The sequence below is a fragment of the Miniopterus natalensis genome, chromosome 15 (assembly GCF_054644295.1).
Source record: "Miniopterus natalensis isolate mMinNat1 chromosome 15, mMinNat1.hap1, whole genome shotgun sequence".
Classification (NCBI taxonomy): Eukaryota; Metazoa; Chordata; class Mammalia; order Chiroptera; family Miniopteridae; genus Miniopterus; species Miniopterus natalensis.
The window spans coordinates 14483013-14627191 of record NC_142095.1 but is presented as its reverse complement, the minus strand read 5'-3'; the positions used below and the strand labels follow the sequence as shown (position 1 = coordinate 14627191).

General features: G+C 42.6%; 1 protein-coding gene across 3 annotated transcripts; it reads left to right on the top strand.

Annotated features, from left to right (window-relative positions):
- Positions 1-59595: 59595 nt before the first annotated feature.
- On the top strand, positions 59596-125203 carry LRRC3B (leucine rich repeat containing 3B). 3 transcript variants are annotated; one of them, XM_087824911.1, is made up of 2 exons: positions 59596-59663; positions 123933-125203. In XM_087824911.1, the coding sequence occupies exon 2, from the start codon at positions 124102-124104 to the stop codon at positions 124879-124881; it is 780 nt and encodes a 259-aa protein (XP_087681037.1). In that variant the 5' UTR covers positions 59596-59663; positions 123933-124101; the 3' UTR covers positions 124882-125203. The 3 variants fall into 3 exon arrangements, with proteins under 3 accessions (XP_087681037.1, XP_016054286.1, XP_016054285.1); XM_016198800.2 differs by lacking the exon at positions 59596-59663 and adding an exon at positions 70607-70678; XM_016198799.2 differs by lacking the exon at positions 59596-59663 and adding an exon at positions 76986-77210.
- Positions 125204-144179: the final 18976 nt, after the last annotated feature.

Here is a 144179-nt window from a genome sequence, read left to right as displayed (position 1 = left end):
AATTATGTCTATGAGATTTATCTATGTTGGTGCATTTGGTACTAGTTTGTTCCTTTTCATTGCTGTGTAGTATTCCATTTCATCACTATATCACAATTTTCTTTTCATGGGCATTTGGGTCATTTCTAGTTCTTAACTCTTATTAATGAAACTGCCATGAGCATTCCTGTGCAGGTCTTTTATTGAACATAAACATTGGTTTCTCTTGGATGTAAACCCAGGAGTGAAATTACTCAATCTAAGGATATATGTTTATACCCATACATTGTGTGCTTTCAAGACAGGCCTTCCTCAGTCCTGGCTACCTAAGGATGGTTTGTTTGTGGTCACTTAGGTAGGGCACAAATGCTCTAGACAAGGAAGTTTTTCACTTGTTTTATTTATTTTCAAATTCAACTAGGTATATGCCCATCAAGGAAAGACGGCTCGTGCAGGAAACAATTTTAACTGCTCCAGAACCAGCAAAATTATTATTAGATATCCATGTCCTTGGGTATAGATTTTTCTTTATACTGAGCAATAGACAGGACCAGCTCACCTCTTAGAGCTCTCCTAACCCCCAAATAATACATTTCTTCTTAAACCTTCATTTTTTTAAATATTGAAAAGTATCTTCAATAGAACTTTTTCCAAGCCTATTTCAGAAAAATAAAAAAAAGAGGTCAAGAAAAGTGTACATTGGCTTAACTTCAACAAAAGTGAAACAATGTTTTTGGGGAAGGGGAGTAATAAGTTGGGGTAAGGGCTCAGGCATGATACCAATGCCAACCTTACTTCTTATAAGATGGATTCACAAAAACATCATGGCAAAAACCTACCTCAGCTCCCACTATCCCATCCTGTAAAGAAAAGGAGAGGTGTGTAATACCTAAGACTCTTCTAGTTCATATAGTTGGTGATCCATAATTTGTTTTTGTGGGCTCTCATAACTGTTGTTTTTACTTGGAGCAATTGTTGAGAAAAAGAAAGGCAAACTATAACTTGAATGACAAGGACATTTGAGGAAAGGAGCAATCGCTGATGGTGCAGTAGATATGTATCATCATTTGGTGAGGTTTGGGGCTCTTAGCTTTGGTTCAGAATTGATGGTGAGAAATACTTATTCATGGCCATAAACTGAAGAGGCATAAATCAGAAGGAATGGGTGGACTCTGAGCTCCAGATCCTTATTATATGGAGAAGATTGAAAGGTACTTTGCACTGAGTTCTTCCACTCACCTTCCATGAATGACAATGCTCATTGATAGGTTTCAGCGATTTTACTGACTACCAAGGCAAGCAGAAATCTCATGTGAAACATTATTTGCAGAAACATCCTCAATTTCCTCCAAATAAGCCATATTATAAGGCACTTTAGCATTAAAGTGAGTTTTCCTTTCGATTGCTTGCTAAATTGAAGCTATTGAGAAATGGCATGCCTGCCACACAATGGTGTATACAAACACTGTAATATTTGACAGAAAGCAATTTTAAAGCTTTTACTTTTGCATTTACATGATATCAAAGTTCACCACGCACTTTAGATTTAGAAATAATTTTATCAGAAATTAATCTTGTACACTTTAAAAAATAGAATAGATTGTAAGCATCACACTGATCCCTTTTTAAAAAAATTTTTATCTTTATTGTTGAAAGTACTACAAATGTCCCCTTTTTCCCCTCGGTGATCTCCTCCCCCATACCCCTCCCCCCAGGTTTTCACCCCACTATTGTCTGTGTCCACGGGTTATGCATTTATGCATATAAGTTCTTTGATTAATCTCTCCCCGCTCACCCCCGCCTTCCCTCTGAGATCTGTCGGTCTGCTCCGTGCTCCTATGTCTCTGGATCTATTTTGTTCATTGGTTTATTTTGTTCATTAGATTCCACATATGAGTGAGATCATGTGACACTTGTCTTTCTCTGCCGGGCTGATTTCGCTCAGCACAATCCTCTCCAGGCCCCACCATGCTGTCTCAAAGGGTAAGGGATGCTTTGTTTTTCCAGCTGCATAGTATTCCATGGTGTCCATGCTCGAGAAGATGCTTGATATGAATTCAGTCTTCTTGAATTATAGAGTCTTGTTTTGTGTCCTAACATGTGGTCTGTCTTTGAGAATGTCCCATGTGCACTTGAAGAGAATGAATATTCTGCAGCTTTGGGGTGGAATGTTCTGAAAAAGTCAATTAGATTCACCTGATCTAGTGCGTCATTTAGAGTCACTGTTTCCATGTTGATTTTTTGTCTGGAAAATGTATCCAGTGAAGTAAGTGGGGTGTTAAAGTCCCCTGCTATGACTGTCTTGCTGGTGATCTCTCCTCTAAAGTCTTCCAGAAGTTTGTTGTTTTTTTCCAACCTGTGTGAGTCTTCTGTTCTGAGGTGGGTCTCTTGTAGACAGAATATATTTGGGACTTGTTATCTTATCTATTCAGCAACCATATGTCTTTTGATTGGGGCATTTAACCCATTTATACTTAAGGTTATTATTGATAGGTACTTATCTATTGCCATTTTATTTCTTTATGCCACACTGATACCTTTTATAAACTAATGGTGGTGTGCGTGGTGAGACAGTCTATAGTTTGACGCTGCTTTAAAATGTAGCTCTGAAAACCATCAACTCAGAAAAAATGCTGAAAGAGCACATGAGTTTCCACCTTACACTACTAGCACATTATTTTCCTACATTTTGGGTATTTCACTTGTCCAATTTAACCTTCCCTAAAGCCTTAGTAAGAGAAAAATTCTTAGTTACTCTTGAGAAAAATCATATTAGGTAAAGGATTGGTGATGGAAGCCCATAAATGGCAGCTAATTGTCAGTATTGGTTGCAAATCAGTAAATTTATGCTCATGTAATTTTGCTCACAGATTTAGTATGACTTTGTCATGTTCTGTTATTTTTTCCCAATTTAAAAAAAATAAATTAAAAAAAGAACTTGGTTAAGTTAACAGAAAATACACACACACAGAATAATTTATGAACTTGTGGGAGTTTTGTGTCAAACTAAAGAAACTTTTTCTGATGTCCCAGACACAGAATAAGGTAATTTTTGCTATGTGAATTCACAGAAGGCTATTGAATTGGTAGGAAATAGGAAAGCCACTGACTGTGATGGAGAGTGTTAGGAAAATCTATACTCCTCTCACTAATTTCTCATACGATGCAGAAGGGATCTCCTGTGGGGAAGTGGAAAATGCAGGGGCCCTGAGGCGAAACACATCTGTGCTCATTTCTAACTGCAGTGTAGGGGCTGTGTCATCTTGACTAAGCTACTTTGGTCCTCCTGAGCTTCAGTTCCCTCCTGTATAAAATCAGCATGGACATACCTACTAGGTGGATCTGTTAAGATTAAAATTGATTAACATGTATATGCTGTGCCAGACTTAGTGAGTATCCAATAAATATTATTCCTTTCCCATATTTTCCTATTACTAATTCTAGCTATTTTACCAGCCAGCCGAACATTTTAAGCATTGCTAGGGATCTGGAGTCTTCCAATATCAAAAGCCTCTGGAAGAGACAAGGTTTCGACCATTAGTAAAATGAGTCTTCTCTTTTTTTGCTTCATGAGAGTTCATTACTGAAGTGGGTGGTTTCATGGCAGGAGTGAAACAGAGACAGCTCCAGCTGCATCAATCGGAGCATTATTGATAATGCTTCACTACTAAAAAGATATATGCCAATTTTAGGAAAAGATACCAAAGTATAAAGCATTCTGTTATCTATTTATTTATTTTAAATTTCTCTTTATTGTGGAAAGTATTACAGACGTCCCCTTTCCCCCACTGAGCCCCTCCACCCCGCATGCGCCCCGCCCCAGGCCTTCGCCTGCTATTGCCTGTGTCCATGGGTGACGCATTTATGCACGTAAGCTCTTCGATTAATCTCTCCCCACCCAGCCCCCACCCCGCCTTCTCTCTGAGACCCCTCAGCCTGTTCCATGCTCCTATGTCTCTGGATCTGTTTTGTTCATCAGTTTATTTTGTTCATTATGTTCCACGTATGCTGGCGAGGGTGTGGAGAAAGGGGGCCCTAGTACTCTGCGGGCGGGATGCAGGCTGGTGCAGCCACTGTGGAAAGCAGCATGGAGGCTCCTCTAAAAATTAAAAATGGACCTGCCTTTTGACCCAGTGATCTCACTTCTAGGAATATATCCTAAGGAACCCCAAACACCAATCAGAAAGAACTTATGCACCCCTATGTTCATAGCAGCACAGTTTACAATAGCTAAGATCAGGAAACAGCCCAAGTGCCCATCGGCAGATGAGTGGATAAAAAAGCTGTGGGACAGTCACACCATGGAATACTATGCAGCTGTAAAGAGGAAGGATCTCGTACCCTTTGGGACAGCATGGAGGGACCTGGAGAGGATTATGCTAAAGCATTCTGTTTTTACATGAACCTCAGTTCCAGGGCCAGAGGCCCATTTGAGCACTCCTCCCCTAACATCCCATTGCTCTGTTTCCTCTTCATCTACATGCTCACTTCTTGGAAGTGAGCTTTAAATCAAAATCAGATTATTTCTGTCTTAGCATACAAGGCTGGCTAGACTATAAATTCTGTATGAATAATAGACTGTTAAATCATTGCTCTCCTGAGTTTGTGTCATCCAAATACTTTGGTTTTTATGCCTATAAAAGATGCAAACGTTTTGAAAAGTTAGACTTCATCATTCACTTAAATGCTGGTCCTACCAATCATCCATCGCATATTATCAATAATCAGACTCCAGAGGTGAAGAAAGCCAGCACCGCTACCATTGAAGGACCTGTGAGTCTTCACAAAGGGGCCTCCAAGTGCAATGTTTAGAGAGCTTAGAAGGTGATTATAGTGATCGATCAAATCTCAAGCTAAATTTTCAGAGGAAGGTTTAGAATGATTAATACCATCAAGGACTAATTTTTAATATAAATCATAATGGGTTTTTAGCCTAACTAACATTAAACATACCATAATTAAAGGAGTCTGAACAGTGATTTGGATAAAACTATGGATTCCAAGTAGAACTCACTTCCTGGAACTAAAATAAAAGATGAAACATTTATCATATCTTTACTGGTATTTAATTGCATTTAAAAAATAGTTACATCAGGGTGATTTTGAAAAATATTCCATTCTTATGATGGACAGACCATTTCTTACTTTTTTTCACATTTTTATTAATAGTATTTGTGTTTTACATGAAAATATGATTTTTATAGCTTGTTTATTTTCTCTGAGAAGTTCATTGTAGATTATATAGAAAATACAGAAATTTATAAGTAGAAAAATAATAATCTCTTCACCAGATGTAATAATTATCCTTATGTTAACATGTTTCCTTCCTACCTTTTCTGGTTTTGATTGTTTTTATTTTTACGTAGTCATGTTCATTTTAATATACAACTATATAGTAAGATATTGTGACTTTGCTGTTTAACACATCTAACACGCCTTTGTCATTTATCAACTTACCATACATGTGACAGACTTGAGTTTGAGATAATCGCTCTGGCTCCAACGTAGAAAAAGGGGTGCGCGTGCAAGAATGAAAGCCGGGAGACCAGAGAGGAGGCGTCTATAAGGGTTTAGATAGAGTTCTATCTAAACTGGTGGTGGCTTCACTTAGGAAGGTAGCAATAGAGATGCCAAGGCATGAGTTAATTTGATATGCTTTTAAAGTTGCTATAAAAGTATTAAATGCAGCCCAGCCAGGGAGGCTCAGCGGTTGAGCATCGACCTAGGATCCAGGAGACCGAGGTTCGATTCCCGGTCAGGGCACGTGCCCGGGTTGCGGGCTCGATCCCCAGAAGGGGGCGGGCAGGAGGCAGCTGATCCATGACTCTCTCATCACTGATGTTTCTCTCTCTCTCCCTCTCCCTCCCTCTCTCTCTAAAATCAATAAAAACATATTTTTTTTAAAAAAAGTATTAGAGGCAAAGTGAGACAGAGGGAGGGGTAAGAAAGGGGAGGGCAATGAAAAGTACTGTTGTGTTTCTGGCTGAAATGTCGAGGTGATGGCAATGCCATTCGTTGAGATGAAAGACAATTTGGTTTTCAAGAACTTAAGTTGATTTTTGAAGAACTTACACCTTCCAGATTAGAAGGTTTTTACACCTCCAGCAGTGACTTAGAGTATTATGACCCTTTGATAGTGCCCTAAATAAACTCAAGAGAGGGCTCACATGGCAAAATCAAATACTATAAAAATTACCATTTGTTTTCAAGGATGGAAAAAAAAACAGGAAAAAGACAGAAATTATTATTTGCAAGTAGAAGCCATTTTATGGACTAGGTAAGGACACAGTTAGCCTAATCCTTAGCAAAACCCAATTTTCCTATGAAATGCAAACATTAACTTCAGCACTTCCCAGGCTCACAAACATTAACTTCAGCACTTCCCAGTCTCACAAACATTAACTTCAGCACTTCCCAGGTCCTTTATTTGTGGCTTCAGAAAGCATAGCTCAGAATCTCTTGGAGGACTGTCATTACAAATTGAAGCGTGCCCATTCCTTCCCATTTCAGCTGAACTGTGGCGAGCTACCCTCTCAAAGTACCTGCTCCACGCATGGAGGTCTACAGAGGCTTTTCCACTTATGCTTAAACCAGGCCCTATTGCATCATTCATTTCCCACCGGTGAAAGGTGCACCTAGACATGGTGGGCTGAGAGTAAAATAATATTAATAATTGATGCATCTGCGGTTCATTTAATCTTTGAATCCCACAGCTAAGTTGTCATATCGTATTATCTAAATTTCAAGCAGAACACCTTCACACTGATTTGCACATCAAGGTAAAGAGGGAGCTTGGGGAAACCTGAGGGGCTTTGGGGTGCTCTCCAGCACTTTCGCAGGCAGGCTGGGACTGGGTGTCAGGCGCGAGAAGGATTCTGTGCATCAGCCTTGGGGCAGCCAGGCGTGGCTCTCGGCTTGGTCATCTCGGTTCCGAGCAGCCGCTGAGCAGCGTCTGATGGCAGATCCCGCAGTTCCGCAGGCGGTGGGCGTGATGGGTGCCTTGCGGGTCCCGCTGCTCTGCTTAGATCAGGATAGGCCTGAATGCCATCAAGGAGATGATCTGCCAGCAGCAAAGCGTGCCACTGTCCATGGACAAGGGACCCATGGTGTGGCCGAATGCGCTCCTTTGTCAGGTGGCCAAGGGCAGCAGTGGGCATTCCAAAGCCAGGGGTGGGGAGGGCGTGGAGGTGATGAGCGGAACAGCCTGGGTGGGGGCTTCTGATGGACCCGCTCCAGGCGGCAGCCCTGAATCTCTGATTCTTCTGTCAGTTTGGTTTGATGGATGCTTTAGCGGAATCCAAGCTAGCTACCAAGCGACCACTTTAACAATGTATGTCATTCAAGGCTTATTCTTTGGAGAAACTTGATATAAAAAGTTTTCATCAGTGTCCAGAAGCATTTCCATTATTATCAATCAAACCCATGCTATTTTAATATATTGTCAACCGTTGTCAACGTTGAGTGGTTAAAAATGTATTTGTTTTCCCATCACTTATTTGTGCAAATAAATTTCTCTTCAACATAAAGTATAAAATTCAATAGAAAAAAATTTAATACAAAGCTCAATATAAAACTCAAAACTTGCTCAATAGAAAATCTTGATCAGGAATTGCATGTTAACCATTTTTACCATGAAATTTGATGTGAGAAATTATGTTTATATATATTCTTGCGGGTTGAATTGTGTCTCTCAAGAAGACATGTTGAAGAGTGGACCAAGGTCCTGAGGCAATCACTGTGACCCTAGCACAGTTCATAAGGACTTTCCTCACTCTCGCAGAGTGAAGCTGCTGCTGCCAGAGTGCTACCCAGCTGCATCTCCAGCCTGGGAGCACTTAATGAGTCATCTGTGTCATTCCTTGTCGTGATTAAAATGTGAGCAAAGATAAAATTTGGCTGTCTGCTCCAGGGATCTTCCGAGAATTGACAAGTATCCATTTGTCTAGTTTTCAATCATGATAAATGTCAGCTTAAAAATCCCCCAAGGCACCACAGCCAGGCATAGAGTTCTGAATCTATGTAACAGGCGGGGTGGTTCAACATGGGGAAAGAACTCCGCTTCTGAGCCTGCTTTTGATTGGACATGCTGGGTAAATGGTCAGCGTAGAGGGAACCAGAGGTATATAGGAAAATTTTTTTTTTACTTTGTCCCTGTACTTTTCCTTCATCTATGAAATTCAAGGAGTTATTCACCCATTAATTGAGTAATTAACTATCAAATAATTATTTTATGTTATTATTTATTTCCAGGGTTACCTTCTATTCTATGATCTCAAAGATCTGTCTCCTTTTTGGTTACTTAGACTTATATCTGGTGAGCCAGAGCAATACTATCAGATTTTCTTGTTACTCTTCCCAACCCAGAGAAGGGCCATAGAACAAACCCAAACAGCAGCTACTGACAACTGCAGAGCAACATCATCCAAATGGCCCTGGCCACTGCAATTTTACATGAATGACAAGAAACTCACTTTTGGGCAGCCTGGGGTGGAGTGGGGTGATCACACCTAGTACCTACCCGTTCTCACTCAGTGTAGTTTTGGGGAAAAACCTCGTATCTGTCTCTTGATATTGCTTTGACGTGGCCAATTGCTAAGGCAAACATAGAATGCTAATTTCTTAAGTTATGTTGCCTAAATATTTCTTATGCACTGCTCTAGGGGAGGGCAGATTTGATGCTCTTATCTCCTGAGCAGAAATTGATTAAAAATATTTATGGAACTTCAACATTTTGTCGTATCAATTAAGAAAAAGAAAGGGGGAGATAAAGATGAGACAAGAACAAGGTGAACATTAATAGTCTGTTAGAGAAGTTACCTAAATTCTAGAGTTAGGTTACCATACAGAGGTTTTTTTTCAATAATTAATTAACATCAGTTGACATTGTCTGACTGATGTATTAGCTCCAACCAAGGCTCCAGGAGAATTCCAGTAATTCATTACTTTGTCATGGGTGCAGATGATAATGTGGAAACACAAGTGCCGAGAAGGGTTCCCACAGTGGTTCTCAAAGTGTGATCTCTGGAGCAGCAATGGCGGCTGCAGCACCTGGGAACTTGTTAGAAATGCAGGTTCTCAGGCCCCACCCAGACCGACTGATCCAGAAACTGTGGGGGAGGGGCCCACCAATCTGTCTTAATCACCCCCAGCTCTCTCTGATGCATGCTGAAGACCAAGCACCCAACTACCTACATTTACAGAATCATCCCAAACAGCAATTTCTTTGCAAAGATTTCTCCTTATATTTGCCATCTTAAAAACCTTATTTTATTGCCCTTCAGTTTTCCCATGTCCTATTTTCTTAATCCTTAAATTCAAACAGAAGGCAGTTTTAGAATGAGGTATATTGTGCCGGAATTTCACAGGGGTGCCTTTGGGGAAGGTGCAGTATTTGAAGCTGATAGACATTTTACATATTCAAAACAAAGGGTAATGTTGCCAAAATCGTTATTGAAAACCACAGAAAATACCTGGAGTGAGGGAATCTTAAAAACAATTGAAGTTCTCGAGGTCAGGAGAACTGAATTAGTAGGAAAGGGTTGCGAAGCATACCCCAGAAAGGGGTTCTGGCCCTCATTATAGCCCTTGGTAATCTATCATGCAGAAAAATCTGCCCACCAACTTTCATGCATTGAGCAATAACTACTTTGCATGCTCTAGATGAGGCAGAAATTGGGACAGAGCACAGCAGGAATAGCTTATCCCTCTTCCACGTGATGTATGTTGAGGCTGGAATATCCAATATTGTTCCCTCCTTCATATAACTGGGCCTCCAGCCTGAACAGCCTGAAAAGCTGGGGCCTCAGCAAGCATCCGCTTCTCCAGCAGTGTGAAAGGGGCCACCAAGCAGAGGAGACAACACTGCCACTTAAAGCACAGGCCCCGAACTGGTACAATATCACTCCCCCATATTCTATGTCAACGTAAGGGGTTGAAGAAATAAAGTCCATATTCTGATAGGGGAAGTGAGAAACAATTTATTGCCATCTTTAATCCCGTATGTCAAAGGTTAACTTCTGTCTCGTTGGAGGGTCTTACTAGGTATTTTGAAAAAAGGAACAAAAAATATATGTTACAGGAATTGCTTAATTGCCGCACTTAATGAGATCTACACAATGAACTTTTCAAGGACAGTAACCGGGTCTTTCTCATCTTCATAGTCCCATTGCTAGTGCTGTGTCTGGCACACAGGAAGCATTCAGTGAATGGGTGTTGAGAGAATGAATACATTTTGTAAATAAGGGAGTATCAGTGTATCCTAGATTGTGCTGTTGTAACAAATAATCCCCAAATTTTACAGTCTGTCTCAGGTGAAGGGGAGTGAAAGCTCTGTTCTAAGTGGTCATCTTTCTGGATCCCCGACTGAAGGGACAGGCACTCCTGAGACATTGCTGGCTGGCGCAGGAGGGAAAAGAGAACATGGCAGAAACCCAAGTGGCTCTCAAAGCTTCAACTGGAAATGGCTCGCGTCACTTCCGCTCACATTTCATTGGCCAAAGCAGTTTAGCCACCAAGCCTGATACCAACAGGCAAGGATGTGCAATCCTCCCACAGGGACAAGGAATGAGTATTTTGAGTAATAACATAATTCTGTCATGAAAAAGATGCCTACATTGCTAATAGTCCATTATTACTGGCTTTACTTTTTCTAAACAACTATAAGAATGCAAAAATGATCTTTCATAAGGATTGTTAGGGTTGGTTTTCACCTGATATCATTCCAGATGCTCTTCGAAAAGAATTAGGGAGATCCAGCTCTGTCCTTGAAAGAAGATGTTATTAACATGTTATCACGGCAAAAGAAGCCTATTAAACTGGGGCTCCGGTAGATTGTATCAATTGCTAAATGCTCTTAAAGGTAACCTTTTCGTTGAAGTTAATAGAAAATAAAGAACATATGTTAAGCCCAACACTACAGTTTGTGTCCTAAAAATGAGTTGTCTTGAAGGGACAGGTTTGCAACCAGGGTGGGCCAGATAGCGTGAATCAGTTGCTTTGATTTTTTAAAAAAATATTTCTATTAACTTTTAGGGAGAGAGGAAAGAAGAGGGAGAGAGAGAAACATCGATGTGAGAGCAAAATGTGATTGGCTGCCTCCTGCACTCACCCCCACTGGGGATTGAACCTGAAGCTTAGGCATGTGCCTGGACCAGGAATTGAACCAGCAACCTTTCGGTGCACAGGAAGACGCCCAATCCACTGAGCACACCAGCCAGGGCTCGTTTTGATCTTTCAGTTGCCTTTGTGCAGTTATGACTTCTGTGAATTCAGCCAAGTTATGAACAAAGCACACCGAAGCTCTGAGGAAATATTCCACGTGTTGGGTGACTTCAGAACGGGGGGGACTTCTGAAGTATGTCGCATGCAATGGATCTGAACTTTGCTGAAGCATGTCATGCTCTGTTCCTAAATACATGTAGTGGGTCATTATTTTGGAATTTGTCTACATAAGATATTTCTCTCCCATAGGTTTTGAAAAAGAATCTGATTGGCTTTAGAAAATATTTTCAAAAAATTAGACGAAAACGCTGCATGTACTCTGGAAACATGGGAAATCATGAGGAAATATCATTCCTTGCAAGAGCAACTTACATTCTTTTTTTCACTTTCTGCCTTTGGCACAAATGGCCACAATGCCTGGAAAGGAAACAGTTTCTTACTAGCAGGTGCCTGCGCCTGTCCCATCACCTCCCTGCCTGCGTGGCTTTCAAAAATGGGAAAAGCAGTTCTGCCAGCCAGAGAACCGACTGCTGCTCTGAAGTTGGTTGGCAGGTTAGTTTACAGATTAACATTTTGTCGATGCATATTTATGGCCTAGAATCCCAAGCACTCACTTTATAATAGAACATGTGAGAGGGAGATGATGAAGTGGTACACTCAGCACATCATCCCCATGGCAACCGTATCACAATGAAAAGTGACTGCCGGGGTAAAGGCAAGATAATTTCCTCCTTGATGCAAAATATTGCCTGAGAAGTCTGCAAACTGGGAAGGGGCTCAGAAGAGCTATTTTCCTCCTCTCTCTTTTTTTTTTCTTTCTCAGCAGCTTTCTTTTGTGGCTTCTCACCTCACTAACCTCTCCTCTCTTTTATGTGGCCATAAATAGCCCAGGAAAATAGCATCTTTTTCTAACTTTTTCTTTATCCCTGTGCTTAATAGCCATGAACACAGTTTTTAATAATTTAATTATTAGAGAGGAGGCCACCTCAGAACCGTAGATACCCTATATGTTTGGAGGTTTTATTTCCTAATGAAAAACAGAAGTGTTTGCCTGATGATTGCTCTGCACGTCTGTCATTTGTCCGGGTGAATTGTTCTGAGACTGAAAAGGGAGAGCTCCCATTCATATTGATGGAAACATATAATGTGGTCGGTCACATAGATCTAGAGTGTAGGGGAAGGAACCTGATATTATGAATCAAGTGTTATTTCCCCAACCCTGTACAAAAGACAGATTTGTTGACCCTTGGACAGTGTTACAAATGATTTCTTGGTGGAGATATTGCTAGTTTCCCTGAATCAAAGGTTAGCATTTTCCCTAAACTTGAACTAACTCTTCCATTAAGTACTGGATGGTTGTTTCTCTTCTATGTGTTTGGTTGTTTTCCTCCTTTTAATATGTTGTGCGTTCAAAGTACCCCCTAATTTCAGATGATGTTTTAAATCTGTTGCCTCTGTCTATATTGGAGAAGGGGGGAGGGACAAGTCCTTTACTGTTACAACTATATAAATGCAATTATATATGTGAATGCACATATATATTAGACACTTATGCCAGTGTTTACTGATAATAACCACCAAAGACCTGCTCTTTTCTCTTTGCTAAATGCATACTGACAATTAGACAATAACATATCAATTAGCAGCATCGCCAAGCACTAAATGTTAGGCCAGAAATGACAAATCAGTGATATGTTTCCACATCTCCAGATTCATCATGGACATTTCGAACCAGTTTCTGGCCCTCTCTCACCAAGCACAGACACAGCCTCAGAATTCTCCTTAACTCAGCTCCCCAAGCAGCCACTGACAGCTCATTAGAACTGACCTGTATCATAAAACCTATTTACTATTCCTAAATAAGGCAGTGCTTCAATTTTAAAAGGCTGTACAGCACTAGATCAAATCCCTGTAAAAATGAAACACAGTTAACACAAGTTCAGCTGCATAAAGGAAGCCTAAGTCTTTGTTACTAGGTACAAATTCAGCGGAATCATGGAATACAGCAATGAATAGAAGTGGTCCCCATTCATAGTAGATGGTAAGCTCCTCAAGGGCAGGGTTCATGAGTCATTTATCTTCACATTCCTAGTCTCCCACCCCAGTAACCTGAAATCGTTGCACTTAGTTAGTACTTTTTCAATTGCATTAAAATTCCAGAGTGGTAATACAATGAGAACACAGTATGTGGAACATGTAGTCATTTAGGAAAGCAGGTGAGCACTAAGATAGGTACAAATCAGGTGACTACTCTGCTTAAAGCCATCTCCCCAGTTGCAGCATCTGTGCTATCCTTCATTTCCTTCTACCAGTTCCAACTCCTTCTTTGCCATAAGAGTGAACAAATGACCCATTCAGGCTAACCTTAGAGTTTTACCTCATGGGATGGAGAAACATCCAAGGAAGAGAAATATAACCTAAGCAAGACCAATCAGAACCCTTCACTGAGATTTTTCAAATTGGGGTATATGTAGAAGCCCTCTTTCCCATCTGATGGCTTAGCCATAAGGATAGTAAGTCCAAATCTCTCAGTGGACACACCCCCTACTAAAGAGAGAAAATTAACATAAGATGAAGCTAATAGAAGGCCAAAGAGGGCCTTGAGGGAACTTGAGAGTCTGGTTCTCATTTTTTTGAGCCCAGAATGCCCCTGCTCTTTGTATGATTTGACTCTGCTGGCTGACCCCTCCTTTTTTCATTAGCTAGTTTGGGTTGGATCTCTATTTCTTGCATTGAGAAGAGTAGCCGACATTGTCATGGTTTATCAAGGGGTGCCTTGCAAGTGTGTGAAGCCCTTAACTAAGCATGTCTACAAGTTAGCAGTTATCTGGGAGCTTTTCAGCCAGGCTGGTCGCCAGACCAGACAGGTGGGGCAGCAGAAAGCAGGACCCAAAGCTCCGGGAATGAGACTCAAAGAAAGGACATGAGTGTTTGAAAGTAGAGAGCAAGGCAGCACCTTGAAAGGAGTGGCCTATCAGGCAGATCATCAAGAGAGGCATTTGTCCGGGAGCTGAGTTACAGGCTTAGGCACGTCTCAGAACAAAGAGAATCCTGTCCTAAGAGCTGGGCAGTGATGTCAGAGCAGGACTAGGAGCAGAATTTGTTGATCCTTTGCTGCCCAGCTATTGTCTTCACTGTTTTATTCACCCTAGGGCCCAGTAACAGGACTGCACTCAAAGCCTAGGGATGAGTCAAGTCGGGCCGAGGACCACATGGATTTGACTTTCAGAAATTTCAGCCCTGTTGCCACAGGGTCTCTTCTGTTAAAGTGAGGGCATGGACATGTTTGTTTTAGCATTACTCACTATAGCCAAGATGTGAAAACAACCTAAATGTCTATCGTTGGATGACTGCATAAATAGGATGTGGTACATCTATGAATGAAATATTACTTGACCATAAACAAGGAAGTCCTGCCATTTGCAACAACATGAATAAATCTTGAGGGAACTATGCTAAGTGAAATAAGTCAGACAGAGAGAGACAGATGCTGTGTGATTTCATTTATGTGTAGAATCTAAAAAAAGTTGAAATCATCAAAATAGAGACTAGATTGTCAGTTGCCAGGGGCTGGGGGTGGGGGGAAATGAGGAGTTGTTGGTAAAAGGGTAGACACTTCTAGTTTTAAGAAGAATAAGTTCTGGGGATTTAAGATACAGCATGGTGACTATATTAACAAGAAACTTGTTAATAGAGTAGGTCTCGACTGTTTTCACTATAACAACAAAAAAGGTAATTCTGTGAGGTGAAAGATGGGTTAGCTAACCTTATTTTGGTAATCATTTCTCAACATATGTGTGCATCAACTTCACCACATTGTATACCTTAAACTCACAACTAACAGGTCAGTTATATCTCAGTAAAGCTAATCCTTAGTGAAGTTGGAGATAAAGTAGGATTAGCTTAATCTCTCCCTTTTCTTTCTGTTTTCTCTTTCCTGTCACTTGTGCCTTCCAAGTCTGTCTGCAGGATAATCCTTCCATATATCACTTTGGCTTCTCAATCTAAGAGACATCTCAAACCATATAACAGAGTAATTGAAAGGGAAAAATAGTTCTCATTTTAACAACTATGAAAACTCAGACAAGAAACCACACAGGCAAACACTGAGACCTAATGCATTCATTTTACAAAGATCCAGCCATGAATTCAAATGGAGCTTGAAGTTTTACAAAATATTTCGGTTTAATCCTTGTGGACTTGTCTTTTGCTCTTTGTTTTATGGACTTTCAACAGCACCCAGCATCATGCAGAAGCGCTTAGAATACTCCTGAAAGCAATGACCTGAAAGAGCTTATTTTGCTGTGGTTTCTTGAACACTCATTAGCAGCTGGCTTTCCAAGGGGGTAGCTGTCAGTTCTCTCTTTTATCTATGAAATGTGCTCTCTAACATCAGTTCTACAAACCTGAGCATATCCGCAGTTGCTTCTTCCCAGAATTCCTTCCAAAACACCACTTGGAACCAGGATCCTGTATCTATCTGTGGCTGCATGGATTCCAAAGATAAGAATAAAGGAATTTTAAGTGAGACCCTCACAGAGAAGATGGGCATCAGTTACCCGCTTCTAAAATATTCTCTGCCAGCAGGAATTTGAATATTGGCAGATGTTTAAAGAGGATGAGCTATTTCAGACCAAGGAGGACAGGGGATAAATTTACCTTAGGAGATGCTGCCAATAGAGAAAGGAATTCAGAATGGATTTTCTAAAATGTGCAATGAATGAAAATGTCTGTATTATTTTTGTGTCTGAATGTTTCCCCTTCACTTAAATGCAACACAAAGAAGTTTAAAAAGAAATCTCAACACTTCCCTGTGGGGTATTTTTAAAACAGATCACTGCTTTCACTAAGGAGGAAGGAAGAAAACCGAGTGTAGGGCTAAAGGTGTGACTTTCCCAAGGTAATGAAATTCCGATCTAAGGAAACGAAATCATGAAAATTATATCTTCTTTCACATTTCGTGAAGTGAGAGCACCTTGATTAGAAATATTGATGGAGATTTTTATCAATTATTTTCAGATTGTGTTTCTGAAGATATTCATGCTGCTAATATTTAAATACATCAGATGTTAGGCTTGTCACAAAGGCAAAACAGAACAAAGGAGATATGTAATCAGCTTATTCACACAGAAACTATACTATGCTGGGAAAAGAGACCTGGGATCTCCAAAACCCTCTCAACGGTTGTTGATTATATTCACCAGATAATAGGCAATTTCTTCACTTTAATTTGTCTTTCCGTTTCAAATTATCAGAGGCTATCCAAACAGGCTCTGTTCAGGCAAACACAGCATGCCGATCACCCGCTGGCCAACAGATGGGACCTGTTGCGTCCCCTTGTGGAGATGAGTGTCCACGCATCTGCATGCACCAGAGTTGGTTCCTTATGGTTTCACTATCCCATGTGTTTCCCAAATTACTACGGACTTTCAAAAATAAAATTAAAAAGTAAATGTAGAATCTCTTCTAAACTTAAAAGCAATTTACATGGTAGAGAATTGGCGGTAAGATAACTAATACTTTATACTATATGACCTTGAGATGTTTAGAACATTTTTATGTAAAATACCGGCGCCCACCACAGTACTGAGGGCAGGGAAAGAGAGTTAAAGCAGAGGTGAGAGGCATGTTTTAATAATCATCATAATAGCCATTAATTTTGTGCTGTGTGCTAAGTGTCAGGCACTGTGCTGGCCAATCCCAATGCCCAGAGACATACGATAGAATGACCCCATTGTACATTGAGACAACTGACTCTAGAGTGACTGAGTATCATCTAGCTTCACGCAACCAATAAATGACTTATCCGAAGTCAAGGCTCTTCCTAAGGTTGAATGTGAACTCTGTATTTCTGTAGCTCTTTCACAGGTTGTTAAAAATCCGATTCCGATTCAGCAGAGCTAGGGCATTTCTGACAAGCTCTCAAGCGGCTGGGTTGTGTGGGCCACGCTTGGAGGCTTTGAGTAGCAAGGATCTAGGGCTCTGCTGCCAAGAGTCAAAGTTACAGTGTTGAATGTGTTCTGAGCGTTGCTGAGGGCATCCCCACCTTAGGTTGTCGGGTGGATCCCTGGGTGTGGCACCCCCAAACCTTATCAGAATATACAAATTGGGGCCAAGAGGACAGCGCTCTCCAGGGGTGTCTGTTCAGATATGAGGAAGGGGGAGATGTTCATTCCTCCCGCTCCCCAGTGGCGGCTACAGGATTGAACCACTGGGTGTTATAAGCTCACAGCAGAATGTTCACATCAATACCTGGCCCCAGGGTTATGTTCTATAGGGCTGGTGATTAAGTTCTGTTGTAAGATTAAGAGTTCACAGCTGCATGCCTGGTAATGGTAAATAAAAGATCCCTGACTATTTTGTTTAGCTTTTCCTGGAGGCCAAATAGAGACCAGGTGCTTTCACATTACTGTGAGTGGCAGCGCATTTCTCACAGAATTCCAGGCGAGGAGTGAGTGCAGGCTCCCCTCCCTTACACAACCGATGGGATTTGTAAGTTATCTTTACATGGAGTTTGTGTAATGTAATTTTCTCAGTGATTTACCCTGATTTCAGTTTGACCTGATTTTATATTACTGTACAATAGCAATGAGCCTTAGCTTATTTTTTTTTCTTTTTATATACTTGTATAATCTTGAGCAAACTGTCACCTTCCTTGAGGACGTGTATAGTCGAGAAGGTGAGAAACACTGTTGCGCACACACAACACACAGAGCTCTAGGAGAGTTTCCTTCCTCGTCTGCCAAAGGGCCAGGTCTGTTCCCCCTTTATGAATGTGTAATATTAGAATTCCAAAACAATGCTTCTTAAACTTTAATGTGCATGATTCACTTCGGGGGCGGGGGGGGGTTATCTGGTTATAGTGCAGGTGCTGAGTTAGTAGGTCTGGGTGAGGAACCTAGATTCTGCATTTCTAACAAGCTTCCAGGGGATGACAATGATGATGGTACATTGACCAACGCCTGACTAAATAATTTTGATGCCTTTCTCCTGTCAAGAAATTAACAGTTTCTTTATATTAACTGGGAAATATTCACTTAGGAGAGTTCTTATTTAAAGAAACTCAGATGAACCTTTGGATATCATTAAAACAACAACAACATAAAAAAATCAACAATTACCATGGTACATCAAAGGAACCAATGGAAAGAGCTCCCAATGGCCAAACAAACCTGCAACAGTTTGAGCAAAAAACCAAATCAGGTCATATTTGATTATAATTTTGGGTATAAAATAAATTCTCATAGTTCCACTGAACTTGCAAAAATCAAGCACGATAATTTTGAGGCTGACTTGGATGGACAATTTGCCTTCATAGCAATCTCTTTACTTACTCTGTCAAGTGAATATTTGTCTCCCCTGTTCTGATGCCCTTTGAACATAGATTCTGCTAATCCATTAGCCAGTCACTCTAGAAGTGGCTGAGCCATTGGTACTAAAACGGCTTCCTCAATCCCCTGGGACAGAGTTGCTCGGGCAGAAAGGAGACGAAGAAAATAGTTGGTTGCAGGGATAATTTTGTGACAGTATCCAGTTCAGTGGCTCCTGGCTGGTAAATGTTCAGTCATTAGTCTCAGGCAGGTGTTCTCACAGAAGCACAGGCTTACAGGGTATTACGGCTCATCCTTTGTAAGAAAGAATAAAGGATTATGTAAGACTAATATACGTGATTATCCCCCAGGTCCCCATAACCCATCTCTGCTTCTGTCTGGACATGCTAATGCTTCCATGAGACATTTTCGCCAGACAGATGAAACTCTTTGAGGGAGCCATCTTTCTTCTTTATTGTGATGTTCCAGATCTCTAGCTTAAGGAAACAGAAGTAGCAAATCATATACTTTTACCACCCTGAGAGATGATTTTTTTTTTTTTTTACTCCACATGAATCTCAAGCTAATTTACTGGCTTTGATTGGTTCCAATTTGCAATGAGGCCCAGGTAGCTCAGGTGAACAGTCTCACTGGTCCAATTTTCATCCCTTGCACACAGGCTACATCCTTCCTGTTTGGAAAGTGTGCTGATGATGTTTTGTCGCTAATAACTCCGGCCTGCTGGGAGTCTCTGAGGACAATAATGGTCTTAAAGGGGATTTTAATTGTTAGACTCTGCTAATGCTCCTTGAGATCTTTGTTGTGCACAGCGGTTACCTAACACCACCAATGTGCCTAGAGAATTTAACGAAAGCCTTCCTGTGCCATCTGGTGTATAAGTAATGTTTTCAAAAGGAAAAGTGAACAAAACCTCTAGTATGAAGTTGTGATGCAGTTACAGTTTAACCTAAGAAAAGAAAAACAGGAGTGACAATTTAATGAAGGGCAAATATTTAGTAAATATCTTTGCATCTAAAATTCCGCTAGTGAAAACAATATGCACAGCCGTAGAAAAGTATAGTCTCTGACCTTGGTGAACTCACAGTTTTATGGGGAAAACAGATGCATAAAAGCAGACTGTAACACAGTGAGAAAAGTTGCTAGTGATAAAGCTAACGAGGACTGATTCTTTATGGGTAAGAGATGGGGCCAGTTGAGCAGGGAAATTGTCTAGAATGCCTTTATCAATAACTATAGCCTAACTCATGTTTGACTAGACTTTGACAGCAGCTAACAGTGGAGGAAGCTGCTATATCCTCACAGAAAAGAATGCACCCACCACAATCCCAGAATTGCCACGTAAGCAGAGAAAATCAAAGATGAGGCCCCAGAGCCCAGTCAGGCAGGCCACCCCTGGGCTAGACACCCCCAGCTCCAACACAGGCCTTGTTCCTGATGGACTGCGCACTTATCACTTACCAGTGTCTGGTTTATTCCTCATGCACCTGACTTAGGCTTGAGGATGGATTCTACTAAACTGGGCTGACCTTGGGATAACCCTCTCAGCATCCAAGGGCACGGGATCAAAGGTAGAGCAGGAACCTTTCTCATTCTGTTATTTCTCAATTGACATAAAAAGCAATTCTGGCAATACCAGCCCCCGACTGCCAACACCCATTAGCCCATTCCCTGTCCTCCTATCCCCAAGCCCAGCCGCTGTTGGTCCCCACCCGATCTCCAGTCTCAATCCAGAATCCAAGGTAGATGCTATCAAACAAGAAAAGAAAACCCGTGAGGCCTATGACCTGTCGTTTCTGTAAGAAGGCACTTCTCTTGCAGAGGTGATGCTTCTCAGGAGCTTCCCCAGCATCTCTTTTTCTTTACAGAAGGCTTTGAATGTGCCGAGCCCTGTGGTTTGGAAGGGAATGTCTTCATTCTCTTCTCCAGGTATCGACCCTATTAGTTAGGGTCCAGAGATTAACACATGTTCCAGGTTGGACCAATCAGGGAAAATGCCTTCTCTTCCCAGGAGCATCACATTAAAGAAGCCTAGAGCCCCCTGATGCTTGCAGTCATTGCATGGCCACGGGAGGAAAGCATCACTGATGAAGAACTCTTTAAGGGAAAGAGAGAAACTGTGTCCGTTTCACATTGCTTGGATGCTACATTTGGCCAGGCTTCCAACCCATTTTACCATTGTCAGTTATAGGAGATACATTAAAGTAAGACAAACAAGATCACCATCTTCTACCAGCTTAGATACTATGTTTTGTTAGTTGCAACCCAAAATGTCCTAATACACCCTGAGATCTTCCTTTGCCTCAGCTGCTGGTTCAGATCACCTGGAGTACACTGTTGACTACCCACCCCCCTCCCTTCCAGCATGAGTACACACAGTGGCGACAAGACTGTCTATAGGCAGCTTGGAAATATAAAGTTGTGAGGAGGTTATACCAGCAACATTATCCTACACAGTTGGGGACAGTGACAATCCTGAGTCATCATGTTTATGGTTAAAGAACTGACAATTTTCTCTTTACATTGAGTAAAACCCAAATCTTTTCTTAACTATATATAAAATTTTTACATTTTTAATTTAAAAATATGTAGCCAATAAACAATTAGTTTAACCACAAGGCTTTGCTGATTTGTCTACACAATCACACAAGTTCAAGTTTGATGGGCAAACATAACTGCTGGCTGAGTTCTTTACCCAAACCTTATATTCATATAAACTTCACTTTGAAGAAGTGAGGTTATTACTAAAGATTGCTCTCTGCTTTCCTACCCCTTAAACACAAATAAGTAGATAAAGAAACCATTTTAAACCTATTTGGAGGAAATAATTTACAAAAAGGCACAGAAATCCTTTTAATGGGAAAATTCATCCAGCAATACAATATTGATTATAGGCTAATTTGCCAACATTTCTCATCATTTAATTATATTCTAAACCTAAGAGATCATCTTCCTGAAGAGTGTTTATTTTGAACCAACTTCAAAATGACCAGAATATCCATTTTAACCCTACCCTGATGCAGGCATACTAAAGCACACACCGAGAAACTCTCACCAGGACTGAGCCCACCAAATAAATGACACATTGAGGGAACGTGCTTCAGAGATGGGGGCTGAGAGGGTTACTAGATTTAACATTATTTAAGTAGAACCTCTTGGGGGAATAAAAATATATCCACATCAACCAGGAAAATTTTGTACTGGGAAGTCTTCCAGAAGCAGCATAGTCTAGTGGCTAAAACATTGGATTTAACCCGTTTTTGAGATGTAGACACTTTTGATCATCTGATGAAGCCAGTGGGCGTCTTCTTGGAATAATGTTTTCAAATCCATAAAATAAAACACAGAGGATTACCAAGGAAACTAGTAATTATATTTAAATACAGTCATCAAAATATTTTAAAATTATAATGGAATAATGTTTTCTTCCTTATTAATAATTAAATAGCAAGATCTAGCAAGGTCTGGTAATTATTATAATTTCAAAGTTGTGATGAGCATTAACAATATCCCATGCTGTGTAAAAACTCTGTGATTTGAAAATGTGAAAATGTGTGTTTTCAATCTGTGACAAAGTTACAGGTACTGCTAATAGGACCGTGGGTTGTTATCTATATTCATAATGAAGATGAAAGGAAATACAAAATATCACTTACAAGTAAGTGAAAATAAAGATGTGGTAACTTTTTTCCTATCCAAGTTCAAGGATGCCCTGAATTCCAGGTCAAAGGCCTTGTACTAAAAGCACAGGCTCCAGGATTAATGCATCAGTGATTCTAGCTTTGTGGACTTTAAACTTTAATCCCTCATATAATTGAATTAAAGCTATGAAAACTTTAAACGTTAAAATGCACATGATCGAGCATTTGGAAATTCATAAGCAAAAAAATGAGCTTTGATCCATAACTTATAAAACATAAAAAATTAACTCAAAATTCATCATATTCCTAAATATAAGACCTAGTAATATAAAACTCTAGTTTAAAATGTAGAAGAAAATATTTGGGGTCTGCAGTTAGACAGAGTACGATCAATAAAAGAAAAAAAATATATTGAACATCAGATTTTTGAACTGCTTTTTTACTATAAAGAAAATGAAAAACCACGGCTGGGAAGAAATATTTGCTAATCAGATACATATAAAGTCTTAAAGAACTCTCAAAAACTCAATAATGGGAAAACAAGCAATAAAACAACAGGCGAAAGATTTGAATGAACACTTTACAAAAAAATAAAAAAGATACATAGATGGTAAATAAGCACTCAACATCATTCGTCCTTAGGGAAATGCAAATTAAAACCACAAAGAGATACCACACAGACCCACTCACAGTAAAATCACTGACCACCCCAAGCCCTGGCAATGATGTGGAGCGTCTGGAGCTCTCACACACGGTTACTGAGAATGTAAAAGGACACAGCCACTTTGGAAAACAATTTGGCAGTTTCTTAAGAAGTTAAATATACACACGCCATATGATCCGGCCATTTCTCTCTTACCCAAAAGAAATGAAATCTTATGTCCATACAAAGACTTCTACGTGAATGCTCAGAGCAACTTATTTGCAATTGCCAGACACTGAGATGTCCATCAATTGGTGAATAGATAAACAAATTGTAGTCCATCAATACAATGGAAAATACTCAGCCCTAAAAAGAAGATAAACTATTTATACATGAAATAACATGGATTAATCTCAAAATAGTTATACTGAGTTTTAAAAGCCAGGCAAAACAAGAGTACATACTATGGGAGTCTATTTATATATAATTGTATAAAATGCAAACCAATCTACAGTATAGAAAGTGATAGATCAGTGATTGCCTGGGGAGAGGGGGCTGTGGGGAAGGAATTCCGAAAGGTCATAAGGAAATGTGGGGGGGGACAGATCTATTCACTCTCTTAATCTTAATGATGGTTTATGGGGGCATTCACATGTCAAAATTGATTAAATTGTACAGTATAAACATATGCAGTTTATTGTGTGTCAATTAAAGCCATTAAAATATCATTATAATAAAATTTCTCCTGATATAAGGATGGGAGAATTGCCAGTACAGCGTCTTCCTCCCAGGTAAGGCAGGTCTCAAAGCGTAGATTGTAGATGGCCACCTATTTTATCTGCTCACAAGGTCACATTTAATATACTCCCTCCAGGTCTCTTATAAAAGGAATGTCATTAAAGGCTCTTTAGCCAAGAATCTGCACACGTTTATATCTGCGCCTTTGCCACTGCATTGGGATTAATGCTTCACAGATCTCATCTTTAGGTCATTAACCCCAGGTCCAGATGGCACTGTGTCTGGAGAGAGACTGAATTTCATCCTTCCGTCTTTAGAAAACTGGACAAATGGCACTGTGTCTGGAGAGAGACTGAATTTCATCCTTCCGTCTTTAGAAAACTGGACAAATGGCCCTCCTCGGAGATGCCCTGGGCCTCGTTGCAAAGAAACATGCTCATCGGGAAAAAGTTCACCCGTAAAAAAGAATCCTACTTTTTGAAAGTAAAGCAACCCCCTCATTTGTGGCACGTGTTTTAAATGCTCCGTGTCACACCCCGCACTGACCTCAGGGTAACCGTGGTAGACAGTTCCACGCCCTGGCACTGATGCCATCCCCTCCCAAACCCTCTGGCTTCCCGTTTCTGGGATGTCTGCTGGGAAGTCCCCACGGCCCAGTGACCAGGCACAGGGCAGAAGTGAAGGGCATTTAACGCTCCTGCGGGCAACTGTCAATGAACAGAGCATGAGAGTTGATGGAAAACGCCCCCGACATTCAGAGGGAAGATCCCAAGGCGCATTCTGTGCGCTGCCTCCGGCTCCCAGGACGCACTGTGAGCAGGTAAGGTGTGCACTGGGCCGCCTTCCGCACCTTCCCTCTTCCCCCGTGCCGTCCCCGTTCCTCCTTCTGGGGCTTTCTCCCCAGTACAGTTACCTACGTCTTAGTCCTTGTGTCAAGCTCCGGTTCTCATCGTTGCCCCATCAGAGTCTGCGCTTTCAAACACTGAACAGGTTCGGCATCTAGCTTACGGGTTAGTCTATAAAACAAGCTGAGCAGCCCTGGCCGGTTTGGCTCCGTGGTTAGAGCTTCGGCCCTCGGACTGAAGGGTCCGGGGTTCGATTCCCGGTCAAGGGCAGGTACCTCGGTGGCAGGGTCGGTCCCCATGCGGGAGGCACCCAATCGCTGTCTCTCTCTCACATCGATGTTTCTCTTTCTCTCCCTCCCTCCCACTCTCTTTAAAAAGCAATGGAAAAAAAATATCCTCGGGTGAGAATTAACAAATGTAATAATAAGTTGAACAAAGAGCTTTGGTGGTGGAGTGTTCTTTCAAAGCCCTGATGCCTGAACATTTTTTTGATATTCTTTTTCCTGAACTTCTTAAATAACTTAAAATGTTATTTAAAAGTTAAAGAAAACAATATCAAAAAATAAAATGTCATTAAATAAAATTTTGACATTCTAGTCACGGGTTAAAAAATTACTTGAGCAAGGAAAATAAGGAACTCATATTTGTGTTTAAAATTGGGACCAGTTTTACAAGAGAAACTTCAATCAAACAGGGCCCCTTAGGCCCATTATCACTTGACAGTCAGTGGCACAGGTACACATAAAAACATGCTGCTTAGAAATCCCATTGCAGTGCCCACATTCACATGCTGATGTTAGAACCCTTATTACACACCACCATGTCTGTTTCTGCCTCATATATTGACTCTGTTTTTTCCCAAAGACTCCTGCTTTCTTTAGATACAACTGAAAACTGAAATTGAGATGCCAAGTGTTAGTCTAATCTAGTATTTAGAATAAAAAGCATAGCTGTCATAATGCATTTATGATGATCATTGATTATCCTTGACAGAAATGGGCCCATAGAAGAATATTAAACAGTCTAATTACTTCTCTGCATGTCTAAATGAATCTTATGTTTGACTGATGAATACATTGCCATCCCCCTAAATAAGGAGTTATTTTTGTCAGCTACGCATGTAGAACTGGTAATTTAGATATAAAACAACCTTTACTTGGGGTATGCTGGTCATTATGGTATTTGACGTTTCATTTATATAAAAATCCAACGTTTTTCTTATTTAAAAATGATCATAAGGAAAGTTATAGAAGCACGGATGAAATAAGAGGTTGGGTGAGAGAGAGGAACAAAATGAAAGGTGTTTGACATTTGAGTGGTTGGGTGTGTGCTGGTGTTTCTCTGTTTTCTGACATGGGGAAATTTGTGACTTGCTAAGAAGTGAAACTCTGCATCCAGACAAGCTTCAAGTCTAGGAATTCCAGAAATGTCTGCCCGCAGTTCCGAGAGCCTAATCCTGAGACATTAGCCCTGCCTTTCATGCGTGTCCTACAAGAATGCAAAGCAGAGCCGTTAAGAGCCAGGGCTTCGGTGTCACACATAGATTCAAACCCAGGCTCTTTGCGACAGAACCTTGGGTAAATTACTTAACTCCCTGGGCTTTAGTGTCCTTATATCTAAAATAGAATTTATACCTATCTGATAGAAATATTGGGATAATTAAATGAGTTAAGTCTGCAGCATGCTTATAAAATGAATGGCAAATAGCAAGTATTCAAAAATTCTTCTGCTGACCTGAAAAAGTAGCCATAATTTGGCTGCCTTATGGGTGAATTGCATTGCCCTCCCCACATCCCAATTCACATACTACAGTCCTAACCTTCAATACCTCAGAATATGACTACATTTGGTGATAGGGTCTTTAAAGTAATTAAGTTAAAATGAGATTGTTAGAGTAAGCTGTGGTCCAATATGACTGCTGTTCATATAAGAAGAGGAGATGGAGATTAGGACACAGGCACAGAGAAGGAAGACCACGGAAAGATAAGAGAGAAGAAAGTCATCTACAAACCAAGGAGAGAGGCTTCAGAAGAAACCAACCCTGCCAAACCTTGACCTCGGACTTCTAGCTTCCAGAATTGCGAAAAACAAATTCTTGTTATTTAGAACACCCAGTCTGTGTTATTGTGTTATGGCAAAACCAGCAAACTAAAACACTGCCCATTGACTATAAGCAAGTAGAAAACTATAAAACTAAATAAAATGATCGCATTGGACAACAGGAAGCAAAAGAAAGTAATCCTTGTGAGAAGGGAAATAAAAGAGCTGAGCCCATTTGTCACCCTGGCTTTCTGCATGAGGCATTTTGGAGAATGCTATGCAGGAAGAGGGAACATAAAGCAAAGCACAGTCATTTTTTGAGTTCAGGAGGCAGAGATCAAAGTTCAGGGAGTCTGGAATGAATAGAATTTGCCTAAGTGGAATACCAGAGAAAGGGCGTCAATATAGAGAAAGGGCCCCAGAAATCTGAAGTTGGGTCCCTCAAGTCTTTATGGAGGGTAACATCGCATGAGGCCAGAACAACTACTAGCTAAAGAACAATGTTAAAGAAAAGAACAGTTACCAAACTGAACAATTTCCAGAATTCACACAGGGTTGTTCAACCGGAAAGGTGAGAGCTCATTAAATGTCCAGGACATACAGTAGAGGCAGCAATAGGATCACAATTTAATAACAGGGATAACTTAGCTCTAGAGAAGAAGCTGCCATAACAAATCTTAAAAACAAGCACCAAAGATTCAGACTGCTCCCTAAATAGCTTAACTATCAGCTAAAAAAAAAAAAAAAATTTTGCCCTGGCCAGTGTGGCTCAGTTGGTTGTGTGTCCTTCCGTGCACTGAAAGGGTGCAGGTTCAATTCTCCCTCAGGGCCCATGCCCAGGTTGTGGCTCAATCCCCGGTAGGTGGTGTGCCGGACACAGCCCATTGATGTTTCGCTCTCACATTGATGTTTCTCTCTCTCTCTTCCTCTCCCTTTCTCTCTCTCTCAAAATCAATTTTTAAAAAAACACCTATGCTTTGAAAATAAAAATCAACACTCTGAAGAAAGACAAATTCCAGACACCTAGCAGTATAACATTTACAATGTCTAGCACCTAATAAAAATTTACTAGATATGCAGAGAAGTAGGAAAATGTAATCTACAGCAAGGATAAAAGAGTTCATAGAAACATGGCCAGAGATTATGGAATTACACTGAGTGAAAGAAGCCAGATCATGAGAGTACATAGTATATGATTCTATCTGAGTAGAAAATGCAAACTAATCTCTAGTAATAGAAAGTAAATGAGTTGTTGCCTGCAGATAGGGGGTGGGTTGGTGGAGAGGAGCAGAGGGAAGAATTACAAAAGAAGCTTTTGGGTATAAAAGATTTGTTCATTATATTTATTGGGGTGATTATATCCAGTTGTATATGTAAGTCAAAACATCAAACTAGAATAATTAAGATTTGGGGAATCAAAAGTTTTATGTGGATTTTCAACCACATGGGGCTTGGCCTCCCTAACCCCTGTGTTGTTCAGGAGTCAACTTTACGTTAAATGTTTTTAGTTAGTATATGTCAAATATACCGTTAAGAAGCTATAAAAATATTTGCATAGTGGCATAAAAAACTGTTAAAATGTCTGATTAGGTGATACTTATTGATCTTTGTCAGATTACATACATACTACCTAAAACCACGCACTTTACCTGATTGGGTGTATGCCATTAGTATCATCGCAAATAAGAAAGTATTTGAATAGAAAAATGCTGGTAAAAGAAACTTGAATAAAGAGAAAGATTTTGGTAATTTAAAGGGAAAAAAAAAAAGCTTGATACTTGAGCTCAATTCTGATATTACATTCCCCAAAGTGGGATCTGAAAGCATATAAATTGAAAAGAAAAAAAAAAAGACACTAGATAGATTAGTTAATTTACGGCTTCACTATTAACCTGGTACTCATGGGGGACAAAGTCGTCTGGGGAAACTAACACCAGCGCCTCCAGATTCTCAGCTCTGACCGTGCTCTTTAGTTTTCAGAATATTACACGTGGGTCTGATGCGTGTGATCATTGTCTTCATACAAATTAAAAGCATTAAGCGCCCGTTTGTGTGGAGTCGACTCTGAAACGAGAGCCTGTTGAGCACCGCACACAGTTATTCACAACCTCTGGGGATTTACTGTTTCTGAGAACATGTATGAAGTCAAAACTGAGTAGTCTTCTCAAGAAAACACTCAGCACTAGATGCGTGGCAATGACACCTTTTCCCTGGCGCCCCCAGGTCAGGGCGGGGCGTCAGATCCGCTGGCTTTTGACAAAATGCTGTGTTTGTGCGCATTTGGTTAGAGAGCCTGCCTTCACTTTAACATTTTCCTTAGGCTTTTAGTGAGGTGTGCGAATAGCTTTTCCAATCAGCTTTGTATTTTCTATGAATATTGAGAGCAGTAGCTGATAAACCTGAGGCAGACCGAAGGATTTTTAGGAAATCTGTAGCCTATTGATGGAGTGCCTAGAAGGCTGCGACAATGAATCTCTAGTTCCCAGAACATTTCCTGGTACATGATGAACATTCTGTGAATAAATGGATGGATGGATGGATGGATGGATGGATGGATGGATGGATGGATGGATGGATGGATGGAAATTTTTTAAAAAATGCTAGGTTGGCACTGATATAGAAGCAAAGGAAGTGGGTGCTGTGAAGGTATTTATCCAGGCGAGGGTGAGGTCTGATGAACCTTCTCCAATAGCGATTCCCTTGGCCAATGGCCAGAATTCTTGTGACCACCAGGTAGGTTTAGGGACTCTGTCTGCAACAACGGTTGACTATCGAGTTGTCATCTTTTAGCCCAGTTTTCTATCCATTACTCCTTTCATCTGAAACATTCCTTCTCCAGATGAAACAATCTACGACCATGCTCCCTGGGACCCAGCATCCCCTCCACCATGTGGGCTCCTTTGATTTTCACTCCTGGAGGACAACCTTCTTTTCAAGTATTGACTAGATCCCTCACTGGTGCCTACAAAAGATTTTTAATAATGTTTTTAGACATCACTCTCTTCAAAAACAACTTAAGATAGCTCACAACAATGCCTAAAATACCACAAGAGAATAGAAATTAGAAAAAGGTGAGGGGAAATACAGGCAAAACCTAGGAAAGTGTCACCAACAAAGCTAGGAATGATGTTAAAAATCAATGTAACAGGCCATTTTAATTCTAGGTTTCCTTAACACCACAAGGGGTGAGTACAGATAGGAACCCACAAGTGGGAGTCCAGTCTTCATGTCCCCTAGATATGGACGCCTGTTCTCTGTCTGCTCATTCGCACAGGACCCTCCTTCCAGGTAAAGGGAGCGCAGGTTCAAAGACCTTACCAGCTTCCCCGCCACCTCCAAGCAAGCCAGCGGTAATAAGCAGACCTGTTGCTCTGCCTTCCCTTCCCAGTCCGAGACACAGAGTCGGAGAGGGGCTGGGAAAATAAATGGACTTAGCGCTCCCTCTGTATTTTCAAAGGCCCCCACCTCCGACAAAACAGTAGCTGGAGCCCTTTGTCATTTGAGAAGAACTAGGCTGAAAAGTAGAAATGGCTTTGCTGTTATTCAAAGAAATGCAGGCACTTCCACCACCCTCCCAACCTCCCCTCTTCCCATTTATTTTCCTGGCGACAACTGCCAGGGTTTTTCTCTTTGATTCTCTTATAATGAAATTCACTAAAGGGGGAGAACAGAGGTTTTCAAGGGGAATTATAAGCTTGACAGACTATGGTCGTTTAAACTATTTTAATTAAATCCTAAATGCTTCGAGAGAACATAGCACACCAACGACAGCAACACAGAGAAGGGCCTCGGCTTTCCTGACAGCGAATAGATACAGTGGAGAAGCACCATCCTGTCCAATATGAGCCTTCCTCCCTTTATTACTCAGGCTGCGCTCCTATCAGGTGTGTCCTGGGTGTTTTTTGGTTTTGATTTTTTATTACGTGGCCTGCTACAGAGCTGCCCAAGAAACAGCCTCTTCTATTTTCATCTTTGGGAGACGAGGTCTTTACAGGCTGAAATGCTGTGTCCCACGTCTTGTTGTTGTTAGAAAAGGTAAGTGCGTTTCAGAGATGCATGGAAACCTTACTGTGCAGGCTGAGCTGTGGGCCCATTTGCGTATAACCACAGGGCCTGCTCAGGGACTGCAGCGGCCAAAGGGCTCTCCTCTTTGACATTTAAAGTTAACCATTGTTCTGCTAAAGTAGCAGTTAAAACTATACGCAATCTCCGAAGTTTAAAAAATGTAAAAGAGAGAATATTATTGTTTTAAAGGGCCCAAACCATTCTAAGAGGTTGTGAGACATACTAAGGTATTTCTTAAGTAAGCCTCAGTTTTCTCAGTAATTCTTATTTTCCATGTCTCTATTAATAGTGGCAAGGCCAGTACCTTATATGACTGGAGTGGGAATTAAAAAAGAAAAGAAATGTAAAGTGCCATGCACGGTGTCTGATGCACAGCAAACAGCCATTTAGTGATGTTTATTAGTAGCATATTTAAAATGGTCACATATTGATCATATATTCTGTGTCATACACTATAATCAATACTTTTTTTTTACAGTTATCTTTTATTCTCACAAGAGCCCTAAAAATGGGTTCTTTCAAATTTGCCTTTTTCTGATGATAGAGTAATACATACTTTGTAGAAAATTTTTTAAATGAAGAAAAGTATACATAAGGAAATAGAAATTATTTATATTTTACCACCTAGAATTAATCTTAATTCCTACCAGTCTTAATCTTTTAGTGTGTTTTGTCCCATTTATTGCCCTTATGTGTAAAATATATATACTTTACAAAATTGAACTAATACTGCAAATAAACGTGACTTCCTATATTCATTTAACTCTACAGCATGAGGTTTTCCCAGGACAGTCAATATTTTTGGATAACATTGGCTATCATACATGTCGTAAAAAGGATGTGTAATAATTTAGTTAACATTCTGCAAGGTAGCTATCGTCCTCTGTTTACAAGTGGGGAAGCTGAAGCTAGAAAAGCTGAGTAATGTGCTGAGGTAGGAGGACAGTTTATGGGGAGCAGTCCCAGAATTCAAAACCAAGCCTGGTTACAAAGCAGGTACTCAGGACCCCTCCCATATGCCCTTGGTCTCCCTGAAGGTCAACTGCAGGCATTCCTGTACATGCCAATGGTTTCTTGCAACTCTATCTGAAGGTGCTCTCTAGCCAGAGGGAGTGTGCTTGGCCCTGCAGGGGGAGAAAAACATTTTTTTCTACCCCTCTTAAGGTCTCTGCTGGGCCCCTATAACAAAGGACCGATTAACAAGAGAATATCAAACAAGTTTATTAGCATGTGTATCACACATTTAACAAATGGGAGTACCCAGAAATGAGTAACTCAGATAAAGAGCTTAGAACTCTGGATTATACAGTATCTTCAACAAATAATAATAAATTTGTAGAGAAATGGCAGGGAAAAGGAAAGTTGTTTTTGGCTTCCAAGGGTGACAGACTGAGAAGGTAAATATATGGGAGGAAACTAATGGAGTAAGGTTTGTTTGTAGATTCCTCTGGTGTCTTCTCCAGTAAAAGAAAATTTATATCCTGCCTGTAGACAGAAGAGGGGGAGGGTAGAGAGAGCTTTTCCCGCTTTGGCTGCTTAATAATTGCCTTTAAGTCAGTCATTTTTTTATGTTAAAGAAGTATATTTTGGGGTGACGTATTCTGGTTTCCTTTAGCTCCTACATGTCAAAGCATGGGAGTGTCAGGAGTTAAGGCTTCAGGTATTACCCTCCTGGATGGGGTGGGAGTTGATGACTAAGTGCCTGAACTTCCTCCCCTCCAGTGGACAATTCTGAGGAGTGCTGTACTGAGTCCTTCAGAGGGTCCCCATGGCATTGAGCCCCTGGTGCCCACAGTGGCACAGTGCTCATTTCTGCATCATTCATTGCTGTCCTTCCTCCCTGTCTCCCTTCCCCACTCCCTCAGAGCCCTTTCCAAATAAATAACATCAACAAAAATCCCTTGCCTTGGTGCCTCCTTTTGGAAGATATGCAGACTCAGAAATCTCAGACATACCCACACTCTGCATCCCTAGGAGTTGCTTGGCGATCTACCCACTAAATACACCTTTGCCTACCTTAGCATTGTGCTGATAGAAGATCAGCTTCGTGGTGATCATAATACTTACAGCAGTGATAACTTTCTTGACTACAGGCTTAATTGCTTAGAAAGTTCTTTCATATGTTATATTTTTTTTAGTTTTAGTCTTCATAAAAAACCTATTAGATGAGCAAGTCAGTTCCAATCAGGCCCATTTTATAGACAAAGTAAAATTGGCCCAGATAGGTTTGTTCTATTACTCAGAGTCTCAGAGAGAGATAATGATTATTTTGTACAATTTCCTGTTGAATCCCATTACATACTGATTCTCTGCTAAGTTCCCCTGTACTGCTCTATATTTCATAGTCTGAACCATGATTGATCAGCAATTGGAGGAAAAAAATAATTAGTAAATTAAAAATAAAGAAAATGGTTAAAATTCTTAACACTATTAAGTTTCAGTATTTTTTCCCATGAATTCAATGGATCAGGAATGCAGTTTAAATAACAATGAGTTTAACCTTACCTGCTAAAAAACAATGAATAAAATATGAAAAATGAAAGGTCATGTTTTTAAAAGGTAATGGTCTTTCCCTTTTTTAGAGACATTTTTTTTTCCTCCCTGACAAATGTTCTGTTAGGGCTAATTGGTCAGCGTAGGGAAATGTGAGTGAGGCCCAGGGCAGGCGGCCTCAAGATATTCCACATGGCATATTGATTACTGCAAATTAAAATCACATGAGAAACAGCAGGAGTCAGAGAAGCTCCCTGACTCTCCTCTGTCTCTCTAAACGCAGACAGCAAATGCCTTTATGACAGGCGCCCTCTCTGCTCCTGAGGGCTGAGAGACAACCTTATCACAAGAGTTAAAAAATCCCGAGTCCAAAAGCCTGTATAAACCAACTTTGTAATGCCTTTTATTAATTTACTACCCAACAACCCCAAACCTGCCTTAGATCCCTTTCTAATAAGCACTAACTTTCTTTGTCCTGTCAGTTTCTCACAAATTGATTGTCTCTTTGGCTAAAAAGTATAAAGAAGTTGCCTGGTTTGATCATTTCTTTGAGCCTTGTTTTATGATGTGAGCATCGTATTATGGTTCTCCAGTGTGCACATATTAAATCAGTGTCTCTCCTGTTCATCTAGTCTTGTGTCAGTTTTATCATTTTATTACTAGTCCAGCTGCAAGAACTAAAGAAGAATAGATGGGGGGGGGGGTTCATTCTCTACGAATGACTTGTGAATTGATAGTATAAGATGCAGTTGCTTTGGGCAAAATCTAAATAAAACTGCATTGAGGTATTTACACATATGAGTAACTACAGGAGCATGTCTCTTACGCCCACAGAGCTCACCGATGACCTCTTCTCCTCCTGAGGCCTTTTCCCAGACTCTGTGCAGCTCTTTGCTTTTTTCCCACAGGTTCTCAATCTTAGAAAATCCACCCATCATTCCCATCATTTCAACCACCCTCTTCGTGGATCATTTTTTCAATCTAACACTCGAGATGCTTTTTTATTCTGACTCCAGCCTCTTATCTTCGACGAGGGATTTTTATTTAGCTGTCCTAGATTGGCTTCAAACTCAAAGTGTGCCAAGCAAATGTCTGCGTTCCTTTCCAACATCACTCACTCTGTCTATACCTTCATTTCCCCTGTAAATCTTTCATCTTCTTCGATTCATGCCTCTTCTTTGTTCTCCATAACCAAAGACCAATTCTTATCATTTTTCCCATTCAAAAATAGGGTCCTCTGGCCACAAAGTCATGGAATCACAGCGGCTTGAGTCACCCTAACAGCCTCCCTCAGACCACGCAGCCCACCCCCTTCCCTGCTCACACTCTGGCTCGAAGCAACATTGGGGCATTTCTTGATGCCCCTAGTGACTCCCTTTACCTGGCGTAATTTCCTCGGTTGAATTCTCAGGACTCTTCCTAATATGTCCCCATTTTGATACAACTTGGTTCTTTCTCATTCTTTTTATTTAGGTCAGTGTTCAAAGTCCCAGAGATGACTGGTCTTTCAATTCACAGTTTTTTCAGGTGCACAAAATAGATGCTGAAGGCAGGATGTAGCTCCTGTACTCTGTTCACTAAAGTGCCTGGTACAATGTTAAGCACAGTAAAAGGTCAACAATTATTCATTCACTCATTAAGTTTAAAGGCTAAAACCTTATTTTTGAGAGTAGGGAGCACATATTATAGGTGCCAATAAACAAATCCATTATACCAATATCCTTAAAGGTAAAATAAGTTTTTAACTTATATGAATTCACTGTTTCTTTGTGCTTTGGCTCTTGTAACTATAATAGTTGATATATTGCCTCAGGAGTTTTTGGATGAGGGGGATCTTTGTCGCCCATTCCCCAGGCAGAAATACACTGTTGCACAAATCAAGGCTGTGGCATCCAAAGACTACAAAGTCCAGGCCACACTGAGTGGGCACAGGGTCTAGTTGACTCCCTGCCCATTCCCCAGATGGCTTCATCAGATGTTGTGGGTGGAAACCTGAAGAAGAGAGGACAACTCGCTATTTTCTCCAAGGGGTAGTTGTGGGGAGAACCTTGCCTCCAATCCCCTCTCCCCCACTCAACCAAAATCTCATCCTTGCTCAGTTAAACTCCTTTCTTTTGACTAGAGAAGAACAAGAAGATTCATGTTGTACCTGGAAAAAGAAAACCAAATTCAACACCTCATCAGGGCTCATTTTACAAGTTAAACCCCTTATACACGAGTCAGGTGTTGCGTGAATTTGACTACTTAGAAGCAAGTTTTGAACAGTAGAGAAAGGTGAATTTGATTTCCAAGTCAGAGCTCCCCAACTCTGACTGTTCATCGGGGCCGGGAAGGTGGAGGGTTACTTTAAAAAATACCAACACCTAGGCCAACAGGTAGCTCAGAAGTGAGGGTCAGGCATGTGCGTGTTTTAGAAAGCTCCCCGGGGAATTCTGATCATCCAGAGATGGAAACCATTATTTTAGACATAGCAGCATAGGGCGTATGTACATGTAAGTTCCTTTCTGTCTTAGGAGTTTGTAATTTTACTGAGTCAACCAAGTGCTATATCAAAGGAGGCACTTCTGAGTTAGAAAAGCATAGCTTGGTAGAGAAAAAATATGTTCTATAGACCTTATCATTAATTTCAATTCCCCCACAGAGCAGCTATATGTTTAAGCTACTCTCTTTCCAAAGGTTAAAGGAAACAGACCTGTTGGCTGACATTGACCTTATGGCTTCTGAATGGCCACCATTTTCACCTAATAACCTCGTACCCAGGGCTAAGAAGTATTTTAAATCTAATTAGAAACATCTTTTTGAATCTTTTCAAGTAGAAAGAGTTCAAAATTAAATCAACAAGTAGGGAAGGTTCAAGTAGGAAATTTGTCAACAAGAACAAATTCGATGGCAGTCCACGTAAAGGAAATTGACATGTTTATAAACGTGGGAAAGAGAAACCGCTACTTTCTCAAAACAGTGAACGCCACAGGTTCCTTTTCATTCCCGGAATGTTTATCACTTTCTCCTGTGTTCCCTCCCATTTCTCTATTCCAATAATATGTTTGAATTTCCATGTGAAATATCAGATTGCATCACTATTTCAGCCACTAATAAAGTTACTAAATGGAAACATTGTGATCTTCCAGAGAGCCTTTATGCACTTTTCCACTACCTTTAGTGGGCTTTCCATTTAAAGCATCACCAAATGAGTTTCCACTTTGAAATAGATGTGATCATTTTTAGGAACAGGAGAAGGAGTTTATTTCAGAACCGAGTTGACTCTACAGCTGGATTTGAAAGTTTGAAAGTGCACTGCTAGCGATGCTCTTGGGAGTGCCTTTTATAGACCACTCTGCCGAATCAATGAAACTTTAGTGCCTTGTGTCGGTTGATTCAGGGCAGCCTCACAGGAAGGAAAAGATATACTTCCCACTTCGAAATAAAGCCCCAAGGATCGGAAGATCCTGCACATAAGATAGTCATTGCTTTGGATTAATTTGTTGCTAAACGTTAGACCGTTAACCTTTTCATAGTCATTTACACCATAGCGTGAGCTAGTTTGTTACTCACTTTCCGGTGTGACTGTCAGCAGCTGTTTTCATTTGGATCCACCTTATGTTTTCATAAGGTGGATAGTGTCATTTCCAGGATGTACCAAATTGATGCGATGACCATCCCCTCGGAGGAAAGGGCAGACATTCCACTGTAGCAATTAAAGGTATCTGTCCGAGCAGTGAAGTAGGACAGCCTGGGGCCAAGGAAATTGTTCCTCCAGCAGTACGAAGAAATGATCTGAGATGCAAAGGCATGCCCTTAGCCTCTAAGTTTCTCTACCCCACTGAACCACCAGCTGGAAACAGAAAATTGGTCAGCTCCCGAATCCACACCTGGAGTTGTGGGATTCTCCAGGTGAATTTTGTAGGTCCTTTCCCTCCTGTGCTTGGTTTTCCTTTTAACCACTTCTTAACTATACAACAGTAATAAAGTGGGGATGGTGATGCATAGAGTGGTTTGTCTTCAGCCTGCTCCCTGTATTTGTTGGGATGGTGCTGTAGGCAGGGTGATGGGTTTAGAGAGTGAACTCTTCCCCAGGTCTGACTGGGGCAACCTAAGGCCTGAGCATCCTGGAAATTAGCAGAAAGAGTCTGGGAATCTGGGGGAAGATGACCAGGCAAGTTCAAAAAAGAGAAGTGGGAACATCATCTGCAGAATTCTCTGCCTCACTGTGGCGCCATTGTCTTTCCCTCTCACCCAAGGCGACCCCTTGGAAGTAATCATAGATTCTTTCTTTGCATAGTCCATCTCGAAGCAAATCCATGTCCCCTGAATAACCCATCAGTAGCTTCTCTCCTCCCCAGCCCGACAACCCTTCTCAATCGGACAGACACTCATCACCTCTCACCTGGGCTATGACAGTTTTCATTTACCTGATCTCCAGGGTACCAATCAATATCCAAAAATCCGCACCCCAACAGTGTAGCTAGAAAGATGTTCTAAAAAGGTAAATTTCCTCCCTAAAGCCCTTCAAAGATGTTCCCACCACCCCAAGACGGTTTCCCTAATTGTAGGAGTCTTGCCACCGATAGCTCTGAAGATGCTTTTAGAGACTCGTGGTGACATCCTTACCTGGCATTGGGTTCCTCAGCAGCGAGCCCGCTCCTCTGCCAGCTTGTCTCCATCTTTCTAACTGAAAAGCTTGCCATATGTGCTCCATGGCTTTCACACTCCTCGAAAACCTACTGATTTCCCTTTTTAGACAAGAGACAGACAGTAGGCTCAGAGCCTTTGCAGGAAAAATTATCTGTGAGAGTTTACTGATATCATGTGTTTTCTACTTTACTGCTTGTTTCACCTTTAGCTTATGTTTATGGCAAAATGATATGGGCTATTATTTATAATAGTAAAAGGTAAATCAATTTAAAAAATATTAAGTAAGAGGTTAAGGAAGAGACACTGCATGACTCACGTCTGGCAAAAATTGTGAAGGTGATACTGACTGGAGTTCGGAAAACACGGACCAGATCATGCTACTGAACATGCCACTCAAGGCCTCCAGTACCAGTTCCCACCGCCTCTCCGGCAGTGTTCAGTTCATTACCGCCTCTTCGCCCCCCACTGAGTCTTGTCGCCTCGCAGGTGCCCGGAGCCCTCCCTCCCGTCAGTCACTGGGCCCCTCTCTGGAGTGAGTGCTCTGGCTGCTCCTGCTCACCTCACAATGACTTTTGCATTCGTTGAGGCTCAGCTTATTTTCCGCTCTTCCAAGTAGTTCTCTTGCCATGATCACCCCTCACTCCTGTCCAGTAGGAGAGTTGGCCTTCCTGGGTTTATTTATTCTTCATTTACTCCTTCTGCCCAATTCCCAGGGACATGCAGTCTAGTGGGGCTGAGAACCCCATGTAAAGAAATGTTATAATCGCATCGGGATGCGGTAATCACAGTGCTAATGGTCGTTAATATTTATTGACTGGATAGTATGTGACAAATACTCTCCTTATATGTTGTAACTTAAGTATTCTTCAACAATAATACTACAACCAAGGAGGTACTTACGAAGGGTACCATTTTACAGATGAGAAGACTGAGGCATAGAGAGATTAAATAACTTTCTCAAGGCCACAGAAGTACAAACATAGGAACTGATCATACCAGGGAGGCAGTGGAGAGGGGGACTCTTTGGACCTGTGCTGTTGGTTCAGGGCACATTTAAATGTAAGTGCAACTGCAGATGTCACCTGGACACCTTAGGGATCATGACTGTAGAAGCAGACTCCATTTCGCTCAGATTCTAAAATGACTTGGCTATCTCTCATGTAGTCTAAATGCTCACTGCTTTAAAACAGCAGTGTGTTTTCATGCATATTATCTCATTTCTGCTCACATCCATCTTGTGAAATATGTTTTTAAGCCCCATTTTACAGTTAAGAAAACTGAGGCTCGGAAAAGATAAGCACTCTGTCCGAGGTCACAGAACTGCTTAATGCTAAGAGCTGGGGCTTGCATCTGAACCATTGGTTACGAAACTAATTAATGTTTTATTGGGGTTTTTGGAATTTCATTTTTCAATTACAGCTTACAGTCAATATTAGTTTTGTATTAGTTTTGTATTCGTTTCAGGTGTACTGCATAGTACTTAGACAATCATATACTTTACAAAGTGTTCCTCCTGATATTTCTAGTACCCACCTGGCAGCACACATAGTTATGACAATATTATTGACTATATTCCCTGTGCTGTACTCTCTATCCCCACGACTATCCTGTAACTGCCAATTTGTATTTCTTAATCCCTCATCTCTTTCACTCAGTCTCCCAACCCCCTGCCCCTCTGGCAACCATCAGGCTGTTCTCTGCATCCGTGAGTCTGTTGCAATTTTGTTTGTTCATTTAGTACGTTCTTTAGATTCCACCTATGAGCAAAATCATATGGTATTTGTCTTTCTCTGACTGACTTATTTAACTCAGCATCATACCCATTAGGTCCATCCATGCTGTCGCAAATGGTAATGTGTGACATTCTTATTTATTTATTTATTTTTTTTAAATGTTTTTATTAGATTTTTAGTGAGAGAGGAGGGGAGAGAGAGAGAAAGAGAGAAACATCAATGAGAGAAACATTTGTTGCTGCCTCCTGCATGCCCCCCCTGGAGATTGAGTGCAACCTGGGCATGTGCCCTGACCCGTAATCAAACTGGTGACCACTTGGTGTATGGGACGTTGCTCCATCTACTGAGCAACACTGGCCAGGTAATGTGACATTCCTTTTTATGGCTGAATGATATTCCATTGTATATATGTACCATTACTTTTTTATCCACTCATCTATTGATAGGCTTCCATGTTTTAGCTATTGTAAATAGCACTGCAATGGCTTTATTGTTTTATATCGATATCATATCTGTTCCCCTAATGCATAAATGAAAGTTTTATTATTTTGAATTCATGTCACCTCTGAAATTGGCAAGCCAGCTGGCTGAGGATGATTTCTAGTCTAAGATGGTGTGGGAAAAGAATGGGATCATTAAAAACAATCCCTAGACCTGATACCTCCATGAACCACAATTCAAGGAAACATGGGCTCTCTATGGAATGGCTGTGTCCAGAATGGCGTTGCTGTGGCACATCATCACTGTCTACGGGAGACAGAAAGGATTTTTTCCTGCATAGCCAGGCACCCTCTCTGCTTCATGATCCATCAGTCTCCTGCCTGAGGTTCAGCCCCTTACTGGTCTCTCTTCTGCTGCTCATTTCCCATCATCGAGTCCAATCCAGACGTCTGGGACACTTGCAGTGTCTAGAGTCCCAGCAGCTGGGCTCTGTGCCACTGTCTTCAGACAATGATGCAGAAACCAAGCATAAACCATTGGGAAGAGGCTGGGGGATAGAATATGCCTATGTGGGCCACTCCCTCCATGCTTCCTGCTCCCCCACTTCCCTCTACCGTTGGGCTTGCATTTCCATCAGGTTGTGGGAGCAAATGGGCCTCCTTGAACCTGACCCTGTCCAGCTTTATCTCTCGCCACATCCCCATGCTTTAACCACACCAGACCCCTTCTCATCCCCCTGGGAGGTTCATGACTCTCAGGTCCTCATTACCTTTGCATTTCTCACGTGAGAATGATGTGCTCTACCTTTTCCACACGTAAACCCTGCCCATCCTTAATCCTCAACTCAAATACTGCCTGTCTGGGGATGTCCTCCTCATTCCCCCTCTGTCCCCTCTCTGAAACTCTGTAACTCCTTAGTTCTGATGCCACGTATCACAGGAGTTACAAACATTTGCCTTAGAACCATATAGATCTAGACTTAAAACCCAGTTCTTCCCATTGCTATTAACAACACTGGAAAAGTTATTAATTGCTCTAAATGTCTCCTCACTCTTCCTAAAATGGGAATAATAGTAACAGCTTCCTCAGGAAGCTAGTTTGGAGTTAAATGCCATGGAACTACACATATATATATATGATAGTACCACAATGTCAACAAAATACTGTAGCATTTAATTGTGTTTCTTTTGCTACAAATAAGATTTCCCAGTCTATGCTTTGTAGAGCAGTTACTTGGATACATGTCATAGGATGACTGCAGCCTAAATTTCTCCAGTGGGTTCAGTCTTTGGCTCACCCAAAGGGAGAGAGTGGGGAGGGAGAGAAATGATGAGGACATGGAGATAGAAGTCTGCATAACATTTTACTTACCATCTTCTTCCCAGAAGAAAGCTGCTGTAGACAGGCCAAGGCCCTCCTGCTCCTCCGGGTTGTGGTCACATAAGCAAGAACATCTGTAAAATTGTCAGTACAACAGCTTCCTGCTCAAGGCCTCTGGTGCTGTGAGAATCTGAGATGCTTGGCTCTTGTCCCTGCTACCTGCCAAAAAGCTTGCAACTCTGGCTTTCTCCATGGGCAGCCATAAAAACTCCTCATCTTCTCTCTTGGAACCCCTCTCAAAAATTGCATTTTGGGCTTTCCCTTTTCTGGGCCCTCGTTTTAATTCCCAAGGCCCAAGATACTAAAATATTCCAGTGGGATATTTTAATATCTCTCTGTGTAGACAGAAGTAACTAGTACTTACACAGAGCTCATTTGGGCCAGGTATCCTTGTGAGCACTTTGCAGACATTTGGTTCTCATAATGATCATAGAAAGTAATCTCTGTTATTATCCTCATTTTACGGCTGAGGAAACTGAGGCATTAAGAGGCTCATTTACCTACAGTTGCACAGCTAGTAAGTGTCAGCGCTGGGATTCAAACAAAAGCCCATGACTATAATCTCTAAGCCACCCCCCCTTAATGGACAGACAGATAGAAAGTCAATTATACAGATGTGGATCTAAAGGCTGATTTAACTTTCTCTTTGAGACTCAGCCGCAGTACCACTTCCCCTTGGAGATTTCTCCTAGGCCCTGCCCATCCTCTCCCTGAAACCGAATTAGGTGCCCCCTTCTTTCTTCCCTTATCATTCTGGATCCACTCCAGACCTGACCCTCCACTAGACTTGTGTGCGCCGGAGAACAGACAGCTTATTTTATTTATCTTTGCCGCACCAGTGTCTCTAGCACAATGCCTGACACAGCAAAATTTGGTGAGTGAATGATTAAGTGGTTGGGGCTGTGTGTGTTTATTAAATCTATGGGAATCGATCAATAATATTTCCACTTATGGAAAGCAGGGCCTGTGCTTTGTGCAATTTTACATGTGCTTGGGAGCCACCTCCTAATAAAGGCTACCTAGATGCTAGTCCAAGGACGGGAAGAACAAACAGCCCTTTTCCGGGACCCCCTGTAAAATCCGCCTCTGCCCCTCTCTCTGCTTGGGGTCGCTTTTGTCTAACGCTTTTGCCCCCACAGGCTTCATCTGCGCAGCTAATTCATGTTTAAAAATGAAGATGACACTCCGCTATCTCAGAAATACTCTTGACTCCAACTGCTGTTTTTCAAAGGGACCAGGGCCATTGTGGTTACAGACTATGAGAGGAGCAGCAGGAGTTTATCATTTGTTGGTGCCGTGGAATAATTCCAACAATTATGGCTCATCTCTCCCTTTCCCATCTCATCAGTTTTCCTCGGTTCTCAGGCAAGATTATGTCCTGCCATGATATGAGAAGGACAGTGCTAAATCTCACGGTGGGCCTGCGCTAAGGGAGTCTGGAAAAGTTAGTGCTCTCTCTCTGTCTCTCTCTCTCTCTGTCTCTCTCTCTCTCACACACACACACACACGCACACACACGTCAAAAATGGGTGTGCGTGTCCTGAGAAGGGTTAACTACCCTCAACATATCACACTCAATCAATGCTACCCAAGGCACTGGAAAGGATACAAAAATAACTAATTTACATAGCTCCTCTCTTTCCTTTTTCCTGGTCTTCTCTCAAGAAAAAGATGCCTCGACAAGCCATTCCCTACATTGTAAATGCTGATATGTAGCAAGTAGGGGGACCTGGGGCCAAGGGATCTGTTGGGTCCCTTTCATGTGATAACTTCAACTCTGGCAGGTGATGATATGCAGCCTCCAAGGCGGCCCACGGGAGTCTCTGCCTCCTGGGAGTCGCAGGCTTGTGCAGTGCCCTGCACATTCTCCTAGGGTTGGCCTCTGTGACCAATCGCATTTTATGACAAATGTGGTGACACATCACTCCTGAGATTAGGTTAAATGCCTCCTAGAACTTTCATCTTGACATAGGTCTCTCTCAGGTCATTCGCTGTGGGGAGCCAGCTGTCATATTGTAAGCAGCCCCGCGGACCAGCGTAGAGGGTGAGGAGCTTACGCATCCTGCCAACACCCACTTGAGTGGGTTTGGATTTCTCACCCAGTGAAGCATTGGGGTGACTCAGACCCAAACTTCTTGACTGCAACTTTAAGAGAGACCCTCAATTGGAACCATGCATCTGAGATGCTCCCTTATTCCTGACGCTGACCCAGGTGAGATCATCAATATTGGTTATTTTTAAACTGCTGAGTTTTGGGGTAATTATACAGAAATATTTAACTAGTCTAGCTTTGTAGTTGGATCGGAGAGTTGAAGTCAAGCAGGTTGAGCTGGCATTGCCACTTTCTAGCTGTGTGACCTCTGTGGGGTCTTCACCTCTCTGAGCCCCCGGTTTCTCATCTAAAAAATGTCAACTCCACCTCACCGCGCTCTTCTATTTTCCAGCAGGCGACTTCAGTGTGAGTAAACTTAACCTTTCTCTGCTCCTATTTCTCATCTATGAATGATAGTCGTAGCTACTCAAGAGATCTTTCACATGAAGTCTTTAACAGTGTCTGCTACATAACCAAGCATTCAGAAAATGTTCTTTTAAATTATTATTTATGTTCCCAATAAACTTTCCCCAAAAGGTAGTTAGTAAAAACCAAAAAGGAACAGGTAGGAGTGACATCGTTTCCAATTAGAAGGAAGCCGTTTTTTCTCTATCAACCTTAGATCTTTGAAGTAAAACCACGTTTCCTGCCCTAATTTGTGTCAAGTGGTCCTCTAATCACTTTACTACCTGGAAGAAGACAAATCACCTTTGAAAGGATTTTAGTCTAGAAGGAAAGAAAGAAACTCTCTCTCTTTCTGTCTCTCTCTGTCTCTCTCTCTCTCACACACACACACACACACACGCACTGACTTATGTGCAGGGTTCTCTGCTGCACCGACCCTGGACAATAGATACTATTTGCATTTCACCCGTGAGAAAGCCAAGGTTGAGGATAACTTTTCAGCTTGTTCAACACACATAGCTATTCGATGGCCCTGCCATGAGGCCAAAGATTATCCTGGGTTCCTTTTGCTTTATCAATGGTTTCAACCAGGGGCAAGTTTGCCCTTTAAGGGACATTTGGCAATGTGATGGGAGAGGTGGGGCATGGGTGCCACTAACATCTAGTAGGTAGAGAGGCCAGGGATGCTGCTACACATCCTATGGTGCAGAGAAAAGACCCACATTTTTTGTCCCCAAATGGATATGGAGCTGAGGTTGAGAACACTGGATCGTATCATGCTGCTTCAGAGATTTTTTTTCCCCCTTAAGGAAAAGAAATGAAAAGAAAATATATGTGAAAAAGATTCCTAAAGGACTTGTTGAAATGGTTTCAGCTGATAATAATTCAAAGCTGTCGATAAAATGGACTCTTTTTAGAAATCTTTCAGTGGCTTTGACATCTATTTTTAACATTTTCCACTGTTCCCTGAGACTCGTTAATATGACTTTTTGTAAAATGCGCGGAACATTTGAAGGAGAAAGGGGAATGCTATTTGGTGTTGCAAATACCGTGTTGACGTGTCCCTATGTTAGCAGAATTTCCTTAGAAGAAACTCGAGATGCCAGACGAGATTCTCAAGGCCACTCGGAATAATGCTATTCCCAGCAACCATGCTGAGAGAATGTGTTCCTGGGGGTTTATTTTAAAACTGTGATTCATGTCTCCTTGGGACTGGCAGACATGAAGCAGATGTTGGTGCCTGGTCCAAATCCCCTTTACAGGCGAGGGGCACCCCACTCCCAGCTTCTGTGATTGTCGCTGCTGGGGGTACACAGCTGCCCCCGGGGAACTCAGGCCTCACCTTGACAACAAAGGTTCGAGACTGAGAACAAAAGGGTGCAAAAGGCTGGTCCTCTTGCCTTAAGCAGGACCAACTCCAGGGTACACCTCATATCCCACGGCTCCCCCTGGGGTCAGGCTGAAGCTAGACTCCAGCCAAGAGTACATCCTTGCTTAGATTTCTTCCCCTGCTCTGCTTGGCCTCCCACACTCCCCTTCTCCTGAGAGCAGCCCCCCAGAAATCACTTTCACCAAAGTGCCCATTAGGGCTCTGGGCCTATGGAATCTGACCCAAAACACAGGGCTCAGCACATCCAGGCGACACTGATGAGCCTCCACAGTGACGTTCCCCTTGCCCCCAATACGCCTCTATTGTGCCTCAGCCAGGGGTAAGGAAGGTGCGGTCAGAGAGGATGCCAAGCTCTGTCTGCTGACCGAAGGACAGCTGGGAGCCTGTCTTCCCAAAAGCAAGCTTTTCCCCGAGAGGAGCGGTTTGTGCCCTTGGCCTGAAACCAGGCCTCCAGGCAATTGCAGTTTTGCCACATTCCCAGCTCCCATCAGAGTTAATGGAGAGATATTTTTCTTACTTCATCATTTCTATTAACTGTACACATTTAAGACTGTCAGCACAAAGTAGTCCACAAAACTTTGCATTCCTTAAGACTCTTAATTATACCTAATGTGAATTGGTCATTTTCTGGTCTTTTTCTTCCATGATTCCTGAAGTTCTTGAAAAATATTTTGACCTATTTCTACTACCCGGTCCACCATAACAGATTTTGGTCAGCAGGTAATTAAAATAATAATTAAAACTATTTCCTAAGTGGAATTTTCTAAGCAGTCTTTGGTGAATATAGGATTTTTTCTCTCCCAGAAATGTTAGGGTTTTTTTTAAACATACAGCCATCAAGTTAAAAGGAAATTTATAATTTTCTCTACTCTGACCACATGTTTCTAGAGGGTTTTTGGGGTCCAAGTGAAGACACACATTTATTTATTAATTCCACATGTATTTATTTATTTAACACTTTCCATGTGCCAGGTGCTGTTTTAACCACTGACAATACAAAGATAAGCAAACAGACAAAAATCCCTCCCCTCTTAGAGCTGACTTTATAATGGGGAGACAGATAAGAAAACAAATACAGGGATAAACATGTTATTATATCAGAAATTGATAAATGAAAGGAAGAAACATTTAGCAGAATAACACCACACCTTAATGAAGGGGATACTAATTTAGATAAGACTATGACATAGGGTTTCGGGACCAAGGCATATGGATATTTGGGGAAGAATTTTTAGGCAGGGAGCAGCAAATCCGTGAGACTGAAACCTGATTGACAGGTTCAGGGGCATCAAGGTCACGAGCAGGAGCACAGAGAGCAAGGCGAAGAGTGGGGTAGGCAAGGGGCTATTGCATCTTACCAGAGGTGCTGAACAGTTTGGGCAAGTGAGTTCTTCGTAACACCCGACTTATTTTACAACCAAAAATATGTCCTACTCGTCTCCAGTAGCACACTGGCGTACGGAACGGTCCCCGCGCAGGGCTGAGCTTTAGAAAAGGAAGTGACACGGTCAGCTTTATATTGCTAAGGTCACTGTGGCTGCTGAGCGAAACGGATTGAACGGGTGGAGAACTGAGGGAAGTGCACCATTCACAATGCTGGTGCAGTGGCCTGGGTGGGAGACAATGGTGGCCGGAGCGAGGGCGTCTCGGTGGAGGTGGTAAGAAGCAGCTGGTTTGGGAACATAGTTGGAAAGTGGCTTTGGATGGACCTGCTGATGCTGCAAGCGGAGTGAGCAAACGAGACGTGTCATGGGCAACTCTAAGGTTTGCTCTTGTTACTATTGTTCCTGTTCTGCTTATAAGCAAGTGTTAGAAATAATGTATATGACTACTCTATTCTTTTCTGGTAATTGTGTTTCACGTGTGTGTGTGTGTGTGTGTGTGTGTGTGTGTGTGGCATGCAAGCCTTTGCATTTGAATGTTGCTTCTATCCCTGGTTTCTCAGCCTCAACACTGTTGTGTTGGGGGCACTGTTCTGTGAACTCTAAGGTGCTTATTAGCAGCATCTCGGGCCTTTATCCCAGCAGCGTATGCAAGTACTACCTTCCTCCTTGTGTGACAACTAAAAATGTCTCAAGACATTGTCCAACTAAGAATCACTGCTTTAAGCAAAAGTGGCAATGAGGCTGTGGTCCTGGTTCTGCCTCTAACTGGGGGACCTTGGGCAAACCACCAAACTTCTCAGGGCTCTATTTTTTCTCCAATGTGTTTATCAAAAGTATAAGTAGAATGTCTGTTAACCCAGTTGGAGACTATAAATGAGTTAACTAACTTCATTTTCCTGAGGAATTAACTTCCACTGACTTTCAAATGAATAGTCTCAGAAATATCTCACCAATATAAACATAAAATTAGTTTTCCTTCTGGGAGTGAAAAAATGCCCCACCAATTAGAGCTGACAGGGAAAATTTGCTAATAGGCAATCCCAGATTCCGAAATAGCTTCTGCAATTTCCCTATTTGCAAAGGACAATTGGGGACTTACAGCCACAGCTGTCTCTGTATGGTTTTTTGTGGGCCTTATTGGGCAATTTGGTTCAATGAAGTCTAGCTTTTGGTTGACAATATTGAATTATGGCAGGAGCTGCTGGGGATTATCACATACGCTCCTTTGCCCACATAAAGCTGTCCATAAACAGATGTTGTCGAAACAGAAAAAACTCATAGCAACCTCTTCTAAATTATCTCGTAAATCTCTCAAGATTTTTGTGAAACGATTTCCTCTAAATAATGGGATGGTTTTTCTTATCCACCCTAAAATTTGAAATTGAGGGGTGTGTTATATAAAAAGGATGGTACTCATTTGAATAAACTGAGGCTGACATGATGTAGGCTCACCTCTCACCTCTAATCAGAGTGGAGTTGGGACCAGGGTCTAGGTCTTTTCTTAGGTTTTAGGTTGTGCTCACCACACCTGCAATGCCTATTGCTGTGCCAGATATTGAGGAAGCAGGCCAGCACCCAGATATATGGCTGGTTATGAAGGTTTATTTATAAAATCATGGATAAAATAGTAAGTCAAACCATATTGCTATATATTAGTGTTTGTATTATAAGATGGCAAAAAGCTATTCTTTGTGTGTGTGTGTGTGTGTGTGTGTGGTCTATTTGGATGACCTATAAGCAGGGCTTCTACTTTATAAAATCTGTGGATGCTTTTTATTAAATGAAAAAGGTAAATCAATTTTCTATATTTATCCCAGAATTCTAGCTTCACTAAGCTTGGCCACTGCCAGAGCCTTTTAATAAAAGCAGAGTCAGCTGAATGAGCCAGCCCCTTTTTGGCTTTTCCTGAATTCTAGACAGCCAGGGATTTCCTTCCTGGCCATATGCAGTGGTTAATGCTGGATGCTAAAAGGTGAATTGATTTGTGGCATTGATTACTCTAAATTGAGCACCATATGTATAGAATGATCCCAAGAGGGCTAGGTTTAGTGCTTTGATAAGAGAAACCTTGAGATGACTTTCATTATTCCAGTGACAATAAGGCAATTAAGCTTTGGGAACATGGCAATGATGTGGCCCATCATGTAAAAAAGGCCTAGGATTTATGAGCGTCTCAACTCTGAAGAGCTCTGTGGAGCAGGGCTCCACCTGGAAAAGTGGTGGAATAAGAAAACAGAATAACCCATTTATAGCCTAAGGCAGATCACCAGCATACCTTAGATCCCAATGGCTATTTATAGGAGATTCTCAATTCTCATTGGCCACAGGAATTGCAAAGAAATTATTATTCTCTTTATTATTTTGTTCAACAGATATTTGAATATTTGTTTTCACATAGCTTAATGTGAGGCAGGAAGGGGGATACAAAGGTCAATACAACATAGGGCCCACTCTTAGGAAATGTATGACATCATATGGGTCAGACTCTCATAGATATTCCTAACTGTATTACATGAACATGGCAAAATAAAATGAATACTGTGATAAAGGTGTGGTCAAATATTATAAAATAACATAGGAAAATACAATTAATTCACTTATAAAAGCTCTATATAGCGAACATATTAATTAGGATGCTTTCAACTGCAAGTAACAAGATACCTAATTAAAAGTGGCTTCAACTAGTACTGGGGATCATGTAAAATGCAGACTCTGATTCAGTATTTCTGGAACACTACCCAAGATTTTGCAGTTTTAACACTTTCTAGGTTATTTCAATATAGGTGGTCCACTGACCACCCTTTTGAGTGGCAAAAACTTTTAAAACAAGGCGTTGTATTATCTATTATCAAAATTTTGCAGGTAGATGGTTACAGAGCTCATTATAACTCAAATGACATCAATAAGAACCTAGAGTCTTTCCATTCTTTCTCTCCTCAACATGACGGCTACTGTCTTGAGGCTTTTTCCTCATGGTCTCAGAACAGCTGCCACGGTTCTAGGTATCATGCACAGGCACGACTCAGTGCATGACCAGTAGAAGAGGAGCATATTTTTCTCTTGTGGCTCTTTTTGAATGGGAAAAAGGCCTTTACTAAAAAATTACTAGTAGCAAACTTCCCCTTAGGTTCCATTGATTGGAATCATGTCTGATTCCCATACTTCACTGCAGGGGCTTCTGGGAAAGCAAGTTTTCAACCTCTGTAGTGAGATATGGGCTCTGTTGAAAAAATGGTGTGGAGGAGAATGGTCATTTAGTTGGGTAGCCAATGGCATCTGCCACAGTGAGGCTGGTGTTCTCTTGGCCGAGGACATCTTGAAGCGCTCATGATACCCCACAAAGCTAGCACATGGAAGGGATGATTGGAATCTGTCATAATGCGGTACTTAGATAATGTCAGATGCCTTAATCTGCCTCATCACCATCTCCCTCTATTGGTCGATGACTTACTATCCCCCTTTCTATGGTATTGATTCAGGACGCTCACATTTCTCACCTGGAGTATTTTAATAGAGTGCTAAACGATCTCACTACCCCCATCTCTGTATTTACACCTCCCATCCATCTTGCATGCAGCAGTCAGGGACTTCTAGCCTGCAAATGTGACTGTGATAGAGCTTGTTCAAAAGTCTTCAGTGGTCCTCCACATCCTTCATGATAAAATATTAGCTCCATCATATAGTGATCAAGCCTCATTATAATTCCCTCTCTGCTACCTGTCCAGCCTCACCATCCAACAGTCCCTACCAAAAGTCAAAGCCATTGATTTAAATAGAATAAGAGAGTAAATTTCCCAGGACTGATGATTAAATTCTACGGATATAAAGTCATCTACTTAAGAATTCCTTTCAGTATCTGCACAGATCATGAAGAGTGATGAACGGGATTCCCCTGATTCGGAACATCTATTTTTTTCTGATCTACTTCATATCTTAGATGCTTAATCATCAAGGTCATCCTCAAATATCCCATGAGGACTTACTACTGAGGTCTCCTGGGCCGTTCCACTCACTGAGAGTGGAAGTCATTAGAAGTCCAAGTTCGTATTTCCTTAATATTAACTTTAGTATGCCTTCGCTTCCATGATTTATTAAGTTCTACCCAAGACTAGAGGACTCTCTGGCTTATTGAATTTTCACTCTGCATAATATTTTATTATTATATCTCTGCCCATCCTCTCATTAGTTTCATCATTCTGCCAGATGTAGGTCACAAACTGATTGCTTTCCCTTCCTGTCTACCACCACCCAAAATCACAAGCATGAAGCCCGACATATATTAATAAATGTTCAGTAAATGCTCTTTCCCTTCTCTCCCTTAGACATTTATTGACCACCTCTTATCTGGTTTGGTGGTAGAGTTGAAAATCCAACACACGGTCCCAGCCTTTAAAGGACCAGACTTGAGTTTGCACTGACCATGGTAGTTGGACTATTGCCATATTGAAAGCATGTAAGTAGAACACTGGGAATGGGGAGGAACTAGTCTTTCGGTCTTCCTGGAGAGTTTGGAAAGGCAATTCAGGGGTGATACGGTAGGAGACCCCTAAAAGGTTTGGAGAAGCTGGATGCATGAGGTTAAGATGATGGGCAGTATCTCAGCGAGAGGCACAAGAGTGTGTTGAATTGGATGGGACCGTGAGAAGCTCCACTTCGCTGGACCCTAGAAGAAGGGGAGGTGGCAGAGGGTGGGGCTGTTGACAGAGGCAGACAGAAGATGATCATGAGGCTGCAGGCTGTGCAATGAAGTTAAGATTTTATTATGAACCACTGAAGAATTTTGAGTAAGGTATGTCACAGTTGCATTTGCAGATTAGGGGATCACTCCAGCTGCCGTGCTGAGAATAAAGGGGGGGGGGGTGGAGAGCTGGGGACAGTGAGACTTTTCGGGAGGGCATTACAGTACTCAGGGACGAAAATGATAATATTCTGAATCAAGACAGCAGTGGGTTTGGGGGTTGATAATGTGGTATAGATGATTAGAGAGATATTCAAGAGGTAAGCTTGGTTCTATTTGGTGGTGCATATGGAGGGTGGGATAAATACTATTTAGGGGTGAATATGTAATGAGCAAAGAGTAGAATTTGAGTTCCCGTTTCCTTCATTATGCAAAGATGCCCCTCGCTGAAACTGTTGCACGGCTCCTGGTGCACCAAGCTGTGTGCCAGACGTCGCCAGCAACCTGCAAACAGAACTCGGTCTTGATTCCTGGGAAAGCTCCCTGGCAAGTGCCTCTCCCTGTCTCACTCTTGAGGAAATGAGTACTGTGGCTCCTAGAAGCAGAACATGGGCCACATGTGACTACCGCACGCTCCTCTTGAGTACGATCTCTATTTTTATTGAGCAACTGTCAGTAGGCCACGCAGCACTGCCAACACCACACTGGAAATAGAATGACAGCAATTACCTCAGCGGAGATTAACGCCGAGTAAAACTGCACTTATGTAATCTCATCTCCCAGGCACCCCGGCCAGCCTTCCGCTGGTTTTTCTGTGTGGGTTTCAGCATCCTAACAAAGCGACACAATCCCTCCATAATTCTTTCTTCCTGTGTCCTCCAAACCTTTTCTCAGAGCAGACACCAGAACACAGAGCTGTTTCCAGGGATTATTTCCCATCAAGATGCTGCAAACAGATGAGAGATAATATTAGCTAACAACACATCAGCACTGCTCTGGTGTTTGGCAATACTTGTCAGTAAACGTCAGGAAAAAATGCTTGCATTTCAGAGAATGTCAGGACTGAGAGGAACTCTAGAGATGATTCAGGCTGGCCCTCTTACCTGATGGAGGAAAGCACTGAAGCCTGGGGGACTAAATGGCTCGTCCATGGCACCCTTTGTCCCATAAACTTGGAGAGAGAACTGAAAACCCAGCCTCCACTCCAACAAAGGCATTTCCCCAGTGCCCTGGGCTTCTTACAATGAAACAGGGGAAAAGGGACAGGGGAAGCTTCCTTGTCACATCCCTAACACCCCCGGTGGGTGGAGAAAACTTCAATACAAAAGAAGAAAATCAACCCCATAATTACATACAGAACTGACTCCAGACCAATGAGCAGAAATATTGTGCTAGCTTCCGTGAATGCTACAGAGGAGGAAAGGGAAGCCTGCATCCGCAACCACAGGCTTACATGTGGGTCTGACACCATTTTCATAAAACACAGATAGTAGAGAGAAAAGCTAGGATGGGATGCAAAAAATTAAGAACAACTAATTGCTAAGGAGGGCCTCTTGGGCAGCAGTTGTTAATGTCACTCTCCTTCCCCCTCCCCCCAAAAATCTCTGGCATTGAAAACTGAGCTGACTCATTGTACCTATTAAATTGTAGTAATAAGAATATGAACCTCATTGCTAGAACTCTGACCACGCCTCGTCAGGACAAATCTTACATCTGAAATGAACAGGGGAGCATGGATGATAATGGAGATCTCAGGAGGAAATGAAATGCCTGAGACACAGTGGTAATTCTGACCTATGAACCTAGGTTCCTATTTTGGTTAAATAGGGAGGGAAGAAAGGGGGGGGGGGAGACACCATTTGCCAGATACATTGCACACCAGTGTTTGTTTTGAAATAGTTCTACATTTACAGAGGAATTGCAAAGATAAGAGTATTCTCATATACCTTTCACCCAGCTAAAGAGGTAGACTGGCAAAGAATTAAAATCTCTGTCCTCAGGAAGCCACCAGTCTAGTAAATCACAAATACTGAAATCCCGTTTGTATATATGTCAGGCCCTATTTTTATTGTCTGGAAAAATAGGGTTTAATTTGTTATTCTTTGGGCTTTTAACTTCTCAAAATATAAGCTTCATAACAAAACGTCCCCGATTGCTCTCTCTCTCCAACCTTTAATCAAACACACTCTGAGAGGCATTTCTCAAGTCTTTTTTTGATATTGCATTAGGTGGAATTCTTTTGGTCCCAAGTGACAGAAGACAAATTTGAACTAGTTGAAAGAAAAAGGTGGATTTTTTGAAAACAGAGGATGCATAAAAAGCTGTGGGAAAAGCAGACATGCAGCTGGCCCTCCAAACAGCTGGGACCAGGGACTGAGAGCCTGCAGAGAATCACTGTGCCTCTCACATCTGTCCCTGTGTGGCAGCTTTATCACTCACACTGCGGTGTGGCTTTCTCCATGTGAAGGACAGCATGCCTGCTCATGGCTCCTACAGTGCATATCTTGCGGCTTTACCAGCAAAGAGAATAACCCATCTCTTTCAGTTTTCTCCCCTAAAATTCCCAGGAAAGAGATTCTGATAGTCACAGCTTGAGACAGGGATTCTCTATTGGATCATTCAGCTTTGTAGTTACCAGACATTTCCCACACTAATTATATGGCTCGGGGACTAAGAGTGCACTCCCAGAATCCCACAGGTACCCACACTACCTGTCAAGACATGGAACCCCCAAAAGGCTGATTCTCCCATCACAGGCACCTTTCTGGCAGAAAGCATGTGTAAATAGTAGCTCTGGAAGCTGGAGAAATGAATGAAACAATAGAGCTAGAAGAGGCCCCATCTTACTCAGTCCACATAGGTATCCATGGGTAGATTACTTCCTGCAAATTGGTCAAGCATATTCAAAGCAAACACATTAAAATGCATTATTCACCATTTATGTGTCAGAGAAGTAATAATACCTTTATTGCACATATAAATGTTCTTGAGTGCTTCCAAAGTACTGTGGAACTTCAAAACATTTCCCAGTTTCATAGAATTAATTGGCTTCCCTGTGGAGCAGCTCAGGAACAATACTGCCATTTTGGAGATGGAATGATTGAGTTGGAAAGGCAAGGGATGCTGAATTATTCATCTTTTCAATAAGCATGTATCAAGCACCCACTCCATGTGTGGCTCTGGGCACATGGTTTTGGGGGGTATAAACTGATTGAAATAAAGTCTCTTCTCTCATGGAACTTATAGTCTAGCAGAAAAGGTGAACTTGTCAACAGCTACAACCTAAGGCCCAGATAAGATGGATAAACATGACAAGCTAGAGGAAGCTGAGATAGCGCTGGGAAGAAAGTTAAATTGCAAAGGCCCATGAATACCATAAGGAATTTGGTCTTGGCTATGTACAGTCTATATACATACACATACACACACACACATCCATATGTATATACATATATACATATAAAAATTCATTTAAATGACTAGTCCTCCAATTATTTTTTAAATAAATAATAAACCCATTTCTCTAGTCCCCACTCCCTGCTTCTTACAAACACCAATCTCTACTCTATATCTAAGAGTTTGCTTGTCTGTTTGTTTTTTAGATTCCACATATGAGTGAGATCACATAATATTTGTCTTTGTCTGACTTATTTCAATTAGCATGAAGGGTATTTCAATACCTTTGAAGTCTGTTCATGTTGTCACAAATGGCAGGTTTTCCTTCTTTTTTATGACTAAATAATATTCCCTACGTGTGTCTCTCATCTTCTTTACCCTTCCCTCTATCAATGGACATTAGGTTCTTTCCATGTCCTGGTTATTATAAACAACGCTGTAATGAACATAGGGATGCAGACATGTCATTCTACATAATGATTTCATTTCCTTTGGACAAATATCCAGAAGTAGAATTGATGGATCATATGGCAGGTCTCTTTTTAATTTTGGGGGGAAACCTCTTTACTGGTTTCCATGGTGGCTACACCACTTTACATTCCCAGCTGGTCCTCCAATTCTTAATGACATAATCTCAATAAATGAAAGAAAAATTGATCCATTTGCCTAAAGCATTCAAATGGTGAGCTAGTTCACTAGTTTACATTGCCCTGTGAACTCTGGAGTGAAATTTATTATAGTGAGTGAAGGCTGGATTGTCTGTATAATGGGCAACCATTATCATTCAGGTTTTCATTTCCCAGGGAAGGTCTGATTTCTATTGGGGCTCTCTTTGTGAGCCCAACTGCCATGAAGTGAGGAACCCACGAGAGACTGTGTAGAGATGCCCTTGGAGAAGCCCATGCAAAGAGAAAGTGAGGCCCCTGGTCCTCAGCTCCTAGTGAATGCCAATGGCCAACGCAGTCTGCATGCGAGTGGGCCATCGGGAAGCTCACCTCCAGTTCTGAGTTCAGTGGCCCTAAGCTGACCCTGAGTGGGCCAGATGGGAGCCTTCCTCCCTGAGCCTTGTCCAAATTCCAGATTCAGGCTAATAAAAGATTATAGTTATTTCAAGCCAAGAAGTTCTAGGGTGGTTTGTTACTAAGAATAATTAATTGGAACACCTTCCACAAAGAATTCATGACAGTAACATCTTTTTGTCTTGATTCCATTAATTCATTAGACAGCAAGGTTTTAGAAACCCCAACTATTCATATTTCAGAAACTTAACTCAGGAGCTCAAAGGAATGCATTTCCATTTCTCTACAGAGTTTCAAAGGAGAATGCAATTCAAAATTCAAGGAATTTCCTCTACATGGGAAATCTCTAAAACATTAATTTTAAAATGATGCACTCCTATTTCTAAAAATGATGAAACTAAAAACACCAAAAAATGGCATTTGCCTCTATATATCTATAACATTTGTAATATACACCAATAAGTTTTCCAAAATCTCCACTTCTGATTCAGAGGGGCCACTACTATAGATGCGAAGGTCATTGAATCTCATGACCCTTCAATGTTAGGCTTTCTTCTCTAATTCACTAATCAAAAGTTACAAATATAGCTTCTGATACCTCCTCTCTCCTCTTTCTTTTTATTGGCTATCAAGACAAGGCAGGGGAGCAACCAATCAGCTCTTTATATTAAACAGCGCATTTTGCTGAGCTGGACTTGACTCTCGGTTGCTACAAAACAAATCTAAGTTTATATCAGAGGTGACAAACTCCATGCCCTGTCATTTATTCTTTTTATAGCAGGGGTGACACCAATAGTCAGCAAGTCTTGCTGATGATTATATGAATCAACTAAAGCAGAAAACATCTAAGTTTACCGATTTCCTGTGTCAATGGTCAGAAATTGTTTCTTTAAAATAAAAAGTTAACTAAATTAAAAACAAATTCCACTTCTAGTGATTACTGTACAAATTTTTTAAAGAAACCCATAATCTCAGTATTAACAGCCATAAACACTATTAATACTGAGTGTGTATTATTCTAGGCATGAGCTAAATACATATATATGTAACAAAAAAAAATGCACTATATCATGAACTCACCTTTATACATTTAATGATTGCCAGAAACCCCAAAACATATTGAGATCTGATTATGTAGTAAGCACTGTACTAAGTGCTTCATAAATACTATTTCATTTAAAGCACAATAACACACTGAGATAAATAACATCAACCCGGTTGTCCAGCTGAAGTCTTGCAGGTCAAGGTCACAGTTAGCGAGTAGAAATGTTCAGCTCCAAACCTAGATTTGTCTAGACCAGATTTTAATTTTTACACTTCTATCTTTCATCTTGCACACCTGAATTTTTAAAACTAAAATTGTATTATAACCATCATTCATGACAATACTCGCCTATTCACTTAATGTCTCACTAGCATTCCATTTACAGTTTTTCAACATATTTCACCATTCCTCTCTTGCTAGACATTTGAGTTTGGGTTTTCTTGCATTCTATTTTCTACCAGTATAAACAACACTGCGATGAATATCCTTGTAGGTAAATCTTGTTGTACATCCTTAATTATTTCCTGAGGATGGATTTCTAGAAGCCGAGTCATTGGGACAATGGCATGCAAAATTTTATGTTTTCAATAGTAATGCCACATTTCCCTTCAGAGAATATATACCAAATTACGTTTCTGCCATCCATATGTACCCATGTCTGGGTCCTAAAGCCTCATTTTAAAAAGCAAAATAAAACAAGATAAATAAACAAAACTTCAAACCACAAGCCTTAATCTCAGTATCATCTTAGAAATAGAAGATATCTTAGTAGTCATTTTTGCTAATTTCCTACACATTATGGACGTTTTCATAGTGCATCCCTGATCTAGGTTATCTATCCTATATAATTTATAGGAAGCTCTGCGGAAAGAAAATTTTCAAAAATTATTTTAAACAGTCCTAAACTACAAAGCATTTTTTTAATTGTTTTTTTTAACCTCTCTGCAATGAAATACTGCCCAAACGGTGATAAATTTCATCCAGAATAAGAGAGTGTCACTGGAAATGAGGAAACCTTGGACAGCTTTTAACATACTTGACACGGGTCATGAAATGACGAAGATTTTTTTGGTCAGTCTTCACCTGGAATGAGTTTGCTCCAGGTGTTGGCAGCTGGGTACATATCTCTTGCTCTATGCAGTTGAGCCACAGCTTGGCTTCCTTTGCCTTTGGGAATTCAGCAAACAGGAGCGGGGCGGTCAGTGGGAAAAGAAGATTGCCTAGAAACAAAACTAAATTAGATCATTTCACATTTCTAGGTCAAGGGGCTGTGCGTATAATGGTATGTGTCCTTTCCTCCCCCAGACTCTTAAAAATTTCATCACCGAGCCCCTTTAAATCTAGAGACACTGGGGTTTAACTGTTTAAAGGAAAAAATGACCTACAACTGGTTAAGCTTTCCTTCCATACCCATTAGATACAAAACAATGCTGGATGTTGGAGTGGAAACCAAAAGGAAGACGGAAGGAAGGAAGGAAGGAAGGAAGGAAGGAAGGAAGGAAGGAAGGAAGGAAGGAAGGAAGGAAGGAAGGAAGGAAGGAAGGAAGGAAGGAAGGAAGGAAGGAAGGGGGGAAGGAAGGGGGGAAGGAAGGGGGGAAGGAAGGAAGGGGGGAAGGAAGGAAGGGGGGAAGGGGGGAAGGGGGGAAGGGGGAAGGGGGGAAGGGGGGAAGGGGGAGGGAAATACAAGTGAGTGAAGCAATAAACTATGTTTTAAAAATCTATAAATATGTAAGTTCTGCAAGTGATTGGCAAACACAACCATGCAGCAAAGACAAGGGGAAGGTTAATTCCGCCTGGGGTAAGGGGTGAAGTGTGGGGGTGGGAAAGGTCTGTAAAAAAGGAGGTTCTTGTAATGTCTGGGCAGGACAGTTCCTTTGGCCCAAATTGGTTTTTTGTTTTTGTTTTTGGTCGCAGATCCGATAAATAGCTTAAATCATGAAATAAGAACATTACTAAAATTAATAATTTGCTTTAATCTGAAAACACACACTTTCTTAAGGGCCATACAGCCTCCCTCTCAGCTGCTCGTTTACCGTGATCTCTGGCAGGCGAGGAAAAATGGAACATGTAGCACCTCCTTCGGCTCTGGAGGCTGAACTGGTTGGGGTTCGAGACCGGGGGCCAGGACTCAGCCCCAACACTTTGGGCTTCAGGGACTGCAGGGGATCATTCTGATTCCTGCCCATGGAGCCTTGGGGGTGGGGGGTGTCTCACCTTCCCCACCTTCCCCCCGAAACTAGCCTGGCGCAGTCCTGGGCGCCCAGTGGGCAGTCCCTTGCCGGGTGGATTCCCAGCTCTCCTTTTTCTGCCACAGGGGACCAGCGACCCACGTCGCGCTGCGCGTCCCTGCCCGCTCCACTCGGCTCTAGTCTCAGTAGTTAGCAGAGCGGGAGCGAGGACGCGGCCAGCGCCTCCTGAGCCGGGAGCTGTGCTGCGGGGTGCGAGGCGGCAGGGCGGGGGCGCAGGGGTGCGGACACGCCCCGGCGCAGCGCCCGCCCCCTCCCCGCCCCGGACCCCCACCCGGAGGTGAGAGGTCGGCGCGGGAGGCGGCGGCGGGGCTCCCGCACGTCCCTCCCCTGCCGCTTTCCGCGTCCCCAGCCTCCCCGCCTCTCCCCCCCCTCCCCAGCCCAGGTTTGGAGGCGATGCCCCTCTGGTGACCGAGCCGGCTGCATCCGGACGAGCGGCGCTTCGCCTCCCTCGCGTCTTTGTCTCCTGCTCCTGCGAGGCTCTCGGACCCGGCGCAGGGTCTGCAGCGGCCGCCGCAGCAGCCGGAGCCAAGCCGTGCACCGCGCGGCCGCCCGGGGCCGCACCCGCGCCGGAGGACGCCCGCGGAGACGCACCGCCCGCCGGCGTCCCGCGCTCCGGGCGCCGCGCACCAACCGCGCCACCGCGGCGGCGGGGCCGCCGGCCCGCCCAGCCCGCCGGGTGCGGGTGGACAACGCCGCTGGCCGCCGGGTGCGGGTAGCGGCCGCCGCAGTTCTGGCAGAGCCCCCCCCCCCCCAGGCGTACGCTCCCCGCGCCTCCTCCCTGCGCCACGAGGATGGAGCTGCCGCCCCAGCCCGGGACTGGCGCAAGGTAAGCTGCGGCCGCCTGTTGCTTTTCACCACGCGCGGTATCGTCCCTCTGCCCGGGTGCCTAGGTCATTACTCCGGGAACAAGGAGGGAACTATCACACCCCTTCTGAGCCACGTCCAACCCCCCTGCGCCCCCTTGGCGCAGACCCTTGGAGACCCCTCCCGGCGAGGGGGAGTCGACCCTCCCTGCTCGCGTGCGGCTGGCTGCCCAGCAATAGTCTGCAAACTTTTGTGCCCCCTCCGTGCGCGGTGCTCACCCCGCGCCGTGCAAGTTGCACGTCTCGCTCCCCCGTGCGCCCTTCCCCCAGGCCCCTCCCCTGGGTGTGCATTTGCCCGTTTCACTCCGGGTTCTCGCCAGTCGACTTTTCACTCCCTGCAGCTCCCGCTAGAGAGGCGAGGGTCTGAGACCCAGCCGTGCTCATCCAGCCTGTAGGGGCGGCTTAGGAGCCGAGGTGGTGGAGCAGGAGAGGTGGGGAGGGGGAGACGGCTGCGGCCACCCCTGGGGCTCCGTCCTTCGCGGCGGGAGTCTGTCCATCCTCGCGCATGCCACCCCCAACTCGGTAATGAAACCCTTGCAGGGGCTTGCGGCGGTGCGCCCTGGGAACGGCCAGTGCAGATCCGGTGGGTGAAGTAAGTGGTTTGGGGAGGGAAACGTTGCTCGTGGGGGTGGGGGAAACTGAGTTTCGGGCATAGATCTGATTGAGGGGAGACCAGAAGGCTCTGCTGATGGGGGCTTGAGGCCAGTCCCGAGCAGGCATCTGATTGGCAGGAAAAAGGGTTTGAGTCTGGAAGGTGCTGGCCCCAATGTGTAAATACAGATGGGGGAGGGGCTGAGTTCCTGGGGAGGCGCAGAGAGACCAAACGGAGCCCCGGAATGCCGGGACCCCGGGACCTTGGGCAGGCAGGCTTCTGGGTGACCGGGGTGGGGCGATCTCCCTCTCCAGGAGAAGCAGACCTCCCGGAGATCCTGAATGCGTGGGTACCCTGGGCGGTGACTGAGCGGGGCAGCTCGTGGGCCAGGGATGCTTTCCTTCCCGGCTGCAAGAGGACCTGCCGTAGTGCCCCCTTCCCAGGCACTGGCTTCCACACCCTTCGGTCTCCTCAGCCGGCTCTGAAGATCTACAGACCCACGCCCACCTCCCCTGCGGGGCGCTCGCGAGTTAAGGGTGTCTCCATAGCCAGGGTGGGAAGGGGATTCCTGGCTCCCTGGGGAGGCTTGTGCGCGGGGGTAAGGGGAGACTCCCCAGCGCCGAGGGAGGAGACGGGGTTCGAGCCGGCTGGAGGAGAGCGCAGGGGTGGAGCTGCAGGGGGAGCTCCCTCCCTCCGCACATCGCACCTGGGCGGAGCGAGGGAGTGCGGGAGCCCCGCCGAGCAAAGCTGCGGGGCGCGCAGGGCGAAGGGGTGTGGGCATCGGGTGCGGGAAAGCCCCGCAGATCCGGGCCCCGCGCAGAGGTGGGCTGTCCCCTTTGCGGCCCCGAGGTAGACCCTTCTGGCTGTTCCAGGCGCTTTGGCAAATGCCGGAAGGCGAGGCTCTTTTCTCCTTTGCACCCCAGCCATCTGGGATGGAGGAGCATTTGCGGGAGGGGGCCTAGGCTGCTATTGCAAAGAAAGGGACAGGCCCCCGGGCCGCATTTATCCTGGCGGGGAAACCCTGGGCTCCGAAGGCCTGGGCGCACCTCCTTTACGCCTTCCCGCTGAGGTGGTGCACGCCCCTCGCCAAGCGGAGCCTTGGCCGGGAGTCGGGTTCTCGGTTCCTACTGTACCTGTAAGAGGAGAATTTGGAGGCTGCGTGGATCTGGAACCGAGTAAAACCCTCTGGTCCTCTCTGTTCAAGGCAACCACGTGCAGGCGTTTTAGGGGCACAACCGTCTCCGCGGTTGCCCTGTAGCTGTCTCTTGCTTTCCCGAACCAACTGGGAGAAAGCCCAGCTCAACGCATTTGGGGGGGCCCCACGCCTTGGCCAGACCCTCCCCAAAGGGACTTCGTGGTCGACTTGCAAGGGCTCGGGGGAGGAGTCCTGAGGCCGGCCCTCCCAGCTCAGCTTGGGGCTCCCCCCCCCCCCCCCCCGCCCTCCGCCCCCGCTGCAGCGAGTTCCCCGCAGCCCAGCCGCAAGCTTCAGAGCCCCGGGGAGCGGGAACGGGGATTCCCTGGAGCGGCTCCGGGTGCAGCTCCCGAGCGCCAAGGCCACGCCCTCAGGGCCAGGCACCCGGATAGAGCGCTGGCTTCTGTACCTGGATACCTGAGGTAGGACCCCAGCAGCAAGTCCCTCGCTCCGCAAGGTTTAGCTTCCACGCCCCAGGGGCCGATTTATTCCTGAATGCTTGTCACCTGGATGGGTGCGCAGGCCACTTCCCTTTGCTCATAGAAACAGGTTGGAACATGTCCTTTGAGAACTCTGGAAGGAAGGTTTCGAATCCACACCAGGGTGGCTTTCTGAGGTGGCTGACCTATTCCGGGGTGACAGGTAGTAAGTAATACTACTAATAATAACCAGTGCCAGCCTTTATTGAGCCCTCACTCTGTGCCCAGCATTATTCTAGATGTTGTGTGTGCACTGTTTTAGTTTGAATCTTCACAACAGCCCTGGAAGATAATGTTATTTTTTCCATTTTATTGGTGAGGAAACTAAGGCATGGAGAAATGATCTGCTCAGTCAGCCATCCGGTAAGCAGTGGGGCTGGATGCTCTTGTGAGTGGAGGACACTGGGTGTGTCCCCCCCCTCCACCCCTATTTGGTACTAAAGGCCCTTGTCCCACAGGAAGCGTGGGTGAGGCCTCCAGCCCATTACTCCAAACCCCAGGGGCAGTTTGCCAGCCCTGGCCTGTGAGCCTCTTGAAGGAAGGTTTCGAATCCGCACCACGGTCGTTTTATCAGTGCCAGCCCTGGCCTGTGAGCCCCCGTGGCTGTGGCACTGGGGAGGCTGATGGCACATCTCACACTCCTTAGAGTCTGTTGGGGTTGGTCTTGGTAGGATGGGATCCTGGTACTGAAAGCAGATTTAGTGAACCGGCTGATGACATTGGACTTCTTTTCTGAACCTTCTGGTAGACATTCCCTTCTGAAATGTGAGGAGAAATGGGAGGAGTGATCAAAATGTGAGCAGAGATTGCTCTGTGGTCACAAATTGCAGACGCTGTGCTGTGCAAATGAGTCTCTTTCTAGTGATGGAATCACGTAATATTAGAGCTAAAGGAATCTCAGATATCACCCCTCCCAAGCCAGGGGCAGGGAGGAGATTCAGTGATGGGCAAGACCACTCCACGTGTTCCTGGCGTGGCTGGTACTGGAACCACTGTCTTCTGACCCCGGTCAAAATAAACTGTGTTTGTGTGTAAATACATTATGTTCACTGCTGCTGTTTCTCAGTATCTTGAAATTAATTAGGGAAAAATTAATTAGGGAATAACGTTTGTTCAAAAATAGATCATTTTGCTAATTTTTCATAAATGCGTCAATCAGTATAACTGGGAAAAGTCACCATATATAATAGATAAACCACCACAAATTGCCTGCTTTGCAAAAGATTGCAGTAGAATATTTATATTTTCAAATCAACAAAATCAACTAACCACACAACCTTTTTAAATGATTCTAAGTAAAAATTAAATGGATTCTCAACCATTTTAGCTGTCCTTCTGTCAAGTTGAGTAGGTCTGTCTTGCCCCACTCCCAATTATTGTTGAAAATAAGAGAAAATGTATACATTAAAGGGAAAAATCCTTTTGAATCCAATGAAATGATTTGTTATTATTTCTTCTGGATGTCTGGCCATTGGGTTCAACTTTAGGCTGATGTAAATCTGGGGCAAAACACACTTAAGGCTCAGGAAGGGGGAAATAATTCTTTGCCACTTTCTCACCCATCGGGCCCCTTTACAAAGGGAACTTTCTCCAGGGGCTTGGGATTCCCATTTACCCCCAGGCATTCTTGTAGGATGGAAACCTGGTTTCTAAGAGCATCCCATGCCTTTTCTCTGTGGCTATAGAACCAGGATGTCCTCCCCCTGGAGACAAACCAACAGGCAGCTGGAGTAAATAAACAGAGAGGGGGGAATAGGAAGAAGCTGTTTCTCAGAATCACATTAGGGGAGTAAGAATTACAAGCAGATAGTGGAAACTTGGTGCATTTATGTCACCTGGAACAGGATCTTCATCCCTGATGCTGTGCCAAGCCAGGACAGCGGCCCTTCAGCAGTCACTAGGGGTAGAGAAGGAAGGGGTGAGGGTGAGGGAGCAGTGCTGGGGAGGAGCCATGGGGTCAGGGAGAAGAGGCTGGGCTGATCAGGGGCTTTGGTGCGACAGGAATGGCCCTGGAGGGCCTGCCCTAAGAGATGCTCTTCTCTCCTTCCCTCCTTTCCACCACCTCAGCCTGCGCTCTGTGTTGGGTTAGCTGATCTGAATCCCAGCGTCCTCAGTTATCTCAAGGAAAACAGTCACTTTCTAGAGAATTTATTAGAAATGAACGTAAGGAGGGGAAAATGTGCCCAGCTGTCCCACCCTTCAGGAAAAGCCAGTAAACATCAGGTCATCCTAGAAGGGTAACCCTCTAAAGGTGGGGATACTGGCTTGATTGGATTACAGCGGTGTTAGAAGAAAAAAAAAGATGTAACATTGAAATCATGTATGAGAAAACCTAAGAGAAATGGTCTACCTTTCAGGAACCACAGCAAGAGAATCTTTTTGCCCTTGGGTGTCCATCCTGTTTCCAGTTCCTAGCTTTTCCTGGGTGATAGAGGAATTAGCTGTAGCCTCACCCTATTTATGGGGTCCTCCTTCCCTCTGGCTGTTTTACTCCTGTGTGGCGTAGTAGTAAAGGGCCCACACAACTCTTCTGTTGGAATAACAATTACTACTAAGCAACATGCTCTGGGGAAAAGGTTATGAAAAAAAGACAACTTTTTTATATAGAGCACAGCGAATAACTATGCTTATGCAATACATAGTATGAATTAAAATTCCCAGTTTGGGTTAGATATTAAAAATGAAATAAAAATAAAGAATCGGAGCATCCGAACTCAACCTATTTTTAATAACAAGAAAATCCAAATAATAAGATTCTGTGGTGTTTGAAGGAGATGTTTGCAAAGTGGGGGGGGGGGGGGGAGATGACTAAGTAGAACCTGAGAGACTTCACTCTCGTGGGTTTTATTTTAAATAAATATATAATATCTTAATCTATATTTAGATTTGAGTAACATAAGATGGATAAGTTTAGTGTTTTATCTGCAGATTGCCACTTTGATGAGCCTTAGTCTACAAGTGGTTGGGAACCAGGATGGAAGCTCATATATCCGATACACTAGTTATAGCTGTATATGCTTTATAAAAACGTAATGAATTAAAACATTGCAACTTGACACCTGAAATGCCCTTTTTATATAAGAATAAAGTCTGCAATCTTTTCAAGAGCTTAAAGGCTTGGAGCATATTTTCCCAAAGGGACTACGTCAACACGAAGAACCCTGTAATTCATTTCATATAAATAATTGAATAAATATTAAAAAGACCCACACTGATAAAAACAGTTTTTCTTTAAAAGGATAAATGAACAGATCAGTAATGTTGATAAAATTTCTGGTTTTATTTTATCCTAAGCTCTCTGAGCTGCTTTTTATGTTAACACTCACCCAGTGCAAGTCACTACACTTCAGTTTTTAGAAAAGGCTTTGCACCTTTTATTAGAAATAAAATGGAAACAAATATAAAAAATAAAATATTGTGAGTCATTCTCACACTTAGAGTAACACTTAATAAAACTAAGTATGTTTTCAAATGCAGATTGGTTTCCTTTTTTCTCCCTTCCTTCCTCCCTCCCTCCCTCCCTTCCTTCCCTCCCTCCCTCCCTCTTTCCCTCCTTCCCTCCTCCCTTCTTTCCTTCTTTCTTCCTTTTTTAGGTCACTGAGAGACTTTTCAGTCTGCATGTAAATATCCAGTACCTGGCTGGGAGAGATGGCCATTTCAGGGCAAATATTTCCCCTGGTGAGGGCAGGGAGAAGGCACGGTGCACTTGAATATTTGTCCAAAGCTAAAACACAAAGGTCTTGAAGTCACACTGGCTTTTTCTCCAGTCCTCTAACCTCAGTTCTGCTTTAGAAAAGCGTTCCTTGGAGGCCTGCTACAGAGGGCTCACCCTGTTAGCAGTGACTAAGCAAGTACACTTTCCTTCTGCCAGACTGGGAATTTATGCTCTGAGAAGAACCCAGCCCAGTCTGCTGACCTCCCCTACATGTCTGGTCATCAGAGATTATCAAGAAGAAATGTTTTCCATCCTTTCTACAAATTATATTCAAACTTGAATTTCAAAGTTGCGTGGTCTCCTGCCATGATGTGTTTCATGGTTGTTTATTTGAGTGGTCGGTCGAGAAACAAAATTTCTAGTAACAAAATTAATACCCTTCCCTAGTGGGAAAGATAGTATAGACTCTTGGTGCCCAAAGTAGCTGCTACAAAACTCATGAAAGAGGGGTGGCTGATCACCAACCAGGCCTTGAGGGCCCAGAGATGCAATGGAGAGGCAACTGGGGTAGGGTTAGGGGAAAGGAGGAGGGATTAGAGAGGGAGGTCATCAGGGAAAACAAACCACCCAAAGGAAGAAAACCCAGTGACTGGCACAGGAAGGTGACAAGATATTTGAGAGTAAGCTGAAACTGAAGAATAAGAGAGAGAAAGGCATAAAAATAGGGGAAGATAAAGCCAATAGGAGTGCTAAAGAAGAAGTGTGTGAGCAAAATAACACAGCTAAATCATTCCTCATGGTCCTGATAACTCAGAGGCAGGCTAGCTCCTCAGCTAGAGGACAGGGTCTCTTTCTCACATTCCCCTGTCCCTTGTTATGTGGCTTCTCAATCACCAGGTCAAGGCTCTTATTCCTGTTTATGCCTTGGTGCCCTTTGGTGGTCTGACAATCTTAGGGACCTCAGAAGAATGTGTTTAAATGCATATAATGTAATATATAAGATTATTGTACAAGTTTTATTGAGATAATGATATCGAATATATGAAACATCGTGAACTATCCGTGTCATTATAACAAGATATAATCGTGGGCCCAATGGTTACATCATTTTGAAGGAGGGATGAGCATCGTGCTGCTGTGAGATCAATCCAGCAACTGTGCTATGATAGGAAAATATCTAATTTATATTGCTGACAAAATCGTTGGCACTGCCACTGCATTTGAGGTTTGTGGCCTGCACTCATGATAAAATGAAATGCTAACTTGTCCCTCAATGTTAGCAAACAAATGTGTGATTGTTTTCCATTTGAGTTCACGGATCCCTTGAATTCTATTGATTGGTGCCTTGGAGGTTTGTGACCCCAACACCCTGGACTGGGGTGACTGTCTGATTTACTGTCTACAACTGGGGTACTTTTGAGAATGAAAGGGATCATAGTTGTTACCCTAAGACAGCAGGTGTAAATTGGGACAGGCCTGGGAAAATTGTAACTTAAGTCCTAGCAGCTTGTATCTCTCTGAGGCCTTTCTTCCCAGACCAGTTTTCACTTCTCTGGCCCAAGGAATTGGCTTTCTCTGCCCTGTTCGTGGGGATGATGGCTGTGGATACTGACTGGCACTGGGAGCGGAGCATAGCTGTAGCTGACAGAGGGACACGTGTCAGGCTATGGCATGCCTTTGTAAGAACTGGAAAGTGGGCTGCATCGGACGGAGCAGCGGGCCCTGACTTCTGGCTGGGTGAACACTGGCCTGTATTTCAGTTTCCCGTGGCCCCCTTGGCCAGGCGCCCTGTAGCCTTGGCCAGTTTCACCTGAAGTGAGGTTCAGTTGTCAGACTACACGGCATTTCAGCCAAAAGTTTAACTTCCCTTCTAACATTTACTAGTTTTTTTCAAAGCAGTGCTGCCACAATGGCTTTTAAAGGTTTATTTCCTTTTCCAGCCCACTTCCTAGTTATCAGGAAATAGCCTTTGTACAGGCAGGTGGACGGAAAAGGCCAGGATCTAGAGAATTCTTAAACTGGACAGTAAGGCCTTGAGTGATAGGGAGGCGACAGTGGTCATGCGGTTTCTCCTAAACAGATGGCTCATATTGTCCTATGTTGGGGGTAGGATGACAGGATGTCCCTGCTCCCAGGTATCACCAGGTTTCTGTCTGTTCTAACTGGTGAAGTGGAACCTGCTCAGCAGAAGAAAAAGATCTTTCAAGAAAGCCTTTGACTTTGCCAGGGGAAGGCAATGCCTCAGGAAACGCTCTGTTTATGTGCATGTAGGGTATTTGACTGGGAACCAGGCGACCTGGTTCTAATTCCAGCTTTGGTTCTAACCAGCGTGGTGGCTTTGGGTGGTTCAGTTGACTGCCCACCTCTCCACTTCCCCAGTAAGAGGATGCTTGGAAGCGAAATGGTTCCCAAAGCCCAGTCCAGCTCTGTGGTCTGTAACGTCAAAGATGTGTCTGCCATTGTTGCTTTTATACTTCATATGGTGGCTTCTCTGTTTAACCTGGCTCAGACCCACTCCTTTGCTTAAGCCTCCCAGCCCTTACCTGCCACAGATGCTACAATGATAGGTGGACACTACAATCCTGAGGGCCTAAAACACCCAGAGCACTTCTCTCCCTCCCTCCCTCCCTCCCTCCCTCCCTCCCTCCCTCCCTCCCTCCCTCCCATCTAACTGTCCATCCACCAACAATCCACCCATCTATCCTAAGATAGACAGACTCAGGTCTAATTTCTCTTTTTGCCACGTAATAGCAGAGTGAGTGACTCAGGGAAAATCCCCTAACCTTTAATATGCCTCAGTTTTCTCTACGTAAAATGGGTATAATAATAGATAGTTGTGATGCTTAAATGAGTTAATGTGTATAAGGTGCTTTGAACAGCATCTGGCACATTAGAAATACTATGTAAGTCTTTGTTTTTAGAAATTATGACAATATAATTGATTGCTTACTATGTGCCCAGCGTTGAATTATGTACATGTGATGTGAAAAGAGATTCAAGAAAACAGGCGCAAGAAACTGTTCAAGACCCTTGAACAAAGCCTGGTTAGTTTTTCCAGAGATGTTGGCATTGACTTCATGGAGCCAAGGGCCTTTGAACTGAATCCTGCAAGATTGATCACATATACCCACCAAACTGGCAAGACAGATAGAGGCGTCCAGGAGGAGGGAAGTCATTTGAGCACAGGCATGGAAGAGGGAACAGCATGGCCTTGTTGGAGCTGTGTGTAGCTGAGAGATCATGGAGGGAGAGGGAAGGGGTCTTTGATGATATTTGGGTGATCACAAGACCCACGGAGAGATGAGCAACAGGCCCTCACTTTCTGTTGCGTGCCCCAGTACAGGTCAGACCTTTGAATTTTCCAAAAAGAAAGTCAGAAATACAGCTTTTATGGGAAACCTCCTAATGTTTAATCATAGAATCAGTTCAACTAAAAACAAAACACGTCCACGGGCTCTGTGCAGCCTCCCGCAGAGCACGCAGTCCGAGGTTCCCAAGCTTGTATCGAGATAAGATCTACAGTTGGAATTCCTGGTTTTGAATTTAATTCTGCCATTAGCTGTTGGACCACAGGTGAGAGTGCCTTAAACTCTCTGAGCCCTGGTTTTCTGCCAAATGGCTATCATATTTCTTGTCCTATATACCTTGCTGTGAGGAGCCTTTGGACTATGGAGATAAAAGCCCTTGCAAAGAACCAGACACGCATTGGCATTATTCATCTGCCCTACATGCTGTGGCAGAGCCCTGCACTCGGTGCAGCCCCAAGCCTTATTTGAGGCACCCAAAGAAACCTGAATGTCCTCACCTGCCTTTATAATTTTAACAATAGATGGGGGAAGAGAAATGTAGGAGTCGTTTTTCCCTTTTCTTCTGTTAAAAAACATCACAAGGAGCTTAACATTCCATTTTGGAAGTCTGTGTGTCAGAGATCCAGCGCAGAGTTATTGATTGCTTCTGCATGGGTCTGTCCGGGATCACCGGGGGAAGATGCACGCGGCCTCTGCATAGTGTGTGTTATCATTTCTTTGAGACGAGGGAGGATTCTCTGAGGAGAAGCCAGCCCTAGGTGTTCGTCTAGGTCCTGTCAAAACCTGCACCTGCATTTGTGTAATTTCCCCTCTTTTGATCTCTTTCCATTTCAGGCTGGCTTTGATCATGCAGGCTTTTAAGGGAATGATCAGACCTTAGAAGAGTTGAATTATGTCTAGTTGAGGGCTGAGCCTGGTGGATGTCGGCATTCGCACAGCAGAGAGGGGGCTGTGTATCCAGCCTATTCCGTCAGGCCTGGTTAAAAAGCACTGTGTAACTGCAGCTTTGCAAAAACCCAGGCTTCTTATTAGACATCAAATCTTGGTGTTATTCTGATTTTGTGTTATCTCTGTGTTTTGTTGGATCGCCTGATTGGACTTGATCCTGAGAAGCTTCAGAAGTGCAGGCAGGCCTTGAAGTAAGGATGCCTGATTTATTCAAGCACATCAGTTATAGATTTTGGCCCCACTGCACAGATCTCACCATGTCTGCTTCAGGAGCTGACCTGAGCCCCAGAGTCTATAGTTCATTCTCTTCCAAGCCCTAAGCCACCTGGGCCCTCAGTACCAAGGTGTCTGATGCTGCTGGAACTCTCATCCCCTGTTGGTGTCTGGAGTCCTGTCCCCCTTGTCCACTGCAGGAGCGGAACCCCAGAGGAGCCAAGGTCCCACTGTTCTGAGGGGGAGTGGAAACATTTAGGTCGATTCAATTAACATTATAGGTGAAGTAACACATTTGTTGTTAAGGGAGTGTTGAAGCCCTAACTCCTAATGTGATGACATTTGAAGGAGGGGCTTTGGGGAGGTAGTTAGGTTTAGATGAGTGCATGAGGGTGGGGACCTCATGATGGGATTAGCGCCCTGATGAGAAGAGACCGGAGAGCTTGCTTCCTCTCTTTCTACCTACAGACACAGAGGAAAGGCCATGTGAGGATTCAGCGAGAACATGGCCATCTGCAACCTGAAGAGAGGGCCCTCACTAGGCACTGATCTTGCTGGCACCTTGGTCTTGGCCTTCCAGTCTCAAGAACTGTGAGAAATACATTCCTGTTCTAAGTTACTGTAGGTTAGCCTGGGTTCCTAGCCACCTTGTGAAACATCTCATTGAACAAAAGTTTGCCTGCTTTTTGTACCACTGTACCTGATGTTCACCACCAGCCTTGCACATAGTAGGCACTCAGTAGCTACTTGTTGAATGAATATGAACACTAATAAATGGAGTGAAAACATTCAATTTCTGAACAGACACTTAGAACACAATTCATTCAAGTGTTAGAGATTTTCTGAAATTATGATTTGAGATGAAGGACAAATAATTTTTTTAAGCATGTTTGTGTGTGTGTATAGACACACACACACACACACACACACACACACACACACATGTATGTATCACCAAGCTTTTAACAGCCCTGCACTTTTTTACTAGCTCACCCCACGGAGACGTAATGATAGTAAAATAAATACACTCAGCATGGTTTCCTGTTTACCCAGCATGCAAGCAAATGATGCTGAATTGGGCTGCTGACCTACCCAAACCTAATTAACTTAAGTTTAGCAAAATAAAAAAAGTAATTTATTTATAGGAGAATCATAACCCCTCTATATTGGAAAGGCCTTCTGAGGGCCTTTTCATTTGAAATCCCCAATAGACAGGTGCCATAGAAAGATGTGATTTTTCTGAAAACGTGGTAGCTGTAAGGTTTTCCTGTCCGTCTAAGAAATCCCTCAGACGCTGCGGGGAGTCTGCTCCAAGGCTTTGCCGTTGGAGAGTAGAGAAGCGATTTCCTCAAGATGCCATTCATCTTTATTCATATCTGGGTGCAGATGAGTTCAGAGCGTGTGGGTGTGGGATTTGAAGTCTGAAGTGCTTAGGTAACAGTTGTGCCAGTTGTATAATGAAGAAAATGTATTGACAATATTAAATTGTAGGCTGAATCTTGTTTTTGCTGTTAAAAAAACAACCACCCAGAACAAAATCTCTAAAAGCGACAGCGTCGTTTTAATACCAGGGTGTTTCTAAATGTTGGGGCAAAAGTGCTGAGGAACACGGGCCTTCAGCATTCTCCCTTTCTTCTGCCTGGCCCGATTTTACCGTGTAAGCCCGCATAGCTTGCTTTTTAATTGGTGGGTGCTGTCGTGTTTCTAAATATACATGCATATTGTATTCAACCGACAGAGGGAAATAGCTTCGGTAATGATAACAGGCAAGATTTGAGGTCACTTTTCATATTGAAGGTGGAAGAGGCAGCTGGCTTCCAGGAAAATTAATGGTAATTTATTGAGTCACTAGAAGTCACTGCTTGTTTTCCAAGCTTCCAAACCTCTAGATCATCTTCAACGTCAAGGGCTTTTGCATGTGAAATGGTGAGCCATGGCTTTTTGTAAAAACTCATGTTCCTTTCTCTCCATTTGTGTGTGTGTGTGTGTGTGTGTGTGTGTGTGTGTGTGTGCTGACAATAGAAAAGGGATACAGAGAAGCCTTCTTTCTACCCTGTCGTGGGTGGAGTGGGACGTGTGAGCATGACTGTGACCAGTGCGAGGTAACATTTGCAGACTCCACATGCAGCAGGCGTCCCTAGTTAGACACGTGGCTGTTCGGGGTCCTCGATTAGTAAGGTAACGCCTAGGTCAGGAGGTTTTATTTAACTACTTTTCCTTTTAGCAGTCTAGAGACACCTGTGTACCCCTTCTTAATTTTTAAAATGTCAAGTCAATATTTTTTAACTTGTTTACATTAAACGTAAAAATGTTTTCAAGTGTAAAAATTTAAGTACATAGGATTACAAAAAAAAATCCACGAAGCAGTGATTCTCACAGAAGTGACAATATTTTGCATGACCTATATCTCTGCCAAATCTGCCAAAAATATTTTTAAAAGTTACTTTAAATAACACACTTCTGTAGTTAACTTACCCATCAGATGTGTTCGAACTTGCTTTGCCTAGACTTGCAACCCACATGCCTATCATATTTCAAAAGACAATAATAGCAGGAGAATTAAAAATTCTCATTTGTGTCATTTAGTTTTGCAAAACTGTAAGAAATCATTTAAGTGGCTGACTTCTTTTCATGTATCCATAAAGAACAAACAAGTGTCCACAGGGAAGACCGTGCAGCACCTTAGATGCCTGGGTCACAATGAGACGTTGCACCTGCCCCCTTTTGTGACTACCAGGTGAGAAGCTGACCAATACTTGCCTCTGTATACTATGAGGGGCTATAGTCAGAAGAATTAACTCTAATCATCTTCAAGTCATGATGGTAATAAATGATATTTCAGGATTTCTGGAACAACTGTGTTGTCATAGGGAAAAAGCTGTGGTTTTTATCGGTGGCATGATAGGTACTGATAATAGCAGTGTAGTCTGTTGCTTGCCTTTAAAGTGAAAGGAAATATCAAATTCCCATTGAAGATCAATGGGGAAAAATCACAGTTTCGCCGCTGTGGATCCGCTGCCTTCCAGCCGTGACCACACCGGGAGCCCCTGGGCCCTGAGTTACACACCTTTGCTCAACGTGCGAGTCAGCACCCGACGGCGGGATACTTACACTCAGAGCCATTTTCAGACAGACGAGACCCTCAGAAGGGATTATAAAAGAATGCCATTTTCTTTTTTTATAATTTATGTAACAAACATGCCAGAATTCAACCTAGAGAGCGTGGTTGGCTTCAGAACTGGCTCCTTTGGCTCTCCAAAGGGAAAGATGCTGCTGCTTTTTTTCAAAATCGTATTGGGTCTTTTTTGAGAGGCAGGAGTGAAATGTTCTGGATGGTCTCATCAGTGTTAATTCTCAAACTGTTTTGGAGCGGGTCTAGTGTTCCTAACTAAGCCAGCGTCATCCGAAGTAAGGCTACTGAATGAAGAGGGTGACCAAGGTGTAAGCACCAGACTGGGACTTGAAAATCCTAAGCCATCAGCTACCCTGAGGCTGCTCCATGGTGGGCGGAGGAGGGAGGGGATGAGACCCTGGAAAGATTGCACTTCCAACATGAGTGAGTCCTTGGAATCAGCCTATAGCCCCCTGAAGCGGCCCTTGTTTCCCCTCTATAGTTACATTCCAAGATGATTTCAAAATATTCAGGGACAGCATTTGGTCACCACATTCTACACACTCTTCAGTGGAACTTGCCAACAGAAATAGAATGCTAGCTCCTGATGTAATTTAAAATTTTCCAATAGCCACAGTAGACATGTGAAACAAAACAGATGAAATTAATTTTAATAATATATTTTACTTAACCCAATATATCTAAGATTTTCACTTTAACGTATAGTTACATTGAATTTTATTGAACTTTCTTCTCATGCCGAGTCCTTGAAATCTGCTGTGTGTTTTATATGTACAGCACATTGCACTTGGGCCCTGAAATTTCATCAGAAACACTTGACCTGTATTTAGAATTCATAAAATCTGCAGTTGAGAAAAGCAGATTTATATCCAGGCTGTTTCAACTATACTTAAACCTTTCCCTGTTACTGAATCAAGTATTAGTTTTTAGATTAAAATTTAAATTATTTACAAACAAAATGAAACATTTAGCTCCTTAGTCTCACTAGCCACATTTCAAGGGCTGGGTCATGACATGTGCCTGTGGTTACCAAATTGGGTGGTGCAGGTGTGGGTTATGTGAGGAAGTAACTGGAGAGGAACCCATAGGCACAGTGGGGACAGTTGAACACCGAGGTTGTTCCCATACCTTGGCGATTTGAATAATGCTGCAATGAACATAGGGTCATATGTCTTTTTGAATTAGAATTTTTTTTTCTTTTTCTTTAGCTAAATACCCAGAAGTGGAATTGCTGGCTTGTATGGTAGCTCTATTTTTAGTTTTTTGATGAACCCCATACTGTTTTCCATATTAGCTGCACCAACTATCAATTGATTTGTATTTCCCTGATGATTAGTGATGTTAAGCATGTTTTCATACATCTATTGGCCATTTGTATGCCCTCTTTAGAGAAATGTCTATTCAGGTCCTCTGCTCATTTTTAAATTGGGTTGCTAATTTTTTGGTGTTAAGTTGTAGGAGCTCCTTTTATATTTTGGCTATTAACCCTTTATTAGATGTATCATTTGCAGATATCTTCTCCCATTCAGTAGGTTGTCTTTCTGTTTTACTGATGATTTGGGATAACATTTTTCTTGGGGAGCATGCTTACATTGGTGCAGGGACTCACAATAGCTTCACGGCTGTTCCACTACTAATATTCCCTCTGTCAAATAACCACTGGTCAGTCATAAAGTTGGTCTGTGGTCAGCAGAATTGAGGACGAAGGGTTCATGGTGACTTCCTGGGTTCTAGCTTGCATAGGCCTTACGATTACAGCTGATAAAACAATACTATTACAGAATAACCTCTGCTCTGGTATAATAAGATTTTTGTGAGTTCAAAAGTCCTTCGATAAATATTTATTGAGTGTCTCCTGTGGCCCAGGTATTGTTCCTAGGGGCTGAGGAAGACAGTTAAGATCCTGCTTCTCATGGAGATTGCTTTCTGGAGTGGGAGGGATAGAAGCAGCCAAGCAAGTAATGAGATGAATCGAGTGATATAAAAAATTGCTAGGTCTTGTAAAGAAAAAAAAGGGTGAGGGGAACATGACTGGGAGCAGTGGAGCAGGGTGGTTGAGGAAGGCTTCTCTGCGGAGATGATCGATCACTAACATCACAAGGAAGAGCTGTTTTATTTTAAATGTCTCTGCTGTTTATTCCAAATCCCCATCCCCCCCCACCTTTGAGCTTGCCCCTGATGTCAAGGTCAAGGATCTCCTGAAGCCTGACTGCTCTGCTGGGCTGCCACAGGGTCGGTGTTTCTGGGGCATTTCACGCCAAGTGACTGCCGAGCAGGCCAGCACATGGGTGGGCGCGCTCTTGTCGCCCTGCCCTCTTGTTGATGAATGCAGGTGTTCTCTGTGCACTTTTCATCTTTATGATGGACTTTTAAGGAAGTTTAATCCACAGACCACGGAAAGCTCATCATTTGCTCATACTGACACAGGGTGATGAAAGTGAGTTATTGTTCCCAAATAATGCTGCAAGGAAGCTTTCCAACCAGCAATTTCCAATAATGCCACATTGGCACCCCTCTGAATTACTATCTGCTTTGGATAATTCAATATGACAGGTCTCTAAAGCAATTTGAGTTCATGGGAAAGCGGGGAGAGAGGGGGGAGGTATTGAAACTTACTCAAAGGAGGGCGAGGGAAAGAATTTATATTGCAATCTCCTTGTAACACAGATGGAGATCTATTTGGATTCATTTCCTGGAGGCATTAAAAGTGTTTTACTTTTCTTTCCTTTTTCAGTCACCTTTTTAGTTACATCTGATAATTGCATTCTATCAGCCATGCTTCAGTTTACCCCAGAGTATAGAATTCGTAAGCTGACTCTCCAGCTCAGAGGCCAGCAAGGATAGGAAGTGGAAACAACACTTCTTAGCATTAGAGAACTTCCAGTTCTCAAAAATCAGGTCAACATATGTCCCTCATATAAAATCACTCAGGAGACAGGCCGACAGGTAACAAGGATCCTATGTAGGATTCCGAATATCAGTGTTCCTTCTCTGTCCCTTTTCTACCTGGGTGGACCAAAGCTGGCCTTCCAGATGGCGGGGTGTGGACCAGGCAGCATGGCATTAACATCATGATGTAAATCTGAGGGATTTAGAGTCAGAGAACCTGGTTGCAGGCCCAGCCGGGGCACCTAGGACTGTGCACTTGGCTCATTGTAAACATTTGGCAAATATGAGCCCATGTCCTCTGTCTTCGCTCTTCGTGCCTGGTCACACTCGCTCAAGTAGGGAGGCCCTTCCCGTTCCGTCCCTCAGCTGCAGTCGGCATGCTGGCCTTCTTTCTGCCCCTTGAGCAAGCCAGGCATATTCCTGCTTCAAAGCTGCTGAACTTGCACTGCCTTCTGCTTGATATGTCCCTCCCCCAGATCGCCCCATGGCTTTCCACTCAGTTTTAGTTCTTAGCTCCAGTGCCACCACCAAGAGCAGCCTTCCCAGTCTTGGTCACTCTCTAACGTATTACCCTGATGAGTTTTCTTCATGGCTCCTCTCACTGCCTTAAGTCACCTTGGTGATTTATTTGTTGGTTTTTATTATCTGTCTCCCCCTTTCAACCCCGAGCCCAGTGGGAGCAGAGGCCTTGATTAGCACTCCCAGGTGTATATGTATAACCAGCACCTCGTTCGTATTAGGTGCTCAGTAAATACTTGTTGCATGGAAGTTATTGGGATCTCCCCGAGAGACGGAAGAGCCTTGCATGCCTGTTCTGAAGGTCAGGTGATACAGGCTTCGGAGAATCGTTTGGAAATTGTCAAACACTTATTATTAAGTCTTCTCCATCTCATCCGTGAAGCACCCCTTCCCATTGTCCCAGCCCGAAGTGGCCTTTTCATATTCTCGTGGCATTTTCTGTAAAGGTTTCGCTTTTCTGACGCTTAATTTAACTCCTAGTACCTTTCATTGACAGGCGTTTCAAATGAAACTTGGAGGAATTTGAAGCAACTGAAAAACTCTCCAGCTTGGAAATTGGTACTCAGCACACAGTTTCTAGATGTAAGTACACAGAGCAGGCAGCATTTAATCAATGCCCCCCATCAGAGGGAGGCTGTAACACGAACTCCAGCTACGCACAGATTTCCTGGGCCAAGTTAGGCATAAAGAAAATAGCCTCATAGGGCCTGGTTTGGGGGAGACAGAAAATAAATGCAGAGGGTTCACACTGGAAGTGGGCACAGTGAGGCCACGGCCACGGTCCATTTTTGTTCCTCACGCTCCTTCCAAACAGCAGCTCTGTGATGAAGTAGAACAGGGCTGATAATGAGCTGCCTGGGACATCTTGCCCATGGGCAGTAGAAAGATTTTTTTTTTTTCTCATCTACCTACCTTTGTGGAAAATTTTCAACCTTTACTATTTATAACCTTTTCAGTCTTCAATCAAGCTGTAGTACGTTGGCTTTGAAAGAGCTTGATTTAAATTGTGGAGGGAAAGCAAGGGGGGTTTTCAGAAATCTCAATCCATTATTCATGATGTTTAGAAAGATGTGTTTTTCTACAAGTGAGAAAATCATCCTGAACCAGGTAGCAAACTGTGTTGATTTCAGAGGGTGAAGCCCCTCCCTCGCTGCCACCTTGTAGACACAGTATTCAAGGGCACTGTGCCTTCTCCCCTCCCCATCTCAGTTTTTCCAGGATACTAAAAGGGGTTATTTAAGTGTCAGTGGAAATGGAAATTTCTAGTCTCAGAAAATGAAACCAAATTTGGGGAGAATTACTTGACCTGTGGCTCTCAAAATGTATCATCTCCCTCCCTCTGTTTTGAAGTATAAGAATTTTGGTAAACTGAGTCATAAAAGGAGATTGCACATCCGATCTGTTTTCTTACCTTCCCTCCCCAGAGGACCAGAATCCTGCACACACCTCCTAGGACATGGGGTCTCTTGCTTAAACTCCCAAGAGAAACCCTCACAAAAATGCTTATATCTACTGAAAAAGAATACAGCACAAGGATTTTAGGCAAAAGTATTTTAATTATATCACTTTTTATTTGAGCGACTTAAAGAATGAGTAATTGCAACACCGAATTTATAATATGGGCACTGCCTTCAAATGAACACATTATCTGTAATAAAGAAAAATACACTGTCTATAGTCTAACTTCCATTTCTCCCTCAAGGCAACTCAAAAATAAGACTGGGCATTTTTCTCTTTTGGAGAACTGAAGATTTCTTAGAATTCTGTTCAAAGAAGAGAGGTAAATTAATTAGCGCAGGAGAAATCACAAATTAAGTGCATCCTGAAATACAGCTCATTCAGAGGATTTAAACACACCTCTCTTTCTTGTTTGTTTGTTTTTGAAGTTCCTTATGTCTTCAAGAAAACAATTAGAAATAGAAGGTAGGTCTTAAATTCCTAAAGGGGTCCTAGGGTTTCATATTGTATCATCTAACTCAAGGCCGGGCTGTCCCAGGTGGGACTAACCACCAGGCAGAATTTTCTTGGAACATCACACAAGAGATTCTTTGGCTTGTTGGCTTGTTTTTGAGGATGAGAAGCTTCCATTGGCTTTTGTGAAGAAACTAACATTTGAGCTCTAAGGTTCAAAGAGAATGCTTTGCCCCTCCGACTTCTCTGTCCTGTCTCTTTGGAAACTTTAGTTCAGAACATTTCGTCTTTGGCTCAGAACATTTCGTCTTTGGCTCAGAACACCGCATCAGCAAATTGAGACAATTTTCCTAGATGCCAGTTATGTGACAATTTTCCCCAGGCCCTTACCTTCATATTCCCCCAAATTAAAAATAAATAAATAAATAAATTCAAACTCTGAGTTTTAATTTTATGGCGTTTAACCTAGGATCAAACACCCCATTGAATTTGAAGGAGAATTCCCTCAGTTCAGGTCTCGATCAGTTTATGCCTGCTCTTTACCTTCTCCCTCTACCTCAGGGCTCATGTTACCACCAGATTCACTTTCCTAAAATACCACTTTGAGTTGGTAACTTTTGGTGACCCTTAGCTATCTATTAAGTGACATCCCTCAAGCCGGCATTCAAGGCCAACTGTGCTTCTCCTTCTCGTAATGTGTTTCATGGTGCATCTCAGTGCTCATTCCCGACGCCATCCTCACTACCTGCAGACTTGGAACATGCTCTACGTTTTCTATGCCCTCGATGTAGCCCCTGCTTAAGGATCAGCTGCCCGTGGGGGCAGGCGATAAACAGGCTCCTAGAGAATTTAAAACTCTCATGAAATCAAGTGAGAGTTGTTGTGCTCCTTTATCACCAAACACTAGTATTTCTAAACAATGTCAGTAGTGAAATACTTTTTCCTCCCGAAAATATGCATTTCTGTTACTGTTAAATTATAATAATACAAGTGAGCTCCAAATTAGCACATTAATATAAATATTATTATTATCGTTATTATTGAAGAAACGCTGTATTCTACGTGGAAGTTAACTCGGAGAAGTCCCAGCCATGCAGACTGGCACACGCAGCCTCACTTATCCACCCAACATGGAAGAAAATTATTCTAGACCCTCTCTCGCTTCAGGCACAGCTCGTGGCTCCAGCCCTGCGGGGTCATGTATTCTTGCATTTAAATAGTAGGTTTGGATCAAACAACAGAGCACAGTGATTATGAAAATAAATAGACCTTGAGTTAGTTACTTTAATTCTGCCCTTCTCTGTGACCCCTTGTGGTTTTTGTCTGCGTTTGACTTTCGGATACTTCCAAGTACATGATTTTGTTTGGTGAGTGCACATTTTGGTTTATACATGAAATATATTTGTTTCTTTTCATGAATACCATGGAAAATCATTTTTTCTATATAGATGAGGGGTATATTAAAAATGACTACTCCTAGAGGCACATATACTAAGAATTCCCCTGCATCTTTCTCAGGTCTCCAGACAAGGCTCTATGCATCTGTCACCTTAATAAGAGAGGTTTTCTCTGTGACCATCTGAGATATGTGATCACACTCCTACCCCCACCCACCCTAGTCTTTGTCATTCTTATTCCATTTTGTTTTTCTCTACAGCCTGTGTCACCTCTGGCATATTATACATGAGTGTGTGTGCGCGTGCGTTCACTTGTTAGTATTCGTCTCCTCTGCTGGCCTCAGCTTCCGTGGGGTCAGGAAATTTGCTGTATTATTTCTGTATCCTGGACACCTATAAGGTGGTCTGACATGGAATCGATGCTCAATAAATACTTGTTGAGTGAATGGATGAATGAGAGAAGTGTCATAATACATCCCACAGACTCCTTTCATTTATTTCCTTCTTTCTGGAGCCCATCTAAACAGACCTTCAAATAGGTTATGGAAGGACCTTTTTGCTTCTCTTAAAGAATGTGGTTTTCTTGAAATAGATGGAAAATTGCCCCAACTTCCTTACACATGGATTCAGCCTGCAAGCCAAACTCAGAAGGTGATAGCATAGTAAAAATGACCATGTATTGAGAGGTTACTATAGTGAGGCCCTTTAATATGTATTATCTCAATGAATTCTCAGAAAGGCCCTGTTGTAGATAGAAAACGACAACACTCATGGGATCATCCAGGCCTGTCCTGTCCCGGGGACCGGGAAGGAAGGACAGCTGGGGCTGCAAGGCAGAGCCCAAGCCTTCGTGGCATCTTCCCCATTTGTCACCGCCTCTGCTGCTTTGGCACCCGCTTCTCCCAGCGTCTGCTGCCGGGAAGGGTTAGGTGTCATCGCATCTGTGAAGTGGGGCAGAACCGAGAAGCAAATGCAATAGCGCGGAGGAGCCAGGGAGCTAAACGCAAGGCTTCGGAGGGTAGGGGAGCAGGCTCAGCTCGGGTCCTGCACGAATGAAGGTCCTTGGGAGGAGGGCGCCGGGATCCGTCAGTCCCGAGGTAACTGTGCGTGAAGAGGACGGGCCATTGCAGATGTCCGGGGCTAAGTGTGCCCGGCGCTCATTATTTTATCTCACATTTCAAGTCATTCACCCACAACCTTACTTTTTGAAAACAATCCATAAATGTTTTAGAGGCTTTAAAAGTACATATTTTTTTATTTAAAAGTTTGAAGTTCACCTAACGCAGTTATAACAACATAACAGAGTTGCCTCTACACTGAGGAAAGTAGACAAAGCATCTCCCTCAATTTTATGATGCTGCGAGGTATTTTCACTTTTTTCTGGGTTCTTGCCTGTCCAGTTCTGATCCATGTGCATGGACATTTTTATTATGGCAAAAGCCTGCATCCTTCACATGATGGATTCTGTTTCTGGAAGGAGTTGTTTTCACTGTCACCAGTGCAAGGCATTGCCAAGGTCAAGGAGGAGGGGGAGGAATGAGAACATCCCTGGTAGATACATGCTTAGGGAGAGGTCGCCCTAAAACCAGAGGCTGAACTTGTGAGATAAGAGAATGCACGAGAGGCCAGCGGATATACGAAGGAAGAGAGAACAGGAGCCTGGAAAAGCCCTGGCCGGGTGGCTCAGCTGGTCGGAGCATCGTCCTGTCCACCGCAAGTATGCGGGTTTCATTCCTGGTCAGGGCACGTACCTAGGCTGTGGGTTTGGTCCCCAGTCCGGCGAGTATGGGCGTCAACCGATCACTGTTTGTCACATCTAGGTCTCTCTCTTTCTCCCCCCTTCCTCTCTCTGTAAAATCAATGAAACCTATCCTCAAGTGAGGATGAACTAAAAAAAAAAAAAAAAAAAAGACTGGTTAAAAAAAAGAATTGAAGAGACATAGGAAAGACAAAAATGAGGGGACAAGAAGCTATTAGTGGGAATTAATGAAAGGAAAATGGCTTGTGTTTCTCTGACATTATGTTTGGCTGACTTGCATTATGTCGGGATGGTCTCTCTGTGAAATCTAGAATTTCTGTCATTTTTCTACTGGCAGGGTAACAGAGATGGCAGGAAGACTGATCTGAAATATTCTCAAAGATGGGCTTGGTTATACATGTGAGTTCAGAAATTGGCCTGTCATTAATAATGTTTTCAGAGAAACTGACATGTCATCTCCCACTGATTTAAGCCTCCGGGAGGCTGAGAGAGGTGGAGTATGAAACAAAACCTGTAAACTGTCAGGAGGAAGAACTCACAGAACACAGGGCTGATGGCATCCTTTAAATCACAGTAAGATAAGCTGAATTCTGGCAGAGATTTGGAGAACTGATCGTGCTGGATGTATTCGGCCATTAAGTCATTTCTCAGGGCCGGGTGTTAGATTTTACTATCACCTAGAATGTTTCCCATTTAAACTCACTCTGGTTTGTTTCTGAGATCAGGCTGCACCCCCATGTGTGTCAGGAAGTATTAGGCACAGTCATATGGAAAGACGCCAGGTTGAACACAGTGGTTCATCCAATTGGGGGCATTTAGTTTACAAAGACATGAGTTGCATTGTGTGGGTAGTGGAGGAGTTTATAGCGTCCATGTGTCGGGGCACCAGGCGGGTCTAAGGAACAACCTGAAACAGCCTGCGTGATACAGTCCCAGACGCGGAGGAAGTCCAAAGCCCGGCTGGCTTTGTGATGCCTCCCCGTCTCCTGCGATCGGTCTCTAATAACCTGCCCCGTAACGTGGTAGGATCATGATGGAAAACTCACGAGAGAGGAGGGCCCAGACCCAGATCTGGTCAGGATGCCGCAGTGGATTCGTGAGTGCCTGCCCGCTGCCGTTCCACCTGTACCAAGGCGAACAGGCGTAAAAGGCTGACAGTCCAAAGCAGGGGCCTCGAGAAGATCCTAAGTGTCTGTAGCGATGGTTCCCGAACTTTGCTGCGTACTAGCGACTCCTGGAAAGTGTCTAAAATCCTCCAAGGCCCAGGATATAATCTGTACACACTAAACCAGAATGTTAGTCACTCAAAACTCTCCCAGGAGGTTGCGGTGCACAGCTGTAAAATGAAGTCAGGTGTAATAAATGCTGAAGCGCAGTGAGGCTGTGCCCTAGGAGTGCTTCAGGGGGGAGAGGGAGCAAAGGCCTCTCTGGCAGGGCGTGGGGACGTGTTCTAGGCAGAGGGACACGCACAAGCAAAAGCAGAGATGAGAGCGTGTGTGGTGAGTCAGAATAAAGTTCTTTCCCGCCGTAGCCTGGAGGCATAAGGAACAGCGGGAGAGTTGCAGGGAGAATCAGAATATGCTGGAAAGGGGCTGGATGCCAGGCCCATAAAATCCTATGTGTGGTTTCATAGGCAAAGGTAACCGTTGGAGAGAGAGGGTGTTTTGTTTATTTGTGTGTTGTTGTTTTTTAATGAACACAGCACCAGTTTAGAAAAAAGCAGCAGCTATAAAGTTACATCAGGTTAGAGGGTTAATGTTGCTTTGAAATTACATTTTCTAACTTTAGTTATTACCTTACATCTCCATGGTTTTTGTGTGTGTGCACAATTTCCTAATGTTTTTTCTTTAAGTTGACTTATTTTTACCTAAATATATCTTCAAAGAATATATATCTATATCTATCCATCTATCCATCAAATCCTTCTATAATGCCCTTCATGGAAAACTAGTACCACTTTTCATAAATAAAAGTTTAGTCTTAGGAAATAATAGTATAAAAATAAAACAAAGTTGCTTTTTGTTAGATACGCTCACCTGCCAGTGACTTTGCGTTTGAGGCCTAGTCTCTACTTGAAAAGGGAAGATTTGCGAGTGAGGTTCCAGACAGAGTAGCACTGAGCTTGGTGGTGGCCATGAGGATGGAGAAGAGGGACTGGAAATGAGACAGTTCAGAGGCAGACACGCCCAGTCTTTGGCGGGTGGTCCTTGCTGACTCTGCAGGGGGGTGATGAGCATTTTGTCAGTGTTATCCCAGAGAATGGAGTCACAGTTTGCCATGCACCAGCTTTAATGCTAAAATACTGGCAAGGGACGAGTCTGAGAAACACAGTAAAAATCACAGCAACGAACCTTTGAAGGTGCCGTCAGATCTAATCATCGCCTTTCACTCTGCCTGCAGAAAAGGCAGCTCCTGAGGGCTTGGTAATCCCAGGAAGGATATACTTGTTCTCAAAGTGAATAAATTTAACTGGTAGCATATGTCACTAAATATACTTGGACTTAGAGATTGTCATTTTTAAAATGCAATATTGAATAACAGAATCTAGAATGCCATGGAATTTGAATATAGTGTACTGTGTGGCTGTCGTTTTATATCGGCCTGTTTTATTTGGGTGATGATTTGATGAGTTTAGAAGCAGTGGAAAGTCTTTGGTGTCCATGTGTGTGTCTGTAGGTCTGTGTTACATTCACTAAACACTACAGTAAATGGGAAGTTTCCAAAGTCAAGTTTTAAAATTACTAGGCAAAGATTGTAATGAAAGAAGTCATCCTGCAGTCACAGAGCAAACATTGACCCCATCCTAAAGCCAGTGACCAACCGATAAGAAAATGTAACTCCTTTTAACCCTTTGGAGTTCTCTTAAAGCCTCTTGGAAGCATAATACTGTCTGTATGTTGGGTAACAGGCTGCTTTGTTTATATAGGCTATTGGTAAAATCCAATCTAGAGCCTTCTTGATTGCATGATGTGGGCATTTTGCTGATAAGTAGATCTTATTTGGCAGGTGGGCCTAGGATGATTAGTAAATCCAGTCGTGCTGGAGACAAATACGCTTCTGTTCATTTCACTAACTCATCTCTTGTTTGCATCAGCAGCACTTACCTTTATCTTTTTGTCTTAACTATCTTTCGTAGCTGTATCCTCTTTAGAATACAAAATGAAGAACTCATGTCTCTATTATTGACAACCCATATTACCTTCAGCTGCAATTCAAGCTGCTGACAGCAAAGGTCAGCAGGGCACATGCTAAATATGTATCAGTAATGCCTATAGATTACCAAGTATCCTTTATGTGGCGGGGTCTGCGCCACGCATATCATATAAGTTGTGATATGGCTTAAAATTCATCATAACATTATTCTGCTTGTTATCATCATTTTATAGATGAAGAAATGGTACTAAGGGACCAGGCAGAGTTTGCACAGCTAATAAATAATAGAGCTGGGCTTCAAATTGAGATTTGTTCGCAAAGAATGATCTTGTCTACTTCTCTACACTCTCTTCAATGGCATGTCTGGTTGCCCATCTTCCCAGGATATTTTGACTCAGTGATTAGTGGGTGTTCTTCATAATCACTGCAGGGATGGATTTGATGGTCTCCGTGAAGCAGAGTAAAGGGTACGTGGCTGCTGCTGCTGCCCCCGAGAGCTGGCATGCAGGGCTGGTTGTATATCATAGCCAAGATAATCCAAATACTAGAATAGATTCACCCAAACATGTCGTGACTCAACACAACAAAACTTTATTTCTTAATCACATGATTGCACAGGGCAGTTTGAGGTTGGTGGTGATTTGGAAGGGGAAGGTGACTTTGCTCCATGCAGTCACTCAGGGACCTAGGCTGACCATGGCTCTGCTGGTGTCAATACATGACTTCCAAGAGTGTCCTTGTTGTCTCCATTCCAGTTAGCCAGAGGGGAGGAGGCTTAGTAGACTGTGCCTGTGATACTTTTATGGACCAAGCCTTAGAAAGGCATACATCCTTTGCACTCATTCTGCTGGCCAGAATTAAGTCACATGACTACACCGAATTTCAAGGAAGGTAATGAAATATAGTCAAGCCAAGTATCCAAGATTAGGAAATGGGTTGCAGAGAGTCCTCACTTCAGGGAAGCAGAGGAAAGCTCCCCAGCCTAGGAACCCAAAGATTGGAGTTTCAGTTCTGAGGACCCATGGCTAGAGCCACTGGACAAGCTTCTCATCTGAAAATCAGAACACCAGACCCTAATGCTTTCTACTTCACAGGGTTTAATTTAAGGTCAAAATGAGAGTGAAGGTAAGGTATGTGGATATTCTCGGCAAGCAACTTAGGACTTAGCTTGGGAGAGTCGACAAAGACCTAGATTGGGATATAGAATCCAAGTTCAAATTCTTTTTCTGCCCCTTCATGGCTAGGAAAGCATGACTCATTCATTCAGTGCTCTGAGCTGCAAAGCCTTTTCTATTAAATAAGTGGGAAAGACACTTCCCTTATCTCCTTTATAGGGGTCCAGAATGTATACAAATCAGTAGCCTAGGTGTAAGAGAGATATTAAAATTTTTGTTTTGATTTTCACCAAGCCTGATGCTTATGGACCTATTGCCTGGAGACTGCTTTCTAAACCCCAAACTCCCAGCTTTGCCCTCCCCTCCTCACAAAATGAAGCAGAGTATGCATGAAAATAATTTTTCCCCCCACAAAGTTGTAACGGAGGCTCACCCTTGACACACACCATGAGTGACTGCAAATTCCGTAGAGAACAGCCCGAATCACCTCCATGTTTGAAATTCCCACCATGCTAGGTATATAGTTGTTGCCCGATTGACGCTTATTGAATTATATTCAATTTTAAAATATACTTTCTTGCCAAAGACGAAGTGCCCAGGCGGCTGGCACAGTAACGGATAGTTACTAACTCCTCTAGGACATACCTGGAACCCTTGCAGCTCCCATCTCTCTCTTTGAGGGTAGATTTTATCCTGAGTGATCACATTACAACTTGATCTGCTAAGTCACTGCTCTGAATTAATGGTGTTAGTCATTTGAAAGGACTCAAACTTTCTTTCATGCCTTGAGTAGTTCCAGAGTTAAAGTGATTCATTAAGTTATTGTCTCCACACACACACCCTTTTTTTCTACTTGCTGGAGTCTCTTGGAACTTCGTTGCAGCCAAGGTGTTTATTACCTCCAGGTTGCTGCCTTCTGAGCCCAGTTTTGCAGAGGGATAATTATCTGGCCTGGCTTTTCATTCATTTCTGGGCTCATCCAGCTCTGAATCTACAGGCAAGGCTGGTCTTCTAATTATGGAGTGGGATGACTCATTCTTGTATTTTTCTGGGTTGTGGCAGGTGAGGCCACATCTGCTGTCTCAAGCTTTAATAAGTAAATAACAAGAGACATTAGAGAAAATCAGGAAGAGACTGGCTGCTTTTAGTTCTAGAGTGGTTGCTGAAGTGTATTATAGGTCCATCAAATTTCAGCTATTCTTGACTTTACCCAGCCACTGAACAACTAGCAGAATATTATTCTTTAAATGGCCCTTGCAGCAAAAGAAATGGCAAATAAACCACCTGCAGAGAGGTAGCCCTGTGCACAGGAGCCTGGGGTCCTTTTGAAATGCAGATGCTGATGTAGTAGGTCTGAAGTGGGGCCTGGGGTTTGGTATTTCACACAAGCTCCTCAGGTCCTGCAGGTCCTGGTCCTGGTACCACACTGAGAAGAAAGGAAGTTACCAAGACTTCATTCTTTACCCAAAAACATTTTCAGATGACGTGATCTCTGTGATAAAGAGTAAATACCAGGCTGCACGTGTGGAAACAGATGAAGATTTGCAATCAGGGGGAAAGTGGGACCTTTTATGGTTTTTCAGTCTGCAGTATTTTATAAAGTGCCTCCTCTGGGTCATTGTGAGTTTGCATAATTTAGGCAGCTCCACTTCTTTTTTTTTTTAACTTCATTTTATTGTTTATACTATTACAGATGTCCCCATCCCCCCCCCCGTTTGCTCACCTCCCCCCTCGCCCCCCCCCCCCCCCCCCCGCCATCCCCACACTGTTGTCTGTGTCTGTGGGTTCTGCATAGATGTTCTTTAGCTAATCCTTTCACCTTCTTTCACCCAGTCCCCCCCCTTCCCTCAGACCGCTGTCAGTCTGTTCCAGTTCCAAGACTGCATCTATGGTGACGACCAGCAGGAAGATTAACAGCTCCCATTCCATCTGAGAGACGGGATGGGCATGCCCATAATCAGCCACCCGGCAGAGGGATGGTGAGCTGTGAGAGCAGGAGTGTGTCAGGATCCACAGGCAGTTAAGGCTCTGGGTGGGTGTCAGATGCTAGCTCGCTAATGATTTTGCTCAGCACGTTGAGTTTTAGTATATACAAGTATAAATATTGGAAGCATGGCTTCACAAATATATATTTTTATGTTTCAAAGGGGAAGTGGAACCAAGTATTTGCACGTATGTTAATAATAACAGCCACATGGATGATGCTTAGGAGGTGCCAAGCACTTTGCAAATATTAACTCATTTTATCCTTACAACAACCCTATGAAATGGGTACTATTATTATCTCCACTTTATAAATAAAGAAACTGAGTCACAGAAAGGTCCATTTCTTACAGTGCCCAAATCAGCAGAGCCCAGATTCTGAATTTGGGCAGGCTGGCTGCTGAGAGCACGCTCTCCCCATGCTTTTCCTGAATTCCCATGAGGCAAGGACATGTGAGTTCAAGTTCACATTCCACAGTGTGCATTTGTCCTTTACTAAAAGTCCCCTAGTCTCGCTGGTCAGTTCCATCATCTATGAAATGGGCCTAATGATGCCCTGGCAACCTCTCGGAATTGTTGGGAAGTCAAAATAAGATGATGCATGTGAAATCTTACAGCTTATATACAACTGTGCAGATACGACCGAGGATTAGATGGAAGCATTTGACTATCATTGGATATTTTAAATGATATTGTGTAAATAGTCAACTTATGTTTCTTTAGTTTATATTTCAATATTTTTGCTGCTTCCTCAGGAAGAGCTTGTTTTGCCTGGACACTTCAACAAAAAACAAAAAATCTTTTTGGATTTGCTTTCTTTAGGTTTTCTGAAAATAGGATGTTCTGTAGAGGCTGAAAATCAATGGAAGGCCCATCAGCGGATTTCATTCATTCCCATTTTGTGAAATATTATTCCCTATAGATTCTTCCTCCAGGGTTAGCCCATCTGAAATGAAATGATTCACCAATGCCTCTTGCATTTAGCTCTTCATTTGGAAAGGTGTTTCATCATGAAATCAATTTCACCATAGAATTTTACACTCCGATTTAGCCCAGGATTTTTTTTTTTTTTTTTTTTTGGTTGCCTTGTCTCATTCCAGCATATTTCTCATTCTGCAAAAGTCCTCACTTTTCTTAGAACCTTAATGTCCCAGCTGCACATACTTTTCTTTCTCTGAATTTTAGTGGGAGATAATACAGGGCTGCCCTCATCACTGTGTTACTCCATCCCTACTCAGCCCAAGAATTCAGGGGACTTGGAACAGGGAACTATGTACAAGGAGGAAGAATTTACAGGGGTTTGTGTGTGTTGCTTGGGCCAAGATTTATTTCTATGACTCTGGTTCCTGTATGTATTGGTGGAGGTGCCTCCTGATTATTCAATTAAAAAGTTATAAATTAGAGATTAATTTTCTTTTCTCTTTGTCAGAAAACCATGGTAGTAAAGTTAGTGAATTTTAAATCAGAACTTTATTCTATTTCATTTCATTTAACCAGATCAGAATTTGTTTCCTTTTAGGCAAAAGATCATGATAAGCCTTTCAGAGTAAATGTTAGAGTTGGGTACAATTAGCTCTCTGAAATAAATTAGCAAATTTAAAACAGAACAAAGAGGGAATGAATTTTATGCATGCAAATAGGTAACACTTTAAAGATGATTTAATACAAGGAGAACCCAAACTATTACATCATCATTTTTCTTTGTGCTTGATGCAGCTGCCATCAATTTCTTAACCGCATTTTCTGACTTTCTTAGATTCCTCTAGCTCAAGACCAAAGTCCAAAGTTGGTCTCTGACATTTCTATGTCTTGCAAAGGCTGGAAGGTCAGAAAAGTGCGGATAGATCTGGAGTGGAGAGAGTTTACTCATCCAGCTCAGATAACTTGCCCCGATGACTGTGTTCTCCACATTGTAAGTTCTGATCTCTGTGACCCCTCAAAAACTTCTAGTAATTATCTGAGGATGCCGAGGCTTTTCTGAGAAGTCCTGTTGTCCTTAACTTATCACGCCAGCATTTACTTACCGGTTCCAGAAAACTGGCCATATTAACCTCACCATTAAAGAAATATGAATTTCAGATCTTTTAGTAAGAGTCCTCCTTTAACCTTCCCTTGAGTTAGATAATTGAGTCATTTCTTCTGGCTATTAATGCTAGTCTGCCCTCTCTGTCATTTTTGTTTTCTAGATCATTATGGTCAATTTAATTCATTACTGTCCTTAGACTCTCTTTCATGCCCTACTTGGGCTCCAAATTCTGGGATCTGAAAAGTTTAATACAAGAAAAACGTTCTTCTTTGCTGGGACAGATATTCATTTGATACGCTTGGCTAGCAGGTCAGTTGTTGAAATATTGGAATGCATTAGTACTGATTAATAAATAGTTTCTGTCTCTGTAGCCTTTAAAGGGCTGCCATTTAGCCCCTAACATCCTCCCATTTCCATTATACCCTGGCAACCCCAGACCCTCCTCTGCCATCTCTCTACCATCCAGCTCCCCAACTCTGCTGTAGCTGTGGCATTGCTCATGCTGATCAGTTTCTGTCTGTGTCTTTAGATAGATGATAGATAGGTGATGATGATAGATGATAGATGATAGATGATAGATAGATAGATAGATAGATAGATAGATAGATAGATAGATAGATAGATGATAGATAGATGATAGATGATAGATGGATGGATGGATGGATGGATGGATGGATGGATGGATGGATGGATAGATAGATAGATAGATAGATAGATAGATAGATAGATAGATAAACAGACAGATAGATAGCTAGCTAATGATAGATAGTAGATAGATGATGATAGATAGATAGATAGATAGATGATAGATAGATAGATAGATAGATAGATAGATAGATAGATAGATAGATAGATGATAGATAGATGATAGATAGATGATAGATGGATAGATGGATGGATGGATGGATGGATGGATGGATAGATAGATAGATAGATAGATAGATAGATAGATAGATAGATAGATAGATAGATAGATAAACAGACAGATAGATAGATAGCTAATGAAAGATAGTAGATAGATGATAGATAGATAGATAGATAGATAGATAGATAGATAGATAGATAGATAGATAGATAGATGATAGATAGATAGATAGATAGATAGATAGATAGATAGATAGATAGATAGATAGATAGGTGATAGATAGATATAATGTGTGTTTATAGTATGCTCTGCTTTATTCAAACCGGGATTTGCATCGGTAACTATAAATTTCTTGGAGAGAGTGTAGCTCCTTCGGTGGTGGGGATATCTCTTGATTCCCACCACTGCCTCTTACTCTTACCAGCCCAGCCTCCTTTCCTGTGAGACAACCTTTTCTCACATTGTAATGAGACTGAGACGATGAGGCCCATTGACAATTTTGTTATTTTTGTGAAAGCCTGAAATTGGTCTTTTCTGTTGCTGTTTCTCTCACTTTGGATACCAAGGAGTTGAAGCCAAATGGAGCCAGAGGGAAAAGCAAGATGTGAGTATGTGCATCTGTGTTTCTCAGGGGGTCTTTCTAAGACTCAAGAGACTGAACCCCTGCGCGGAAGGGCAACTGAGTTCTTGTGCTCGCTCTGCCATTCTGTCACTTTTGCTCCCAATGCATCAGGGGCAAGAGGATGGGACTAGTTTGGGTTCTACTTTAGGCCAGTAAAAAAACCTCTTCCAAGCCATATCCTCAGGCTTTTCCCTTTTTGCAGAAATCTTAGGTTTGGTCAAGAGAGTTTAATACAAGGAAAACATTTTTGTTTGCTAAGACTGATATTCATCTGATATGCCTGGTACCAGCAGAACCGTTGTTGAAATATTGAAACGCATTAGTGCTCATTAATATATAGTTCTGCCTGATATTAAATAAAGCTCTGGACTGATTAATAAACCATGTTCTGCCTTTGAGAAAGGAACACATTTGGTGGGAATATTTATGTTCCAGATTTCAGTGTTGTCTTTTCTTCTGTCCAAATAGTAATTTGTGGGATTCATTTTGCAGTCTGACATGTTGACAGCCCACATTGATTTTGTTTTTGTCTTCCCCACATAACACGCACGCGTGCATATATCTTCATTTTACTGTTTGTTCTCTTAGTAAACTTTTACATGTCTCTCTGTCTAATTTCCTCAAGACTTAGCATTTTATTAATTAGGAAGTACTGAACATTTTCATAAACTTGCTGTTTAAAGTAAGCGTGCATGAATTGTGCTTAACTGAAAGGGCTTATTGATTGTGCCTGGTGTTTTTGTTGGTTTAATTTAACTTAATTTATTACTGTTCTTAGACTCCTTCCATACTGCACATTCTGAGATTTGGAAAATTTAATATGAGAAAAACATTCTTGTTTGCTGGGGCTGATGTTCATCTACTATGCACGGAACCAGCACACCAGATGGTGAAATATTGAAATGCATTAGTACTCATCAGTAAATCGTTTCTGCCGCCGTGTCCCCTTTAGGGGTCCCTATTTAGCCTTTAACTTCTTCCCGTTTCCGTTATACCCTGGCAATCCTAGCCCCTTGAGATCAGTGGCAATTCCGTATAAGTGCTAATCAAGCCGCCTCATGTCTTTCAGCTCTGACAAGTTTTCTGTCAACTGTTGATTTCGAATACTGGTTGCATCTAAGGTAGTGGAGCAACTCTTAGCATGACTGTGTGGTTCTTATTTTAAACTAGCAAAATGGAAATGATTACGACTCTGATTTAATTTTATCACTCAAGCCAGAAAACCTGGCTTTGCCCTTGCCTGGCTCCTCTCTATCGTTTAGTACTACATTTATTCAAAGTCCTGCCCATCTCACATCCTAAATATTTCCTGGGCTCCCTAGCCTCCTCTAGTTCAGGCCCTTGCTATGTCTTGCTTAGACAATCACTATAGTCTTTAACTTGGTCTCTCTGCTGATAGAATTGCCCCCTCTTCATTCAGCCAGAAGAATCTTTCTATATACTTCTGAACATGTTACTCGCATGCTTAAAACTCATCAGTGGATATACCCGTCATCCACATAACAAAGCCCTCACTGCTTAGCAGGGTATAGAAGTCTTCCTATGCTTTAGAACTTTCCTGTTTTTTTCAAGTTGAACACCTGCCTGTCTTCAGTGTCAACTGGACCCCACATGAGCGCCAAAGGATGCATGACTTTTCTCTGTTCCTCTTTCCCACATTTTAGTTCATTGTTTTGGCTGAAATATATTATCTTCACCTTTCATACCCCAATTCGCTAACTCTTGTCTACACTTCAGCGGTTAGTTTGGTGTATTGCCTTGTTCAACAATTTTGGGGAAAAATGTTTCCTTAACACTGCTGAAAATTTCAGTATTGTTATATTGACAATATCCACTCGTGTATCTGCTCCCCATCACTGTTACCACTAACCCTGAGTTTTATGAGGACAGAGAGAGTCTTATTTATCTTGTGATGCCCAGCCTCTGGTATACATAGTCCCTGGAGTCTAGTAACAGTTGGTAATGTAATGCCAAGCCACCGACTGTAACCAATGACGTTGAAATTTTCAGTGAAAAAGGTATTTTTGGTTTAGTCTCCTAGAAGAAGATTTGATGCTAGAGATGTTAAATGATTTATTAGGATGTGGTCTTACGAAAAGTTGGTAAGGAGTTGGGGAAATGAAGGAAAGAAGCTCCAAGCAAGGTTGTGCATCAAGAGAGTGCCATAGAGGGTCATTTTGGTTCAGTTCCACAGGGCAGTTCTGGAGACAGTTTGGGTTCCACTTCTGATTTGTTCCCAACAGGGGTGAGGCAGCCAGGGTGTTGATATTCCCACATTTATTGGCATTGGCTAAGAGCTGCCTCTTGCCAAAAATATAAACTCCCAGTCACTTGGCTTTCCAATCATGGTCAGTGAAGCTAAAACTTGTTAAAATGCATATTGTTGAGCCCTATGCCAAGAGTTTCTGATTCAGTAGGTCTGGGGTAGGGCCCAAGAATTTTCATTTCCAACAAGTCCCCAGGTGACGCTGAATCTCCTAGTCTGTGGATCATGCTTAGAGAAGTACTGGGTTAAGCAAAATGGGTTACAGCATCCTGAGGGCCATCCTACGATGAAGGCATGAGTGTAAGTTGTGGGGAGTGGAAGCACACCAGAAGCTGGTGTGCGTGAGCCCATCACGGGATCCATGGAACTGGGACAGAGCATCTGCTTCCAGGGATTGGTCCTGACTAGTGCCCAAGAGGATCTGAGCTGCCCAGAGCAGACTCTGCTGGCCCCATTTCTCATCCAAGGCCAACTGGGATTTGGAGGACCAACTTACCTGAGTATTTAACTTCTAAATCAAATTTCACTTTGCTGTGATTAAAAATCACATGTACTAAAATATTTCTTCTTATCATCTTTGGTTTTCCTCTTATGTTCCTCATTCAGTTTTGCTTAAAGAAAATATATTTCCCAGAGTCACTACTGCTTTGTTTTATTGATGCGTTTTTCTTCCCAGTTGGCCCTGTGTGTTCTCTTTTATCATAATTTACCAAAACAAACTTCAAAATGTTGTTCTCTATCATAAAGGACTGAGGTTTGTTACTGATAACTATAGAAAAGAGAATTGAGACAACAGATGATAAAATATATATGGTGTAAGAAATCTATTACCAGACACTAAAATGGGCTAAATGAGCAAGAAAGAACCTAGAATTTGGAAAAAAAAAAAAAAGGAAAAAAAGTAGTGTATTGATTTGTCAGACACTCTTTGGAAATAAGTGAGGAATCTTCTAGCAATTGTGGGAATTCTGGTCAAATCTTACGTATGCTCTTATTTTACTAAAAGGGTTTTCTTCCCTGTTTTCTATTCTGGTTGTTTGGCAGAGTTCATGGAGCTCCCAGAGGTGGCTCATGTTCACAAGAGTATCTCATGTACTGGAAAATCTGTCTCACTTGGTGCTTTGAAATAAATATGAGAGAGAGAGAGGAGTTTAGTATTGTAATTAAATCTGACATCATGCTGAAATGTTTGCAAAGGTAAGAAATCGTTCAAGAATCATGAAACAATTCTTTTGCTGTAGTCCATGTTCATTCATTTAAATCAATTTAACAGAAACATACTGAGAACCTGCTCTGTGTGAAACCCAGGGAGAGAGACAGAGGGAGGACCATGGAGAAAAGAGGAATTTTGTCCTCAGGAAGCTTCCTATGGGATGCTTTTGTGAGGACACTTAGAATGACTCAGATCCTGAATCTAGTCTTATGTGTGGAATTTAGAAAGACTTAAGAGAGAAAAGACTCCAAGGAAGAATGAAGAGTAACTATGAAGAAAAGCTGATGACAAATTGATAATTGATGGTAGAGAAGAAAAGGGCAAGAGAACATCTTCAAATTTATGAAAATTTAAGATAAGAAAGTAAGTTTTTCAGCCATACCAAGACAGAAGTACATGTCAAAGAATTTACCCGATTACAAAGGGGTCAATGGAATTTAAGGGTTCACTTGGAAAGAAGGATATTGCCATTTATTGGATCCCTTCTACAAGCCCCTGGCTTTATACCTTTTATCTTAGCCAATCCTTTCAACCACTTATCAATAGATATTGCTATTTTTTAAATAGAAAATTTAGATTTAGAATGAACTTAGGTGTACAAAAATGCTGTAGAGAAAGAACAGAGTTTCTGTGTATCTTTGCCCAGTTTCCGATTGTTCACATCTTGTATTAGCTTCATTTGTGAAAATTAAAACTCCAATATTGGTACATCACTATCAACCGAACTGCAGGCTTTATTTGGCTGTCACCACATCACCATTACTTGTCCTGCTCCCTTATCTCCTCTGGTCTGTGACAATTTTTCAATCCATCATTGTTTTCATGACCTTGACAGTTTTGAAGAATATTGATTAGATATTTTGTAGAATGGAAATTGCTATTTTTACATTTTATAAATATATCAACTATACATTATTTTTTTCAAGATATGGATTTAGGCTGAAAAGAGAGTTATCACTAATAATTTTTGCCAACAACAACATTAAAACTAAGAATGAATTTTAACTGTTTTGTAGTGATGCCTAGGCTCCTTGAATTCTGGAGACTCTCCCTCTGTGATTTTTTTCACTGTCAGTAAAGGCTCCCTTTCAAGAAAAAAGAAAAAAGAAACTCAGTTTAGACAGACATACACAATCCCATGGTCTTCCAGCCCCTGGGAAATTTGATGACGATGCTAACTTTCTAAAGGAGTTGCTGAGCATCACTAATAGATGATATTCACCAAGTAAACTTAGCACTTTATTAATTTTGCTAAGGGTTCTAATTCTTCATTCTGCTAAAATGTCTGGTTGTCATACAAAATTTCATATTTCCTTTAAGGTTAGGTTTTGTTACAAATATAGAGATCTTAAAAACGAAAATTTCCGGCAAATACCAAGACTTAAAGATTTATTCTTTTCTCACCTGGAAACAATCCAGCATAGGCAATCCAGAACTGGAATGAGAGCTATGGAAATTATACATTCAGGGACCTAATTTTTTCCAACTCACTGCTCTGTCATTTCTAGAGCATGTCCCCATCTTGATGGTCCAGAAGGACTTGAAAAACTCCATCATGTATCACATCCACGTTCCATGCAATAGGATGGAGCAAGAGCGGGCGTGCCTTCTCGTGATAAGATTTTCTGGACCTATAGCACAACTCAACACTTGCTCTTTGTATCTCCTTCAGGAGAACTTCGTCACATGGATACGCCTGACTACAAAGGAGACTGGGCATACGATTTTTATTTTAGGTGGTCATGTGCCAAGCAAAAATTGACTGGAAATTGGGAGATAAATAGTGGTCACTACCATACTTGGTGCTGTGGTACAACCCCTCCTGCATCTACAGACACAGATAATTGGGTGGCTAACAATTTTCAGTGCATCATCAATGTTGAATTTTTGGACTTAACATTGTTTTGGACCTGTCATTAATTTTTGCATAAATAGTGTTTTGGAACTGCATATCTGTATTGCTGTTAAATCTTTAAAAAAATGAGTTTGCTTTCTTTGTAATCCATCTTGGGAATGCATAGAATAATGAAGCTATCTTTTACTCTACATAGCAAGCCCTGTTAAAAGAACTGGAGAGCGTTTGTTCCAGAGGATGTGCTCTGGGAAATGCCTAGACTCTTTCAAGAAGTAGCAAGCAGCAAGGCTCTGAAGGGCCATGACTGATCCAGAGTTGGTTACAAAGCAGGAGTTTGGGCATGAGGCTAGGGAGGTTAGTGCGGCAGGATCAGAAAGTTTTGGGGCATGAAATTACCCTGCAGGTCAGTGGGGGAGCCACTGAGGGACTTAGGCAGAAGCAGGACAGGATTACTTTTGTGATGAAATGTAGTTGTTCTTGCAGGCTTTGTTTTTATAGAATATGCCGTGGTAATAGAATACACACTTAGATTTCCATAGTTCCCCACATCACTTTGCAGGAAAGGGTCCCCAGGAGATAGTGGGGTTTGTAAATTGGCAGAGGACTGCTAGGGCCTCCTAATGAAGTAGTGTGGAGACCTTTGCTTACATTTTTTTGTTTAGCTTTTTTGTTGTTTGTTTTTACTGTGACAGGGACAAGTAATTTTTGTTGAAAAGTTGGAAAACACAGAAAGGCAAATAAAGCTCCCTCAACAATTCTAAGCCAGCAATGAATACTGTTATCATTTCAGTGTATAATCCTCTGGCTCTTTTTCAATGCATGCAGACTGCAAATTTTTGCAAGATAACGTGCTGGGATGCCTTCTAAAAACCTATTTTTGTACCATGAAGTCTTTAGTAGAAAGAAAGGGTTTAGTAGTTCCCATCTGGTAGCTGAAGACTCCTGGGGAGCCGCAGATTACTTGTAAGGTTCCTCAAATCCATCCATTTATCAAACCTTGTCTGTAGACTGAACAGTTTAATAGGTCACGCACACGTAGGTTCAACCATTGGGTAAACGTACTAAGATGTTGTTTGTTGAGATTAATAAATGCAAATTTATTCAAAAGCACGACTGAATTTAGAGCACCTTGCTGCCATTAGTTATTTTTTTCAGTCAATGAATATCAAATAAGTTCAACTCTTTTATGGTAGGTTCACAGACACACTGGTGTTCCCAAGAGGTTCAGGAGCTCGTGAAGGTGGAAACAAACATCTGATGAGGGGACGAGTGACCTGCAGATCACCGCTGCTCCCACGTGTCACACTGCAGCCCATGGCAGCCACACGCTGCCAGGACCACGGCCCCGGCCTTCGACTTCGTGTTTATTTTCTTTCACTAAGGGGAGCAAATTGCTCCCATAGCCGGGTGCTGCTGCTTCCTCAGTTGGGTGAATAAACTCGAGCTGCCTTAGCCAGATCCAGAAAACAAAAGCTTTGCCTGCTGCAGCAAAAATATCGTCTAAATGTACCAGTATCTATAAAATAAAGAGGTGGCGATTATTACCCCATTATGGCCCCAAGAGTCGCAGAGCCGAACCCTAGCTCTCACCAGTTGCATATTACCCCAGCTCTCACCAGTTGCATGTTGTTTATTCTTTCAGATTTATTCTCCTAGTCAAACCTTTCTCATCTGAAGTGAGCAAATCAGTAACTTGGGAAATAAAAGAGGTTTTCCATTTGCCATTTTAAAGAAAAAACGATCGCCTGCTTCGTTGCTTTCTTACTTCAGGTGGAATCCCACTTGAAGCCACAGGGCTGCCGGTGGAAGATGACTCCTTGGATTTCGCGTAAACGGGACGTGTTCCCAGGCCCCTTCCACGCCAGCCAGCTGTCTTAGTTTCGGTCGTTGGGGTCCAGCTCTGTTGCTTGGGGAGCGGGGACGGGCCCGGTGAAAGGTGGAGCCCTCTGCGCCCCTGGTCTTCCAGCCTCAGCCACACTTCCCCGAGCCTGGCAAAGGCCCTTCCTTCCCGCGCGGCTTGGCTTTCTTTGCTCGAGTCACTTGGATTAACGTTCCTCCCTCTCTAGCTGGTTGAGTTTGCTGTGGGCTGAGCGCCTCATTCTAGTAATTTCTTTCCTTTGTCCCATCGGTTTCATCCTGTGGGTGCTGTTCATTAATCTATGAAAGCAACACAAGGGAAGGGAGGCTGGGTGGGGGGATGTCCATCTCCGGGCAGGTCCTCAGCTCCGGAGTGCAGTCGTGTCACCCCCCCGCCTCCCAGAAGCGGGAGGCGGGACCCGTCTCCCAGGACACGGGCAGACGTGGTAGCAGTGGCATCTCCCAAAGTACCGAGAGGCTTTGACCGGGAGCCCTGTCCCCTCCCTGCCGTCTCACTGCTTACGTGAAGGTCACTGTGGGGACACAGGAGGCTGTCGGTTGTGCTTTTATTCCGAGGCCTTGACTTCTCCGCTCACTCTGGCCGCTTATATCTCAGGGCAAATCGTTTCTTCTTTCCGAGCTTTGGGTTTTTTAATCTGTGAAATGGAGCCAATGATATTTCCAGGTTGTTTGGCTGCAAATCTCATGAACTGCCCCCGGTGCTATAAACATATCAGGGATTAGCCCGGCTGGCTGGCGTGGCTCAGAGGCGGAGCACCAGCCTATGCGCCGGGAGGTCAGGGTTCGATTCCCGGGCAGGGCACGTGCCCGGGTTGCAGGCTCCATCCCCCGTCGGGGGCCTGCAGGAGGCGGCCCATCAGTGACTCTCTCTCATCATTGATGTTTCTACCTCTCTCTGCCTCTCCACTCCTCTCTCTGAAATCAATAAAAAAAATATTAAAAATGTGTTAAAAGTATCAGGAATTATTACGGAATCAAAGCTTTTAAATAAGCTGAAGGCAAAAGTCATTTGTTTGTTTGTTTGTTTGTTTTTAGAAGGAGACATTAATCCTGTATAAATTCGCCCGTCCTACCAGCTAACTGTGTGACCTCTGGCAACTTATTTGATCACTTTGTATCTCAGTTTCCAAAAGCTTAAAGTAGAGATAATCATAGTTACCATCTCATGAGCTTAGGAGAAAGAAAAAGAGTAATCTACTTAAAGAGTTCAGTGTGATATTGGGGACATGATAGAAGCCCAGAACCATTATTGTCTATATTATTACATAGACCCGACTAGTCAGAGAATTCTGATGTTTCAATGCTTTCTTTTAATGCGCCTTCGCCGTATACTATGCCAGCTTCGTCATAGTGTGCTCAGCAGTGGGAGAGGGGACCCAGTCCTCTTCTCATGTATCTTACAGAAATAATTTCTATATTTAGCATATCAAGACTAGCTGCACTTTGCAGATAGAGAAATTGAGTCTCAGGGATATGAAGCAAATTATTTTAACCAGGACCACATTCTGGGCCTTCGAGTTTTTGTCTTAGATTTTTTTTTCTTCTATGTTTGCAAACTTGAGCTTCACATCCTTCCCTAACAGAAAGGCCAAGAGTTAAAATGTGGTGGATTTCAAACACAAGATCTGTTTTCTTGCTAGAAAATTGAAAACCCAATAAAGGAACAATGACTCATTGTTAAACTCATTTTATAGGCCTTTCGGAAGCACGGTGACTGTGCACTCGCCTTCTCTCCAGCTGTAGGCTTCAAGTCACTGAAATAAATTGTCCAGTAACCAAGATGTTCATCCCACCAAAACAACAGACAAACCAAAAAAAAAACAACCACACTGACTTTCTGGTTAAACAACTATGTCATTCTGTATGTTTTAATTTACAGAAAAAAATTGAGTATAAAATATCTAATATATACGCACATAAGTGTTCTTATTTAAGTGTACATATTATACTCAATATATACATATATACATAAAATACAATATATATATGGATAGATAAACAGATATCTCCTCTGGCAATGTCTGTCTTTTCAAATGCAAGTCTCAAATTTAAAATTGAGTAAGTTTTTTCAGAAAACAGAATGCATTTTGAAGAGAATAATCATGATTTTTCAAAGGGCAGGCAGAAGATATCAAGGAAGAGGGACACAGCTTTTAATTATGTAATATTCTAGAAATCAGAGCCAGTGATTTATGGGGAGGGAGGGAGGTGGTGACAAGTTGGTTGCACCAGGCCAAGCTCGGTCACCTGTCTGATTACTCATTATTTGAATTCCTCAGTCACTAGGTCAGTTCTTAACTGTTTTATAAGAGTTAATTATGATACAGGCATATGGAATGACTCCCCATAATTTCAAGTTAATTGTAAAGAATCATAAAGAGAAGACCCTTCACCTAGGTGCTTGCTTAAGGAAGACCGCCTGCCGTTGATAAAGAACATTAGTTCTACCATCCACTTTCTGGACTGGAAGCTCCTGCTTGTCTCTGCTCCCAGCCTCCATCCTGGTGAGCCTAGAGGTACTGGACATAAAATCTCAAATGTACTATCCAGCTTCTATCAGAGGCTGCAACCTGAGCCCCAAGTCTATTGCTCACGTTATGGTAGCTGCATTCGCAGCTACTTAAGATTGGTGTCATTGAAATAGAATACATTTTTGTATTACAAATAATACATTTGTAATACTATATATCCAAGTGTTTCTTGAACAATTGAATTGAGAAACAGCTTCATAGCATACTTTCTTTAGGGGCCACTTTCTGGAGAGTAACAATATTTTTATCACTTCATCAAAGTGACTGTACAAATGACAGACCAGTTGGGCTGCACATACAATGAGGATGCTGGGTGGCAGGCTAGGGTTACTCACTGTTCAAAAGTTTTACTCCACTCACCCCACCTCATAACACTTGGAGTTTCAGTTCTAGCCTCGACAAATGTAAATATTGTCACGTGAGATGAATCTTAGAGATCACTCTTGAATAGTCCAAACGAGGGACCGTTACTGTAGTGAGTAATCTTTTCTGCACCAATATCAAATCAAGAAAAATCAACATGCGCATAGATGGCTTTTATTTTTTTCTAGAGCTCATACATATTATTTTAAAAACCAAAACATGAAGTATCTAAAGCTGAGCTTATGAAATCTTCTATTTCTTTTATGCTAAAGTTTTTATTTCAAGCAGTAACCGTAGTGCCGTGCTGTTAGATGTACTTTGAGTGAGATGAAAACCCAATAATGCTGAAGGGGGGATCATGAAATATGTAGATAGGGGAAAAAAATAGGGCTCCAGAGTTGACCCACAGTACAATGAAAATTCACTTCTGTTAAGGTTTTCTCAGCCACTTGGGGAAGTTTTGAGTGGCAGACTCAGAAAAAGGGGCAGTGCAGTAGGGTGGGGTGGATACAAATACCTACTAGTGACTTCTTGCCTGTTCCATACCCATCCCCAGTCTACGATATAGACAGAAGAGAATATTCCAGCGGTCCCAGGCCCCTGGCATGGGGTGGGGTGTCAGTAGTGTCCTCAGTCCTCAGTCTTGCTTCCTGGCTTGAGTCTCGTTGGCTGCTCTCCTTTCTAGTGTGTCATACGTTCTTGAGATTGTTCCCATCCTGGCTTCAGCTCATGGGACAGCAGCCTTCTCAGTGAAGAGTCACCAGGCCTGACACCTGAATCTCAACGTGGACCAAGTCTTGTCGAGTGTCCCTTCTGACTGTATAAAATAGCATGTGCTTAAGTACAATTTAAAATGGATTCAGGGATTAAGAAGTACAAACTGACAGTTACAGAATAGTCATGGGAATGTAAAGTACCAAGTAGAGAACATAGTCAGTAATATTGTAATAACTGTGTGTGATGCCGGGTGGGTGCTAGGCTTGTTGGAGGAATTGCTGTGTAAGTTGCATAAGTGTCTAGCCACCTGAAACTAATATAATATTGAATGCCAACTGTAGTTGAAAATTTTTTTAAAAAAATAGATCCAAAGTAGTTTTATATTCAGCTATTGTGTTATGTCCTGTGACTAGACTTGAAATAAGTGGAAACACCTTGAGATATCACAAGTGGAAAGGACAAGAACCCCTCTCTCATCATTTTATAGTCTTTGATGTATCTTTTCTGTGTACTTTAGTAGAATGTCTCCCCTTTGGAGTTCTTCCCTCCTGATTTCTGGTGCATATACTGTAAGTAGATACCTCTGTAGAAAGGTAGATACCATACAGTAGGAACTTATGTAATTTTGTTAAAATAAAATGAGGACGTTGAAGCATTGTGTGTAAACAAAGCCAATGATTCATTTTAAAAATATATATATATCTTTATTGATTTCAGAGAAAGGAAGGGAAAGGGAGAGAGAGAAACATCAAGGATGAGAGAGTCATTGATCGGCTGCCTCCTGCAGGCCCCCCACTGGGGATCGAGCCTGCAACCCGGGCATGTGCCCTGACCAGGAATCGAACCTCGATCTCTTGGATCCTAGGTTGATGCTTAACTGCTGAGCCACGCCCGGCCGGGCCAAAGCCAATGATTCTTAAAATCAATCTGCAACGTAAGTGCCTGTGACAAGGGATCAGACAAATTCTCCACCGACAGGGTGATAGGGCTGTAAGTCAGGCCGTGGCAGCAGCCCTGGGTCTCAGCAGAGGTTCTGGGTGCTGCACCCCCCTTCCTGAAGCACTTGCTACTTTCAGTCAGGCGCACACTCTGCCGACTACCCACTATCTTCCTGGCGCCCCAGAGAGAGAGAAGAGAGAGAGAGGGTCGGAAAAAGTGGTGGCCTGGAAACAAGGAATTCTCAACTTCTTTCCGTTTTCCCAGAATATTCCAAGCTGTGTCAAGAAGCTCCAGCGAGTGCCGTTTCCATTTTTTGCCAGCGTTGTGAAGTTGGAGGTTTGATAACAATATTGATAGGATATGACATTAATTGGAATAACTGTTTTTCCTTGCATCGTTGAATATATATATTCAAATTGATAAACCTGTGTCAGCAATTATATACAAAGCGTAGTTAAAGGAAAATTGTTTTTCTTTTTCTGCATTTTAAACTTGAATATTTAATCATATTTTTTTTAAATAATGAAAGAAAATGGTTTAATGGTTGTTTCTTGGGAAAGACTAGCCCTTATTCTAAAATGTCTCCCTGCTTATTTTAAAAGGTGTCACTGCTTTTAGGAAATAATGGTGGTAGCTGGCAAAATAAAATGTGGCAACTCTCTATCAGTTCTTGGTGTAATTTTGAAATTCTGCAAGTCCATGAACACTGGTCTAGAAGCATGGTTTGGGAAGCAGGGAGCCTGGCTGTACTGCAGGCGCCCCCTGGGTAGATGTGTGGCATGGAGGTGTTTGTGTATAAAGTAGGAGCTGGTGAGGTGTTATGGTGAAGCAGAAATGGCATTCATCTCGGGTCAGAGAGCAGGATTCTTGTTCCAGCTCCATCACGGACTAGTCATGAAGATGAGTCATTAATCTCATCTGCAAAACAGAGACAAGAACCCTGTCCACCTTACTCACAGGGATGTTGAACAAAGAAGGAGAATATCATGCATGAAGCACTTGGGAAATTGTTCAGTACTACACAAAAATGAGGCATTAATCACACCAGGAGCGAGAACACCGAGCTTTCCTTTGGGGAGAGTGGGAACGTGTGTAGGTTGATATAAAAAATATTTAGTCACAGGTGTTGTGCTGCAGAGACTGCATTTCCCATGAGCTTTCACATGGGGATGAGTCTGAGGGAGGGAGGGTCAGTGACTGGCAATGGTCACAAAGGAGGGAGAGGGATATGTGTGTGTCATGGAGCTAACGTGACTGCCGGGGGGTGGGCTCCTGGCTGTCGTTCTGGCCCCTCTGGAGAGGCTGGCGAGCTTGCACGGGAAGAAGGGATGGTCTTTGTGAGTCAAAGCAGATTGGACAGTCGGCATTTGTTTGAGGGACACTGGGAGCACCCCTGTGCCAATGCCATGGACGTTTGAAAGTTATTCAGAGCATGTAAGGACAATAATGCTATAATTCCAAAGAAGCACATTGTACACATGAAACACGTGCTCGTTACTAGCCAAGATTGAGCGACCAATAGGATGAGAGGCCAGATGAGGATTTTTAAAAGTTGTTTTAGGTACATATGAAAGCCCCAGAGAGGGCTTCTTGGGGAAACTGTGTGTGGGACAGCGTTAAGATGTTACGAATCTTATATCTGTGGTGTCAAGCATTCTTTATTGATTGCCCTGAAGATTTTCTTGCCAGAACAGGAAAGTATCTTCTCCCTGTATTTATAATTAACATGTGAAGGCTAAAGAAGATACATGAGAGACCACATGGTCTTGCTTTCATTTTGGAAGTACGTTCACAGAATCTCAGTGCACTTAGGTCATCTGCCCAGAATCACACTGCCGAGCCTGGACTGCAAGTCCAGCAGCCTCGAGCTCTTTCTTCTCTCCACGATACCTTGCGGTCACTAAGATGCAGACATAGGACCCACTTGTCAAATACGGAGGTGGTGCCTGTCTTGCTTGTGTGAAGTCTATAGTCTTGTGAAGGCAGGGATTTGTGCTGTTGTATTTATTTCTGCATCCACAGCTCTCTAATCGGTGCCTGACACATAGTTGACTCCCAATAAATAGTGGTTGGATGAATGGATGCCATTACTATTTGCTAAGATGAATATTCCCTTTTCAGGGGAACTGTTCTGACTCAGAATGCAGCAATACCTGTGCTAAGAGTGGGGCGCACTGTGGTTGTGTTTCACTTGGCACATTCTTTCCCTCCAGTAGCGTTCCACATCCTCTTTGTCTCTAAAGGGTTACTCTCTTCTCCATCCCAAAACCCAAGACACCCAAAGAAATCCCTGGCACCCTCATCCAGGATCCCTTATTTCAAATCTCAGACCATTGCTCTCCCACTGCCGCTCCCTAACCAGAGGCCCAGAAGAGAAGCAAGGCCTAGCCCAGAGGCAGGCTTTATGGAGGGGAAGCTATGATTTAGAAAACGAGGCACCAGTTTACCACCTACCCCTCACAATCCAGTGTGAAAATCCGCTCTTTTAGAACTTCAGGGATGTATTATTAGAGTAACACAGGTGACATCCATGGAATGTCTGTCAGAATGCAGAACATAGCTACTCTGAGGATCCAGTTCACTTCAAGTTATTTATTATTATTATTATTATTATTATTATTATTTTACTCTATGAATGGGACGCTCTGAGCACTACCTTTGCAAGAATATCAAAATTTTCCTGGCCCACATGAGATTCGCTTCCATTTCACCTGCGGACTTGGATCCCAAGCCCTTACTGCTCTACTTAAGAGTCAAATAGAAAATTAGGAGAATGACTGTGGAAACAGATGAGTAAATCTTGAGGTAGGGACAGTTGTTGTCCTCATTTTGCAGATAAGGAAACGGAGGTACAGAGAGATTAAAGTATATTGCTGAAAGTTACATAGTTGATAACTTACAGATTCTAGCTTAGAATAGCTATTTTGTTTTTGTGAAAGAAATGTCAAATGTACTTAATAGTTAAGTCTTTTTTTTTTCTCATTGAAAAAGCGATGTACAGAGCTTTACTATTAAATAAAATGGCTAGGAGACCTCAGGAAATTTCCCATAAGAATCTGAATCTCCTGGTTCTTGCTATGTAAAAATTGTTTCTTCATACGTTAATCCAGATATCAATAAATAATGATCATTGTCCCAAGGTCTCAAGAACTTTTCCACAAAAAAATATTTGCTAACAGAGAACTGCATTCGTACATGCTCTGCTTGAACTTTCTATGTTTAAGGATCCTGCTAAGTTGCACTTTTGAACTATGTCTCATTAATCTACTTAAGAACAAACTATGTCTTTGTTTAACAGTTAAAATAAAAAATAGTTTGGATGCATTTCTTCTGGATGAGATCTAATGCCATGGGCAGAGATTGTAAACTTCCCGATTTTACATCTTATCCATTTGTTGGAAGGGTAGCTCAGAAATGTCATACTTAAGCTACCTCTTTAGTTTCCTGAAGCCTCACTATGTCACCCCATGCAGCTCCTACTCTGCAGCAGCCCAGAATTGATTGGTCAAACGATTGACCTCTTGAGCTTTCATACAGAATGCCAAAGCCCATGTAAAAATTGTCTGGGCATTGCATTTGGCAAACTCTAGCTGGCTCCTCCATCTCGGTCTCCAAGATCTTTTGTTTCATTGCCATCTTAAGAATCAAAGTATGGTCCAGCCCAGAAGGGGGGACCTATTTTGGCATATCTTAAAACACAGTTTTCCAAATATTTCAGAAAAGTCTCCTAATTTAGAACTATGGCTTTATCTTTTCTACTTCATTATTAATCATAGCATATTCCTTTGAAAGCTACAACCCAAAGGTGACATTAGACCGAGAAGAGAAAACCTAGCCTTTTGTTTTCTCAAATATATATTTTTGTCACATACTACACAAAACAATTTAAATAATGTGGTTTGGGGTAGGCCTTTAAAAATACAGCGTTTAAAGGAGTGAGGGAGCTAGGGAAAGGTTAGAAAGCGAGGTCATGAATACAGAGTTTCTATTCTCACTGGCACTTGCTGGTTCTGTTTTCTTTGTTCTTTTGTGCACATGGAAGTTCTTTTAGGCAGATATATCCTAGTGTCAGCCTTTTGAGATTGCACTAAATTGTGCTAACGAACATAAAAATTATAGGTGTGGGTTTTATGGTTAAGTGTAATGTTGAATGTGTAGTTATAACAGGGAACTCAATTTGAAAACCAAGACTAAGTAAAATATATTTATGAGACTCCATTGGTAGCACGTGAAAACTTCCTTCTTCACCATCTCATAGAAAAGAATCGGCACAAACCCATTCCTTCTGCACAGCAAGAGGTAACATCCCCCAAGATTTACAAGCTCAGACTCCGCAGTCAGCATAGCTGGGTCTGCAGCTGACTCGAGCAAACTTCTCTGAGCCTTGATTTCCTCGTCTGTAAAAGGGAACCATAGTGGTTCCCACCTTCCAGCTGATGTGTGTAAGGCATGGAGTCCAAAGTAAGGACTCAGTAAATGTCACCCAGGGCAATTCTAATTATCGTTACCGCCGCGTTGTCATTAATGTCAGTCACTGTCCGCAGCTGAGATGCTTTATGAACCTGGTACCAACAAAAGTATTTTAGAAGCGGGCAAAGGCTCTGGAATTGAAAATGGAAAGAAAACAATTAATTTAATAAATCAGTATGTGCAGTGCTCACCAGATTTAGCAGCTCACCAGATCCCTTTCCCACCGTAGCCAAGCTGCACTGTTCACCCCCAATCTCTTCTCGCTCAGGACGAGGCAGAAGCTTCCCAGCCGGCCTCTCCTCTGTGTCCAACCCATTGGTTTCGTGCTGATTTTGTTTTTCTTAGACATTTCCCAAGATTTAGACCCCCTCTACAGGTAGCCTGTGTCCCATCCCTGCCACCTTTCCCTTAAAATTTCTCAAGTTTGCTTCCTCTCTCTGCTTTGTTCCCCACGCCCCTCTGCCTCGGCGTACACGCATTGTCACCTGCAGGAGAGAACTTCTTTGGTTGCTCCCTAGTCACCTGCTTCACTGCATAACTACATTACCTTTTGCTTTTGTTCCTGGTGGGAAGAGCTATTTATTTTCCCCCAGGAAGTCCTGTCACTGAGATGGGAAAATATGTTTCCTGGCCAAGTGCCACCAGAAAGATAGTCCCCAGCCTGGAGAAAAACCAAACATTCTCTTTGGTGGTGACCTTGTTCACTTTAAAGCCCCCTCCAGACCTTCATGAAGCCCCCCCCACTTCAGGGTCTCACATGGGGGTGTCATTACCCCATGGGCTGCTGCTTTGCTTTGCCTTCCCATCGGTACCGCACGTGGTGTTCACCCACAGGACGTTAGCATCAAAAGATTGCTGTTTTCCTTTCTCCTCCAGCAGTTAGCTCTCTCTTTTTTATTTCTCTTCTCCATTGTGTTTACCCAAAACAATGCAAGATCTGAGATTTCCTAATTTACACCCTGTGTTTCTCACACAGGCATTCTGCAGCATGTATTTAAAAAATGTCATGCAAAACCAATCTGTCTTCATTTTTTTTTATAACAGTTAAACCCGAGCAACTCAATTTTGAGACCTTTTATATTTTAATCATACTTAGTCCCAGGGCATGCTGACACTCCAGCCATACCTTTTGGAAATGGAAGGAGGTTAGGAAAGGCCAGGGTCTGGGAAAGGGAAAGGAAGGAGGCTATAGGGCTTCCCTCGCTCCATCCAGGAAGGAAGGAGTCAGCAGTTCAGCTCATACCCACAGGGGCAGGGTAAACACTGGCTTGATGCGGGATGGCATTCACAGCAGTCACGTCGCTGGCTGGGTAAGGTGCAGCGCCAACAGCTGGACTCCTAAATGTGGGCAAAGCCAGAACTGAGCAGTTTCAGCATCGCAGTTCCTGGGGCCCCATGGGTTTCCACCAAGCCTAAGGTCTTGAAAGGTCTAGAGAAATGAAGAAGGGGTTGGCAAAGATACACAGGGAGTTGGATCCCCAAGGAGCAGAGAGAGGCATGGTGGAGCCCCACCAGGGGCTATAGGATCCGCATCAGAAGTGAAAGCACAGCCATTTCTGAAGGTCTGATATGGAAGGGCCGTGGCTACGCGGACCCAGAGGTGCCTGAGGCTTCTACCCTATGGAAGCAGCGAAGCCGACCCCAGATTCCATTCCTAAAGCACTGCCTCCTCAGAGCAGCGCAGTTTCCACCACTCCGCAGCCCAATAGGCCTCAGTGCTCCTGGCCCCAGGAGCAGCCTGGCCAGAGTTCATTTTGTATCCCCCTGCTCATTTACGCAGAGCTGGGACACTCACTTTTCCTAAATTACCTGCAGCAGAATTTCCCATAAATAAACCTTTGTTCTAACTTTCCAGCAATTAGCCAGTCAAATCTTGGTCCAGCTCTTTGGACTCTTCTGAGTGTCAGGCATGGCGGTGTCTGGCATTGGCTGATCCTTAGTCTACAGGCTTGTTCCTCTCAATACTGTCCCAGGATGCTCTGGCTGGACTGTCAGCTGCAGATTTGTCCCATTTTTGTTGGCGGATCAGCCAGCTTAGATGGCTTGCTGTTTATTGAGTCAAGATCATGGCTGTATGAACACTCCCTTGCAATCTTTTTTTTTTCTTTCTCTTTTTAAAAATAAAGTTGGGAAAGTTCCAGCCCTCTCTGGAAAGGCTGTGCATTTTCTGATAGGGCCCAAGGACCCAAAGGTGAAAGCAGATTGCATGGGATTGGTCAGTCCAGCGGGTTCCCATGAAAGCAAGTCTGCATCTCAGTCTGTGTGGCAGTGAAAGGATCGTGTAGCACCAGGGATTGGGTCGGTCAGTAGGTAAATCTTGATGAGGTCTTGGCCTTGACCATGGCACATGCTGCATCTCTGCTTACACTTTTCTATCTCTTCTCTGACAATTTCTGGTCCTTTGCTCCAGTTCTCTTGGTGACTTCCTATAAACGTGTTTAATAAGTTGACAGTGAATTCCGTATTCGTGTGGTAGTCAGCACTCTGATTACACCCTGGTAAGCACTTTAACATCTCCCCACACGCACTGGATACTTGCACTTGCTCAAATATACCTTCTTGCCTTCTTGACATTGCTCAGGTTGTTCTTTTTTTCTAAAATGATCTTGGCCCTCAATTTCTGCTTGTCAAAGGTCTTTCCATCTTACTAGTATGTGACCATGGACAAGTCATTAAACTTCTCTGAACCTTCTTTTCTTTATCTGTGGAAGGAGGTTAAGCAACTGTAATGGTGAAGATGGGTTTGGTAATGCTACAGTAATAAATAAGCCCCATTTCAGGGGCTTAAAAAGACAAAAGTGTATTTCTCATTTGCACTGCATGTTCAGCATGAGTCCGTGAGGGTATCTGCTTTTCCCATTTACTCATTGACCCAGGAAGATGGAAGGGGGTGGGTTGCAAGGGGGAAGGGCTTAAAATCACCTAAGTTCACCCTGGCCAGTGTGGCTTGGTTAGTTGGAGAGCCATCCTGTGCATGGAAGGGTCTGGGATTCGATTCCCGGTCAGGGCACATGCCCAGGGTGTGGGTTCAATCCCTGGTTGGGGTATATGTGGAAGGCAGCTGATAGATGTTTCTCTCACATCCATGTTTCTCTCTCTCTCTCTCTCTCTCTCTCTCTCCCCCCCTTCCTCCCTCTCTCTCTCCATCTCTTTTCCTGTCTCTCTGGAATCAGTGAAGAGCTTATCCTCAGGTAAGGATTAAAAATAAAAATCACCTAAGTTCTACTCAGAATTCATTAGCCAAAGCAATCACATGGCCACACCTAACTTCAAAGAAGGGGGAGAAAGGCAATTCTGCTATTTTCCAGAAGTAGCACTGAAAATTTTGTGAAGCACTGTACCGAGAGCCACAGCTCTGTAAAACACGCGGCGAACCCTAAGACATCGCCCAGATGTTAGGTGGTGTCGCTATGCTTCCTCTTTGCAAGGGCCAGTGTGCTGATGAGACAGAGAGAGCAGTTCCCTTCCTGGCTTAACCACTTGCTAACTCTGTGACCTTGGGCAAATTAATTAACTTCCCTATGCTTCAGGTTTTCCACCTGGAAAATGGGGACTATATTTGTAAACTTCTTGAAAGGTGGTTATGTGTGTTCAATGAGTTAGTAAATGCGAAATTATCAGATGTAGTTCTTGATGCCATATACATACTTGCTGATTAAAATGGAATTATACTACCAGGCACACTAGTCTACAGCTGGCTTTTTCCCTTTTAATATTAGGCGGTGGTAGACTTCACATACGTGTGTATGTGTATGCATGTATACAGGTATGTGTATTCACCTTGTTTTAAAAATACTTGCATGTTATTCTGCCTTAAATGTCTTAGGAAGTGCAGTTGATGGAAGATTCCTCTAAGCCAATTCAGGAAGGTCTTGGTTTCATGAATCTCCATTGAGTGAGCTGTTTTCTGTTTTACTCCTCTCAGACGGAGGGGCTAAAGGCTGTGTCTAATGACATTCAGTGGGGAGTATGTTCAGATCAATCAATACTTTAGCCCGGTCCCTCTGCTATTGATATCTTTATCTGGTGGCAAACATTCTCTGAGATGGTACTGCAAGCAGTTCCCCCCAGTAGAAAATATCATGTTCTTCGGTTTAGCCAAGAAAAGGTTGCTTGCCCATTAGCGGATTCACTATGGTAGGGGATTCACACAGACCATGCCCCTTACCTTCCCCAGGCAGGTGCCTTGCTGTGCCCTTCACTCTTCTCTTCCCAATGCTTGGACCTGATACGATGCCATAAACACTTCTTAACTGATGTAGCTGTGACTTTCGAGCGCTCCATGTTCCTTATGGTTACTTCCACACTGTTTCTCTTAATATTAAATTTTGTTTCCATTTGGCTCATTGAAAACCTCTTTCTTTCCTGCGTTCCCCACTCTCCCCACCAATCTGCACTTCTTTTTTGATGTGTTTCATAGCTTCTCTTCTTGTATGTACCAACAGCATACACCAGCGTGAATCTTAGGCTCAGCGAAAGTGATAAGCAGTAGACATATCCTGGGCAGGATAAAGAAGAATTAGTCATCACTGCATGATGAGCTTCTAAGAGAGAAGGCTCTGGAAGTGGGATTCCACATACAAAAGGTTTATTATGAAGTACCCTTGAGGTGAACATGGACTGGATGAGACGGAGAAGTCGAGCTGTGATGCAGACCCAGCAGTAGCCTCAGCCGGCCCCACAGGCAGCCCTGGATCTAGAAAGGCCCTTCGGAGCTGACCCAAATTAGGCCAACGTGGCCAGGCCTTTATCTTCCTACATTGGTTAGTCACTGGATGTGGTCAGTCATTTGGCCAGAAGGCAAAGTAACTCTTTGCCATGGAGACAATCCCCAAAGGGTCTGATAGCTGAAAATTCTCTGCCAGCAGCTGGGATAAGCCCTTCATGGCAGGACACTTGGGTGGCACATCTCAGTGCCCGCCACAGAGCAGGACAGGGCCTTGGTAACCATAGTCCAACCCCTTCCTGTGTCATAAGCTCAGAGAGAAGACATTTTCTTCTGCTCAAGGTTCCACCTCTCTCTGCCATCCTACCTGTGTTGGTGATAGTGGGTTTAAACATCTTAATGTATTTTTTCTTTTCATTATATAAGGTTTTGAGACAGTCTTTGCTTGTTCCTGCTTTTGCTGTCCTGGACATAATCTTTTAAGGACACTCTCTCATTTTCTTTGTGCTGCTATGACAATCGGCACATCCTCTGCATTATAATTGCTCTAACTGTGGTCTCGGCATCCCTGTTCTTCTAGTTCTGAGGGGATAAGATGCTTCCAAACATGAGTTTGTTTAATAAAATTTGGACTAATGTGTGTGGCATGCTGCCACTGAGCATATAATTCCCTTTCCTTTTCTTTGAAGAAGCTACTGTTGGAGAAAGATTCCGCCCTCCTTTCTTCTTCCATCCCACAGATCATTTCCATGCAGCCCACTCGATATTGCCTGGCAGCAGGGGGGACCAAAATAGCACGAAGAACTGAAACCCACAGATGAGCTGCAGCCGCCCCCCCCTTGTGTACTTGGAGCTGAGCTGCTAACAAGTGGCACAGTGGATTCCTTTGCATTTCACCTCCCTTTGTTTCCTCTGCCTTCCCTCTGGTGCTTGTGATAACAAGCAGTAAAAGTGACCCAGGGCCCGGGAGGGAGGTGGAAGGGGGAGAGAGTCCAGGGGATGAGATAATCCATAGTTTGAATAATCTAGAATTCGCCCTGGCTCCTTTATCTCCCACAGCTTTGTCTCATGCGGCCACTGGACTGTGCCACCAAACAAGGAGACGTTCCACAGGTGGCCTCTGGAAAGATTCCTGTCCTTTTGTTGACACTATAAGGACACCTCATGGACGCTTCCACCTCGCTCATCTCAGAAAAGGCTCAGGTGCCCCAGGTGCACCTGGGAAGACAAAACATGAAAGTTTTACAGTGATAGATTCATTGAAAAGGGGTGAACCTTTAAAAATATTCTCATACCCAGACACCCAGGCACTTGTCCTTCTCTGGTCAGCAGATAAGAGAATGTTCCCCTGCAGAAAATAGGCACATGTTTCAGATAAAGGATCACAAGAAAACTGGCGCTGCTGCTGCTTTGTGCCAGGGGCAAAAGTCCAGCCTTGTCAGGGAATATTTGCAAGCACCAGTAGAGAATATGACCATTTCCATCCCACCCCCATAATTACTGCCTGGAGTACCCTTCTCAATCACTCCTAGTTGTGGCTATAGAAGGGCAAGGACAGCCTCTGCTGTATATAATTATTGATCGGTTAGAACAGACATACCTGGATCCCCCCAAACAGGCCAGAATCTACTAACTGGATAGTAAAAGAATCAGCTCTTTCTGTGGCCAAGGCCATGGTTTCCCCATCATGGGATGAGTGCCATCTGTTTCTGCAGCTGGAGAGAGCTCCGTGTCTGCAGCCCTGCCACGGTCGCCTCCCCTCCAGGGAGTTCCCAGCAGCTGAGGACAGGGAGGCCTTGTAGACTCTCAGACGCTCCATATCCCTAGGGGTTGATGATGCGGGCTTACCTTCTAGAGCTGAGACACAGTACAGGCAAATTTAAAGTGAAAAATCCACTTAGTGCAGATTCAGTCTCTCTCTGCCACTTGCTCCCCATAAATACTTTACCTTCCTGTCTTGACTATGTGTTTCTGGAACTCATGGGCCAAGCCAGTGTCACAGGTTTGAATGAACAAGTGTCTGGGACACCAGGACCCATGCAACATTAATAATAACACGCCATCTCAGAGCATGACCTCCTGTGACCATGGCCATCCCTGGGTGGTTTGTGGGGAGCAAAGGCGTCGTTCTCTGGCTCGATGCCGGTTTTCATGAATTGGATGCTGCCTTCTTCATTTCCCCAGTGTGAGAGGCTTTCTGTTTTGATCTTGAACCTGATTGCACAAGAAGCAGCTCACAATTAGTGGCTCTCTGTTCTCCTCCATTTCCATGGAGATTGCCATATGGATGTGGGGCGGGGAGAGGTAGAAGTCTGCGCTGGTAAGGAGAGGGTGGCTCACTTCCAGGATTTCAGCCCTTGCCCCATCATGCTCTTAGGTTCTTGAGAAGCTTTTGCTGTGTTTTCAGCCTTCCAATCTTTCATTGGGCAGACATGTCCTGAGCATCCACTATGTTCTTGGCCCCATTGTAGCTGTGGGCATTCCCACAGCTAACACCTTCAGATGGTCCACAGACTCACCCACACATGGGTGTTTTGCTCTCTTCTGTTCGATACTCCCGTTTATGACTTTAGGAATTGCTGAAGTGGAAAAATAAAGGGAAAGAAGTGCTGGGGTTAGGAGTGATGGTCTTCTTTTTAAAAATTATACAAGCATTTAGAAGAGACAGGATTGAGGTTTATGCTATCTTTTTTCTGGAAATGGCTCTCTCTCCACTGCTTGACTTTCTTAGCTTTGCCTGGACCAAGCCTTATTTATTGCTGCTCTTACCTGGCTTGTTGGTTCACTGAACTGGAGTAAATGTTAGGATAGAGATTGTCTATTGAGTTTTATTTAAACTGGAGTATCAAAAACAAACAAATTGGTGTATCATGTCTGAGCTAGGAGGTAGGTGAAGTCTTACAGCATCCTGCAGACAATTAAATGAGTTTGGAAAGTTGTATTTGGCTTGTTGTTGACACAAACCAAGAGCTAAGCCCCTGGGTAGCTGTTAATTTTTCCGGGTGATTCCCAGAGGTAAATCAAGACACACATTTCCCTGTGGAACTTCAATGAACTTAAGTATGGAAAAGATGGACTGTAAGTCTTAGTTCTGACTTCCTTTTTTGTTTTGTGGAGTCTCTGCTATGAAAGGAAGATTTCTTATATTTGGGAGAAGCCTATGTTTAGCTGAGAAGGTAGAAGACTCAGGTGGAGACCAGGAAGTGACAAGAATATTTCTAGACTATATCCAATCCATTAATCTAAAAAGGACTACCTCATCCATCCATTAGCATAGTTATGTAAACAGAAGGCAGCCTGTCTGATGACCCTCCTGGTAGGCAGGCTCTTCATATGACTTTATTGTTCTACAGATACTGGTTGGTTTTTCCATTCTGTCTTCTTTAAGGAGGACTTAAGTTTTTAAAAAAAATACAGGATAAAATAAACGAGGTAAACTTTGATCATGCGTGATCACCCCTGTGATCATTGGGAAAGTGAAATTTAAAAGTGCTTAACAGAATGAAGAGTCTAAATGTGAAATCAAGGGCAAATTACATGAAGGTTGGGGATGACTTATACACCATTTGTTTTCTGCTAAAAAATTAAGGTAGGAATTCTACCTGGTTTGATAGACAGGGGTTCTGGAAAGGAAAAATTATAAGGTTCTAGAAGGAAAGATAATCTGAGTGCACATAAGTTCTCTATTCACCTTTATTGAAATTTGGGTCCACAGGTCAGCCTCAGAGCACCAGCCTGAATTATTTGGTGAGAATTTCTGTGAAAGCACAAGAGTAGGCAGGCTTGTTGATGGGTGAGTGGTCAAAATAAAATCGAAGAAGGCAGTCCTTTGGGGTTCTACCCTTCATGCCTGTGTAACAGAGAGTAGGTTTTGTTTGATGGGAACCTTTTGCAGACAAAACAGGTGTGAACCTGTAAGTATCAACATGCTGGCCATAGGTCTGAATTAACACAGTTATTTATTTCAGTTCTGTCTCATCACAGTTGCTAAGGCATGACATTTAAATTCTTCACTGAATCTCTAGAAACTCTGCTGTCTTTGTAGTTGTCTTTTTGATGTTTGTCCTTGTGTTTGCAGGATAGCTTCTGAAAGCCTGAGAGAACCAGCAAACACTAGGATGTCTATATACACATGCCCAGAACTATTGCACAGGCTCTGTGTCCAGGAGTGTGTTTAAAACAAAAATCACTCAACAGAGAGAAATGACCAACATTTACTGTGTCACTTACCCAAAATCTAAGCATCTACCTTTCAGTTTCTTGTTGCTGAGTCCTTCTGCCCTACCAAGGAATCCTAGGGGACAGTGAGACAGGACAAAAGATACTCTCCATTGAGGATCTCATTCCCCCAGGTGGTCATATCTGACATGTAGGAAATAGGTTCCCATCCCTTCTCTGACAAACTTGGGAAGTAAAAGCTCACCCCAACATCAAAATATTACTGAATTTAAGCACCAAACAATGAGTCAACCTGGTTCTTATTTTAAGACATTCTGCCCCCAAGCAGGGGTCATGCAATAACTCTCTCCTCTTCTTGGGGAGATGACAGGATAGGTATCTATTGAGGGTTTTTTACCCTCAAAGTGGACAAGGAGATGTTGGATTCACAGCACATGTATCAACCAACCTCCACATGGCCGCTTGACACCTCACTTTGGATTTCTACATCCATTTAACCAGGAACCTAGTCAGAATTTCAATTTTACCATCCTGTTAAATGAGGTCACTACTTAATCAATACCTGGCATTTAATAAATGTCAGATAAATGACAACTGTTTTATAATGAAATGAGAATGGGTCCTAATTCATTTCAACAAATATCTATTAAATTCTTACCATGGGCAATGTGAGAACATAAAAATGGGTAAGACACTGACCTTACCCTCTGAAATCTTATGGTCTGCTAGTAAAAAATAAATAGATGTCTTTAATTTGAGTAGAAAATGGTAAATTACATAGTAGGGGCTAGGATGTTAGAGAAGGGAGAATTTGGAGGTTTGGGGAACTCCCTTGCATTAAACAATCCTGGACCTGCAAAGAGATTATACTCTTTAAATATAAGGATCCTCAGTTTCCTCCTGTATCTGCCTACGTTATCAGTTTATATCCTTAACCTTTAAAAGACGGCATTTAAAAGACAGCATCATACAAACTCCATATATTTTCCAGGATCAACTGTACAAATAATAGTTTCTTTCCTTTTGCCTGTAAAAAAGAATGTATATGCTTAGGTTTCTGAGTATTTAACTAAATGATCATCCTGCTGTCAGTAATGGTCTGCCTAAGTGACTCATGGTCATAGTCAGATCTGAAACCAGGAAAACTATTCCAAGCTGTAGAGCTCTTCAGTTAGGATGGCTTCTGATAAATCTCCTATTTCAAGTGCCATTCATCATCAGCTTTCTAATCATTAATCTACATTAATTGAGCTCAAGTTTCCGGTTCTGGGTAAGGAAGTGTGGTGGGAAATAGGATTGGAACAGGAGGACTGTTATGGACAACAGGGGCTCAGTAAAGTGTTTTGACCAGCGGGAATACAGGGTTAGAGTGTTGCTTTAACCTGACATGAGAGGGGAATGGGAGCAGGGCGAGGCCTCACACAGGCAGTCCCGATGGAAGGCTTCCCTGCTTTCTTCTAGAATAATGTGCTGGAGGTTTAAATAGGAGAAAGGCAGCGGAAATAGATGCATAGGAGAGATAGAAGGAAGGGTAAAAATGAAAACTGTTTAGAAAAATCAGGAGGGAAGAGCTAGTGATTTATGGCAGGGGAGGAATGTGACTGGGTGGTAATAATGGGTGAAAATGATTCTACCTTTAGGTATGCCCAGTTTGCTCTCCTGGTAGAGTCTTCTGGTGAGAGGTGTTGTGAATAGAAATGTAGAACTAAAATTCATGGCAGGCTGCAGTGCTTAAGATGTGAATTCAGGAGTTGTATCTACAAACATGATCTCAATGAGCAGCAGTAGAGAAATGCACTTATACAGTCATTCACCTGAATTATTCAAGCCCCAACTCTCACTAAATTTTTGTCAAGAATCACACACAGCGATGGCTTATGCAACCCATAGTTAGTTTACAGAAAATCTGAGCATATTTAAAAAATAAGTATATAATTTCTATTACAGGTTATAAGGCTAATTTTGGAAATGCTGCATTGAAAATATCACGTACTCAAACTTTAATGTTTGTGAAAATAAACAAACACTACCCAAATGAGAACATGCAAAGGCCATTTTTTCCAAGCTTTTTATAGCAAGGAACGTAGCCACAATCCCTTGCATTTGGCAGGGGCTCAAACACAGGAAGGAAAGTGTAAAAGTTTAATAGCAGGGGTAAAAGAAAAGGCTTCAGAGATGCCCTGGTGGAGGCTCTGGGTGGGGGAAAACTGGCGGCAGGCTAATGAGAACCAGAGCACCCTCTGAGGTTGGCCAGGGGAGCAGAGGGGGCTCTCCCTGGTTACTCCAAAGTTGGAAACAGAGGCAGACATCAGGAAAGCTGGCAGTTACTGACCAATACCTGGCTGATCTGGGCTGCTTGCTGCAGGCTGTGAGTTCGACTTCTATTTCTCCATATGACCTCACGATGGTCCACTGGTGTATTCAGTCTCTCTTGTTAAAACATGTGCGGCTTTTAAAAATTCACTGTCTTCTCATTTACTTGACCCTCTTGGCCACCACTGTCCAACTCCTGTATGTGCTCAAAAGTTGCTTTCTGAGATGTACATTTGGGTTGGTTTTCCAGCTGATTTCTTCTCCTTTTGAACTAAATCTTTCAAACCGTTATTGTAAAGCAAAAACAAACAAAACACCTTTATACCATAAGGAGTTCAAACCATACAGAGGCTAAAGATAAGAAGACAATTCTTTTTCCCCACCGGCCCCCGAGTGCCGCTCCTCAGAGTTAACCACTTTTAATGGGTTCTTATACCTCCATTTAGAAAGGGTCTCTGCACATGTAAACACAGAAATTCCATACCTACAGTTGCATATTTACCTCTTCTTTCTAAAACTTTTACACCAATGGGATTACACTCTAAGAACCTTTTTTTTCAAGCTGCTTTTTGTGGTTATTTTTGGCGAACTTTACATCGGTGCAAGTCAACCTCTCTTGTTCTTAAATTTTAAATCTTCAGTGGATTTCCTAAATTGCTGATATAGAAAGAGTCCCCAGCTTATCCCCTTATCAAGCACCTGAGAATGCTTAGTTCTTAACACTTTTATTGACGTTAGATCTTTTTCTTAATTTAAACCAAGATGATAGGCACGTTGATTTGAATTTATTTCCCTGTCAGTGAGATCGAGAAGCTTTTCATATGACTTACTGCTCATTTGTTTACACCGCTCTCCTGTCCATCTTTCCACGGGGTCAGTTTCTTTGTAAGAACTTCCTGCGTGTTAAAGCCCTTTATTTTATCATCTGTTCTTTCACTTTGTGTATGGTCTTACTTTTTGCCATAGAGAAGTTTTCATTTTAACTATTTAAATTTATGTGTGTTTTCCCCCTCATTGATCTGAATTGTATGTTCTGAATTGAAAAGGACTTCCTGCTTTGCTTCTTTTGTTTTTTGCTTTTTAACCAAATTATTCTGTTTGGTAGCAGAATTGCCTGAGATGTAATTGGAAGAAATTGGAGTGTCTGGTGTTTCTCTCTGAATTGGTGCACTCTGTCATCTCAGAAGAGCTAATGAAAGCGTCAGGGTTAGAGGCCCTGAGTGTCCCCTAATGATGAGTAGAAAGGAACAGGAAACAAGACTCAATTGTTGATCAGCCACTGAAAGAACAGTCTTCTTGGGCAGTCTGCTGAGGGCACCCTTTTTTTTTTTTCCTTCTGGAAACAGTATTTGATGGTTGACACCCAATTCTGGCATTAATTCCTATAGCTCAGAAACATGGGTGACGGGGAAATGTGAGCAAGGTGTGGGTCCAGGGCTAAAATGGCACAGCTCTTCCCGGGACACCACATCCAGAGGTGCGGCCGCTCCCTGATCGCCCCAGACCTGTTGGAAGGGAGTGACAGAGGGGAACAGGGAAGCCTAATGAGTTGAGAATTGCAGGCGGGGGGAGGGGTAGGAAGTAGGAAAGATGCTGTCGAATTCGCTCTGTCTCTTTGCTGGGTCTTGTTGCTTATCAGGACAAGCAGTGGGACCTCAGGCCTTCTTTATGTTCTACCCGCTCATTCTTAAGTTTGTAAGGAGGCACTCTTTTTCCCCCCAGCAGGACAGCTTGTTTGCTACTTTGGGTTTGTGGGTAGACCTGACTGGAAACAGCAGGAAGGAGTTGTAGGTTTCCAGGCTCCCCTTTAGCCCCATACTCTGCTGCACAATAGCCTATATCAGAAGAATGCCCACTGTTTTACTCTGAGGCCCATCTCCCCATGTCTTCCTGTCCCAAGAACCACTGTCGACCTATCCAGTAATTTAGGGTGATGACCAGATGGTAGTCTCTTTGGGAAATAGTCTTTCGGCATAATAGATGTGACAGGCAGCTCTTCCATCCTCTCTGCTGAAGATGACCTTGACTCAATATCATTCGCCTTACTGTCTGCCTCCTGGACATCCAAGGGCGCACTTTGTCCTGGCCAAGGGTGGAGGCTCTAGAGGCTGAGTCACAGCAGCCCAGCAATCTAGCCAATCCCAAAAGTTTTTATTGCTCTTTTATCAATCATCATAGAGAAAAAAATGAAATCCTTCATTTGAGTCCAGCCTCTTGGAATACAAGGGGTACTCTGAATTTGCATTTCTAATAAGCATCCCATGCAGTATATAGGTGGACCATTTGGGGCATGAAGGATTCCCTTTCAAGAGGGATTGCACTCTGATCTGGAGAACTCAAGACGTGCCCTAACCATTCCTTGTCTCTAACCATGACCATTGGATTGACCGTTCTGGAGAAACCATGAGTAAGTCTAGAGGAGCCTACTAAGAAAGAATTCCATTCTGCTTTTCATCAACTAGGAGCCTGCACTCAGGATTTTCCCCAAAACCATCATGTTGAGGTGTAAAACCCACAGACATCTCATGAGCCAATATTTATGTTAAAAAATAATAAAAGTAATTACCATAGGGAAGCAAAAGCACAGCTAGATTCTTTAGTACTTCACTGGTTCAATCATGCAATAGATATTTAGCTCTTACTACATGTCACGCACTGTGCTAGGAATTATGGATGTATCTAAAGCTAACAAGTATCTATTATGGATGTAACTATAGCTAACAAGTACCTATTAGGCATTGTGCTAAATGCTTCAAGTGGATCATGTCATATAAGTCTCAACTCAACCTTGAAATTAGGTGTTTTTTAAATCTTTATATGACAATAAGGGAAGTGAGGTTCATAAAGATTAAAGCTGGAATACAAACCCAGTATGTAAACTTTCTGTTTACTGTTGTTTCTACATGAGGCAAAACAAATACCTGCCTTCATGAAGCTTATAGTCTAAATCAGAGAACAGTTTTCTTCAGGTAGAGTTTTAATTTGTCTCTGGGATAATATAGAGTGTACTCCAGAGAGGGCTTCCCACCTTTCCCCACCTTTCAACAGGACTTAGGCTAGCCATACATACTCAGTTGATGGAAGTTGCTTGATGACATGGACACCCTTTGTTTTCTCTAATCAGATTCATTTCTCCCATCTCCTGTGTCCTCATGTACTACTAGCATCCTTTGCTTGTCCGCTGCTGCCCTCTTTCCTGTCTGAATGTCCTCCCCTCCATACTGGTTTTTTTTTTTCTCTCTCTCTCCCTTTTAGACAATTACTAAACTTCCTAAATGCCATGCAATGCTCTTTTGAAGGAAAACATGAAAGGAAGAGAAAATTTCACTGCAAATGAAATGAGCTGTTGATGGATGGCTTAGTGAGCCTAGGGGTCCTCCTTTAACATTCTCTGGCATTTAAGGGACTCAGGATTCCAAAAGCACATCTGCACTGCTCTGCTGTCGCTAATCTCATTTTTTCCATGATTAACAACCCAGTTCATTATATTTTCATCTCACATTAATCTTCTCTTCTGTGAGTTTGGTAACATTTGGAGTCATTTCCGTCTGTATTTATCCATCTGGGATCTTTAGAAAAGATAAGTTTGCAGAAAGTCATTTGTTGCTCATGCTGGAAGACGTTTGTTGGCTCACTGCTGTAAGAGGAATGAACGTTTCTCCGACCCTGAGAGAGAATCCGCTGAAGTCAGGCATGGGTTCTGTACACAATGCAGAGAGCCCCGTCAGGGGAGCTCCATGGCATCCTCCATGTGGGACTGGCTGCAACGTGACACCATCAGAGATCACAACAAACCGTGCTCCCTGGATCTTGACTGTCCCCGTGGAACAGATGGATTTGGAAGAGAGCTGTGGAGGTAGTGGAAGGAGTTGCAAGAGTAATGAGCCAGAACAATGCCTTTGTCTTGAGTACTTTCTTTACTACCTACAAGCTATTTGACCTTGGGCAAGTCACATAATCTCTCCAAGATCCACTTGCCCCCTCTACAAACTGGCCCCAAAGATGCCTGTCCTCTCTACATGAGAGAGTAGTTTTGAGGATTAACCTTTATTCTCATCTGTGCTTTTGAGTAAGCTCAGAACCCTGCTCATATTACTTAATTTTTGTAATTTCTGAGACCCCTTCGAACACTAATAATATACAAGGTGAGGCAAAAGTAGGTGTACAGTTGTTTGTATAGAAAATAATATAATAATTAATAAATAATAGTACAAGAATAAACTCTCTTTTGTGAGCTCATGACTGTAAACCTACTTTTGCCCCACCTTGTATTTATGATTGAAAAAAAACAGGCAACCGGGGAAGCTGTGGAAGCTAGTATTTCTTATTTCTCATCTTATATTAAAAAAAAACTTGGAGGTATGTGTCATATTTGAAGATCTACTATGGAGGGAATATGTTGTTTAGAAAACAAAGAGAGAATCCTTTGGAAATTCAGTTAAGGGCATCCTCCCAGGTATAATGTAATCTCAGGAGGCCACAGGGGAGACTACTCTTTTGGAGATTCTGGGTTGTCAGTCCCTAGCAACATTATGTTGTGAAGGTTGGAATGTAGTCATTCATTCATTTCTTAATTCAAATAAGATACTTCTTTAGGGAAAAGATTCCAAATTGGAAATCCATTCAAAAGCCATGACAGATACTGCCATCTATGGTCATTACCTGTGAAATAATATTGTTATTTCTCACTGCTGCCCAAATGCAGGGCTAAACTGCATCCATGCATGTTATTGTAGGAAGGGAGAAAGGTGTAATTAAATTTTACCGCCGTAGAATGTAGAACGGGTTCAGGAGAAGAACCAGTAGAGACAAGAGAAATCTGGATTGCTTGCTCTAATTCTGCACAACTGAAAACAAGGTGACATAATTCAGAAACGTTGTGATCTACTGACGGTTTTCCCCAGCAACTGGGATTTGAACAGGAGACTCCCCTTACCCAGATAACTCCCAGTGGTATTAATGGAAATGACCTGCATAACTAACCCCCTGCCCACATAGGATGCCAGACGCCTGAGAGCACTTTTAGTTGCAATGCACCTCCCTTTGCAAAAGAGCTAATTGCATCTGCTTCTTTTTCCGTTAGGTATCCAAGCAAGGACAGGAATGATGAAGAGACACACGTGTTAGTGGCAGCCTTTTGAACCCCACACGAGGGAAACCAACAAATCAGTGTGGACAGGGCTGGAACCGTTGCCACGCCTGCTTGTTGGAGTAAATGAGGAATGGGCCTGTGATTATGCGGACATTCCAGCATGAATCTGGTAGACCTGTGGCTGACCCGCTCCCTCTCCATGTGTCTCCTCCTACAGAGCTTTGTTCTCATGATACTGTGCTTTCATTCCGCCAGTATGTGTCCCAAGGGCTGTCTTTGTTCTTCCTCTGGGGGTTTAAATGTCACCTGCAGCAATGCAAATCTCAAGGAAATACCTAGAGATCTTCCTCCTGAAACAGTCTTATTGTATCTGGACTCCAATCAGATCACATCTATTCCCAATGAGATTTTTAAGGACCTCCATCAACTGAGAGTTCTCAACCTGTCCAAAAACGGCATTGAGTTTATCGATGAGCATGCCTTCAAAGGAGTAGCTGAAACTTTGCAGACTCTGGACTTGTCTGACAACCGCATTCAAAGTGTGCACAAAAATGCCTTCAATAACCTGAAGGCCAGGGCCAGAATTGCCAACAACCCCTGGCACTGCGACTGTACTCTCCAGCAAGTCCTGAGGAGCATGGCATCCAATCATGAGACGGCCCACAATGTCATCTGTAAGACTTCTGTGTTGGATGAACACGCCGGGAGACCATTTCTCAACGCTGCCAATGATGCTGACCTTTGTAACCTCCCTAAAAAAACTACCGATTATGCCATGCTGGTCACCATGTTTGGCTGGTTCACCATGGTGATCTCCTATGTGGTGTACTATGTGAGGCAAAATCAGGAGGATGCCCGCAGACACCTTGAATACTTGAAATCCCTGCCAAGCAGGCAAAAGAAAGCAGATGAGCCCGATGACATTAGCACTGTGGTCTAGTGTCCAAACTCACTGTCACTGAGAAAGAAATTTGTGTGCAGTTGCAGTAGAATAAGTGGTTTACTTCTCCCATCCATTGTAAACATTTAAAACTTTGTATCTCCGTTTCTTTTGAATTATGCCACTGTTGAACTTTTAACAGACATAACAACACAATGAATGATTTTAGTTTAGGTGATCCACCCCTTCCTTGTACCCCCAGTGGTATAGTCCCAAGTCAGCTACTATCTGAACATTACTTAGCTCCATCTCACTATTTAATAACGAAATTTATTTTTTTAATTTAAAACCAAATAAAAGCTTAACTTTGAACCATGGAAAACAGACTGACTTATTGGTCAAGAAAACAGTATAGTCATTCCATTGCTTTAAAGAGAAACAGACAACCCCTGCAAGCCTAAAGAACAATCGTAATGAAAGATGTGTTATTAAACTCTACTGTACACTGGGGAGCCATAGCCGAATTATTTACCAAGTAAAGAATCTGTCAGACTAGAACACTGAGCCTTAGTAAACCCAGGTGAGAATACACAGTATGGTGTCCTGCAGAGACTTAATCAGTTGGAGGCCTCTGGGTGTTTGTTATCTAAAAGTTGGTTTGTTTAGCTATAAAGGTCTTTTTATGGCTAAACACACTACTTCTACTCTATTCTAGAAACATGGAAAAGAAAAAGACAGTATTCTGTCTTCAGCATTACCTTCTGGTGAACTGGGGTGTGTGAAAAACCCAGAAATAGCTATTCTGGAAAGGGAAGTCCTAATAGTCATCAGCTGTGTGCAAGCACCGTGCGAGGCATTTTTATACCACGATTATGTCTCTAAACCCTCACTACAGGAGGAAAAGGGGACAACTGTACCCCATTTATGTAGGAGGAAACTGTGGGTAAAAGTAGTTCACTGACCTGCCAGGTAGAAAGTATCAGAATTGAATTGGAACCAAGTCTTCCTCTCTCCAAAGACTGAGGTCTTCTCATTATGTTCCTATGGTTTAAAGAGATAAAAGCTACATACTTTAAAATGCACCCGTATTAAGTGTATAAGTCTATAAAGTTAAACAAATGTCCATACCTCAAGATATCATGTCCCTGATATTGTACAGAGATAGGAGAAAGCTCATTTAGTTCTTGGAGTAGGGAATGGGGGTGGGGGTGAGTGTTCAGGTGCCATTACAGATAATCCTTGACATTTGGGTGGGATCTCATCAGATGCTGATGTAGCCAAGGAAGGGGCAGGAAGCAGAGGGAGCAGAGGGGTAAAGGTGGAGGGAGGCATTTGGGATGAAGGAGTCCACGTAGGAGAGAAGGGAGAGACCAGTTGGAGCCACGCCTTGGGGATCTCAGCGCCAGATGCAGGAAGAGTAACTAATAGCATTTCTAGAACACTTACTATACATCAAGTACTTTTTGGAGGTTGTCTTATTAATCCTTACAATTACCCTGAGAGATAGTCTTTTGTGAGTGAGGAATCAGAGACGTAGGAGTTTAGGTAATGAATTCAGGCCCCTAGCGCGTATAATAAATCAAGCAGATTAATGAAACCAAATCAGCCAACTCCAGAACCTACAGGTCTCCTAACCACTGTGCTGTATTACTTTACAGTCATAGACTTTAATACATGGAGTTGCTGGATTCCCCGACCTGGAGGTTTGCGTGCTCCTCAGTGATGTTTGCATTTAAAAATAACAGAAAAAATAGCCCTTTGTGGGGCTTAAGTAAGAAGGAGGTATCCTTTGCCAAGCTGACCTACATCGCCTTCTCCAATCCGTATTAGGTTATCTTTGGGCCTCCAGGAATCACATTTCTGCCCTTAGAAAGCACTACCATTTTTAAACATATCAATCATCTTTAAAAGGGTCACTGGCGTAAACCGTGAGGGTCAGCCAATCCAAGACCTGTGGTAGGGCATTCAGAGCAATGTGGCCGGGCTACATTGACACCCTCCGCCCCTCAAGGCCTTGGGCTTTTCGTGCTCCGTCCCCAGTCTTTCTAAAAAGTGTAAAGCCTGGTCTAGAAGCCTGAGATGTGGAATTCAGGATCTGGGCCCCAGAACTCCTGCATTCCAGTAAGAAGGAAGCTAGACTGTCTGCTTTTGCTAACTGGAATTTAAGGCCTTCTAGTGCATTTGGAGCTTTGCTGAAGACTTAACGCCCCCTGGAGGACAACATTATAATATATCTCTGTAAGCACTACTCCCATAGAAAGACGCCTACCTGAACACATTCCCCCTTTTCCCCTGAAGCATAGGACAGTCAAGCCTTTGCTAAGATAATCCTTTACATTTTCAAGTAAATTGTATTTATTTGAGTGTGTGAGTCACATTCGCTTTAGAAAGCCTTTCACAAATTACATAATCCATTCAGGTTGCTCCTTCTAAAATATTACTAAGAGCTTATTTTGCTAACGGCCAATTGCATTAGTCAAGTGAAAGTACCTATGTAGGAAAACCCCCCGAGGAGTATTGTAGTATAGTCGGATTCTTGTTCAGATGTGGAGAAATTAAATGCCCACAGTTTGGTTTGTAATTCTCTGCATACAGAGTTAAGAGATGCCTCCTAGGTTAATAAGTATCCCCTTGCTTGATTTCTATATGTAGATTTTCAGTTAATAGTGTCATAAGTGCAAGTGCTTTTTAAAAAATAATAAGTTAGATCCATTTCACTGTTTAATAATAAAAAAACATTTTTTTATTTAAAACCAATCAGAGGATAAAGTTGATTCTTTTTTTGTGTGAATAAATAACAGACTACAGGATCCCTTTGTGACCATAACGGAAAGGAAACGCTCTTTCCGTCAGCTTGTGGGATGCTGCAGCCCAGTGGACCAGCAGCTCCTGACAATGCCGAGGGGGAAGAGCTTACTGAGCTTCACGGCTGTTCAGAAAAAGGTCCAACGTGCATGCTCAGATTTCGATCCCAACATGCTTCCTAATTTTTCCAGCCTTTACCGATGTTTATATACATAGAGAGCTACCTATTTTAGTACTGTATTTTCTTTCAAAATTAACTCTCACCTCATTATCTAATGCACATACCTTCTTACCTTCTAAATATTTTAAATAGCAGCTTCTTAGCTCAGCTTCCTCCTTTAGCATCATAACCTTAACCTTTTCAATTCCAAAACACCTGGGGATTTGAGTCTCATCATTGACAAGGTGCTAATCTCTGAAGCAAGGGAAATCATAAAACATGCCAACCCAACTGGAACATTTTTAAGAAAGCATTGAAAAGTTATGTAATGCAAGATTTAACTTTCAAGAACACTCTGGCAAATTGTAACGTACTGATATACAAATTCTGCCAGGTACATGCTGTTCTTTCTCAGGTCTTCCTCTGATTACCCACAATAATTCTTGTTCTGACATCAACAAGCATAAGGCAGTCTGGGGTGTGGGTAGATTTTCCTTGCCGGCTCGAGACTTTCAATTTATAGAGTAAGTTCTCTCATTTATCTGGCCCAGTTAGGGAATAAAATATTCCGCTTAATTAAATGTTCAGGGTACTAGAAATAGGCAAAGTCCTAAAATGTCAGGACTGGAAGAGTCCCAGAGATAATCTCTCCCACTGATTTTACAGGTGTTGAAATTGAAATTCTTGCAGGTTTGGGGATTGACACTCATGTCTCCATAGTCTCCATACAGTCCCCCCCCCCTTTTAGGACACCAACTGCCTCTCCTGATAAACTGCTTCTCAATCTTTTTTAATTATTATTGATTTTTAGAGAGAGAGGAACAGAGAGGGAGAGAGAGAGAGAGAGAAACATCTATGTGAGAGGGAAACAGATCAGCTGCCTCCTGCATACCCCCTACTAGGGATTGATCTCAAAACTAGGCATGTGCCCTGACCTGGAATCGAACCAGTAACCTTTCAATGCCCAGGACGATGCCCAACCAACTGAGCCACACTGGCCAGGGCCTGTTTCCCAATCTTCAAAGAAACAGAACAGCGTAACGTTATACACCATGAAAATGTCACTGGCTGTAGGCAGCTGTTTCTTTTGAGGATTCAGAGGCGTTTAAGGTTTCTACATTGTCACAGGGTGGTAATAAAGAATAGCTATGATTCTAAAAGCTTCTTTTTTCTTCTAGATATGATGAGAGGATCCATTTCCCTTTCACCAAGAGCCCTGGGTGACATGTTCAATGCTGTGCATGGTCTGGTTTTCCAGAGGAGACATCGAGAAAATGATCTTGGTGCAACTTCCTGGGGAGGAAGAGTTGATTAGTGTTTGTTCCCTTGAGCGGTTAAGTGCAGCCTTGCAGGCAGGGGGGGAGTGAGAGCCATTAAACAATGTTCTCCCTTTCCAGAGCACTTGTCAGCCTGGCTTGCCAAAGTGGTGTCATTGATTCATCAAGTTGTCTGGGTCTGACCCAGACAAAGCAAACCAGAGGCAAACTCATTTACGACACATTTGGAAATGCCCTCCCCTGCCCTCTCCCAAAGCCAACTAGATGACCCAGAATTTAGGGAAAAGGAAGACCTGAATTCCTCATTCCACATTTGCCCACACTTGTTCTTTGGATGGTCCCAAGTGCACCAAATGAATTAATGGGTCACACAGACACAGCAGGGGGAACTTCTCAAGGTCCAGGACTTCTCCATTCCAACCTGGGAAAGAAGAGGAATGGCAGGAAAAGGAAATCCACTTCTACTTATGGCTCTAACTTCTTCAACATTGAAAGAACCAGAGCTAGTGTGAATCACTTAAGAAGTGTGTGCATACGTGTGTGTGTGTCTGTGTGTGTGTGTGTGTGTGTAGGGGCACCTTGGAGTAACATGGAGAATTAGGTCCTGAGAGCATTTGGAAAAGAGAGAAAAAGAAGAATAAAAACAAAATCTGCGTGTCAGTAATTTGGTTTAGGGGGGGGCCCAGGTTTCAGGTTTCTGGGGAAATTATAGAGTACTTTTAAGGTTGTTCCCCAAGTTCAGTGAAAACATTTATGCTTCTCACTAATGGTACCTGAGTTGATCAAGTTTGTGAGCGATGCTCCTTCTTCAGCTGATAAGTGTTCTAAATTGTGCTCAGTATTTTTTAAAAAAGAATCAATTCATTTAATTTTTTCGCCTGTGGATGTCTGAGCATCCAACTGACAAAAGTTTTCCAGATCTGACCTTAAAAGCTAGGCCTCAAAAGAGGCTGTGGGTCTCTTTAAGGTTGGGACCAGCAACCTATTTTTTGCATCGATAGTTCATTTGTTATTTTTCTTCAGAGAAGAGATTGTAAAATGAGGGCAACCTGAAGTCTGGCTGTTGGTCTAAAGGTTAACAAGCCAGCTGTTGAGCTAATGGCATTGATTGCTGAATAGATCTTTTTAAAATGGCCCCTAGCCAGCAGGATGGCGCTAATCCACTTTCCTTAGGGTTGTCCACATTTCTTTTGGAAGAAAAATACATGAGAGGGCCCAGCCGTTGTGGCTCAGCAGTAGGGCATAGACCTATGATCCAGGAGATCACAGTTTGATTCCCGATCAGGGTACATGCCCGGGTTGCAGGCTCAATCCCCAGTCACAGGCATACAGGAGGCAGCCGATCAATGACTCTCTCATCATTAATGTTTTTCTCTCTCCCTCTTCCTTCCTCTCTCTGAAATCATTAAAGACATCTATTTTTTTTTAAATCATGAAAGGTGCTGGTTGGCTCTCACAGTCTTTCATCCTCACAGACAGTCTTGCCAATGCCCGGCCTGTCAGAGGAGTGAGCTGCAACAGGAGGAGAATGTGAAATGAGAAACAAACAGAACCTTAGAAAAGTGCTACCCAGGAGCAAGGCATTGGGGGAATAAGCAGGACTGACTTCACCTGACATTTTCCGCATTTCACCATTGACAAGTCCTATCCTCACAGTGAAACATGAACTGAGGAAGTCCTGTGTATAAATCACAGATTAAGGACCTTTTACACCTGAAATAACCTTTCGTCAAATAATTTCACCTTTCCCTAACTAAAGTTATCATTTACTTGGCATAGTGTCCCTTCCATCTGTTCCTACCTTCCCTGGTTCGCACAACAGCCCTGCCAAGTAGACATTATCATTGTTGCCATTTTACAGATGAGAAAACTAAGACCCAGAAAGTATTCTGCCCAGGATCACACAGCTAATAGTGGAGCCAGGTCCAGCTACCTGCCAAGTCCTTTGTTCCACCTAAGCCACACTTCCTAATGCATCGTCCTTTGGTTTTATGAAGTTTCATCTTAAGACCCATGATAATATATGGGGGAATATAGGGAAAGACATTTTTCTTAATTCTCTCAAGAGAGAAATGAGGTTCAAAGGAAAAAGCCAGCCTTAACTTACTCAGCCAGTTAGCAGAGCCCGGTGTTGGGGAACCTCAATGGTTCCTCCTCTCTTCACACCCATCCCTCTGCGCCCAGACCTGAAATCCCACGGGTACCGACAGTAAACCATGCTCTTAGGAAGGGCAGGCATGTATATAGCTCTCAGTCGTGGAAATGATGCCCCCTGCTTCCACAGTTGCTCCTGGGATGGTGCGGTGTGTGTGTGGCGGGGGGTGATGTCCAGGACATTGCTCTGTGGCGGCCACATCTACCTTCCTCTTACCACTTGCAAGCTGGCCAGCCAAATTCCAACTGGCACCTCCTGCGTGCATCCACATGAGGGTTTTCCCTGGCCTCCACGGCACACTTTGCCACTTACAAAGGAGGCTGGCGATGCTAAGGGAGTTGCCACCCTCTAAGAGCAGCCCCCAACTGAGGACTACTGAGGACTTGGTGTATAAACACCCTGCTCCTTTGCCCCTGGAAGCATGTGGCCTACGCTGTGTGACAGAGTTTCTCTAGCGCGATGAAGCTCCGCTTGCCCATCATGGTAACGGGCTTGGTGAGGCACTATTGTGGGGTCTTTTCTCCCTTGTTTCATGTCTACATTACCTTATCAGCGTCTCCTTCACCTCCCAAGTAAACTCTTTGCACTCAAATCCTTGTCTCAGTTGTCTGCTAATCGCAAGAACCTGAGTACATCCTACATCAGCGTCCCAGTGACGTGACAGATTGAGACAGCGTTTGGAAGATACAGGCACCTACGCCTGACCCTACCTACTGAGCTGTATGTAGCCCCTGGAGGTTGGGCTCAGGCCTCTGTGTTTTCTGTTGGCTCCTCTCTTCCGTGGCGATCGAGGGTGATCAGGCAGTGATCACCGAGCAATAGGACATCCTGTACTGGGAGTTTCTTCTCCAACATTGTGCTTGACGAAAGTTTGCTGCCTTAAAAAAGTAAACTGCTGTCCCGCCATGGAGAGAGAGTATAATGTGAACCCATGATTAAGGTCCTCTTTTGCCTCACATGCCAGGAAATTAAGGGGGGGGGGAGGGAAGAAATCCGTGCTCTAATTTAGTAACTGTATATCATCTCATAGCCCATCACAGCTACAGTTTAATTTCCTCTACTTTTCATCTGCTGCGACATGTATGACATCAGTTATTCTGGCTGTTCTAAATTTATTATTTGAATGTTTCTATTTTATTATAATTGTCTCTTTAAGACCCTTCAAACCCTTTATGTAATGAAACAGAAAAAACATTTATGTTGATTTTCTGCCTTTTACATTTTCCTTACATTTATAGCTTGTTCCAGATTCATTTCCTGTTCTGTATTGCTTAAGTTCTGATTTCTTATAATTTGTTTCCCCTTGCTTTCATGTTCCAAAACAGTTTGATATCCAATCATCCTTTTCTATGAAACTACCCCGAATCACCAAGATTTAGGATCAAACACAAGTTTAAGCCTCACAGTCCCATAGGCCCCAGTAGCTATTTGTCATATGATTCCCCCACCCGCTGTGGAAGGAAGGAGATAGAGTATATGACGACATCTTTTTCCAAATCAGGGAACTGACGTTCAGAGATGCTAAGGTGTCTCCAGGTAACAAGTGAGAGAGCTGGGATCTGCAGGAAGCTCTGTTGACAACAACAACGCTCTTTCTCTATCTACTTCTCAATCATGAGGCATGAGTACCTTTGGAGAAGCCTCTACTCAAAGACAGCAGATTATATTGTCATTGTTCCTGATATTATAAGACAACAAGCGACAGTTAGTACTTTGTGGTGCTTTTTCCCATTTACTCTTTCCAACTGGTGCCATTGTGTCTCTCTCAAAGATTGAACTTCCAATACCCAGTGTCTCAGAATGGGACTATATTTGGAGACAGAGATTTTAAAAAGATAATTAAGCTAAAACGAGGCCTTTAGGGTGGGCCCTAATCCAATATGACTGGTGTCCTCATCAGAAAAGATTAGGACATACAGAGAGACACCAGGGATATGTGAGCCAGAAAGGACATGTGAGGACACAGCAAGAAGGTGGCCATCTGCAACCAAGGAGAGAGGCCTCGCAAGAAATCAAACCTGCTGACATTCTGATCTTAGACTTCCAGAACTATGAAAAAATAAATTCCTGTTTTGTAAGCCACCCACTCTGTGGTATTTTATTATGACAGCCTCAACAAAGTAATCCATCATATTAACCCCTGATTTCCAAGGAGCATTTTGTGGGAAATGCAATTAATCAATGCCATCACACATCTGGATTTTTCTGTGTTGCCCTTAGTGCTTATGGACAATTTTGTTTTTGAAATGGATCTACCTCTGTCCTCTGGAAATGCCCCTCATGCTGAAAAGTAAGTATAATAACTGTGAGAAATGTCAACATTTATGCAGATATACAAAAACAAAGGAGACAAAGTGAATATATGCTCAGATTGTTCTGGTTTCATTTCCAAATAACTAAGACTATTTTCCAGGGAAAATTGGCCATAGGTAATAAAGCATCTTAATTGGAAGAATGGTGTAATTATCTGTGTGCCACATATTTAATTACCAAATTACATCTAAAACCCTTCACCACCTCCTGTCCCAACTTTATTAGGAATTTTCCTCAGAGCTAAAAATCCCAACAATTTTAAACATTTGTCCTGAAGAGCAGGAGTTTTAAAATGGAAAGGTGTTTAATCAGTTTCTTTCTGGCAGTTAGCACAGTAGATTAGCTCAGTTTATAATGCCAATGATCAATTCTCTGATTAGGGGCTTCGAAAACTCTGACCAGGATGGTAAAGGATGGCTCTCACCTCTCACTCTCAATGAGCAATAACAACACTGTAATTAGAATTGGCTTACCATTTGGTTGATGACACACTATCAGCAACTCCAACTGAGCTAGTAAGAGACTCAAAAGACTTCTGCAGGCAAGAAAATTAGAAGCCAGAGACAATGGGAAGCCTATATAAGAAAACAGTTCATTGGGCCACAGATTTGGCTGCTATAAGAGCCTAAAGCACAGAGAGGCCCAATTAACCCTGCATTTTAATTTTCCTTGTGGTGTGGTAAAAAAGAGCACATGACTCGTTTTATTTTGCTTGCAAAATGAAAATAACTTCAATGTTTAAAAATCTGAGAATATAGAATCATGTAGAAAATGAGAATAATATCAAAGAAGATGGAGAAGAAGGTATAAATTACTCCAAATCCCACCACTCAGAAGTAACTACTCTTAATATTTTGAACTCTCATCCTGACCAGTGTGGTTCAGTTGGTTGAGTGTTGTCCTGTGCACTGAATGGTCACAGGTTTGATTCCTGGTCAGGGCACATGCCCAGGTTGGTCCCAGGAGGCAAGTGATGGATGTTTCTCCCTCCCTTTCCCTTCCTCTCTCTCTAAAAAAAAAAATCAATAAAAACATTAAAAAATATATATTTTGAACTCTCTTCTGAGCCTCTCTCTGTGTACATACATATATAAAAGGATGTACTGTGCACATTGTTCAGATACATTAGATGGCCCCCCTTTTCACCCTCAATAATGTCCAGGCCCAACTCCTTAATGCTAACATGGCTTTTCCTGATCAACCCTGTTCAGCTTCCAGAATGATCTCTTGCCTCTATCCCCAGAGCCCACTAGGTTCCTGTCTTTCCCATCTTGGACTCCTGGAAACTACCCCCAACTCCTCATGGGATCCTTCGAAGGGCTCCAAGCTGGGATGAAAGTGGGATCAACTTTACATTTCTGGAAGCTAACTGGCAGCATTAGTCAGAATGAATTGTCAGGGGCCAGGTGATAACTGAAGATACAGAGCCCATGTATTTCTTGCACTAAATCCAAGTAAAAAATGCTAGTGGCCTGGGCCGGGCTTGTGGCAGACGAGACAGAAAGCAGGTGGATTTGGGCGATGTTTGGGAGACGCAATCAGGCGTGCGGTAGATGCTGTCATCGTTATAATCATCGCCGTTTTCATCATTATCATCATTATCATAGTTATTACTGTAGTTGTGTTCTGGCCCTAAAGTTTAATGATTATATGTGAAAATAATGGAATTAATCAAATTCATGGAACCAATGAAGCTTCATAAAACCAGCCTAATTATTCTAGCTAGGCAACATGGTTTCAAGTTTAACCTGAGGTAGCCAAAAATAGATTTGATTTAAACTTCATCGGAGATTAAAGAGTCTTAAATCTGGTTGTCAGAAAAAGATGAAGTTCATTTTATTTGAATGACCTCTTTTAATGAAGGCTTTAAATCAAAAACTGTACCCACTTGTCATCTTGCAGGGAAAGGACTGAGCTCATGTTAATGCAGTTTATTAAATTTCTTGTCTAATCTTTGACCGAAGAGTCATAATCAGCTGGAATCTCTGTCCTTGTAGCTCCCCCCACATCTCCACGCATGTGGGGACCAGTTCTTAGGCAGCCTGGGCAACCTCTGAGCTTTCATTCAGAAGACTAGGACACAAGATGCTTGTAACTCGAGCTCACTAAAAGAGGTGTTATTTAAGGGTGGATGAAAACAACTGGAATATTCTTTCCCATGCCACTCAAATCTCATCTCACAGAGTCTAAAAGGCCAATTAAACTGTTGTTAAGAGGTTAAAGTCTAGTTGTCAAAAAATAAAATGGAGTGCATTGTTTTTAAGACTCAATGAAATAAAATGCTCTCTGGGACCCTTGTATTGCAGAAATTTAACACGTACCACAAAATAATGAAAGTAATTACTTTTTAGTTGACAACATTTATTAAGCAATTAATATGTGCCAGGTATCATGCTAAGCACTTTTCATGCCTTTCTTGGTTACTCTTTAGAGCAGCCTTCTGAGGTAGCTATTATGTTCCACATTTTACAGATGAGGGAACTGAGGCATAGAGAGGTAATTAACTCATCTGAGGTCAGGCCTTCTCCAGGTGCCGCAGAGATTTCCGTACAAGCCATCCAACCCCAGAGGCCACACGGCCACACTGCAGCCTCCCAGGGCTGCTCCGTGCCAGCAGAGCACGGGTCTACATGTGTCATCATCATAATATTTAACACTTGGGTTCCTTCATTTAAAACTGAGAACACTATACATAATTATCACCCTCATTCTGTAAGTAAGGGTCTATACCCCAAACCAGGGCCCCTGAGCTAGTAGGGCAGAACAGGGACCATAACCTTAATCTCCCGGTACACGAAGTTCTGTGCTTCATCTCCCAGTGCCAACATCACATATCCCATCCCAAGTCTGACCGTCACTCCTGAAGTTAGCTACCACCTGTCATGGAGGTGGCATAGCTGGTCATTTTGTAAATTAAGGGAAATTAAACTTCATCAGTATTAATCAGTTGTTTGTCTTAACCAAGCTGCCATGACTTAATAACTCTCGTTCATCATAAGTAATAGACTATACAATTTAATCACTACATGACCGTTTGATTTTCACCTATTCTACATTACATGGCCAGTGCTGAGGTACTCTGGTCAAAGCAAAGGTTTTGCTTAAAACAATCAACTACAATGATCACATTATGGGTACATGCTGAATCCCGATTGCTCTTCTCTATCACATAGTGAGTGTGTCAGCCATAACACGCACTCTTTGGGGGGAGGGCGGGGGAAATATGCAGTAAATGTAGTTTCTGATTTTTCCTAAACAAGAGAGATTTCTCCAAAACACAACTTTGTGATTCATCTGGGGGAAAAAACACAAAAAAATAAGAAAAATACCTTTGGGGATGAAGTATTTTCTATATAATGTTAGTTCCTTTTTCTTAGAGTTTTAGCCCTATCTAAGTTAAATGACATTTTAAAATGGCTTTTCATATATATAAGAATCAGAAGGCACCATGTAAAGAGCCAATAGGAGGAAAACAAATACCCCTGTAGAGACTGGACCATGATCTGATGCCCTATGACTTGCAGCACCTCTTCCAGTACAGAAGTAACTGTGGCCAGGCCTTAAGAGACATCAAATGCTTCCACTCACCCCCTGTGCTCCTGCTACTCATCATGAGCAAGACATATCTGAGGCAGCCACTGCTCTAAGCAGAATGAGAGACCCATGGAGTAGACTTCCAGAAACAAATCACCTGGTAGCTTGAAGCAGAATCACCCCTGCTGACCTTCAGAACTGTAAGCAAGAAAAACAAGTGTTTCCTCCTTGTCTTAGTCTGCCTGGGTTCTATAACAAAGATACCATAGACTGGGTGGCTTAAATAACAAACAACAAACTCTCACGGTTTTGGAGGCTGGAAATCCAAGATTAGGATGCCGGCAATCCAAGATTAGGATGCCGGCAGGTACATTATCTGGTGAGAGTCTACGCCCTGGTTCATAGATGGCCATCTTCTCGTTTATTCTCACATGGCAGGGAGCAGTCAGAAGCAATCTCTCTCAGGATTCTTATGACAGCTCTCATCTAATCCTAATTACCTCTTTCAAAGGCCCTACCTTCTAATGCCATCGCATTGGGGGTTAGGATTTCAACCTATGAGTATTAAGGGACACAATTCAGTCCACAAAAAAATTTTAAGCTATTGAGATGTTTAGATTTGTTGTTATGCAGTGTTATGGCAACAATAGCTGACTATTACCATCCACAAGAAATAACCTTGAAAGTTCATCTAAAGCTAAAGGTATGAACAAAAGAGTTCTTTCAATAATTGTTTTTGGTCTGCTGCTTTAATTGAATAGTCCCCAACATAAATGGGGAGGGAGAACAAGATTAATGCTGCTGCATGCTAAGCCTGGGGCACACCCTTTATTTTGAGAGGATATGGACTATGTGTATCATATGCGTAGAAACAATCCAAGCTCTTCCTTTGTAAAATTCTTTGGGTAAATCATTAATACAAAACCTCACTCTAGTGTGTTCAATCTGATTCTCACATAAAAGGCAAATTACTGTAGGCATAAATATCAGCAAATGCTCAGCTCGGTTCCAAAAATCACCATAGATAAGTTGATTAGAATCATTCCAAGTCATATGTCTACACTTTATCTGAACTATCTCCTTGAGATTGCTTGAAAACTTCATAAAACTGAAAGGACACATAATCCGTGGGGAATGGAATGTGTTGAGGTTTTGCAAAATAATTAGCACTTTGTGTAAGGACCAAAGTACTCACTGTCCCCAAGGGCCTCCCATCTGTGGAGCTGCAGCTCATTGAGAAGATACTAAGTAGGTGGCAGGAACATCAAGAATTTCCATTTCACCTTCTCATTCACAAGCTGGTGTCAAAATGCACTGTCAGTCCAAAGTGTGGCCTGGTGTGATTCGGAAAGAATCCCTCACAGGCTGTATGACTATGTATGTCACAGCTGTGACCCATAATGTAAAGGAAACAGAAATTTTTAAAAAACAGGTTCCAGAGTCACCATAATTGTCCCAGCACATCTCGGGTACCCGTCCCCACTGTGATCCTATGGGCCCTCTGAGGGCTGTGTCAGCACCCTGGCTCTGTTGTCGCTTGTGTCCCGGCGTCCAGGAGCTGTCTGGCCCCTGAGCCAGGTGGGGGGAGCACCCTGAGTGCACAGGGGGCCGCCCCGAGGCCTGCGGAAGGTAGAGATGAACTCAGCGCGCGGCCGGTTGCTGGCTGCGACTGCTTCCTCAGGAACACTTCTTCCAGGCTCAGTCATTGCACTAAATAAGATGTAGTGACTGTGCTGTTCCCTGTGGCCGCACAGCACTTAGTGTGATGCCTCACATTTAGAGGGCTCTCAACAAACATGAATTATTGATGGAGTAAATGCAAAAGTAAAACGAATTTACTATGCACCTGGCACTGTAAGAGTGTAAGATTTTAAAAACATGGTCCTTAAACGTAAGGACACAAAAACCAAAAACATGTGGAGCTGGGGGAACTCAGTGTGGGAAGAGTTGGTGGTGGCTCCTTGAAGAAGTTGCGGGGCTGAGTCTGAAAAGACCTAAAATGAGAATGAGAGAAAACCACAAGTCAGCGGGGAGAGGGGCAGGGTGAACACAGGCCTGGGGGTTCCCACTGGACCATATCTTCTGTGTTTCTCGCCTCCTGTTTCCAGAAGAAAGAAGCAAAAATGTAGATGACTGGGCACATGATGTCCTGCAGGAAATGCTTGTGATCCTTTAAGACGAGTCACCTTCTGCGTGTCATGCTCCAAGCATGCAAATTAAATCAAAGGAGATCATGTGAAAAAGACAGCAATTTTGTCCTATTTAGCTTTCTTGGGAACAAGCAGCATTATTAATTTTAAATGTTCTCATCTGTGAAATTTAGTACCCAGTGTGATACTAAAATATCATTGATATAATGTAAATGAATTCCTGCCTCAGGATAAACTCATGAAAAGTGTCAGTTTTCCCTCAATGCTCTTTTTCATTATGTGCGGAATAAAAAGGGAGCCATGCTACAATGACGACTTGACAAAGCAATGTGGAGGTGACAAATATCTGAGGCACTGAAGTTGAAATGTGACATAAAATACAATCGCTAAAGGGAAATAATGGTTTCTTTCAAACTTTCCCCAAAAACCTCATTATAGAATTAAGAAGCCAAGGGCTGTGCTTTTAGGAAAAGACCTGAAGCCAGTTCTTTCTCTTCTACTCTGCGGGTGTGGTTCTGTGTCAAAATATTGGAATTAGACGTTGAAATTCTGTCTTAAAAGCCTGGATTAATGGACACAATTACATTCGAAACCTAAAAAGAGATGGTAACCTTCAGAATAAAAAAAAAAAAAAAAAGTTACATCTTGAGAAATTGCCCTAATGCCATAGTAGATAGGAAAAATACAGGCACTTTACCGACATTTTAAAAATGTTTTATGGCTGATGTAAGTAGCTTCTGAGTATCAGTTTTTAACGTAAACACACACACAACATTCCCTAGTTATTATTTTGGAACAGAGATTTCATTTTAAAGCAAACTGACAATTTCATCTGTTTGTGTCTGATGGATTTGCCTCAATATCTCACAATTCCAAATAATCTGAAGTGTATAAGTTCTTCCTTTAGTTAGAAACTCTCCTTGACTAACATCGTGTGTTGCTGACTGGGACTTTTTCAAGGATTCAGGGTTTGTGGTTTGGGTTTAGAGAGTCTCATTGCCATGGTAATACGAGATATAACTTAAGGAAAGCGGTGAATGTTTTCTTGGTCATTATAATACCAAATTATTATTTCCTAAAAAGTTAAATGAATATGAAGAATAGTTTTTTCAAGGTGTCCAGACTTGAGAATCCAGGGAGGAAATGAAACCTTGCCATAGCGTGATGTGCAGAGACACCTTAGCACATATTCCATATATAATTTCTAGAGAAATGTGATGTGTGTGTTTTTCCTGAATTTTCAAAGCAACAGCTTCTTTTCATGCAAACACATCTCCTTTGCCACAAAATGTGGCATTTGGGTTACAGGATGCTTCAAGACCTCTCAGCTTCTTTGGATCTGCAGAGGAAGGGGAAGCATGGAAAGTGGTGACTGGCAGGAAATGTTCTATTTTTAGCTGTGAAGCTTCCAGTCCATAGCTCGGCTGGTAGAAGATTTTTATCACTTTAAAAGTTTCAAGAGGACAAAGATTGATCCATTTGCTTTCTAAAGTAAAAAGAAATCCACAGCAATTGTTACAATCTTGTAGAACGAATGCCCTTTCAAGGACAAACGGCTTTCACTGGAGAGGTGTCTGGGATTCTACAGCGTTCTCCTAAGAGGATGATCAGGTGTCCAAAGGATAGAGATTGTTATAACTCAACTGGGGGCCACCCGCCAGGGAAAAAGTGGTGAGCTCCAGGAAGACCCACCACGGTGGAGCTTGGCACTTGCAGTCAACATAGCCAAGAGCTATAGCTCAGCTCAGGGTCAAGATACAGCCCGTCTCCCTTTTATGTAGAATTATCCAGGAAGGAATTATTCTGGCCAATTAAATATGTTGACCGGGTTACTCTAAATGCTACAAGTTAACTCTACACCAGCACTCACCACATTGTACTCTATGCCTTTTCTTCCCCATCCAAATAGCTATTCACTGCTTGAAAACAAAGATGTCCTTTGCAACTGCCTACCTCCCAGGACTCTTAAGGAGGTGCTTGGTAGAGATATGAGTGTTCTATAAATGTGTATTAATATGATTTCCCCCTCCATTTCCCCAACAGGATTCATGCCTGATTCGTGCCCTCATAGACAACAAGAAATCAGAGAGAAGAACACACCCAGACTCTTCTGAGCTGCATGGGCGCCTATCCTCGCTCACCCTATGACATGTGTACTCCACATCTGGAGCCAAAACTCTCCTCCTGATTTATGAATTGCAGGACTGAGATGAACAGAATCCTGCACTGCAACAAAGATAGAATCATTCAGCGTGGAAACAGTAACGAGTCACTGCTTCAGAGATGCCACAGCGTCATTGTGCACCTGGCAGGGGTCAAGGGTACCCAGGGTTCCTGTCATTTGTAGCACATAATTTGTCCCTGTAAAAGCACGTAATGCCAGATACACGCCTTTACGTGTTCAGTAAATGCTTTACTTTAAGGGGAAAAACTCTGACAGAGGGAAATCTAATATTTATGACATATACTATGTATTGCTTTACTCAACACAGATGCTAGCTTGCTTTCCTAAGCTCTAGAATCTGTCAGATTAAAAATTTCATTTTAAAAATTTCAGGAAGGTAGAAATCCACAGATGAACTAAGTTTTACCACGCAGATATAATCCCACATGACTTAGAGGTCTGGGGAGAAAACGGAAGCAGTGCCCCACATTGGAAAGACCCAGCTTTTGGCTATTAGATGTACGGTCACTGTGGACCATAGGGACTGTACCGAGGCCTAGTCTTTGGCATCATATTGCTGACTGGTAGGTGGTCAACAGTGATGTTTCTAGTAGAGAGCTCCCTGGTATGTTCCGATCCATTTGGCTGCATTGCTCGGCACTGAGTGACATCTAAGCCTGAATCCCTGTTTACTGCTTCATACCACCTCATCTCTCTTTCTGATTAATAGCCATAGTGGATTCTGTTGTCAGTGACTAACAGCCTCAACCAAGAGTACTCCATCATGGCATCCTTATGAAAATGGAAAAGAACCACTGCATTCAGATTTAACCCAACATTTGGAAAAGGTCAAATGAGGTGTGGTTTTTTTTGTTAAATAAATATAAATTTGATATATAAAGATAAACATAATGAGTTCTATGTAATTTCTCTAATATTATAAAGTTGAGAGAGAATTAGAGTTCTTTTTTCTATGATTGGAGTCAATATAGTGCTCTATGTATGCAGGTTTTATGTAGTCAGAAAGTTTTTGAGGGGGAGGAGTAGAGCCTATTTTTCTTTAATATTTCCAAACCTTTCCCCTAAACCTGTATCTTCAAATTAAGAACAGCACTTGTCTGCTAAAAATTAATAGGGATATTTTAATTAGTGTTAGGAGAGCCTCCTAACTTGCAAACAGATATTTTAAAATTATGATTTGTAAAATTATATAGTGTTCACCATATTTTACCCTTCTGGGGACTTTCCACTGGAGGACTCTTAGTTTTTCAGGTCCAGGATTTTAAGGTACTATATATAAATCATGGCTTGAGTCTTGGAAGAAATGTAAGAGGCAGAGATACCAGTATTTATTTTAGACATTAGAGCTAGCCAAATATCATTATTCTAGCAACTGGATACTGTGAAAGAAAGAAAGAAAGAAAGAAAGAAAGAAAGAAAGAAAGAAAGAAAGAAAGAAAGAAAGAAAGAAAGAAAGAAAGAAAGAAAGAAAGAAAGAAAGAAAGAAAGAAAGAAAGAAGAAAGAAAGAAAGGAAGGAAGGAAGGAAGGAAGGAAGGAAGGAAGGAAGGAAGGAAGGAAGGAAGAAAGAAAGAAAGAAAGAAAGAAAGAAAGAAAGAAAGAGAGAGAGAGAGAGAGGGAGAGAGAGAGGGAGAGAGAGAAAGAAAGAGAGAAAGAGAGAGAGAGAAAGAGAGAGAGAAAGAAAGAAAGAAAGAAAGAAAGAAAGAAAGAAAGAAAGAAAGAAAGAAAGAAAGAAAGAAAGAAAGAAAGAAAGAGAAAGGAAGAAACCCTCTAGTTACAGAAGTTGGACATTTGTTCCATTTCTTTTAAATTAGATCCCTGTTTTATTTTTGTTTGAATTCTCCAGACCACAGTCTTTCTTTAGACCTTAATCACTTTGCTAGGAAACTGTAATCTGTTGAAAAAAGTCAAAGGTGGTCTTCCTATCTGCCTAGAGAAATGCTTGCTATCTTCTCATAATTAAGTAATCTCTGGTAAGACTGCTATATATTCACCACAAACTGTTTCCACTTTGTGGTTGAAAGAATGAGGCCCCCTTGCTAAGATGTCCAAGATGTCTACAACCCAATTTCTGGAACCCGTGAATATGTGGCCTTATGTAGAAAAAAAAAAGGAAATTTCGAGATGTAGTTAAGGATCTTGAGATGAGAAGATTATCCTAGATTATCTGAGTAAGCAAAATGTAATCACAAGGGTCCATATAAGAGGAAAGGAGGTGATGTGATGACAGAAGCAGAGGTCAGAGGGATAGAAATGGAAGACTCTACACAGCTGGTTTTGTAGATAAAAGGTGCCATGAACCAAGGAATTCAGGCAGCCTCTAGAAACTAGAAGACAAGTCAAGGAAGCGGATTTTCCTTAGAATCTCCAGAAGGAATGCAGACCTGCCAATGCTTGGATTTTAAAACTCTGACCTCCAGAACTGTAAGTAAATAAAATTGTGCTTTTTTTAAATTTATTAAATATGTGGTGATTTGTTGGAACAGCAAGAGGATACACATAGATTCCTATTGGGCACACAGTTGGACCACATTTCCCAGCTTCCTCTGAAATGTGGTCATGTGACTGAGTTCTGGACAATGGAATGCCTCACGCACATCCAGGTCCAGGCAATACAATCCCTTTTAGTTATCCTTCATGATCTTCTTTTGCTAGATGTATGAAAATGATGCAGCAGAGACCTCTAAGACTCTATGAGGGGCTAGAGCCAAAATGTAGAAGGTCCCGTTCCCCTGATCTCCACATGGTAAGTGGTCTACCAAAGAACCTCACTGAACTGAA

Coding starts and splice junctions, on each gene's coding strand:
- LRRC3B (XM_087824911.1), top strand. CDS start 124,102: ATGAATCTGGTAGACCTGTGGCTGACCCGCTCCCTCTCCATGTGTCTC.